The 144179-nt window shown below is 40.4% G+C and overlaps 1 pseudogene; it reads left to right on the top strand.

Annotated features, from left to right (window-relative positions):
* The first annotated feature begins 56559 nt into the window (after positions 1 to 56559).
* On the top strand, positions 56560 to 133886 carry LOC121999474 (annotated as a pseudogene).
* Positions 133887 to 144179: the final 10293 nt, after the last annotated feature.

Here is a 144179-nt window from a genome sequence, read left to right as displayed (position 1 = left end):
TTCAATATTGAAACCAAACCTCAACCTAAACTTCTACTTAGTCTCCCTTAATCAATCCATTCGTGTTTTCATTATGAAAACTCCCCCTACATGTATACAAATGTATGTCAAAGGATTAGAAATGGTTACCTAGACTAAAAACGGTTTAAAATACTGAAATCATACTTTCCCACCCAAAATCATCATTTTCAATCGATTGAAGTTGGGTCTCAATCGATTGAAACCATTTCAATCAATCCACTGATCGATCCCACGAGCTTCTGTTCATGAAGAAAGTGCTTAGATCGATCCACTGATCGATTCAGACTTGAGTGAATCGATCAGCTAATCAATTCAGTGAGCTTCTACTTATGAAAAACCCCTCTCAATCAATCGCCTGATCGATTGAGACACTCCAATCGATCGGGTGATCGATTGAAGGTCTGATTTCCTGATAATGAATTTCAGCCAAAATCCAAAAACTCCAAAAATTCTTCAAAATTAAAAAAAAATCATAAAAACTCATGTAGACATTACTTAGGGTATATACTATCATAAAAAAATAGTTTTCTATGAAAATACTTCCTATTTTCAAAGATTGACACAAACTTGAAAACTTATAAAAACTTCAATGTTTTCTTCTAGTTTGTGTTCAACTTTTCAATGATGATTACTATAGTCTTCACCAAGGTTTTCCAAAGTATATTTAAAATCATTTTCAAACCCAATATCCAACTATGTTCTTTAGGCTCAATGAACAAGACTTGTACATTAGCTTTCCCAATAATTGAAAAATGCATAACTATGTGTTTTGATGAACCTAAAACTCAAAAAGAATGCACTAAATCAACATATTGAATTTTGTTCATCATCCTAACACCTAACTTGTATCTAATGTGTACTAAAACACATACAAATCACCTTATAGTTCTTTGTGAGATGGAAAGTTTGGTTTTGCCCTAAACTAGGGATCATGCATATCTATCTAGGTATTTTGGATTATGAACATCCACCTAGGATGTTGCTTGTTAGTAAATGTCATTATCTTTAATTGCAAGGAATTAAAAATAATGCATGATGAGTTATGGCATGCATCAAAATGAATACTTTTCAAAAGAAAATTTACTATAACTACATGATGTATGTATGACATGACATGGTATTTTTATATTTTTCATAATAAGCATGAATGCAAAATATGATGTCATGGCATATGATGGGAAAACAATCATGACAAATTAGCATAAATAAAATATACCTATACTACCTATCTAAGTATCCTTAACCTTAGCAAACTTAAATTTAAATCCTAGATTACCCACTTTTTCTCAAGAAAATGTCAAACTCCCAATTTTGACATTTCTTTTGCTTTTCTTAATTTGTGTCAATTTAAATTAAGTATAATTCCTCAAGATTTGGCACACTTTACTTTTTCAAAGAGTAATCATTTTAAATTAAGGCCTAACTTGCCTTTAACTTCTTAAGAAAACACCAAAATCTCAACTTGACATTTCTTATCATTTTCTCAAATGTGTCAATTTGAATTAAGTCCAATCCTCAAATTTTGACACATTTTACTCTTTCAAAGAGTAAACATTTAATCTTTTATATTTTCAAAGGTTAACAAAAACCTTGAAAATGTCTCCAAGTGTCAACTTTATTAAAGTTGGGTTAACCACCCTTCCAAATAGAGTTGACACTCTCTAACCCATCTAGGGGGTAGAGAAAATGCTCCTAGGAATCCAAAACCTATTTGTGCTCCTTGGATGCTCTAGGTATTCATTAGGGATGACTTCCCTAGATACCTTCCTAGTGACCTTGTTACGCTTCTTAGAAGTCTTGATCACTTTCTCTAGGTCAACTCTAGGGATAGCTTTTCTTGTGACCTTCTTGGTGACTTTCTTAGACTTCTTAGAAGTCTTAGTCACATTTGTTGTTGCAAAGATACTCCTACGGATAACTTTCATTGTATCCTTGACTTGACTCCTAGACCTAGGATTGGTTCCATAGCTATATGGAACCCTATGGTAAGAAGTTACATCCTTCTTAGCCTTAGGTTTTGTAACGCCCGCCCTCCCACTGCTTAGGAGGGACGGGGTTACTTACTTAAATACGTGCATACATATAAAATCATGGCAGCAGAAACAGTTATTTATTTTTTTTCTACACTAATCATCATGCTTATCATATTGAACATGTAGACATACTAGTATTTCTGCATACAACTTAACTACTTGAAACATGATTCATGATATCATAAGCATACTAGCATGAACATGGAGATCATAAGTACATAATTATCCATACTAGTTCAAGTACTATCAAAGCATAAAGACATCACATGGTTCATATGCAAACTTAGAACATAAAAGCATAAAGCAGTTTTCTTCCACCGTGCCACTGCCACACACACTCTTGCCCTTCCTGCTGCTCCTCTTAGTTTAGCCATTCCTTTCCTTTTTCTGCATTGCAAGGAAACATAAAACGATAAGCCCATAGGCTTAGTAAGTCCCTTTCCTACTCACAAAAACCATGAATCATGCATGAACATAAAGTGGTAAATCCTAACATAACATGTGAGAGCATAAATATAAAGTCATATCATATCATGTGAGAGCATAAACATAAAGTCATATCATGTCATGTGAGAGCATAAACATAAAATCATATCATGTCATGTGAAAGCATAAACATAAAGTAGTAACATGATCATATAAGCATCATAGACATATTTTCAAGAGCATCTTAAGTAAGCATAAAGGAAACCATATAACATGAACTTGTAGTGCAAGATGTTCTTTTGAAAACATGTATTATTGAATGAGTATATGCAAGATGTCCTTTTGAAAACATATATCATATACATACTTAAACATAATCTCAACATGAGGGTCCGGCTTTGTACCACATACATGATAGATCGTTTGGAGCGATAGAGGGGGGGTGAATATCGCACTTTTTAAAACTATTCTTTTCTTTTATATCAAAGTCATGCACAACGGAAAGTAAAAAGAGACAGATTGTTTACTTCATTCGGAGCCTAGCTCGACTCCTACTCAAAGGCTCACGGTCCTTGACCGCACCAGTGAGCAAACCACTATAACTCTTCTTTCTGAAATTCTTCAGAAAGAAGCAGATCATACAATGGAGCAAGATAGTAACACCCTACTATCTTGCTTAAATGAATTACAAATGCAAGCTTAAAATAAATTTTACCGACAAATAAAATGGAGATGTAGCTTAGGTCGGCACTTCCGGATGATGTAGCTTGCTGCACAGATGAAGACGAGACAATTGCAAAGCAGGAATTTTGATCAGAAAAGTTATTCTTTGGCCTCTATCTTCGAGTCTGAATTTATAGATGTACTGAAGGTTCGGTCGACCGATCCCACTGTTCGGTAGACCGAACCAGCTCCGTTCCTTCCTCGATGAAGACTGCAGCTGACTCGATATTCTGCATTAACTGGACTTCAATGGTTCGGTCGACCGATAAACATAAAGTAGTAACATGATCATATAAGCATCATAGACATATTTTCAAGAGCATCTTAAGTAAGCATAAAGGAAATCATATAACATGAACTTGTAGATGCAAGATGTTCTTTTGAAAACATATATTATGGAATGAGTATATGCAAGATGTCCTTTTGAAAACATATATCATATACATACTTAAACATAATCTCAACATGAGGGCCCGACTTTGTACCACATACATGATAGATCGTTTGGAGCGATAGAGTGGGGGGTGAATATCGCGCTTTTTAAAACTATTCTTTTCTTTTATATCAAAGTCATGCACAGCGGAAAGTAAAAAGAGACAGATTGTTTACTTCATTCGGAGCCTAGCTCGACTCCTACTCAAAGGCTCACGGTCCTTGACCGCACCAGTGAGCAAACCACTAGAACTCTTCTTTCCGAAATTCTTCGGAAAGAAGCAGATCGTACAATGGAGCAAGATAGTAACACCCTACTATCTTGCTTAAATGAATTACAAATGCAAGCTTAAAATAAATTTTACCGACAAATAAAATGGAGATGTAGCTTAGGTCGGCACTTCCGGATGATGTAGCTTGCTGCACAGATGAAGACGAGACGATTGCAGAGCAAGAATTTTGATCAGAAAAGTTATTCTTTGGCCTCTATCTTCGAGTCTGAATTTATAGATGTACTGAAGGTTCGGTCGACCGATCCCACTGTTCGGTAGACCGAACCAGCTCCATTCCTTCCTCGATGAAGACTGCAGCTGACTCGATATTCTGCATTAACTGGACTTCAATGGTTCGGTCGACCGATCCCTCTGTTCAGTCGACCAAACAGGCTCCTTCCCTGTTCGTCGAGATTTGCCATGATCTGCATTTACTGCGCCTTTAATATTGATGGTTCGGTCGACCTATCCTCGGGTTCGGTCGACCGATCAGTGTATTTTCCTTCTGCATCTGATCGTTGTTGATTATACTGATCTGTGCTGAGTCATCTTGGTTCAGCCGATCGATCCTCTGGTTCGGTCGACCGATCCGGCCAAACCTGCAACATAGTATTAAGCAAAGTATCCCTGCAACAGAAAGGTTAGCACAGTACATTATAATACATAAGTATGATAGTTTGGACTATCTTGATCTCAACTTGGAAACCTTCCCTGTTTCTTTAGTTGGATCAGCGACCTTAGGTTGTTCCCTTTAGGAACTCAACCTCACTGTCGCTCTTCCAGTTTCATACCTTAACTTACCTGCCAAACATGATCCTCCACACATGTTTGGTCTTTTGTCTGCTCAGTGTCTGATCGCCTGATCCACTAAGACTTTTCCTACAATACCATATTAGCCAACAGCAATAATAGTAATACAGAAAACAATGGTAAACCTAAACCTACATTTATCGAGATCCGTTGGTCCGGTCGATCGCGCGCGGTCGACCGGAAACCATCCGATCAACCTTGCTTGGAGTTCACTCCTCCAAGACTTCTCGTTACCTAAGGTTACCACCCCCTAGGGTTTTCTCAACCTGGCTTCACTCACCAGGACCTAAGGTTACCACCACAAGGATTTTCTCCACTTGGCTTCACTCACCAAGACTCAATATTCGACTACCCAGGGATCAAGTCCTCCAGACCTATCCACCTGGCTTCCACGACATACCGAGATTTCCCTTACCTAGCCTACAACTAGGACTCAGTATTTGGCTACCCAGGGATCAAGTCCTCCAGACCTATCCACCTGGCTTCCACGATATACCTAGATTTCTCACTTTGCCTAGCCTCCAACTAGGACTTCCCTTGCCTAGCCTACAACTAGGACTTCCCTAGATCAAACTCCATACTTAAACATACTTAAGCATACTTAAACATATTTGTCTGACATTAAAACCTTGGAGGTCGATTGCACCAACAATACATACATAAATGCGCGCATCCTAAATAGATCCAAGGTAGCTAGTCTTGAACCTACTAGGAACTAGGCCCGTTTTATAGACCATCGACCTAGGGGCAACTTAGGAGCCCATCCCTTTTACTAGGCTCATTTCATAGACCATCGACCTAGGGGCGCTTATGGAGCCCACCCTTGGTACAAGCCATACAAAAGTAAAATAGCATATCATGTTTCATATCATACATATCATGTTCTAGTCATATCTTGGCTTATCATGTTCTTGTCTTATCATGAAGAGTGCTCTTGATCCCAACTTATGGGAAGCATCTCTTAGGTTTTTCATCTTACATAAGCCTTTCATAAACATATCATGTCCTTGTCATATCATGTAACATAACATGTTCTTATCATATCATGAAACATAGCATGTTCTTAGCATATCATGAAACATAGCATGTTCTTAGTATATCATGAAGCATAGCATGTTCTTAGCATATCATGAAGTATAGCATATTCTTGTCATATCATAACATAACATACATAACATAAAGCATAACCTAAGGAATCATAATATGATGGCATGTGTGTACATAACATAAAGCATATCAAAACATAAAAGTTCATACCATATCATATAGAATCATTATCATGCATGGTTAGGGTTTTGAACTTCCTACAACCCTAAAACCTAACTTGGCCGAACCATCAAAAGTATGAATCCTAGGTTTTATGCCAGATAAAACATGGAAATCAAATACCTAAGTTCTCATAACATTTAGTATAACAAGTGAGTCCCTTAGGAACCCTAGGTAGCTTCCTAACCTAATTCCCTTGTCTTGGCTGAAACTTGTGAGCATGCTTCTTGGGTTTTCAAGTAACATAAAACATGGAAATTAAATACTTGAGTTCTTATAATACTTGACATAGCATGTAAGGGCTTCAGAGACCCTAGTTAGCTTTTAACCTAATCCTTTCTTCTTTTTTTTTCTTCTTGGCCGAACCCTAGTAGCATGGTTCTCAATTCTTTTCTTCAACATGATGCATGGAAATCTTAAACTAACATCATATAGTGGGTGGGTTGGGTTTTTCGGGCCGCGAAAATCGCTTTTTCGCGTCACGGAAACCCCGAAAGCCCCTAGCCAACGGATCCGTGCAAAGAAAAAGTTTTAAAAACATACGAATACGAGTTTCTACCTAGATCTACACTTAGATCTACAAAAGAAAAAGGTTATACCTTCGAAGCGAAGCCCTTCGCGTTCCCGCTCATCCAAATAGTGACGGATCTCGAAGTTGTCAACGTAGACAACTCTCTATATGTATCCACACAAACAAGTAGGTGGAGAAAAACCACACAAAAGGTGTGCTAGCACCTTTGGATGGTTCGGCCAAGAGAGGAGAGGGAGAGCAAAATTGGAGCAAGGAAGAAGATGAAGAAATAAATGAGATTCATTCACAAAATGAAAACTTATTCCTTCATTCATGTGGCCGACCACATTAAGATGGGTGTGTAACTCCCATGGAATGCCAAGAGTCACAACTCTTGGTAACTCCCATGAGGTGGCATCCCACTTAAGCAACCATGATGATGTGGAGCATCATCATTGGTCCACATATTGCCAACTCACCAATGAGGTTGCATAAAGTCAAGTCAAACTTGACTCTTCATCGTCCTCTCAAGTCAAGTCAAACTTGACGTAATCTCTCTCATGGTTGTTCTAATCCAACCATTTAATTCAAGCCAATTTAATATAATGAATCTAATTCATTTAATTAAATTGATTCAACGAGTCATAATCTAAATTAGACTCATTGAACACATGAATCAACTTGAGTCCAACTCAATTAGCCCAATTAGGATTACTCTTAATCCAATTTGATTCATCAAATCAATCTAATCCTCTTGGTTCATCATATGAACCTAATCTCCATCTAATTGTCCTTAGTTTGTGACCCTATAGGTTCTTGTAACGTTGGCAATGCCCCTAAACCCATTTAGGAGCATAAGTAATGAGCGATACCTAGCAACACATCATTACTACCCAAGTTACAAGAATGTTGAGATCCAACATCACCTTGTGACAACTAATTGTGACTCCTCACAAAATATGACAAGTGTCCTTCTATCCTAGACATCTAGATTGATCAATGTGAGGGATAGACCATGTCATCCTCTGATCAATCTAAATCTTGAACTCCAAGTAGACTCACTAAATCAAATGAGCTCAATATCTTATATTGACTTATTTGGGCATGGCCATGCACTTCGTGGTCTCACTCTATCAAGAATACCGATGTCTCTCCCGTCATATAAGAGGGATAGATCCCATCTATATCACCCACATCCCTCTGTATAACTTGTTACATACCCAGTAATCATCTTTATAGTCCACCCAGTTACGGGTGACGTTTGACTAAACCAAAGTACATAACTCCTTATGTAGGGAACCATGGTGACTTCAGGTCTAAGGACTAGTAGTCATACTAATAGCCACATGAGAAAGTATATGACACTCATATAACGATCCATGATACTTTCTCATGGCGGGTCATTCAGTATACATTCTCCAATGCATACTCATGTGTCAACTTGATATCTCCACATCCATGACTTGTGAGATCAAGTCATCGAGTTGACCTACATGCTAGTCTTATTGCATTAACATTGACCCTGAATGTTAATGTTGGTGCAACTTTAGGTCAAGGTTGACCTGGTTGACCCGACTCGAGGTGACTTGACTCGAGTTGTATTTTGATGTTTGACTTGGAAAGATTGTCGGTGCAACCTTAGGTCAGGGTTGACCTAGTTGAGTTGCATGTTGATGTTTGACACTCGTGAGAGAGTTCTATTCTTGATGTGAGACAAGAATAGATGGTTGGGAGATTATTGGTGCAACCCTAGGTCAAGGATTGACCTGAAAAGTCCAAGTATGGAGACTTGGCACTGGAAAAGTCCAAGAAGGGAGCTTGGCACGCTAAAAGTCCAAGTATGGAGACTTGGCACTGGAGAAGTCCAAGCAGGGAGCTTGGCACGGGAAAAGTCCAAGCAGGGAGCTTGGCAAGTGGAAAAGTCCTAACTGGGATGTTAGGCAGTTGGAAAGTCCTGGTGAGTGAAGCCAGGCAGTGGGAAAGTCCTAACTGGGATGTTAGGCAGTTGGAAAATCCTGGTGAGTGAAGCCAGGCAGTGGGAAAGTCCTAACTGGGATGTTAGGCAGTGTGGAAAGTCCTGGTGAGTGAAGCCGGGCAAGGGAAAAATCCAGATGGATCAAGGGTGATCGGACATCTGGTGGGGAAAAGTCTAAGTGGGTCAAAAGGATTGACCGGATACTTAGCGGGGAGGCTAGCAGGTCAAGGGAGTGACCAGATGCTAGGGATGATGTACCAACAGGTCAAGGTTGACCGGATGTTGGTGTGGAAGCCTTAGGTTTAGGGCTGAGAAGTTTTGGATCGGTCTGGTGACCGATCCAGTGATACTGCGGTTGCCCTGATCGGTCTGGTGACCGATCAGAATCAGATCAGTGGCTCACTAATTGTAATCTGATCGGTCTGGAGACCGATCAGGAGGCAACGCAACCTCACGAGAAGAAAGCCGTGGATCGGTCTGCTGACTGATCCACCCATACCCTGATCGGTCCCCTGACCGATCAGGCATAGATCAGTGGCTGAGGAACCGAAGCCTGATCGGTCCATAGACCGATCAGGAGGTTCCCTGATCGGTCCACAGACCGATCAGGAGACGCCGATCAGACGAGGGACCGAAGCCTGATCGGTCTGTGGACCGATCAGGAGGTTCCCTGATCGGTCCATGGACCGATCAGGAAACTAGCCGTTGCGACGCAACGGCTAGTTCTCTGCTCTTCTTCTTCGCAGGTATAAAAGAGGGCTACAGGACATCGGTGAAAGAAAAGCTTGAAAAGCTACTTCTTCTTCCTTCTGGAAGTTCTCTCCTGCCTGAAGCTTCTGCTTCTTCTTCCTGCTGAGCTTTGTTGAGCTCGTTGGGTGCTAAAGCTTCGCGTGAGCTTCTTCCTGTTGCTGGTTTTCTAGCTAGGCTTGGATCCGAGAAGTTGCTGCTTCACCAGGGTTCCTGCTGACTTCAAGAAGGCAAGCAAGTGTTGTTTACATTTCTGTTCTTGTTTTCTTGTTCCTATTTGTACTCCTATTGCTATTGCAAAGATTGTGGTGAGGTTTCTCCACCCACAAGGAGTATCTATTAGCCGGGTTTCCGGGGACTCATCCACCGACGGATTGGTAGGCTTCGTCCACCTTACGGACACGCCGAGGAGTAGGAGTTCATCTCCGAACCTCGTTATATGGTTTGTCTTTCTTCTCCTGTTTTCTTTCTACGTTGTATTTCCGCTGCACTAACCTAATCGTAGGAAGAAACGCGAAAGATTTGGGGTCGGCTATTCACATCCCCCTCTCTAGCCGTACGAAGGATCCTAACAGTTAATACTCGCTTGGAATGATTAAGAGTAGTATTCCCTATATCATCTCACTATCGATTCAACCAATCGATTGATATAGGTAAGAACCTTCTACTCAAGGACGTTATTATACTTAGTTTATTTGGCACCAATACAAGTAAGTATAATAACCAAAAACCAAATGCCTTTATTTATATAGATTATGATACAACAAATCCAAAAATACAATCATCAAATGATTAGCTCTAGGGCTCTAGCTAACAATCTCCCACTAGCACTAGTGCCAATCATTGTAGGCTTTAAGCTCCAATGACCTAGTGTGACCATCATGCTTCCTCTGTGCCAAAGCCTTGGTCAAGGGATTTGCGATGTTAGCCTCTGTAGGTACTCTGCAAATCTTCACATCTCCTCTCTCGATGATCTCTCGAATGAGATGGAAGCGCCGTAGTATGTGTTTGGTCCGCTGGTGTGAGCGAGGTTCCTTCGCCTGTGCTATAGCTCCATTGTTGTCACAATAGAGCTCAATGGGGTCAGCAATGCTAGGAACTACCCCAAGTTTAGTGATGAACTTGCGGATTCAAACTGCCTCTTTTGCTGCCTCTGATGCAGCAATGTACTCGGCCTATGTTGTAGAATCAGCTACTGTGTCCTGCTTCGAACTCTTCCAGCTCACAACACCACCATTAATGCAAAAAACGAACCCCGACTGTGATCTATAGTCATCCTGGTCGGTCTGGAAGCTAGCATTACTGTAACCCTTTACAGCTAGCCCATCATCACCTCCATATATCAAGAAATATTCTTTAGTCCTTCTTAAGTACTTAAGAATATTCTGACTGCTATCCAGTGACTTTCACCTGGATCTGACTGGTATCTGCTCGTCATGCTCAAAGCATACGAGACATCAGGTCGAGTACATAGCATGGCGTACATGATAGATCCTATGGCTGAGGCATAAGGGATATAATCCATGCGGTCTCTCTCCTCTCTAGAAGAGGGACCTTGAGTCTTCGAAAGACTTACGTCATGTGACATCGGCAGAAACCCCTTCTTGGAATTCTGCATGGCAAACCGAAGGAGTACCTTGTCAATATATGTACTCTGACTTAAGCCAAGCAACCTCTTAGATCTATCTCTATAGATCTGTATCCCTAGAATGCGGGATGCCTCACCTAAGTCCTTCAATGAGAAGCAATTCCCTAGGCAGGTCTTGACAGACTGAAGCATAGGGATGTCCTTCCCAATGAGTAGTATGTCATCCACATACAATATGAGGAAGACAACTATGTCCCCTACAACCTTCTTGTAGACACAAGGCTCATCTTCATTCTTGATGAAACCAAACTGCTTGATTGCATCATCGAATTGAAGATTCCAGGTCCGAGAAGCTTGCTTTAGTCCATAAATGGACCTATGCAGCTTGCATACACTGCTAGTATGCTGTGGATCTACAAAACCCTCAGGTTGTTTCATGTACACATCCTCAAGTAGGTTTCCATTCAGAAACGCGGTTTTGACGTCCATCTGCCAGATCTCGTAATCGTGGTAAGCTGCAATAGCAAGCATGATCCGAATGGACTTAAACATCGCTACTGGAGAAAAGGTTTCATCATAGTCAATACCATGAATCTGCTTGAAACCTTTAGCTACCAAGCGGCCCTTATAGATAAGTCCATCCATGTCAGTCTTTCTCTTAAAGACCCACTTACACCCAATGGGTTTTACCCCTTCAGGTGGATCAACCAAAGTCTATACTTCGTTGGTGTACATGGATTCCATCTCGGATCTCATGGCCTCTAGCCATTTCTCGGAATCTGGTCTCATCACAGCTTCCTGATAGGTGGTAGGCTCATCCTCTATGAGCACAATGTCATCATGATTAGACAAGAGAAATGAGTTTCTCTCAGGCTGACGACGTACCCTATCAGACCTGCGAAGAGGTATGTCTACTTGAACTAGTTGTTGTTCCTCAACTCCTTGTGGAACAACATCATCCATAACACTTTGTGGTTCCAGTTCAACTTCCATCGAGGCTTCAGTGCTAGGATCCGCATCTTGAACTTCTTCAAGATCGAATGTACTCCCACTACTCTTTCTAGAAACAAAGTCCTTTTCTAGAAAGACTCCAGTCTTTCCACAACTATCTTGTGCTGACTGGGAATGTAGAAGTAATATCCCTTAGTTTCCTTGGGATATCCTATAAAGTAGAACTTGTCGGATTTGGGTCCTAATTTATCTGAGACTTGACGTCGAATGTAAGCCTCACAACCCCAAATCCTCATGAAAGACACCTGGGCATCTCTCCCAGTCAATATCCTATATGGTGTCTTTATCAGGGCCTTGGATGGAACTCAGTTGAGTATAAAAGCTGTCGTGTCTAAAGCATATCCCCAAAGGTATGTCGGAAGATCTGTGTGACTCATCATAGATCGTACCATATCTAATAAGGTTCGATTCCTCCTTTCGGATACACCATTCCACTGTGGTGTTCCAGGAGGAGTGAGTTGGGTTAGAATCCCACACTCAGCTAGATAGTCACGGAACTCATGGCTAAGGTATTCTCCACCTTGATCGGATCAAAGTATCTTAATACTCTTTCCAAGCTGGTTCTGTACTTCATTCTTGAATTCTTTGAACTTTTCAAAGGATTCAGACTTATGTGTCATCAAGTACACATAACCATATCTACTGAAGTCATCAGTAAATGTGATGAAGTACCTATAACCACCTCTAGCAGCGACATTGAAAGGGCCACATACATCACTATGTATAAGTCCTAACAAATCAGTCGCTCTCTCGCTGTGCCCACTAAAGGGAGTCTTGGTCATCTTGCCTCGTAGGCATGACTCGCATAATCATATGATTCAAAATCAAATGAGTCCAGCAAACCATCCTTATGGAGCTGGGATAAGCGCTTGTCATTTATATGATCTAAGCGACAGTGCCAGAGGTAGGTTTGGTTCATGTCATTTGACTTGAACCTCTTGGTATTTATGTTATAGATAGGGCTCTCAAGGTCTAGAATATAGAGTATGTTTATCAGAGATGCACTACAATAGAACTTATCGTTTAAATAGACGGAACAACATTTGTTCTTTATTGTAAATGAGAAACCTTTCTTGTCCAAACAAGAAACTGATATAATGTTCTTAGTTAATGCAGGCACATAACAATAATTGACTAACTCTAGTACAAGCCCAGAGGGCAGAGATAGAAAGTAAGTCCCTACAGCAACAGCAGCAACCCGTGCTCCATTGCCTACTCGTAGGCCCACCTCGCCCTTTGTCAATGCCCTGCTATTTCTCAGCGCCTGCACATCAGTACAAATGTGAGAAGCACATCCAGTATCTAATACCCATGATGTAGAAATAGATAGATTGACTTTTATAACATATATACCTGAAGTGGAACTCTCACTTCGCTTCTTCTTAAGATCCTCCAAGTATACCTTGCAGTTCCTCTTCTAGTGCCCGGTCTGACCGCAGTGGAAGCAGGTAGCATCCTTGGCGACCCCTCCTTTAGGCTTCAGTGCCTTGCCTTTGCCCTTGGCTTGGGAATTTTCCTTGCCTTTGGGCTTGCCCTTGCCATTATGTTTCTAAATCATCAGAACAGTGTTGGGCTTAGCCTTCTTAAGGTTCAACTCAGCAGTTTGCAACATACTAAGCAGCTCAGGCAGTGGCTTATCAATCTCGTTCATATTGTAGTTTAGAACGAATTGACTGTAGCTATCCGACAAGGATTGCAAGATCAGGTCAGTGGCCAGCTCTTGGCCAAGTGAGAACCCCAACCTTTGTAGGTTCTCTATGTACCCAATCATTTTGAGTACATATGGGCCTACAGGAGCCCCGTCTGACATCTTGCACTGAAACAGTGCCCTTGAGATCTCAAATCTCTCATGCCTCGCTTGACCTTGATATAGTTGAGGAAGATGTTCAACCATATCGTAAGCGCCCATCAACTCATGTTGCTTCTGAAGCTCAGAGTTCATGGTCGCGAGCATTAGACAAGACACATCTAATACGTCATCTTGATGCTTCTTGAAAGCATCTTGGTCAGCTCGCGGGGCAGTGGCAGGAGGAGCCTCCGGAATGGGCTGCTCCAGAACGTACAGTTTACATTCTTGGGTGAGAACTATTCTCTGGTTCCTGTACCAGTCCAGGAAGTTTGCTCCGTTGAGCTTGTCCTTCTCGAGGACATATCGCAGGGAGAAGGTGTTCGTATTCGACGTCATGGTAATCTAAAACAGAAATAAATGCAGAAATAAGTATCATATTCTTAATCATTTAATTAGGCCTTTAACTAAATGATGCTCCCACTGAATTCTATAATTCATGTGAGACAAGATCCACATCATACTAACCCTTGAGTTAGCTTTGGCTAATACGCCCAAGACTTAGTATGATCGGTAGGTAACGATTACCAATTACATCTCTATGCAACTCTTGTTTATAGGATCAAAATCCGCATTTATATTAAAACTCGAGTTAGCTTTGGCTAATACGCCCAAGAGTTAATATAAATGTGATTTTGACCTATCTACCAACCATTGGATAATGCCTATAGTTAAACTTGATCCAATTACGTTAACTAGTTACTCAATCTAATTGAGTTGTACTCACCCATGCATTGATAGGCGGGACCAAAATTGTCCCTCCGTACCCTACCAAGATAGTATGTGTTGCTCTGCTTTGGCAGATTCAACAACAACATGCGATCAAGGTAGTGGTAGGTATCACGGCATGGTAGGCATTACGAGTTGACGGGATTTAGATCTAATCTAAATGATGATGCGTATCATATACTCGATAGATATAATCTAATCGAAGGGTGCATCATGTACACGACTTAGATCTTATCTAATCGTTAGGCACTAATTAATTACTTAATTAACTAGCATGCATCACATACACACAAAAGAAATTAATTAAATAATTTTGTGATTATGTCATGGCCCTACTACGATCTTCTCAAGCCAATGAGAAGATCGGATGGTCAACCTAAGGTCAACAGCTTCTCAAGCGCCTTCCTTTTGACCACCTTGTGTTGCTCGCGCCCTCCTCGTAACTCCGTCTCGAGTGGACCTTCCACCGCTTCAAAATTTACATTACATTTTGAAGCTCAAGTTACATTCGAGTCTAAATCTAATTTACAATAAGAATAAAAGAGAAAGGCACGACGTGCGGGTCGCGGAAAAAAAATAAAATGCAACACGCACATCACATCACAGCACGTAGGTCGTATTATGAATTACAACACAAATTATCCAATCGAATTGGGTCTTTGGGCCATGAATATCACAAAAATAATATAAAATTCAAAATTATATATTTCTATAATTTTCTGTAATTTTTTCTATATTTTTTACAATTTTTACGAGTACAATTTCCCGACGGTTCTGTTTAGCGGTTTTCGGGCGCAATCGCGGAACGAATCCCCTTGCGGGGCCAGGGGCAGCACCCCTACCCGTGATCTAACCATTGCGATCTAACAGCACCTTAGCCTGCTGTCCCAAAAAGTTTTGGGGCGAAACTTGGCCGTTTTGGAAAATTCTTCTCGGTAGTCGAAGCCTACAAGTGTCGAAACACTTGTGCTTCGCTTCGACGAGAAAAATACCCATAAAAAATATAAAAATATTAAATTTATAGAATATTACAGAACTGAAAAGTTTTCATTAAACACAAAATAAACTCGTATTCGTCTTCGCACGTGGCTCTGATACCACGGTTAGGTTTTTCGGCCCGCGAAAATCGCTTTTTCGTGTCGTGGAAACCCCGAAAGCCCCTAGCCAACGGATCCGTGCAAAGAAAATTTTTTAAAAACATATGAATACGAGTTTCTACCTAGATCTACACTTAGATCTACAAAAGAAAAAGGTTATACATTTGAAGCGAAGCCCTTCGCGTTCCCGCTCGTCCAAATAGTGCCGGATCTCGAAGTTGTCAACGTAGACAACTCTCTATATGTATCCACACAAACAAGTAGGTGGAGAAAAACCACACAAAAGGTGTGCTAGCACCTTTGGATGGTTCGGCCAAGAGAGGAGAGGGAGAGCAAAATTGGAGCAAGGAAGAAGATGAAGGAATAAATGAGACTCATTCGCAAAATGAAAACTTATTCCTTCATTCATGTGGCCAGCTAGATTAAGATGGGTGTGTAACTCCCATGGAATGCCAAGAGTCACAACTCTTGGTAACTCCCATGAGGTGGCATCTCACTTAAGCAACCATGATGATGTGGAGCATCATCATTGGTCCACATCTTGCCAACTCACCAATGAGGTGGCATAAAGTCAAGTCAAACTTGACTCTTCATCTTCCTCTCAAGTCAAGTCAAACTTGACTTAATCTCTCTCATGGTTGATCTAATCCAACCATTTAATTCAAGCCAATTTAATATAATGAATCTAATTCATTTAATTAAATTGATTCAATGAGTCATAATCTAAATTAGACTCATTGAACACATGAATCAACTTGAGTCCAACTCAATTAGCCCAATTAGGATTACTCTTAATCCAATTTGATTCATCAAATGAATCTAATCCTCTTGGTTCATCATATGAACCTAATCTCCATCTAATTGTCCTTAGTGTGTGACCCTATAGGTTCTTGTAACGTTGGCAATGCCCCTAAACCCATTTAGGAGCATAAGTAATGAGCGGTATCTAGCAACACATCATTACTACCCAAGTTACAAGAATGTTGAGATCCAACATCACCTTGTGACTACTAATTGTGAATCCTCACAAAATATGACAAGTGTCTTTCTATCCTAGACATCTAGATTAATCAATGTGAGGCATAGACCGTGTCATCCTCTGATCAATCTAAATCTTGAACTCCAAGTAGACTCACTAAATCAAATGAGCTCAATATCTTATATTGACTCATTTGGGCATGGCTATACACTTCGTGGTCTCACTCTATCAAGAATATCGATGTCTCTCCCGTCATATAGGAGGGATAGATCTCATCTACATCACTCACATCCCTCTGCATAATTTGTTACATACCCAGTAATCATCTTTATAGTCCACCCAGTTACGGGTGACGTTTGACGAAACCAAAGTACATAACTCCTTATGTAGGGAACCATGGTGACTTCAGGTCTAAGGACTAGTAGTCATACTAATAGCCACATAAGAAAGTATATGACACTCATTTAACGATCCATGATACTTTCTCATGGCGGGTCATTCAGTATACATTCTCCAATGCATACTCATGTGTTAACTTGATATCTCCATATCCATGACTTGTGAGATTGAGTCATCGAGTTGACCTACATGCTAGTCTTATTGCATTAACATTGTCCCTGAATGTTAATACTCGACTAGGAATGATTAAGAGTAGTGTTCCCTATATCATCTCACTATCAATTCAACCAATCGATTGATATAGGTAAGAACCTTCTACTCAAGGACGTTATTATACTTAGTTTATTTGGCACCAATACAAGTAAGTATAATAACCAAAAACCAAATGCCTTTATTTATATAGATGATGATACAACAAATCCAAAATACAATCATCAAATGATTGGCTCTAGGGTTCTAGCTAACAGGGTGACATATAATGAGGATTCATAAACAAGCATAATTAGATTCTAAGACTTCTTCTTAGCCGAAACCTTATGAACATGGTTTTATATCTTTAAGCAACATGGAGCATGAAAACTTTAATCTAACATCATGTAGTGAGTTACAAATCATAATTGGATCATAAACAAGCATAGTTTCCTTTTAAACTTTCTCTAACCATACTTATCTTTTCATGGCCGAAACTTCAAGGAGCAAGGTTCCAAGATTTAAGCAACATCAAACATTAAAACCTTAACCTAACATCATGTAGTGAGTTACAAATCATAAAGGAATCATAAACAAGCATAGCTTTCATTTAAACTTTCTCTAACTATCCTTATCTTTTCATGGCCGAAACTTCATGGAGCAAGATTCCAAGATTTAAGCAATATCAAACATTAAAACCTTAACCTAACATCATGTAGTGAATTACAAATCATAAGGGGATCATAAACAAGCAAAGTTTTCATTTAAACTTTCTCTAACTATCCTTATCTTCTCATGGCTGAAACTTCAAGGATCAAAGTTCCAAGATTTAAGCAACATCAAACATTAAAACTTTAACCTAACATCATGTAGTGAATTACAAACCATAAAGGGATCATAAACAAGCATGGTTTTCATTTAAACTTTCTCTAACTATCCTTATCTTCTCATGGCCGAAACTTCAAGGATCAAAGTTCCAAGATTTAAGCAACATCAAACATTAAAACTTTAACCTAACATCATGTAGTGAATTACAAACCATAAAGGGATCATAAACAAGCATGGTTTTCATTTAAACTTTCTCTAACCATCCTTATCTTTTCATGGCCGAAACTTCAAGGATCAAAGTTCCAAGATTTAAGCAACATCAAACATTAAAACTTTAACCTAACATCATGTAGTCAATTACAAATCATAAAGGAATCATGTACAAGCATGGTTTACATCTTAACTTTCCCTAACCTTTTTATTCTTTTTATAGCCGAAACTCAAGAACAAGGTTCCATCCTAAGTTTTTTCAAAACATTAAAACGTAGAAGGCTACTTGTACTGCAGGTGAGGGGGATACTTACTTCCTCTCACTTGATTTACTAAGGGAGGTAATCTTGCTTTGTGAACTTTTCCTAGAGAGAAGCTCCTTTGCTTGGTTCGGCAATGGTGAGGAAGAAGAGGTTTGTTTGGTTTTGGTGGAGAGGAGGAGGAAGAGAAGAAGATAAATGAATTTTCTCTTTCCTTTTCTCCTTTTATTCCAAATGAGAGGAAGAAGGAAAAATGAACTTTTCCTTCCCTTTTCTTTTACTCATCCTAAATGAAGGAAGAAAGCAAACCCTCTTCTCTTTGGAAGAAGAAGAAGGAAACTTGAACTTCTCCTTGTTAGTGAAGAGAGCCTTCACTTTCCTTACCCTTAACTATCTTGTCCCTTTCCTTTCTAACAGCACACCCCTGCTGGGGCTACTGGTTATGACATAGAACTATTTACTAAGAGGTCCAAGGTTCAAACCTTGGTCATTCCTCTTTTTGGTTCTATTTTTCTTTTATTTTTGGAAATATTCACATAAGGCTTATTCTAATCATGCAACAATTCTCATAAAATAACATAGGGATCCTATGGGTGTTACAGGTTTGTATCCCAACCCTCTATGATCATTTGAAGGCTATTGTGTTCCTAGCCCTAGGTGGTGCCCATTTTAGCCCTTAAGAAAATCTTCGATTCTCTTTAAGATCTTTTCCATGTTATCAAGTCTTGACATAGAACTACTGGGGCTACTGGTTATGACATAGAACTACTTACTAAGAGGTCCAAGGTTCAAACCTTGGTCATGCCTCTTTTTGGTTCTATTTTTCTTTTATTTTTGGAAATATTCACATAAGGCTTATTCTAATCATGCAATAATTCTCATAAAATAACTTAGGGATCCTATGGGTGTTACAGGTTTGTATCCCAACCCTCTATGATCATTTGATGGCTTTTGTGTTCCTAGCCCTAGGTGGTGCCCATTTTGTCCCTTAAGAAAATCTTCGATTCTCTTTAAGATCTTTTCCATGTTATCAAGTCTTGATCTCAAGACTTGATTTTCCATGATTAAATCCTGAGTTTTCAATTTTTCTTTAAATCATTGAGCATTTCTATTTTTGGGCTTGTATCTACTATCCTTAGTGTTCTTGCCCAAGTAGTTATCTACCTTCCTAAGCTTAGGTGAGGTAGTTTTAGCATGATAGGCAACATAATTTCCCTTAATTATATCATGCCTCCTATTTTCATGATAAATAGCATTGAAATGATATAAATTAGAACTAGCATGCTTTTTACCATGATTTAAAAGGGTAGGCTCAATAAATGATACCTTGGGTTTTACCTTGGTCATTCCTCTTTTTGGTTCTATTTTTCTTTTATTTTTGGAAATATTCACATAAGGCTTATTCTAATCATGCAACAATTCTCATAAAATAACTTAGGGATCCTATGGGTGTTACAGGTTTGTATCCCAACCCTCTATGATCATTTGATGGCTTTTGTGTTCCTAGCCCTAGGTGGTGCCCATTTTGGCCCTTATGAAAATCTTCGATTCTCTTTAAGATCTTTTCCATGTTATCAAGTCTTGACATAGAACTACTGGGGCTACTGGTTATGACATAGAACTACTTACTAAGAGGTCCAAGGTTCAAACCTTGGTCATGCCTCTTTTTGGTTCTATTTTTCTTTTATTTTTGGAAATATTCACATAATGCTTATTCTAATCATGCAATAATTCTCATAAAATAACTTAGGGATCCTATGGGTGTTACAGGTTTGTATCCCAACCCTCTATGATCATATGATGGCTTTTGTGTTCCTAGCCCTAGGTGGTGCCCATTTTGTCCCTTAAGAAAATCTTCGATTCTCTTTAAGATCTTTTCCATGTTATCAAGTCTTGATCTCAAGACTTGATTTTCCATGATTAAATCCTGAGTTTTCAATTTTTCTTTAAATCATTGAGCATTTCTATTTTTGGGCTTGTATCTACTATCCTTAGTGTTCTTGCCCAAGTAGTTATCTACCTTCCTAACCTTAGGTGAGGTAGTTTTAACATGATAGGCAACATAATTTCCCTTAATCATATCATGCCTCCTATTTTCATGATAAATAGCATTGAAATGATATAAATTAGAACTAGCATGCTTTTTACCATGATTTAAAAGGGTAGGCTCAATAAATGATACCTTGGGTTTACCTTGGTCATTCCTCTTTTTGGTTCTATTTTTCTTTTATTTTTGGAAATATTCACATAAGGCTTATTCTAATCATGCAACAATTCTCATAAAAATAACTTAGGGATCCTATGGGTGTTACAGGTTTGTATCCCAACCCTCTATGATCATTTGATGGCTTTTGTGTTCCTAGCCCTAGGTGGTGCCCATTTTGGCCCTTAAGAAAATCTTCGATTCTCTTTAAGATCTTTTCCATGTTATCAAGTCTTGACATAGAACTACTGGGGCTACTGGTTATGACATAGAACTACTTACTAAGAGGTCCAAGGTTCAAACATTGGTTTGGTTCTATTTTTCTTTTATTTTTGGAAATATTCACATAAGGCTTATTCTAATCATGCAATAATTCTCATAAAATAACTTAGGGATCCTATGGGTGTTACAGGTTTGTATCCCAACCCTCTATGATCATTTGATGGCTTTTGTGTTCCTAGCCCTAGGTGGTGCCCATTTTGTCCCTTAAGAAAATCTTCGATTCTCTTTAAGATCTTTTCCATGTTATCAAGTCTTGATCTCAAGACTTGATTTTCCATGATTAAATCCTGAGTTTTCAATTTTTCTTTAAATCATTGAGCATTTCTATTTTTGGGCTTGTATCTACTATCCTTAGTGTTCTTGCCCAAGTAGTTATCTACCTTCCTAACCTTAGGTGAGGTAGTTTTAGCATGATAGGCAACATAATTTCCCTTAATTATATCATGCCTCCTATTTTCATGATAAATAGCATTGAAATGATATAAATTAGAACTAGCATGCTTTTTACCATGATTTAAAAGGGTAGGCTCAATAAATGATACCTTGGGTTTTACCTTGGAAGCTCCCCTTGACTTGTGCTTCCTTCCTTAGGCTTGACCGGCTTCTTCCCCTTTGGACATTGGCTCCAATAATGTCCTTTTTGATTACACAAGAAGCACACAATGTGCTCCTTGCTCTTCTTTGTTGTGGGGGTGGTCTCCTTGGGCTTCTCCTTGCTCTTTGGTGCCACTTGGCCCTTCTTCTTGGCCATTTTGGGGCAATTGCTCTTGTAGTGCCCATGTTCCCTACATTCAGCGCAAATGATATGATCTTTATTATTAACAATTGTAATTGTTATACCTTTGCTTGTAGGGGTGGCATCTTCTCCTTTTGATCCAGATGTAGAGGCTTCATCTTAATCCGGCAATGATGGTCCACACTCCCCCTCAATCCTAGAGGTGGAGGCTTCTTCCTCTTCATCCTCGGATGTTGAGCATCTCTCAACTTCTGAATCCTCATGCACATGAAATAAGGAGTACACTCCTTCACCTTTATCTTCGTACCCTCATGAGGATGAACTTTTCTCTTCTTCTACTAATATTGAGCACCTCTCAACCTTGGAGGCATCTTCCTCTTGGTCTTGTTCCAATGAGTTGCCTTTTTGGATTTCTATTGATTTGGTACAGTGGAGGGTTTTTCATGAAGCTTGGCCAATTTACTCCATAGTTCTTTGGCATCTTTAAATTTCCCAACTTTAGCTAAAATATTGCTTGGCAATAAATTGACCAATAGCTTGGTCACTTTGTCATTTGCCTTGCTCCTTTGAATTTGCTCTTGGCTCCATTTGCTCCTCTTGAGAGTTTTGCCTTTTGAATTTGTTGGAGCTTCAAAACCTTCCATTAGAGAAAACCATTGCTCTATCTCCATCATAAGAAAATTTTTGATCCTTGCTTTCCAAAAATCTAAGCTTGTGGATACAAATGGTGGAGGCACCCTTGTGTCGAATCCAAGTCCATCTTGAAATTCCATCTTGAAGTTGAGCTCTTGATGAATTCTTTGACTTGATGAATTTTGCTCCAACTTCTTCACCCTCTAGCCTTTTTGTCCCTTCCAGCGATGATTCCGGTAAAGAGCGACCTCACTTTGATACCACTTGTTAGGGTCGAAATATGCTAGAGGGGTGTGAATAACTCGTCACGCTAGATTGCTTGCTTCATTGTTGTTGATAGGTAGTGGAATAGGACTATGAAGCACTCTACAATGCTAACACGAGGATTTACTTGGTATCCACCTCAAGAAGAGGTGACTAATCCAAGGATCCACACACGTGAGCACTCTCCACTAAGAATATACTCCTTCTCGGTAACTACTGGAGGTGGAGAAACCTTGTACAACACTCACACATACAACACTCAACACAAGAAGAAAAATACAAAGAGTACAAGTGTAAAACCGTCTCTTCTTGCTTACTTGTTGCTTGTTGTTGCCTCTTGAACCTTGGAAGTGCACCAGTACTTGCCCCCAAGAACCTTCAAGAACTGGCGGTGAGAGCTCGGAAAGAATCCCTAAGAGTGGAGTCGAAGATCTGCGGAGTAAGACGCTCGACAATGGCTATAACCTGCGCAACGGTCGGATCCCAATCCATTGAATTTTCTCTCAATCGATTGGGGAGCCTTTGAATCGATCTTTCGATCAATTCAGAGCGCCTCTGTGCTCTCTGGAAATAGCCTGAATCGATCGACCAATCGATTCAGACTTTCTCGCGATCGCGTAAGAAATCCAGCCTGTCCCCAATCGATCGCCTGATCGATTGGAGGTTCCCAATTGATTGGTTGATCGATTGGGAAAGCTTCTATGCGCGTGACATAAGCTCCCAATCGATCAACCAATCGATTGGGCCATCTTTCTTCACAGCGGACCTCCAATCGATCAACTGATCGATTGGACTTTGGTTCGATCAATCAATTGATCGATTTAAAAGCTTCTGAACCAAAACTATATTTATAACCTTGGTCGGGGCACCTCGAAGGGGTTCCGGGCGCCCTGGGGGGCATAAACTTTATCCCCCCAACGATCAGATCGAGTCAAATCTTGATCCTGGTCAAAAGTCTGGTCCGAGCACCCGGAAGGGTTCCAGGCACCCCGGAGGGCTCCAGGCACCCCGGAGGGCTCTAGGCACCCCGGAGCCCAAAGTCAACAGATGTTAACTTTTTCGTCCGGGACCTCTTCTCTGGTTCAGTCCCGACTCAGACCGGTTCTTCTCCTCCGGATCCGCTCGCTTGGGTGATCTCTGCCATCCGGAAAAAAGGCACACCCGAACCCAAGTTCCGGTCTTCTTGAGCAGCCTTCCGCTCCGGCTTCTCGTCCCTCGGAATCGCCACGTGTTTCCTTCTCGTCCACCAACGTACTCATCCGCAGTCTTCTTCCCTCGGTCACACCCCGTGCCGACCTTCTCGCTAGCTGCGTCTCTTGCTCCCTGAGCAATCTTCCGCTCCGACTTTCGTCCCTCGAAACCACTGCACGCTTCCTTCTCTTCCACCGGGGTACTTTTTCGTAGCACCTCGTCCCTCGGACGCACCGCGTGTCGTCCTTCTCGCTAGCTGCGTCTTCCGCTCAAGTACCTATGCTCCTAAGCTCCTGCACACTTAGACACAAGGTTAAAACAACACAGAACCTATCTTAACTTGTTGATCACACCAAAACAACCTTGGGGTTCCAACAATCTTCCCCTTTTTGATGTGATCAACCCAAATTAAACTAGGGTCAAAAATAGATATGAAAATTAAACAATTTTCAATTTTTCAATAACGTGCAATAAGATAGAAACAATAAATTTCAAAATTTTTCTGCCTCCCCCTAGACTTATACTTTTTCTTCTCCCCCTTTGATCACATAAAAAATGGGGTTCTAAGAAGAAAATCTAAGGGTAAAAACTTCAAAAATTTTGAGATCCTTAAAAAGTATTGCACTAAGTTTGACATAAAAAAAAGATTTTATACATGAAATTATAAAAAGAATCTAACTTAGACAGAAATTAATTTCAGAACGGCTTTTAACTTAAGCAAAAAATATCTTCTGAAAATTTTTCTAAGTATAAAAGAGAATTTTTCTAAGTTAAACCTTTAAAAGGAATTTTCTAATCTGAAAACTTTATGCAAGAAAATTTTTAAAAAAATATTTGAAAAAGAGGAAAAAAATTTCTATGCATTTATTTTTTTTTATTATTATTTTTTATTTTTAATTCTTAAGCTTTTATCAGAAAATTTTGAATTTCCATTTTAATTTATCATAGCTTCTTAAATCACACTTTTTTAGATTTAAAGTAACAATGATTAAACATGCAAAGATTTGTATCATGTTAATCTCTATTTCATAAAAATATTTTGATAATCTAAATTCTAACTAGATAAAGTTTTTTGACAATATTTCCAATTTGCAAAATTTGTTTGACAAAATATTTTGACAACATAAATTTTAATTAGAACAAATCTGTTGATAATGGATTTTCTAATCTGAAAAACTCTTTCGATAATATCTCTAATTTACAAAATTCTTTCAAAAAAATATTTCGTATTTTGCAAAATTTATTCGACAGAAGATTTTCTAATTCGAAAAATTCTTTCGACGATTCAATTTTTAATTCACAAAATTCTTTCGGCGACATTTGATTGATTTAACTAATTGTTCAGAAGTTGGAGTCCATACCTGACTTACCTTTTCGGCCATTGGTTCTCCCCCTGTCAAGTTATTTTCTTCCGATGTAACTCCCCCTTTATTGATGCTCTCAATGTTTATTGAGGAAGAGCTGATTGCATCTTCTGGTAGATGCTCGGTGGTGAAAGATGTTTCGGCAATTTCCTTGATCTCTGACTCTTTTGTTGGTAACTCGATGTCTATTGAGGTGTTGACTTCGACTGCAGGTGGTTCTTCATAAAGCTTCAAGAACATTTCTCAAAGTTCTTTTGTGCTTTTGTATGTTCTGACTCTGTCGAGATCCTTAGCAGGTAACATGCTCAAAAGACTGGATTCAGCCTTACTATTTGCCATGAATTTGTCGCGCTGCTCGTCAGTCCATTGATGCTCCTTAAGTTCTTCTCCTTCTTCGCTTTTGGGCATTACAAAACCATACCTCATTATTAAAGTAAACCTCCATTCGTCGCTTCCAGAATGTGAACTCCCCCTCGAATGTTGGTGGATAGATGTTAGCTTCAGCCATCGTTGCATCGTTCGGCGATTAGTCCTCCTGAAGCGTCTCAGCTCTGATACCACTTGTAGGACCGTTGCGGCCGGCTAGAAGATGGTTGTTGGATATCCTGTAAAATACAAAAGCAGAAGCAACCTTCCTCGAACTCTTTAAGCTAACACTTGCATAAATAGATTAAGCAGTAAATTAAACGGATAAAATAAGAGGCACGAGTGTTTACTTGGTTACAACCGATGTGGTTGTTAATCTAAGGAAGATTAAGCCCAATATCAATCTCCTTCAGGTGGAGAAGCCTCTTACAACGTTGACGTACAAAAAGAAAGAAGCTCAACTAAAACTCTAAAGTGCACAAGCGTTGGATTTACAGTTCTGAGTCCATTTAAAAGCTTCTGGACCAAGGCTATATTTATAGCCTTGGTCGGGGCGCCCCCAAGGGATTCGGGCACCCTGGGGGGGATAAACTTTATCCCCAACGATCAGATCGAGTCAAATCTCGATCCTGGTCAAAAGTCTGGTCCGGGCGCCCCGGAGCCCAAAGTCAACAGATGTTGACTTTTTCGTCCGGGACCTCTTCTCTGGTTCTGTCCCGCCTCGGTCCGGTTCTTCTCCTCCGGATCCACTCGCTTGGGTGATCTCTGCCATCCGGAGAAGGGCTCACCCGAACCCAAGTTCCGGTCTTCTCGAGCAGTCTTCCGCTCCGGCTTTTCGTCCCTCAGAATCATCGCATGTTTCCTTCTCGTCCACCAGCGTACTCATCCGCAGTCTTCGTCCCTCGGTCGCACCCCGTGCCGACCTTCTCGCTAGCTGCATCTCTTGCTCCCTGAGCAATCTTCCGCTCCAGCTTTCATCCCTCGGAACCATCGCACACTTCCTTCTCGTCCACCGGGGTACTCTTCCGCAGCACCTTGTCCCTCGGACGCACCGCGTGCCGTCCTTCTCGCTAGCTGCGTCTTCCGCTCGAGTACCTCTGCTCCTAAGCTCCTGCACACTTAGACACAAGGTTAAAACAACACAGGACCTAACTTAACTTGTTGATCACACCAAAACAACCTTGGAGTTCCAACAATATCTTCCTAGACATGCATAGATAGAGTTTTCCTAACCTATTATCATCAAAAATTTCTCCAGTACTATTTATCAAGTTAAACTTTTATCCCTAATTAAGTTAGTCATAATTCCCCAACCAGGTAAACTATTATTTTGGAGGTGCCAACTAATTTGGTGTCGCTCCCTGAATTATTGAACTTGGGTTTAAGTTTTAGGTTTATGTCGATTGATTTTATAGTTGTAATAAACTTGATTGTAATTTGAATTTAAATTAAATTTATAGTTAATTATTTTAAGTTTAGTTTTTGAATTTATTTTAATTTTATTTTTTAGGTTTGAGTTTAGATTATTTAATTTATTATTTTCTTATTTTATATAATTTATCTGATTCTTAGGCACCTAATATTGATTTGGTCCTACTTGCGTGATTAGATATGCTTTCAAGCCCAGGATTTAGTTTGATTTTGGGTGACTAGAGATATAAAAGTCTTGTTAGTCAAGATGGACTTGTATCCGAGTCTGAACTTATTGTACATAGCTCTTTGTGATCCAAGTATCATATCAAGATACTTAGATCTAGTTGTGAATTTTTATAAAGGTTGTTTTAATTCAACTACTTCACCTTTCAATCTAGAATTATCCTCCTCAAGTTTTGCAACTTAAGTTGGGTTCTAGCTTGAATCAACTCAGTCGTTGAAGTTAATTTTAATTGTTCATTAAGTGTTTTATTTTCTATACTTAGTTCATTTATTTAATTTTTAGAAATAGTCAATTTCCTATGTAACATGCAATTATTTGAAAAAAACACTTAAACTAGCTTGTACCTCATTGGAATCTTCAAAAATGAGTATGAACTCATGGCTCGATTCAAGTTCGGACCCATCTTTTAATTCGCTTTCTGATTTTAGTCCGGATTCCATCAGTGCAAGGTAGTTGGTGTGTTTTGGTTCATCGCTGTCCGATTCTTCTATGGACAATTCGTCCCAAGTCGCCTTAAGATCTTTCTTCTTTTTGAGATTAAGGCAATCATGGTTATAGTGTCCCTTCTTGTTGTATCTAAAGCACGTGGCATTTACCTTATTGTTGGGAGTGAACTTGATCTTCTGTACATCCTTTTTGGTGAAGTATTTCTTTCTCCTAGTGAATATATTTCTTACCAGGTTCACTAAGTGTTCTTCGTCATCTAAGTCCTGGTCAAACTCATCTTCTGGTTCTGGTTTGATTTTGGACTTTTCTTTAGACGATCCTGCAATGAGAGCAATACCTTTCTTGATAGGTTTGGTGTTAGTCTATCATGCAGTTCTAGTTTACAAAAAAATTCATCTAATTTTAATTTAGATAAATTCCTCAAAATTCTGTAGGCATCCACGATGGCTTCCTATAGTGCATTTCGAGAAAATGTGTTTAGAGCATACCTTATTAGATCTCGGTTCTCCATCTAGTGGCCGATTATATGGAGTCCTTTGAGGATGTCCTTGATTCTTGCATGCAACTGATTTACAGTCTCTCCTTCCTAGGTTTTGATGTTAAATAACCTATTTAAAAATAAATCTATTTTAGTTACTTTTACATCATTGGTCCCTTCGTGTAGTTCTATGAGCTTGTCCCATAGCTTCTTTGCATTCTTGTGTGGCCTGACACGGTTCAGCTCCTCCTTCGTTAGACCACATTGAATTGTGTTGAGGGCCTTGAAGTCGATCTAGGCCTTCTTCTTCATTCACGGATTCTAATTTTCTGGATTAATTGGAATTTCAGTGTTGTGGTCGACTAGCGTCTTGTATTCTTTGGTGATGCTGAACCATTGGTCGAAGTTGGTCTTCAGGTATACTACCATTCACCTCTTCCAGAAGGGGAAGTCGTCTCCTTTGAATAGCGAGAGACGAACTGTGTTGGATCCCTCAATTTGGGCCATTAATTTACTGAAAGGAGAACTTAAGACAGATACCAAGATTAGGTATTGGGGTAAGTAGTGTGGGAAAAAGAAAGAGATTGTAGTTATAATTAAGGGACAGAGAACTGAAAACCAAAAAGCAATGATCCTCTACTCGATCTGTGGTTGCACCAATTCAGAGCTATCTAAATTTTCATACCACTTGTTAGATCATGAGTATGTGAGAAGGGGGTGAATCATGTGTTTTTGAAAATAGAGTTATTTTATAAATTTAAAATAAAATTGTAGCAGAAAGTTTAAACTGAAAAGAACACAAGGAAAAACTCAATCGATTTTACTGTGTTTAGAGCCTTTAGTGACTTACTCCAAGACCCAGGTCTTGTGGAACTATCGATGGCTAATCCACTAAATGCCTCTTCTAGAATCGCCAGAAGAGATAATTGAATACAAAGATAGGGGCAGTGTAACAGTCTACACTTCCCTTTTAAAAGCAGTAATAAAGAAAGCAACACATAATTAAAATTTACCAACTTTATTGTCATGTGCGCTCATGTGATGTTGTCGGTCTGTCGGAGATGGTCGGATGACTCAGGGAGTAGCTTGATGGCAGAACAACTTCTTTGACATAGCAGTAGAGCTCAGAAAGACACTTGGATCGAATGAATAGTAGGTGTTGTTCAAAGAGCGACTTCAATCCTCGTTTTATAAGATGTTGAGGGTGCCTCCAACATCAGTTCTCGTCCCCTCCATTTTGGAGTTGATAAACCCACTTTCGGTGGATTTTATCCTTCTGAGGGCCCCTTCATTGACCTTGGAGGTGCCTCCAACCTCCAACCTCCAACCACAACAGATTAGATGGTCTTTGCAAGTTCCACTCTTATCCTGCACAAAGGCGCCTCTAACACCTCTGAGGCACCTCCAACCCTCGCTCCAGGGTGCCTCCAATCTCTAGGAGGGACCTTAGAGCCTTTTGCTCTGGGGCACCTCCAATCGGTAGGAGGTGCCTCGAGTATTGTTCATCTGAGGCTTTTTTTGCTTTTTCACCCCTACAAAATGTATTAGTCCAAAAATAAAGTATACCCTGCATAATAGGGTTAGCACAAATATAAAATAAGAGTATTAATTATTTTTTGTCTTTCCAAGACTAGAAATTAGTCATGGTCTTAGTTTGGGTGGTCCAAATGGACCTAGACTGACTCGTCATCATTGGAACTCTCTCCTCCAATGACTTACCTTCACTTACCAACTTGTAGTCTATTGATTAGCCTCTTGACCTACTAGGTCTTCTTACCAGTAGTCAGGTCAACGGACCTAACTAGATTTTAGCCAGCTGTCAAGCTCCGCAGACCTAGCCAGACTTCTCGTCAGATATTAGATCAACCCTTTTACATATCTGGGCTTTGTACCAACTATCGGGTCCTTAGACCTAGTTGGATTTCATCCTGGTGTCAAGTCCCTTAGACTCATTAATCCCTATATGCTCAGTAAATGCATTAGATAACTAAAACACCTAACTTAACTCACATGTCATTTATCAAAACCTAAGTTAGACCATTAGTGCAAATTACACCAACATGTAGGACTTAGGCTAGGAGCAAGGATACTTATAGTTCGGCCGAACAACATAAGATTCTGGGACTTAGTCATGAGAGCATGCTCACTTATAATTAGGCTGAGCAGCATGAGAGTCTGGGACTTAGGCGTGAGAGCATGCTCACTTATAACTTACCTGAACGGCCAAGAGTCTGGCACTTGGGTGTGAGAGCTTGCTCACTTATAACTTTCCCAAATGAGAGTCTAGAACTTGGGTGTGAGAGCATGCTCATTTATAACTTGACCAAGAGACACGAGAGTCTAAGACTTGGGTGTGAGAGTATGCTCACTTATAACTCGGTCGTGCAGCGTGAGAGTTTAGGACTTAGCCATTTTCCACTTGAATCTGCCTGCATTCATTGAATATAAAATTTTGCAAATTTCATTGATTCAATTTAATCGAACTATTAAGCCCAGTATGGTTGTAAATGATTTGGACTCCAAGGCTAATATAAGTTTCTTCCGTCTAGGTCCTACAGATAGTAAGAACCTGAGCTGATCTTTTACGCCACCTTGTATGGCCCATTCCAGGGCGACTCCAACTTGTTGACATTCTCGACCAACTTAACTCTTTTTCATACTAGGTCACCAAATTGGAAAGATCTTGGAATGACCCTCTGGTTATAGCTCTACTTCATTCTCTACTGGTATGTCATTAGCCGAACGACTACCTTATCTCTGATTTCCTCTACTAAGTCTAGCTTTATAAGGCGTCGATCGAAATTTTCCTCATCATATAGTTATATCCAATCGGATTCAACATTGACTTCGATGAGTACAACCGCCTCTCCTTTGTATACTAAATGGAATGGGATTATGCTTATAGACTTCGAGGTGTAGTGCGGTGGGCTCATTACACACTTAGGAGCTCATCCACCCAACTTCCTCCAAGATGGTCGAGATGGGTTTTGAGTCCTCTAATAATTTCTCTATTAGTGACTTCCTTCTGGCCATTACTTTGGAGATAAGCCATGGACATAAAAGTTTGTTGTATGTCATAACTCACACACCATTCTCTGATTCCCCGTCCTTGGAATTGTCTTCCATTATCAAACATTATCTTGTGCGGAATGTTGAATCGTCACACGATATTTTTTCATAGAAATTTAATGACCATCAGCTTCGTTATCTTGGTGAGTGGCTCCGCTTCTACCCATTTAGAGAAATAATCTATGGCCACAAATAGGAATTTTCTCTGGCTGGATGCCATTGGGAAAGGCCTCACAATGTCCATACCCCACTAGTCGATCGGGTAGGAAACAATTGATGTCTTCAAAGCTTTCGTGGATCAATGCGGTATATTCTAATGCTTTTGACATAATAGACAGGTGGTGACCATCCAAGCTAAATTCGCTTGTAGAGTTGGCCAAAAATATCTAGCCAATAGGATTTTATGATCAAGAGAACAGTCGCCCGAGTTACTTCCACACAAGCCCTGATGTATTTCTTGTAAAATATATGGAATGTCCTCTGATCTGATGCATTTGAGTAGTGGTCTTGGAAAGGCTCTCTTGTATAGGTGATCTCCCATCAATGTGAACTGATCAGCTCTCTTTTTTATCATACAAACTTCCTCTAGATTGGCTGGCAAATTTCCTACTCCAAGGAACTCTATCAATGGACTCCGCCAATCACACTATGTTTCTACTTCAACTGGTCTTTCAATATGAGACACCAATAGTGTTTTCTCGATCATCTTGCTCAACGATAAAGGGCTCAATGAACTAGCTAACTTAGCGAGATCATCCGCATATTGATTATCCGCTCAGGGAAACTTTTGTAATATTACTTCTTGAAATCTTGACTTCAACTTTCTAAATGCTTCTGCATACAATTTCAATCATTCGTTATTGTTAGAGTGTATACTAAAAGCCTAGCTTTTGTATAAACATTTATTTAGAAATAAAGAATCACAATGGTCAAATATCTACATTTATTTGTTAAATGTAATTTTTTCAATTAATTTATATAGTAGACAACATGGTGGGTGGTGTCACACACAGAAGATCATGTTGTCGGTTCTTTATAAATTATAAACAGTTGCTCGCGACTAAAATGGAAAGGAACAAACCTTTGAAGTAGTCGTAGTGCAATTAAGTATTAGTTTATCTTAACTAATAAATTACATTGATACACTCCAAGTGTATTGAGTAGGACCATTTTAGGTAAGTTCTTTTTGTACTGACTTTATAAAAGAACTAGACCTTAGTTATTATGGAAGTGTGTGCTCTTAATCCTAATATAATAACAACCACATATATTTAGTATTTATTTCTTTGACTTATCAATGGGTGAGATTTAGCTTGATAAATCAATAAGCCCGATAAGTTGGGAAATGATATTTCTTACAGTGTGTGTTGTTGATTATAGAAGGAAACTGTGTCCTAGTAATTTAGGTTGAGAATGACCCCAAGAGAAGCTCATAAAGATTGTTATGTTAAACCCTGCAGGTGGACTTAGTCTGACATGACGATAAGGTTGAGTGGTACCACTCTTGGACCAAGATATTAATTAAGTGAGTTGTCAGTAACTCATTTAATTACTGGACATTTATTATCTTAAACACAGGGAGACTAACACACTCATAATAAGGAGCCCAAAATGTAATTTGGGATTGGTGCAGTAGTTCAATAATAGTTCTTTAGTGGAATGAATTATTATTGATGAAATTAAGTTATGTGTTCGGGGCGAACACGGGATGCTTAATTTCATCGGGAGACCAAAACCAATTCCTCGTCTCGGTCCCTATCGTAGCCTCTTAATTATAGAGTACTATACCCACCTATACCCACCTTCTTACCCATCCTATAGGGGTCGGCCAAGCTAGCTTGGAGTCCAAGCTAGGGTTGGCCAAAGGCATGGTTCATGGGTTCATGAGGTGGCCGGCCCTAGCTTGAACCCAAGCTTAGGTGGCCGACCCTATTAAAATAAAAAGGAATTTTATTTTTTAAAATTTTCTTATGTAGATTCCATGATTTTAAAAGAGAGTTTAAAATTTAAATCTTTCCTTTTATAGCTTTCTACAAAAGATTAAGAAAAGATTTGAAATCTTTCCTTATTTGTAGATTGAAATGTAGATTTTAATTTTGAGAAAACTTTCCTTTTTTAACCATGTTCATGATTTAAAAGAGAGTTTAAAAATTAAATATCTCTTTTATAAGTTTCTACAAGAGATTAAGAAAAGATTTGATATCTTTCTTTATTTGTAGATTGGAAGGAGATTTTAATTTTTTAAAGATAACTTTCCTTTTTGGAAATTATCCACATGTTTAAAAGAATGATTTTAATTTATAAATGTTCCTTTTTTGTAATCCACCATGAAGGGAAAAATTATTGGAGAAATTTTTTATAAATTTCTGAAGACAAATTAGGAAGTTTTAATTAATTAAAACTCTCCTTGTTTATATCTTTAAACTGGCCGGCCATGATGTTTAAGAAAAGAAAATTATTTTTTAATTAATTAATTTTTATTAATCATGGCAAAATAATTAAGGAAGTTTTTATTTAAATTTCCTTATTTTCCAAGACCAAGGATTATAAAAGAGGGGGTAGAGGTGCCTTCATGGCTAACGACTTTATTCTTTTCTTCCTCTCTTTTTCTCCTTGGTGTGGCCGACCCTAGAGGTTCTTCCTCTCCTCTTCTCTTCTTCTTTAGTGGCTGATTTTATTCCCTCTTGGAGCTCTTGATGGTGGCCGGTTCTAGCTAGGAGAAGAAGGAGAGAAAGGAGGTTTTGTTTCTTGCATCCCTTGGAGCTTGGTGGTGGTGGCCGGACCTCTACTTCTCTTGGAGAATTGTGGTGGCCGAATCTTTCTTGGAGAAGAAGGTGGCTTAGGTGGATTCTCATCTCGGAAGATCGTTGTCCACACAACGTGTGGGATAAGAAGAGGAATACGGTAGAAGATCAAGAGGTTATTTGCTTACAAAAAAGGTATAACTAGTAATTATTTTCCGCATCATACTAGTTTTCTTTGTGTAGTTATTTTTGGAAATACCAAACACAAGAGGCATATGATTCTAGAGTTTTCAGATTTGTTTCAAATTTGTATTTCTTTTGTTTTATTTTTCGAATTGTGATTCGATTGTTCTTTTTGGTTAACCTAGAGTTATTTAAGGAAATTAAATATTAGCTTTCCTTAAAAGGCTTTGTCTAGGCGGTGGTGGATGCTCCCATACCCAAGAAGGCCATGCGCCTCGCCATGAAGTCTTGGAAGCCAATTTTGGAAATTAATATTTAATGGAATTAATAACATAGGTGGATTTAGATCAATAGTGTTAAGTTCCACTTGCGATCCAAATCTAAACCATCAAGAACAGATAAGTTAAATTTGGAATCAATGATATTAACTTCCATCTGCAATTCTTAATTTAATTTCTAAAGAACACAATAGGTTATTTAAGAAAAGGTTTGACACTTGTATAAAGTTTTGTATAGTGGAACCGGTACGATTTTCCTAGGACTAACCAACAGTTATATATTTCAAAATTACCAGAGAGTTGTTGAGCTGCTAGTTGGGAATTCAAATAAATGAAAACCTAGGTAGCTCCCACATGTTTAGCTGTTGTAGACCAACTATCAGTGCTTCATACTCTGCATCATTATTGGTAGCTCGATAATACAGCCGAACGAACTGCTGCATTCTATCCTCATGTAGCAATATCATGAGGATTTCCACTCCACTACCCTGCCTAGTAGACAATCTATCCACATAGATTTTCTAAGTTTCCTCTAGCTCAGGATTTTGTATTTCCATCACAAAGTCAGCTAAGGCCTATGCTTTAAAGGTCGATCAGGGTTGATATTGTATGTCATACTCGCTTAATTCCGTGGCCCACTTAATCAACCTTCTGGATACCTCTAGATTGATGAGAACTTAGCCCAACATACTATTAGTTAGAATAATTATGGGATGAGACAGAAAATAAGAGCGTAACCTCCGAGTGGCTAAAATAAGTCCATACACCAATTTCTCGAGAGCAGTGTAGCGACATTCAATATCTTTCAATAAATGACTAAAAAAATACACTAGTTGTTGTTCATTGCTGTCCTAACGCACCAACGCTGACCCGACAACCCACTCAATGGAAGAAAAGTATACCCACAATGGTTCACCGACGATGGGCTTTGCTAGTATAGATAAAGAAAATAAATAATTTTGAGCTCCTCCAGTGCCTTGTCGCACTCAGCATCCCAATTGAACTTGGTAACACGACTAAGTACCTTGAAAAAAGGTAGACTCCGATTGGATGATTTTGAGATGAACTGAGAGAGAACAATAATACGTCCAGTCAGACATTGTTCTTCTTTCAAATTGCGAGGCGGAGGCATATCTTGGAGAGCTTTCACTTTGCTAGATTCTCCTCGATTCCCCTCTCAGTCACAATGTAATCGAAGAAGCGTTCACTTTTAGCTCCAAATAAGCACTTGTTGGGATTGAGTTTGACTCTGTATTTCCTTAAGGTATGGAATGTCTCCTCTATGTCTGCACATAAATTAGTAGTTCGGAGGGATTTTATTAATATATAATCAACGTATATATCTATGTTTCTGCCGATTTACTTTTGGAAAACCTTGTTCATGAGACGCTAGTATGTGGCTCCAACGTTCTTCAGCCCGAATGACATGATGTTGTAGCAGTAGGTTCCCTTTGCGGTGATAAAGCTAACTTTTTCTTGATCTTCTGAGACTTGCGGAACTTGGTGGTATCCCTGGTATGCATCCAACATGCATATCAATTCACAAATGGCCGTAGAGCCCACCACCTGATCAATGTGTGGTAGAGGATAGTAATCTTTTGGGCACACCTTATTTAGGTCCCTAAAATCCACGTAGATCTGCCACTTGTTTCCTGGCTTGGACACCAGTACTACATTTACAAGATAACTCGGGAATTACACTTCTCAGATATGTCCAGCTTTAAGTAGCTTATCTACTTTCGCTCGAATGATCAAATTCTGTTCCACACCGAAATCTTTTTTCCTTTGCTTTACCGATTGAGCGTCCAATCAGACGTGTAACTCATGTTACATTACCATAGGCAAAATACATGGGAGTTCATGGGTTGCCCATGCGAAAACGTCCTTGTTGTTTCTCAGACAGGTGATTAACTTTGTCTTTTTCTCCAGGCTCAAATCAGTTGTGATAAAAGTAGTAGCTTCTAGCCAATCAGGAAAAATTTGTATCTCTTCCTTCTCTTCATAGACTAAATTGGAGGAGCTTCTTGGATTACATTAACTTTAAGTCGCTGAACGTTCTGAGCGGCTCGAGACTCAGTCTTTACAATCTCCACATAACACTTACGTGCTACGACCTGGTCTCTTCTGACTTCGTCGACTGAGTCATCTACTAGAAACTTGATCTTCTGGAAGAATATGGAGACGACTGCTCGAAATTAATTTAAAATCAGTCGGCCAAGTATCGCATTATATGCCAAGGGCGCATCCTCCACAATAAAATTCATCCGGTGAGTTCTCATGAGCGGCTCTTCCCCAAGAGATATAGTCAATTAGACTTGCCCAATCAGTTGTACTTCATTTCCTATAAACACATATAGTGGTGTTATCATCGGCTGGAGCTCATTCTTATCCATCTAAAGCTGATCAAATGTCTTTTTGAAAATGATGTTGACTGAGCTACTTATGTCAACAAAAGTTTGATGAATAGTATAGTTAGCGATCACATCTTTACTAATGAGGGCATCATCGTGGGGTATCTCCACTCCTCCAAATCTTTAGGACTGAAACTAATCTTGGGTCCTTGTGTTTTCTCCTACTACACTATACTGCATGAATTTCTAGTCATCATGCATGTGATTTTCTGGCTTGATTAGAATCACTATCGGTCGAGCCACCTGCTATCATACCAATTTCCTCCTGTGCAGCATTGCCCCAATTTTCTTCCTCCTGAGTTGATTGGCATGAGCATTCGGTGAGGCTCTTGTAGGTATCTCGTTCTTTTCGTTGGGTTGCTGCGGATTCTTCTCGGAGTCCGACCTTGCACCTGTGCTATCCTCTGATCGGCGATAATGGCGGTGGAGAAGGAGATTACTGGTGGAATTCTTAATATGCCAGTTGGTATGGGTCTAGATTAAATCAGTAGCAATATTTTATGTCGTGGGTCCCTGAGAGGTGATAGGTGAAAAACATTAGAGCTCACGGTCGAAGCTTGGGGACTTGTTGCTAATCGTCTTCCATATGTTGGACCGTGTAGACCTTAATTCATATGGCAAAAAGGTGATTCGCTCACCCCCAGCGCCCCCGCCAACCCGTTCCTAGGCCAACACGGAGGAGGTAAATCACGGGTGGCTACTAGCCATTAGTGCAAATGGCCAAGACATGGGGGTGGTTATGCTCGGTCACACCGAGTTTCGACCCCAAGATCTCATGTGGCAACACCCCATGCCTTAACCATCGCACCACCCCGAGGGGACTCATGTAGACCTTAATACATGCTATTATGGCAGGGGACCCGATCGAGGCCCTTTTGGATGCAGATTGTTGTGGGCCGATCGGCGCTCAGGAACAGTACCCTGGTCAGGGACTACTTCTTTTTCTTAAGCAGATTGAGCCTCTTCGACATCGATGTATTTGGTGTCTCATTCGAGCAGGTAGTTGAAATCCTTCCGAGGCTTCCTGATGAGGGATCAGAATAAGTCACTGTCTATAGGTCCCATGGAGACGTGATTAAATCACTTAATGTAGGCTCTTAGCATCTCCTTGGTCCCTTGTTTGAGTGAGAATAAATTCACCGTCATCTTGTGGAAGCAACAACTACTAGCAAAGTGGTGGAGGTGTTGGTTGCTACTCGGAAAGCCTAATGGTTCCACTGTACAAAGGTCTGAACCTTTTCCTAGCTATCATGTGTTCTTTTAAATTAAACTTGGATTGCCTGCGGAACTTAACACGTTTGATCCTAAGTTTAACTTATTTGTTCTTTTAGGTTAAGACTTGGATCTCTAGCAGAACTTAACACGTTCGATCCAAATCACCTAGGTCATGAAGACAATTAAATATCTATTTCCAAAATCAGCTTCCTACTACATGGCGAGGCACTAGGCCTTATTGGATATGGGAGCAACCACCACCGATTAGACAAAGCCTTTTAAGGAAATTAAATATTTAACCTTCCCATAGTAACCCTAGGTTAACCACTAAGAACAATCAAATCACAAGGAAAAGAAAAAACAAAAGAACACAACTTCGAAAACTAATTCGAAAAACTAGAATCGCATGTCTCTTGTATTTGGTATTTTTACAAAGAAACAAAACTAGCATGATGCGGAAAATAATTACTAGTTATACCTTTCTTTGTAGACAATGACCTCTTGATCTTCTACCGTATTCCTCTTCTAATCACGGACGTTGTGTGGGCAATGATCTTCCGAGACGAGAACCACCAAGGCACCTTCTTCTTCCTTCCTTCAAGTTTCGGCCAAGCACAAAAGCTTCCAAAGGATGAAGAATTTTTCCACCAACCAAGCTCCAAGGGATGCAAGTTTTCTCTCCTTCTTCTCCAAGCTAGAACCATCCACCAATTAAGACTCCAAGAGCATGAAAGGTTCGGCCACAAAGATGGAGAGAAGAGAAAGGGAAGAGGTCGGCCACACCAAGGAAGAAAAGAGGGAGAAATAGAATAGAGGTTGTGTCTCTTGAAGGCACCCAAACCCCCTCTTTTATAATCCTTAGCCTTGGCAAATAAGGAAAATTTAATAAAACCTTCCTTAATTCTTTTTCCATTGAAAAGGAAAATTTTAATTAATTAAAATTAAAATTCTTTTCTTAATGCATATGGCCGGCCACATTAAAACAAGAAAATAAGGAATTTTTTCGCTAGAAAAATTAAAGCTTCCTAATTTGCTTCCGGAAAAATTTTAAAATAATTTTTTTTTTAATAATCACTTCATGGTTGATGTTATAAAAGAAAATTTCTATAATTTTAAAATTTATCTTTTCAACATGTGGATGATTTATAAATAAGAAAAGTTTTTACCAAAATTAAAATCAACCTTTTAATCTACAAATAAGGAAAGAGATTTAACTCTTCTCTTAATCTTTTGTAGAATCTTATAAAAAGAAATATTTTAATTTTTAAACTCTCTTTAAAATCATGTATTCCACATAAGAAAAAATTTAAAATTAAAATTCCTTTTCTAATTTTAATGGCCGACCACCCCTAGCTTGAACCCATGCTAGGGCCAGCCACAATCAAACCCATCTAAACATGGTTCGGCCGGCCCTTGCTTGGGCTCCAAGCAAGGCTTGGTCGGCCCCTTATAGATGGGTACGAAGGTGGGTATAGGTGGGTATAGTACTCTATAATTAAGAGGCTACGATAGGGTCCAAGAGGAGGAATTGGTTTTGGTCTCCCGATGAAATTAAGCATCCCGTGTTCGCCCTGAACACACAACTTAATTTCATCAATAATAATTCATTCCACTAAAGAACTATTATTGAACTACCGCACCAATCCAAATCACATTTTGGGCTCCTTCTTATTATGAGTGTGTTAGTCTCCCTGTGTTTAAGATAATGAATGTCCACTAATTAAATGAGTTACTGACAACTCACTTAATTAATATCTTAGTCCAAGAGTAGTACCACTCAACCTTATCATCATGTCGGACTAAGTCCACCGCAGGGTTTAACATGACAATCCTTATGAGCTTCTCTTGGGGACATTCTCAACCTAGATTACTAGGACACAGTTTCCTTCTATAATCAACAAGTCACACTATAAGTGATATCATTTCCCAACTTATCGGACTTATTGATTTATCGAACTAAATCTCACCCATTGATAAATTAAAAAAATAAATATCAAATATATGTGCTTGTTATTATATTAGGATTAAGAGGACACACTTCCATAATAACTGAGGTCTTTGGTCCTTTATAAAGTCAGTATAAAAAGAAACGACCTCTAATGGTCCTACTCAATACACTTTAAGTGAACTAGTGTAATTATATAGTTAACATAAACTAATACCTAATTACACTACGACTTTCCAATGGTTTGTTCCTTTCCATCTTGGTCGTGAGTGACTGTTTATAATTTATAAGGTACTAATAACATGAACCTCTGTGTGTGACACCACACACCATGTTATCTACAATATAAATTAATTGAACAACTTCATTTATCATAAATGTAGACATTTGACCAATGTGATTCTTATTTCTAGATAAATGTTTATACCAAAAATTAGGCTTTTAGTATACATCCTAATAATCTCCCACTTATACTCAAAGACTAAGCTGCCATATCTGCTGCCATACATCTGATTCTCATCCCTTCAACATGCCCATCAAAAGCTCTTTCCTTAAGGGTCTTAGTGAAAGTATCTTCCAGGTTATCACTTGATGCAATTTACGCGGCAACAACTTCTCCTTGTTATACAATTTCTCGTATTGGGTAGTACTTGCGCTCTATTATGTTTTCTTGCCTTATGGACTTATGGTTTCTTCGAGTTTGCTACTGCACCACTATTATTACAATAAACTGTAATAATTTTGGGCAAACCAGAAATCATGTCTAAGTCCATCATGAAGTTTTTGAGCCATATAGCTTCTATGGCTACCTCAGAGACTGCCATATACTCAGCTTCTATGGTGGAGTCCAAAAAACACATATGCTTAACACTCCTCCATAATGATGGCTTTACTTCCTAAAGTAAACACAAAAACCCTAAGGTTGACTTACTATTGTCCCTTATCTGATTGGAAACCAGAATTCGTGTAACCCACAGGGAGCAAATTATCTGCCTAGCATATAATTTCTAGTCCCTCTAAGGTACTTTAATATATGCTTTATGGCAGTCTAGTGTCCCGGTACTGGGTTACTTCGATATCTGCTAACTATGCCTTGGGCAAAATAGATATCTAGTCCGGTACACAGCATTGCATACATTAGGCTTCCCACAGCTGAAGCATAAGGAACTGCCTTTATGTCCTCTATCTCCTTTGATGTCTTCGGAGACATCTCTTTAGAAAAAGCTACTCCAAGCCTAAAAGGTAAGAAACCTTTCTTGGAGTTCTGCATTCTAAAACGAGCAAGGATTGTATGAAGCTCGGGATAAGCACAACATTCTTTTCTTGCGATCCTTTATGACTTTGATCCCAAGAATGTGTGCACATTCTTCTAAGTTCTTCATATCGAATTGTTTGGACAATCATACCCCTACTTCCGACAACACTTTGATATTGTTTCCAACTACCAAAAATGTTATCTACGTATAGTACAAGAAATCCCACCACGTTTCCATCACATTTCTTATATACACAAGACTCATCCGGTTTTCAAATAAATCCATAGGTCTTGATTACTTTATTAAACCGGATGTTCCAAGACCTTGAAGCTTTGCTTCAGTCCATAGACTGATTGAGCTTGCACACAAGATGCTTCTTTGTCCTTTGCAATGAACCCTTCTGGTTGCTTTTTATGGATATTTTCTTCAAGACTTCCGTTAAGGAAAACTGTCTTGACATCCACTTGCCAAATCTCATAATCCAATAGATAAAGGATTCCGGATAGATTTTAAGCATGGCTACCGGTAAAAGGTTTCTCTTTTCCAACAAACCTTGCTTTGAAAGTATACACCTTCCTGTCTGTCCTTCCTTTTCTATTGTAGACCTAATGGCTTTTACACCATTTGGTGATTTTTCAAGCTCCCAGACTTTATTAGAATACATATATTCTAATTCTTCATTCATTGCTCTTTGCCAAGATGCTGCATCTTTATCTTGTAGCGCTTCGTCATATGTCCAGGGACCAGGTTCATGTCCACCAGGGATCAAGTCCAAAGACTCTCCCAAAACATGAATCTTTTTAGGTTGCCTAACAACCCTCCCACTACGACGAGACACTTTTGTGTATCATTTGTGATACGTGTTGCAGTTTCTTGTGATATTTCATCTTGTACAGTTGGTACTAGATTAGACGTGTCCTTTAATTTCCTTAAGAACAATTTTTACTCATGGGCTTGTGATTCATAGTATAGTCTAAAATCGGGCATTGGTGCCAATAATGACCTTCTGATTTTAAGGACTATAAACCTCTTTTCGTTTTTCTAGGATAACTCACAAACAAGTGAACTCATGCCCCACTTATCAGTGTCTCTCACGTGCTAGACCACCCAAATCCGAATATGCTTCACATTAGGCTTATGCCCATTCTGCAATTCTGTTGGAGTAAAGAGTTCTGACTTAGAAGGTATTATGTTCACTTCCATTTCTAGTGTATATCTTTAAAATAAATTTGGTAATAACTCATCATCGATCTAATTATTCTATAAGAGCCTTATACCTTCTTTCTACTTACACCATTCTGTTGGGGTATACCAGGTGCAGTTAGTTGGGATTGAATCCCAACTTCTGATAAGTGAATCCTAAATTCTCCCAAGAGGTACTTGCCACTATGATCTTACCATAGTGACTTTTACTTTGACATTTCTCCGCATTAGCCTTGTACTCTTTGAACTAATCAAAGCACTTAGTCTTGCGGCGCATGTATATATATCTCAAATAGTTGTCTATAAAATAGACGAAATATTCGAACCTACCTCTTGTCTGGATAGTCATAGGACCACACAAATCAGAATGAACCAGTTCCAACACATCCTTGGCTCTATACCCCTTAGACTTAAAAGCTTCTTGGTTATTTTTCCTTCCAAGTAAGACCCGCAGGATTGGAAAGATTTCCACTACCAATGAACCCAAGAGTTCATTAGTTTTTATCTTTTGAATCCTACTTAAGTTAATATAACCTAGCCTTAGACTGCCAAGGATGTGATTGGTTCATTTTCGAAGGATTGCTTTCTCTTATTAAAGTTAGAAGATGTGTTACTAATTTCCATTTATTGCATCGTGGGAGTTATTGGATTTATAAATTGTCAACCAATGTACCAGAATAGATATCTTTCCTATTTTCTTGATAACACTTTGTAATCAAAATAGACACAATATCTATTCTTTAATAGTTTAGAAACCGAAAACTAGTTCTTTCTAAACTTGGTCCGTAAAGATAATTTCTTAAAATCCATTTTTAATTCCTATTATAGAATAAACTTCTCCCACTACAACAGCTACTATTTTTGTAGCAATGCCCATGTTGTCGGTGATTTTCCCTTCATATAGTTATCAGGTTTCCTGGAACCTTTGCAATGAATTGTAGACATGATCAGTGGCTCCCGTATCTACACACCAAGTATCGGTAGATAACACCACTAATCATGTATTAACTAATGAATGAAATACACCTATATTGTTCTTAGTTCTAAGAGGGCAGTCTACCTTAATGTCCAAGTCCTATTTTCAATCAATACAATTGGGACTACTAAGTCTATTCTATAGTATAACAACAAGGGGATTGATAAACATTTTAAATCCTAAGAATCACAAAAATATTTGGTCAAGACCAACACCTTAAAATCCCCATGAATTTTGTATGTCACGATAGTGTGAACGTATACAAAATCAAAAAAGGAGATTTTATCCATTAATTTTATTATCTCATCAACTTTACTTTATGACGAATAAAATTAATAGTTGATCTATCTTTGATCAAATATTTGGTCAAAACTTTTGAATTTAAAATAACATTGATTCCTCTAACAATATTATTTAAATTCACCAACACCTCAAACACCGTGAATTTTGCATGCCACGATAGTGTGGACGTATACAAAATTGAACATTTGTAAGAGGAGGGTTTTACCCATTAATTATCTTGTCAATAAGTCTTTATGACAAATAAAATTTCCTCAAACACCGTAAATTTTGTATGCCACGATAGTGTGGACGTATACAAAACTAAACATTTGTTAGAGGGGTTTTCCCCAATAATTTTATTTCCTTGTCAAACTGACAAATAAAATTACCTCATACATCATGAATTTTTGTATGCCACGATAGTGTGGACGTATACAAAATCTCAACATTTGTAAGAGGGGGTTTTAATTTTATTATCTTGTCAACCTATCTTTATGACAAATTAATAGTTGGTTTTCTTCGGTCACACAAATAATAGTAGTGACTCCGATGGGGAGGATACTACTAGACGTGCCTAAGTGTATACCATTACTTGACACTAAGTCCATTAACAAGATTATGCCCCTTCCGATGGGGAAGATCACACGCTCTTAATTAATTTCCTATAGTCATCCTAAATGGAAGTTTGATCTAGTGATCCGCAAACAAACTCATCTGATATGGAGGAAGGCACTCAGAGCCAACGCGCAAGTTTGTTTGCATCACTTACAAACCAGTAATGGAAACCGTGGAATTTATTTAAAATCCCTCTCCCACTTAGTTATCTAAAGTGAGGAATTTTGACTATGCTAGCCTACTTAACATGCATACTAACAAGCACACACAGCACAGCATAAAAAGCAATAAATAGAAAAACTAATTTTCAACTATTATGGCTTTTATCTATTGTTGTCCTCCGTGTGTCGCCAACCCTAGCTGCTGCCATCTTTGGCCACCGCCACCGGGTCTAGTTGTCGCATCCATCTTGCTCCTTGTTCCGCTGCGCTTCTGGTCCTCAAAAGGTTCCACGCCTTGCAAGATTCGATCCGCGACATAAATAGAATTTTACATTTTTCGATTCTATATTCCTCGAAGGAATGTACATGTAAACTAGATCGAACATAAAATAAAATTTACATACATCGATCTTATATTCCATAAAAGGAATGTACATGTATCCAGATCCAAAAATAAAATCCTAATAAAACTAAATACAGCTCCTACTGTATTTTATAATACAATCATGCACACACAATAAAATACCCTTGACATGTCCAAGGGTCCAATCATACACACAATATCTATAAGACAAAATAGTTGGATCCTACATCCACAAAGTTAGCACATCCTAATATTATCCTGCCTAAATTATGTATGACATGTGCATAATTAAACTAATACCAAATACATAGAGGCAAAATCCAAGCTCTGATACCAATTGTTGGTTGCTACTCGGAAAGCCTAATGGTTCCACTGTACAAAAATTTTGTACAAAGGTCTGATCCTTTTCCTAGCTACGATGTGTTCTTTTAAATTAAACTTGGATCGCCTACGGAACTTAACACGTTTGATCCTAAGTTTAACTTATTTGTATTTTAGGTTTAGACTTGGATCTCCTGCAGAACTTAACACGTTCGATCCAAATCACCTAGGTCACGAAGATAATTAAATATCTATTTCCAAAATCGGCTTCCTACTACATGGCGAGGCACTAGGCCTTATTGGATATGGGAGCAACCACCACCGACTAGACAAAGCCTTTTAAGAAAATTAAATATTTAACCTTCCCATAGTAACCCTAGGTTAACCACTAAGAACAATCAAATCACAAGGAAAAAAAAAACAAAAGAACACAACTTTGAAAACTAATTTGAAAAACTAGAATCGCATGCCTCTTGTATTTGGTATTTTTACAAAGAAACAAAACTAGCATGATGCGGAAAACAATTACTAGTTATACCTTTCTTTGTAGACAATGACCTCTTGATCTTCTACCGTATTCCTCTTATAATCTCGGGCCTCGGGCATTGTGTGGGCAACGATCTTCCGAGACAAGAACCACCAAGGCACCTTCTTCTTCCTTCCTTCAAGTTTCGGCCAAGCACAAAAGCTTCCAAAGGATGAAGAATTTTTCCACCAACCAAGCTCCAAGGGATGCAAGCTTTCTCTCCTTCTTCTCCAAGCTAGAACCATCCACCAATTAAGACTCCAAGAGCATGAAAGGTTCGTCCACAAAGATGGAGAGGAGAGAAAGGGAAGAGGCCGGCCACACCAAGGAAGAAAAGAGGGAGAAATAGAATAGAGGTTGTGTCTCTTAAAGGCACCCAAACCCCCTCTTTTATAATCCTTAGCCTTGGCAAATAAGGAAAATTTAATAAAACCTTCCTTAATTCTTTTTCCATTGAAAAGGAAAGTTTTAATTAATTAAAATTAAAATCCTTTTCTTAATGCATATGGCCGGCCACATCAAAACAAGCAAATAAGGAAATTTTTCGCTAGAAAAATTAAAGCTTCCTAATTTACTTCCGGAAAAATTTTAAAATAAAATTTCTCTTTACTAATCCCTTCATGGTTGATGTTATAAAACGAAATTTCTATAATTTTAAAATTTATCTTTTCAACATGTGGATGATTTATAAATAAGGAAAGTTTTTACTAAAATTAAATTCAACCTTTTAATCTACAAATAAGGAAAGAGATTTAACTCTTCTCTTAATCTTTTGTAGAATCTTATAAAAGGAAATATTTAAATTTTTAAACTCTCTTTAAAATCATGTATTCCACATAAGAAAAAATTTAAAATTAAAATTCCTTTTCTATTTTTAATGGCCGGCCACCCCTAGCTTGAACACATGCTAGGGCCGACCACAATCAAACCCATCTAAACATGGTTCGGCCGGCCCTTGCTTGGGCTCCAAGCAAGACTTGGCCAGCCCCTTTTAGATGGGTACGAAGGTGGGTATAGGTGGGTATAGTACTCTATAATTAAGAGGCTACGATAGAGACTGAGAGGAGGAATTGGTTTTGGTCTCCCGATGAAATTAAGCATCCCGTGTTCGCCCCAAACACACAACTTAATTTCATCAATAATAATTCATTCCACTAAAGAACTATTATTGAACTACTGCACCAATCCAAATTACATTTTGGGATTCTTCTTATTATGAGTGTGTTAGTCTCCCTGTGTTTAAGATAATGAATGTCCACTAATTAAATGAGTTACTGACAACTCACTTAATTAATATCTTAGTCCAAGAGTAGTATCACTCAACCTTATCATCATGTCGGACTAAGTCCATCTGCAGGGTTTAACATGAAAATCCTTATGAGCTCCTCTTGGGGACATTCTCAACCTAGATTACTAGGACACAATTTTCTTCTATAATAACAACACACACTATAAGTGATATCATTTTCCAACTTATCGGGCTTATTGATTTATCGAACTAAATCTCACTCATTGATAAATTAAAGAAATAAATATCAAATATATGTGCTTTTTATTATATTAAGATTAATAGCACACACTTTCATATTAACTGAGGTCTTTGTTCCTTTATAAAGTCAGTGTAAAAAGAAACAACCTCTGATGGTCCTACTTAATACACTCTAAGTGTACTAGTGTAATTATATAATTAAGATAAACTAATACCTAATTACACTACGACCTTCTAATGGTTTGTTCCTTTCCATCTTGGTCGTGAGCTACTGTTTATAATTTATAAGGTACTGATAACATGATCCTCTATGTGTGACACCACATACCATGTTATCTACAATATAAATTAATTGAACAACTTCATTTATCATAAATGTAGACATTTGACCAATGTGATTCTTATTTCTAGATAAATGTTTATACCAAAAACTAGGCTTTTAGTATACATCCTAACAGGAGGAAGGCCATTTGAAAGTGTAACACCCATAGGATCCCTAAGTTATTTTATGAGAATTGTTGCATGATTAGAATAAGACTTATGTGAATATTTCCAAAAATAAAAGAAAAATAGAACCAAAAAGAGGCATGACTATGGTTTGAACCTTGGACCTCTTAGTAAGTAGTTCTATGTTATAACCAGTAGCCCCAGCAGGGGTGTGCTGTTAGAAAGGAAAGGGACAAGATAGTTAAGGGTAAGGAAAGTGAAGGCTCTCTTCACTAAGAAGGAGAAGTTCAAGTTTCCTTCTTCTTCTTCCAATGAAAAGAGGGTTTGCTTTCTTCCTTCATTTAGGATAAGTAAAAGAAAAGGGAAGGAAAAGTTCATTTTTCCTTCTTCCTCTCATTTGGAATAAAAGGAGAAAAGGAAAGAGAAAATTCATTTTTCTTCTTCTCTTCCTCCTCCTCTCCACCGAAACCAAACAAACCTCTTCTTCCTCACCATTGCCGAACCAAGCAAAGGAGCTTCTCTCTAGGAAAAGTTCACAAAGCAAGGTTACCTCCCTTAGTAAATCAAGCGAGAGGAAGTAAGTATCCCCCTCACCTGCAGTACAAGTAGCCTTCTACGTTTTAATGTTTTGAAAAAACTTAGGATGGAACCTTGTTCTTGAGTTTCGGCTATAAAAAGAATAAAAAGGTTAGGAAAGTTAAGATGTAAACCATGCTTGTACATGATTCCTTTATCATTTGTAATTCACTACATGATGTTAGGTTAAAGTTTTAATGTTTGATGTTGCTTAAATCTTGGAACTTTAATCCTTGAAGTTTCGGCCATGAAAAGATAAGGATGGTTAGAGAAAGTTTAAATGAAAACCATGCTTGTTTATGATCCCATTATGGTTTGTAATTCACTACATGATGTTAGGTTAAAGTTTTAATGTTTGATGTTGCTTAAATCTTGGAACTTTGATCCTTGAAGTTTCGGCCATGAGAAGATAAGGATAGTTAGAGAAAGTTTAAATGAAAACTATGCTTGTTTATGATCCCCTTATGATTTGTAATTCACTACATGATGTTAGGTTAAGGTTTTAATGTTTGATGTTGCTTAAATCTTGGAATCTTGCTCCTTGAAGTTTCGGCCATGAAAAGATAAGGATAGTTAGAGAAAGTTTAAATGAAAACTATTCTTGTTTATGATTCCTTTATGATTTGTAACTCACTACATGATGTTAGGTTAAGGTTTTAATGTTTGATGTTGCTTAAATCTTGGAATCTTGCTCCTTGAAGTTTCGGCCATGAAAAGATAAGGATGGTTAGAGAAAGTTTAAAAGGAAACTATGCTTGTTTATGATCCAATTATGATTTGTAACTCACTACATGATGTTAGATTAAAGTTTTCATGCTCCATGTTGCTTAAAGATATAAAACCATGTTCATAAGGTTTCGGCCAAGAAGAAGTCTTAGACTCTAATTATGCATGTTTATGAATCCTCATTATATGTCACCCACTATATGATGTTAGTTTAAGATTTCCATGCTTCATGTTGAAGAAAAGAATTGAGAACCATGCTACTAGGGTTCGGCCAAGAAGAAAAAAAAAGAAAGGATTAGGTTAAAAGCCAACTAGGGTCTCTAAAGCCCTTACATGCTATGTCAAGTATTATAAGAACTCAAGTATTTAATTTCCATGTTTTATGTTACTTGAAAACCCAAGAAGCATGCTCAAAAGTTTCGGCCAAGACAAGGGAATTAGGTTAGGAAGCTACCTAGGGTTCCTAAGGGACTCACTTGTTATATTAAATGTTATGAGAACTTAGGTATTTGATTTCCATGTTTTATGTGGCATAAAACCTAGGATTCATACTTTTGATGGTTCGACCAAGTTAGGTTTTAGGGTTGTAGGAAGTTCAAAACCCTAACCATGCATGATAATGATTCTATATGATATGGTATGAACTTTTATGTTATGATATGCTTTATGTAATGTACACACATGCCATCATGTTATGATTCCTTAGGTTATGCTTTATGTTATGTATGCTATGTTATGATATGACAAGAATATGTTATGCTTCATCATATGCTAAAACATGCTATGCTTCATGATATACTAAGAACATGCTATGTTTCATGATATGCTAAGAACATGCTATGTTTCATGATATGATAAGAACATGCTATGTTACATGATATGACAAGGACATGATATGTTTATGAAAGGCTTATGTAAGATGAAAAGCCTAAAAGATGCTTCCCTTAAGTTGGGATCAAGAGCACTTTTCATGATAAGACAAGAACATGATAAGCCAAGATATGACAAGAACATGATATGTATGATATGAAATATGATATGCTATTTTACTTTTGTATGACTTGTACCAAGGGTGGGCTCCAAAAGCACCCCTAGGTCGATGGTATATGAAACGGGCCTAGTAAAAGGGATGGACTCCTAAGTTGCCCCTAGGTCGATGGTCTATGAAACGGATCTAGTTCCTAGGTTCAAGACTAGCTACCTTGGATCTATTTAGGATGCACGCATTTATGTATGTATGTGGGTACAAAGCCGGGCCCTCATGTTGAGATTATGTTTAAGTATGTATATGATATATGTTTTCAAAAGGACATCTTGCATATACTCATTCCATGATACATGTTTTCAAAAGAACATCTTGCATCTACAAGTTCATGTTATATGGTTTCCTTTATGCTTACTTAAGATGCTCTTGAAAATATGTCTATGATGCTTATATGATCATGTTACTACTTTATGTTTATGCTCTCACATGATATGATATGACATTATGTTTATGCTCTCACATGATATGATATGACTTTATGTTTCTGCTCCCACATGATATGATATGACTTTATGTTTATGCTCTCACATGTTATGTTAGGCTTTACCACTTTATGTTCATGCATGATTCATGGTTTTGTGAGTAGGAAAGTGACTTACTAAGCCTATGGGCTTATAGTTTTTATGTTTCCTTATACTGCAGAAAAAGGAAAGGAATGGCTAAACTAAGAGGAGCAGCAGGAAGGGCAAGAGTGTGTGTGGCAGTGGCACGGTGGAAGAAAACTGCTTTATGCTTTTATGTTCTAAGTTTGCATATGAACCATGTGATGTCTTTATGCTTTGATAGTACTTGAACTAGGATGGATAATTATGCACTTATGTTCTCCATGTTCATGCTAGTATGCTTATGATATCATGAATCATGTTTCAAGTAGTTAAGTTGTATGCAGAAATACTAGTATGTCTACATGTTCAATATGATAAGCATGATGATTAGTGTAGAAAAATAAATAAATAACTTTTTCCGGTGCCATGATTTTATATGTATGCACGTATGTAAGTAAGTAACCCCGTCCCTCTTTAGACTCAACAGGCAATCGCTTGAGCCATTTTTATGTTTAACCCGCCAAAGTAGTAAGGAACACGCTTCGCTTGACTCCATCCGTGTATTGGTAGAGTATGGCCACATTTTTAAATTTTAGTAAACGGTCTTCAAGATTGGTAGTTCCTGAGTACTCCCTAGTCGACAAGGATTGATAATGCTTCGGGAGTTTGTCCTCCAATATCTCTTTCGAGAACGACGTACTGACCCATTTGGGGGAGTCGCTCATCATGGGAGTCTTTCCCTTACGGATATCTTGGACAGGGTGTTTTTCGAAGATGAACCCTGTATCCTTTCTGCTCGGCCCATATCCTCTAGGGGCATTCGGAACAACACCTTGTAATATACAATCGATGAAGGCAGCACCGGCGGCAAGCTAATCAGCAGAACAGTTACTCGAGGAAAGGCAGATAGAGGAGGCTGGGCAGTTGGAACCTAGTTAGATCCTCCACTTGGAATTCGTGTTCAACATGCTGGCCGGTTGCAAATTCCGTGGGGTCATTCGGCACATGGCACTCGGTTGTGACTTGCCATTGTTGCACCATTCTAGCAGCCCATGCTTCTATCAACATCTCTAGCTCTTCTTGTGTCAAGGTTACTATCGTGATCCTTCCAATCTCGTCCATCTTCACATATCGGATGCAGGTGAAGTTCCCACAAATGACGTCAAATATAATCTTGTCCGAAAGTGGGAAGATGGCTAGCTGAACACTCCGCTCTAGCATTGACTGGTTGAAGACTTTTTGCTATCCTGCATGTCACGAAAAGCGTTAGTGTCAGACAGGGAAGGGGTCTCTGGCGTTGGCCCTCCTATCCTCTCCCCTCCCTATCATGAGTTTGCGGCCGCGAGCTTGGTCGTCCGCGAGTTTACCCGACCATGAGCTCCCAACCATGAGTTTGGTCGGTCGTGACCTTGTGGCCATGAGATTGACAGGTCACGACCTCGTAACCACGAGCATGACCGACTTCGACCTTGCGACCATGAGCTTGATCGATCGTGAGTTTGGATGGCTATGAACTCTGCTGCAAGCTCCCTCGACTGCGAGCTTGATCGGTCGTGAGATCGGTCGTGAGCTTGGTCGTCCGCAGGACTTCAATGCTTGCCTCAGCCATGCGACGAACTTTGTCAATCACGACCTAATCTAGCCCTAGCCGCATTCTTAGCCACAAACCAACTAATCTTGGTTGACCGCGAGCTCACCTGTTGTATATCTTGTTGTATTTAAGGTATTATGTAATATGATTGATTTAAGATAATTTTTTGTTGTTTTTTTGTTATCTTTAGGTAGAATGCATTTTCTAATCCACAGGAGTTTAGAAGTGGAGGAGACACCATTTATGATCTTTCTCTTTAAGTGCTATGTGCTTCTTTTAAGGTTTAAACTTAATGCTTAGTTTAAGTTTAAGTAATATTGATAGTATTAAGTTTATGTTTAAGTGCTTGAGATTAAATTTAAACTATATGGATGCTTAGTTTTACACACCTAATAATGGATAACAGATCCTCTGGTTCCCTTTTTCCTTGTCCCCTCCGCAATTGAGGTTGGATCATGGCTGAAATCTAGCCGCAATTGGCTGTGATACCTTCCTGGATTCATATTTCCACCTAAGTTATAATTTGAGTCGGAGCAAGTAGTCGGAGGCTACCTGGAGGCCCCCACTTAGTGCTCGGAAGCCAGGCCACCTGCCCACCATCGGCGACCTCCGACCGTCTACCCTGATCCAAACTATAACCTAAGTGAGAATGTGAACACAGGGAGGTATCATAGTCAATTATATTGTGGCCGGATTTCAACCGCGATCCAGCTGTAATTATGAAGGGGGTCAAGAGGGGACTAGAGGATCTTCTCTTCTAATAATGATGTAAATTTATTTCTCATTAAGTTACATTGTATATGAATAAAACTTGGATGTACAATAAGTTAGAAAATAGATTTATCACACAAGAATATTTTGATAGAGTTGAAGAGCTCAGATTACACCACTATGGACCTAACAAAATATGCAGCATGCCATCACCAGCTTCATCAACAACTTATTCTACTTCATCATTGTCATAAATTGGATCAACAGCTATTTCAATCTTATCGTCCACATCTTTTTTATAAATAAAAATGTCTTCCTCCTCATCAACAACTTCATCTTCCTCCTCTATGTTTGTTTGGTGACAAGGTTGGATCGAATTTCATCTATTTTGGTTTTCAAACATCGCCTCCATCCTTTTAGTAAGTTGTTCTACAACCCCTTCCATCCGATCCATCCGTTTATCAATTATCTCTCAAACTCATTGCTCCATATCACATTCATACATGTTGTAGATGTTGTCAACGCATTGATGCCTTCTCGGCGGTATGATTCCAGAAGATCACCTAGATCTGATATCAACTGATGCAACGAATAACTATCAGTTTCGTTGATTCACGCATGAATACCAAAATCGATCTTCTAAACCTTGTTAATTTCTCAGAATGTCAGGAGATAGACAATCAAACTTGACGTTTGGAAAGAAATGACGTGGCTGCTATACAAATTCTTATTAATAAAAAACTATCTTAAAACAATTAAACAAGTGTTTAAATACTCTTAAATAGACAAAAGACTAAAAATATCTTAAAAATCTAACTCAGTAAAATAATAAAAAAGATAAATTATTTTTCCGTTTCCACATCAAACTTGCTCAAACTAGTGTGCTTAGGGAGTCAAGTCTAGAAAGCATCAAGCTTAATCAAGGTACTTGAGAGAAAAAAAAATCGAATTATGGTGCTTAGGGTGAGTTAGGATGCTTGGAATGAGTCAAGGTCCTCAAGAGCCTCACTCAATATGTCAATTCGAGTTAGGAGTCCTCGAGACATTGAGTTGAGTCGAAGAGCTCAAGACGCTTGGCTGATTGGAGTACTCAATAGCCAAGCTGAAAATTAACACGAGAGACTAGGCCGTTGGACGCCTTGGAAGGCTGAACGGTGACTTAGGGTGATCCTATTTATAATCTCAAACCTTGCATACAATATTACAACCTCTTAATGCAATAATACGAATACATAGAAATTTATTTCATGAAATTCCGATGTCTCTAGGTTCAAATTTAAGGTTTTCATCACTTATGTACTAACATGCATTGCATAATAACTTTTAAGTTTGTCGTAAACTATATATGTTTTTAAAAACATCTACCTACAGTTATCATAATTTTATGAAACAAGTTTTTATGCGTTCGTATCATTGTCCTGATCTTAAATATATATTTATAAATATTTTTGACCAAATATATTGATTGTTTCAATTTTTTTATCCTAATTTGACCTAATTTGATTTAAAAAATTGAATCTATCAAAATATTAATTAAAAATTATGGATGATGGTATATTTACGACAATAATACAAATCCATAGAAATTTATTTCATGAAATTCCGATGTCTCTAGGTCAATATATAAGCCCTTCATATTTTTTTTCTTTTATTTTTAATATTCTCAATTCTGGGACGAATCCTAGATTCGTCCCAGATTTGGGGGCGAATCCAGGATTCGTCCCAAAAGTTTAAAAAAAAAAGAAGAAAAATTGTAAAGTTTACATATCGACCTAGAGACATCAGAATTTCATGAAACGAGTTTCTATGCATTCATATCATTGTCCTGATCGTAAATATATATTTATAAATATTTTTGACCAAATATATTGATTGTTTGAATTTTTTATCCTAATTTGACCTAATTTGATTTAAAAAATTGAATCTCTCAAAATATTAATTAAAAATTATGGATGATGGTATATTTACGATCAGGACAATAATACAAATCCATAAAAATTTATTTCATGAAATTTCGATGTCTCTAGGTCAATATATAAGCCCTCCGTGTTTTTTTCCTTTTTTTTTTAAATATTCTCAATTCTGGGACGAATCCAGGATTCGTCCCAGATTTGGGGACGAATCCAGGATTCGTCCCAAAAGTTTTAAAAAAAGAAGAAAAATCTTAAAGCTTACATATTGACCTAGAGATATCAGAATTTCATGAAACAAGTTTCTATGCGTTCATATCATTATTCTTATCGTAAATATATATTTATAAATATTTTTGACCAAATATATTGATTGTTTGAATTTTTTATCCTAATATGACCTAATTTGATTTAAAAAATTGAATCTCTCAAAATATTAATTAAAAATTATGGATGATGATATATTTATGATCAGGACAATAATACGAATCCATATAAATTTATTTCATAAAATTCTGATATCTCTAGGTCAATATATAAGCCCTCCGTATTTTTTCCTTTTTTTTAAATATTTTCAATTTTGGGTCGAATCTGGGATTCGTCCCAGATTTGGGGACGAATCTAGGATTCGACCCTAAATTTGGGACGAATCTTGGATTCGTCCCTAAATTTGGGACGAATCTATTATTCGTCCCAGATTTGGGGACGAATTTAACAACGAAATATTTTTCTGTTGCCAACTTGAAACGAAATATTTTTATTACAAATTTCGTTAGAAATTTGGGTCAATATTTATTTTTGTCGTTAAATTTATTCCAATTTTGGGATGAATTATTTTTGTTCCAAAATTTTATCCCTAAATTAGTGTTCTTTTGTAGTGATGACTATTATTCAATAATTATTTATCTGATTAATGGTCTATACAAACGAACGCTTTGATTTTAACCCCTATGGGAGCCCAAACAAGAGAGGCATATCCACAATATCTTATCTATATGTTAAATTGTTTTGTTTGTCTATATATTCTCTATAAATATATTAAATTTACATAAAACAAATAATGATAATAAATAAATCCCTTAACATATTTTAGTTAAAAAAATATTTATAAAACTATAAAAAGGAACTACTTTATCTATATATGAATAATATTAAATGTTATTATTAAAAAAAATAGATTCACCATATGAGCGATGCCTATAATTATCATGAAAGAAAGTAAATTCGTCTCCTCGGATGGATATAATGGCTAACGCATGAGGTGTTGTCATAATAAGGTCTGGGGTTCGAATATCGATAAAGTCAAGGTAAATACCTCCCTTATGTGCTAGTCACTATTCTGAAACCTTGAGACGGGTTGACAGGGACGCTGAGGACGAACGTATTCACCTTTCTCATCATGAAAGAAAGTAAATTCAGGTACATGTGAGTTGGCCCTTACATCAAAAATGTAATGCGCTCAATATTAAATGTTATGATTATTCACATACTATGTTTTTTATGGTACCATAATAATATTCTTTTTATTATTGATTTTTTGTTTTGTTATTTTAATTAAAGGGAATCTTTATTTTTTTGCGAGAACGATTCTCGGCCTGCATCTAGACCTTCATAAATTTTACCCAAAATGGCATGTGTCTAGTACAAACACATCCAGTTGCCGTAATTTTTTTTTGCCATTAACGTAAGAACTTGCCAGAAATGGAAAGATCCGTCCACTTGCTCCTTTATATATTCCGTCGACCGGTATATGTCCTGTAGCATTCCATAGTGCCGCCATGAAACGGCCGTCGCCTCATTCCACGGGACCTATCGTCCTTCCGCTACTCCTCTCTCTGTTTTTCGCCGAGCATGCGGCGGTGGCCACCGGGCCGATGGGGGCGGCGTCTCGGTGGATCGTGGACAACGAGACCAGCGAGCGGGTGAAGCTGGAGCCGGTGCTGGCTGAGGGCCTGTCAAAGAGCCCTCTGGACAGGATCTCGATGATGATCCGGAGCATGGGCTTCAACTGCGTCCGCTTGACTTGGCCGTTGTTCCTCGCCACCGACAATCCGTCGCTAGCCGCACTATCAGGAAGTCCTTCGACGGCCTCGGCCTCGGCCTCGGCAACGCCATCGCTGGAATCCAAGCCAACAACCCAAACCTGCTAGATCTTTCTTCTCATCCAAGAATTCGTGGTATGTATAATCAACAAGAGATTATTATATCCTGATGCGGTGATGAGGGGCCCACCCAGCGGAAAGTCACGGTCATGATTTATGTCAAAATCAAGGTTGACCAACGCACTATATCCTCGGCCATTCGGACAACCCACTCACCTGACTGGAATAAAGGAGACCCGATCCGACATCAGTATAGCTCGGGAACACACCGAGCATCCGATGCTCAGAAAAGCAAGTATTAGCAAAGGCGCGCCGAACGGTAACCCCATTCGGCCTTACACCAATCCTCGAAATCAGTAGAGCGGAGTGACGACCGAGCAGACTACATTCAGACACATCGATATTTTGGCCAAGAAGCTTCCCGGCTCGGCCAGGGAGCAGATCCATCAGCAAGCACTAATCTCGTTCGGCACATCAGCGGAACAAAGGATAGTGGAATGTTGGCCGAGCGGCTATCCCATTTGGCCCAGGGGCAGACAGTGTTTGGACAAGATGAAGGTCGGCCGAGCGGCTCTTCCGCTTGGCCTAGTAACAGACAAAAGGAGTATCTGTCGGTATCCTTTTGGGAGCCAGTGTCGTTGACAAACGACATGATCGGCGGCATGTTCAGGTAGAGGATTGTACGGTAGAAGCTTCTACTATCACGTCAGAGATATGCTCGACTCATTAAGGTATTGTGTCATAGACATTTTCCTAACACATTTTCATGGGAATCGTGGTGAAGCGTGCATGCCTTGGGAGGCGTGCACACGCGCTACAGGAGCCCTATATAAAGGGGGGTCCAAGCTCAGCGGAGGTATGCGAGAATCCTCTGTTGCTTCTACTATTCGTTACTTTTCTTTGCTTCCATATATCGTCGGTGACTGACTTGAGCATCGGAGGGCCAACTCCGGGGACCCCTTCCCTGGCTCCGCACTAACGTAGTTGTGATTGCAAGGTCGTGCGAAGTCAACACACGGTCAACTGGAGTGCCACATCCCAGTTTCCGTCGCCTCGACTTTCAGACAGGATCATATTTGGCGTCGTCTATGGAAACACAACCTATATCCGAGCTGAGAAGATGGAAGACGCTGGATAACTTCACACAGTGACGCTCACCCAAGAAGAGCTTGACCTGTAACGTCCGCCCTCCTTGCTAACCCTAAGGGACGGGGCTACGATACTCTATGTACATATTACAGCGGAAGACTTAAAATAATTTTCTTAGTTTAATAAAACTTTTGTTTTATTTTCAAATCCGAACTACACTAATATGGTTTCCATAACATGATAACAAGATAAATAGAAACATAACATCAAGTTACCCATATAGTACTACAATTTACGAAACCAAAGCGTAATTCTTAAAAGTTCTTAAAGCAGGTTCTTATTTAGTTGCCTAGCCACCGCCACACACATCTCCTTGCCTCTCCTGCTGCTCCTTTAGCTCATCCAGCTTTTTCCTTTATCTGTGGTACAAGGAAAGTAAGCTATGAGCACTCATGGCTCAGTAAGTTCCTTTCCTACTCACTAAAATCGAAAATCATCACATGATCAAAGAGTATCTTAACATAACATGATCTCAACTAGTCATGGCATAACATCTCATACTCTTTAAGCATATCATGCAACATAACAAAATCATAACTAGTCATGGCATATCATCTCTTAAAACATAGCATGATACATAACATAATCATATCTAATCAAGACATATCATAGCATCATCATAAGGTAGCATGGCATATCAAGCTCTTAAAGCATAGCATGAAACATAACATAATCATATCTAATCATGGCATATCATAAATCATAGCATCATCACAACATGATCATAAGGTATATGCAATACGATTTTGAAAGCATGTATCCGAAAAACATGTGTATGTCTCATGATCTTTAAAATCATTTCTTCTTACATATATACTTGAACATATTATCAACTTAAAGGGGATCCCAGCTATGTACCACTTACATATTGCGCGCAACCTATGTAGGTCCAAGGTAGCAAGTCTTGACCCCTACAAGGCAAACATACTAGGCCCGAGTCTTACTCCATCGACCTAGGGGCACTTAGGAGCCCATCCCTAACGAGGCCCGAGTCTTATTCCATCGACCCCGGGGTGCTTATGGAGCCCACCCTAGGTACAAGCCATATAAAGTAAAGTACATGTCATACTTATACATATCACACATCATAAGAGCATGCATCACTTAGGCACACATCATATCATAAAAGTATGCATCACTTAGGCATACATCATATCATAAAAGTATGCATCACTTAGGCATACATCATGTCATAAAAGTATGCATCACTTAGGCATTCATCATATCATAAAGGTATGCATCACTTAGGCATACATCATGTCATAAAAGCATGCATATTTTCACCACATAACATATCATAAAAGCTTGCATATTTCTATCCACATAGCATATTATAAAAGCATGCATATTTCTAGCACATATCATATCATGGAAAGTATGAATCACAAGCATACATGTTTAAGCATAAGGGTGTATCATGTGATTATACTATCATAAGAAACATGGTAACATAGTTAACTTGGGTTCTAAGCTTCCTAATCCCTTGGGTTCTTATCATGGCCGAACCCCCTTAGATCTCAATTTAGGTAAAAATAACCTCCAAGCATGTGGAACCTAAATTATCATCACCTCAATTTCATAGGAAGCATTATAAGCATGATTAACTTGGTTTCTAAGTTCTCCAAGTCCCTAAACTTCATGTGGCCGAACCTTATCAGGTGTGAAACAAGGTCCCAAATGTCATGAAAGCATGGAAACCTTAAACCATATTTATAGCATTTTTCTTCCAAGTAACATAGTAATCATATTTGAGCTAATTCCTAAGTTCTTCAAGCCCTTAACATATGTCATGGCCAAAATTTCACAAGTATTCATTAGAGCTAAAAACAAGCATACAAGCATGTGAAATTGAACTAACATCTTGTATAAATTCATAATAAGGTATCATACAAAGGGTATGGCCGAAACTTACCCTAGCCTCATTTTAGGTCATTAAGCAACATATAGCATGAGAACTTTGGCCTTCTACTTATCATATTTCATGTAGAGTGACATGAGCATATTTAATTTTCGTTCTAGGGTTTCTAGGGCATCTATCCCTTCATGGCTGAGACCTACAATGGTCCATTTAGGTCATGGAAAAATTATACAAGCATGTGACACAATCAACACATTATCATATTTCCATAAGAAGCATTTTTAACACAATTGATTTCAATTCTAAGGCCTCTAGGTCATTTAAACCCTACTTGGCCGAGACCCATCAGTGGTTAACTTTGCTTCAAATAGCCTAAAAGCATAGGAAGTCATACAAGTTTCATAGCATGTATAAAGACAAGCATAATAAACATACATGTGCATTGTGTCTTAGGCTTCCTAGGTTTCTTTCCTTTTTCTTTTATTTTTCCTCATGGCCGAAACTTACCATTCTCTAAACTAGGTTTTAAGTGGCCTAAAGCATGGAAAACCTAAGTAAGTTTCATGGCAAAAATTACTAAGAACATCATATACAAATTTGGTTCATAAACAAGCTAGGACCCTTGTGACCTTACAAGTCATATATCATGTAACTAAATTCTCTATACCCTAATTAAGCATGAGAGCATTAAACCACTTTCATATCTTAATATCACAGAGGTCTTGAGCATGTTAAAATTTTGTTTAAGCTTTCCTAAGCTATCCATCTTAACATGGCCGAAAATATTAATGAAGAGTTCATGAATTTCTATCAATATTCAACATGCCATTTTTTAAGAGAACTCTATATTCTATCATATAAACATGGTTACTTAAATTTAAAGGTCTTCCTAACCCTAAGCTCTTTTCTTGGCCGAAACATATGAGGGGATTTCCTTTGGTTCCAAGTAACTTTCAAGCAAGAAAGACCAATAAAAGATCCTTAGTAATTCATGGAGGGAATCTTGTACTAGTTTGGTTAAACAATGATTTCCCTAACCTCTTTAAAATATTTTTGGGCGAAATTCTAAGGTTAGGTACTCCTCTGACCAAGAATCATATAGGTATAAAAACATGAAGGAAAACCTTCCTATATAGCATAGAAAAATATTATGAAATGAGGACTTGTTTAAACCTTCCTAGATTTGAAAACTCTTCTTTGGCCGAATTTTTATTAAATTCTATTCTAGGTTTCTAATCCTCATAAAATCCGAAAATCACATAAAAATCCTTGTACCATAGGTGAGGGGAAGCTTACATCCTTTTCGCTTGTGGTTCTAAGGTATGGTGATGGAAGAAGTAGCCTATTCTTCTAGTTCCCTTTCCTTGATTCCCTTGCTAAGTCCTCCTTGTATCTTAGGCTTTCTTAGGAGAAAACCTTGGCTTGGGGCCGAAGATGGAGGAGAGGGGACTGAGGTTCTCGGTGAGGGAGAGGGAGAGGGAAGAATGAGAGAAATGAGAGAAAAATTAGAATTCTTCTCTTTACTTGCTCCCTTTTATGTTAAGGAGGAAGAAGTAGCAAAATTAGTTTTTGCTTTCCTTCTCCCTTAGCCCTTTTTTTCTATTTTCTTTTTATTTTTATTTATTTATTTATCCTCATCATTCATGGTGAAATAAGGGGGAATGAATCCCCTTAATTAGCCTCTTTTATTTTCGGCAAGAGAAGAGAGAAAGAGGGAGAGAAGGAAGGAAGGCAAGTTGCCTTTCTCTTGCTCTTTTCTTGTTTTCTTTTGGCTAACTTTTACTCTCACCCTTATCATGAGTTTCCCTCCTTTGCTATCAATATCTTCTCTCTATCCCAATTGGTTTCTACTAATTAATTCTCTAAATTATAATATAAGAGGTTCAAGGTTCAATCCTTGACCTCCTCTTCTTTTTATTTCATTTTATTTCTTTTTGCTTCAACCCACTTCCTTTTATTTTTCTAAGGCAAAATCCTACATTCATATGCTTATCTTAAAAGCTTAGTGGGTGTTACAAGAAGAGTTGTCGAACTTTAAAATAGTTACATCAAATCCGGCTGAGTGCATCGGCCACTTTGTTCGCCTTTCCTGGGTGATAAAGAATCTCGCAGTCGTAATCATTAACTAGCTCGAGCCATCGGCGTTGCCTCATATTCAGGTCTTTTTGCGTGAAGAAATATTTCAGACTCTGATGGTCGGTATAAATCTTACACTGAGCTCCATATAAATAGTGTCTCCATATTTTGAGAGCGAAGACCACTGCTGCTAGTTCTAAGTCGTGAATGGGATAATTCTTCTCATGCTCTTTAAGTTGTCTAGAAGCGTAGGCAATGACTTTGCCATCTTGCATGAGTACAGCTCCAAGTCTTGTGATGGAAGCATCACTGTACATATCGAAGCCTCTGTTGGTTTCCGGGAGAGTAAGAATCGGAGCACTGGTCAGTCTCCTTTTTAATTCCGCGAAACTCTTCTCGCAAGCTTCTGTCCATTCATACTTTGTATATTTCTTGGTGAGGGCTGTCATAGGGGCTGCGATTTTGGAAAAATTCTCTACGAATTTCCTGTAATAGCCTGCTAGCCCGAGAAAACTCCTGACTTCGCTGGCATTCCTTGGTCTGTTCCAGTTATTTACAGCTTCGATTTTGCTTGGATCCACCATAACTCCATCTTTGGAGATGACATGACCTAGGAATATTACCCGATCAAGCCAAAACTCGCATTTGGAGAATTTGGCATATAGTTGTTTCTCTTGAAGGATCTGTAGTACAGTATTCAGGTGTTCAGCATGTTCTTCTGGGGTTCTCGAATAGATAAGTATATCGTCAATAAAGACGATTACAAATTTATCAAGATATGCCGTAAATACTCGATTCATCAGGTCCATAAATTGTAACACCCACTAAGCTTTTAAGAATAAATATGAGAATGATGAATTTGCTTTAGAAAAATAATAAGAAGTGAGTTGAAGTAAAAAGAAATAAAATGAAATAAAAAGAAGTGATGGTCAATGATTGAACCTTGAACCTCTTATATTATAATTCATAGAATTAATTAGTAGAAACCAATTGGGATAGAGAGAAGATATTGATAGCAAAGGAGGGAAACTCATGATAAAGGTGAGAATAAAAGATAGCCAAAAGAAAACAAGAAAAGAGCAAGAGAAAGGCAACTTGCCTTCCTCCCTTTCTCTCCCTCTTCCTCTTTGATCTTGCCGAAATTTTAAAGAGGAGTTAAGGGGATTCATTCCCCCTTATTTTATCATGAATGGTGAGAATAAATGGAAAATAAGATAAATAAAATAAAAATAGAGAAAAAGGCTAAGGGAGAAGGAAAGCAAAAATCAAGTTTGCTACCTCTTCCCCCTTAACATAAAAGGGAGCAAGAAAAGAGAAAATTATTTTTCTCTCATTTTCTTTCACTCATCCTCTCCCTCACCGAGAACACCACAGTTCCCTCTCCTCCATCTTCGGCCCCAAAGCCAAGTTTGTCCCTTAGAAAGCCTAAGATACAAGGAGGACTTAGCAAAGGAATCAAGGGAAAGGAACTAGAAGAAGAGACTATTTCTTCTTCACCATACCTTAGATCCACAAGCGAAAAGGATGTAAGCTTCCCCTCACCTGTCGTACAAGGTGTTTTATGTACTTTTAGGATTTTATGAGGATTTTAAAACCTAGAAACAAGTTTGAGAAAATTCGGCCAAGAAGAGCTTTCAAAATCTAATGATGTTTAACTAGTCTTCACTATATGATAGATTTTTCAATGCTATGTAGAGGGGTTTTTCTTCATTCTTTTATACCTATATGATGCTTGATCAGAGGAGTACTAAACCCTAGAATTTCAGCCAAAAATATTCTTAAGAGGATAGGGAAATTTATTGTTTTACCCAACTAGTACAAGGTTCTCCCTATGAAATATTAAGGATTATGTATTGGTTTTTCTTCCTTAGAAGATATTTGAAACTAAAAGAAAACCCACTCATATGTTTCGGCCAAGGAAGGGTTTAGGATTAGGAAGGCCTTTAAATTTAAATAACCATGCTCATGCTATAGAATACAAAGATCTTAGAGGATTTGTATGCTTGAATATTGCTAGAATTTCATGAACTCCTTCTTAGGGTTTTTCGGCCATGATGAGATGGATAGCTTAGAAAGCTTAAAAAAAATTTTAAAATGCTCAAGACCTCTGTGCTGTTTAGATATGAAAGTTTTTTAATGCCCTCATGCTTAATTAGGGTGTATAAAAATTAGTAGCATAACATATATCATGTATGACCACAAGGGGTCCTAGTTTACTCATGAACCAATTTGTATATATGTTTCTTAGTAACTTTTGCCATGAAACTTACTTAGAATTTTCATGCTTTAGGCCACTTAAAAACCTAGCTAAAGAATGGTAGGTTTCGTCCATGGAAAAAAAAAGAAAAGAAAAAGAGAAAAAGAAACCTAGAAAGCCTAAGACACAATTCATATGTATACTCATTAGGCTTGTCTTTACACATGCTATGAAACTCGTATGACTTCACATGTTTTTTTTTTATGTTATTGAAGCAAGTTTAAACACTGATGAGTTTCGGCCAAGTAGGGTTTAAATGACCTAGAGGCCTTAGAATTTAAACCAAAGGTGTTAAAATGCTTCTTATGAAAATATGATAACCTATTGATTGTGTCACATGCTTGTATAATTTTTCCATGATCTAAAAGGACTATTGTAAGTCTCGGCCATGGAGGGTTAGACACCCTAGGGACCCTAGGACTTAAATTAAATATGCTCATGTCACCCTACATGAAATGTGATAAGTAGAAAGCCAAGGTTCAATTGCTATATGTTGTTTTATGACCTAAAATGATGTTAGGGTATGTTTCGGCCATAACTATTGTATGATGCTTTGTATGAATTTATACATAATGTTAGTCCAAGTTCACATACTTGTATGCTTGTTTGTATCCCTAATGAGAACTTGTTAAATTTCGGCCATGACATATGTTAAGGGCTTAAAGAACTTAGGAACTAATTCAAATATGTCAAATGTGTTTACCTTATTTCTTGGTAAAAATGTTATAAATATGATTTCAAGTTGTCTATGTTTTTATGTCATATGGAACCTTGTTTCACACCTTAAGGTTTCGGCCACATGAAATTAGGGACTTGAAGAACTTATAAACTAAGTTAATCATGTTTATAATGCTTCCTATGAAAATGTTATGATGATAATTTAGGTACCACATGCTTGGATGTTGTGTTTAGCCTAAATTGAGCTCTAAAGGGGTTTCGGCCACAAGGGTTTAGGAAGCTTAGAACCAAGATAAATATGATACCATGTTTCCTATGATAGGATAATCACAAGATACACCCTTATGCTTAATATGTATGCTTGTGATTTATGACTTATGATATGATATGCATGCTTTTATGATATGATATGCTTTGTTCTTAAAATATGCATGCTTTTATGATAAGCTATGTGGATAAAATATGCATGCTTGATGATATGCTTTATGCTTAAGATATGCATGTTTTTATGATCTATGCCTAAGTGATACATATTGTTATGACATGATGTATGCCTAAGTGATGCATACCTTTATGATATGATGTATGCCTAAGTGATGCATACCTTTATGATATGATGTATGCCTAAGTGATGCATACTTTTATGACATGATGTATGCCTAAGTGATGCATATTTTTATGATGTGTTCCTAAGTGATGCATGCTTTTATGATACATGATATGTATGACATGTACTTTACTTTATGTGTGAGTGGCTTGTACCAAGGGTGGGCTCCATAAGCGCCCCGGGGACTAAGGACCTCGTTAGGGATGGGCTCCTAAGTGCCCCTTGGACTAAGGGCCTAGTATGTTTGCCTCGTAGGGTTCAAGACTTGCTACCTTGGACCTACAAGGTTGCGCGCAATATGTAAGTGGTACATAGCCGGGATCCCCCTTATGTTGAGATTATTTTCAAGTATATATACATATAAAAGAGAATGGTTTTAAAGATCATGAGACATACACATGTTTTTCGGATACATGTTTTCCAAAATCATATTGCATACACCTTTTGATTATGCTATGTTTCATGCTATGCTCTTGATTATGATATGCCATGATAAGGTATGTTTTTGTTATGTTCATGCTATACCTTATAGACATGTTTCGGCCATGGATATGTTGATGCTTGATATATATAGATTTCGGCCATGGATTTGATGATGCCTTGATGTACATATTCGGCCATAGTTATGATGCTTTGATATACATGTTTCGGCCATGCTTTGATATACCATGATACTTGTTTGTTATGCTATGTCTAGCTATGTTTTATGCAATGCACTATGTATATGTTTCGGCCATGATGATGTTTGATATGCCATGACTAGTTGTGATTATATTATGATGCATGATAAGCTTGAATAGAATGCTATGTTATGCCATGATTAGCTGAGATTATGACTTGTTGATACATTCTTGATTATGTGCTGATTGTTGGCTTTAGTGAGTAGGAAAGGAACTTACTGAGCCATGAGTGCTCATAGCTTACTTTCCTTGTACCATAGATAAAGGAAAAAGCTGGATGAGTTAAAGGAGCAGCAGGAGGGGCAACAAAGATGTGTGTGGCGGTGGCTAGGCAACTAATTAAGAACCTGCTTTAAAACCTTTAAGAACTATGCTTTGGTTTTGTGAAATGTAATACAATATGAGTGAGTTGATACTAAGTTTTTATTTATTTCGTTATCATGTTATGAAACCATGTTAGTGTAGTTCGGTTTTAATTAAGTTAAGAAAAATAAATTTTAAGTCTTCCGCTGTAGTACGTACGTAGAGTATCGTAGCCCCGTCCCTTAGGATTAGCAGGGAGGGCGGGCGTTACAGGTTGGTATCAGAGCCAAGTTATTGTCAGCTCACTACACACACATCAAGCCTCCTACCTGCCGCTCCAAGTAAGAATGGGTATGCTAAATTTGCCTGTTATATGCTTAAGTTTAATTTTCTTGTCATATGTTTATGCTTAATTTCTTGTCATATGCTTATGTTTAGTTTCATGTTATATAACTTATGCTTTATTTTTCTTTCTTGTTATTTTGCCTATGTTTTATTTCTTTACTACTTTGCTTATGCTTTATTTCCTTATGTTACATTGTTTGTCATTATATTCCTTATTTTTTCTTATGTTGTTTATACTTTAGATTCATGTTTTACTTGCTTATATTTGATGCTTTATTCTATGCTTTTAGTTATAAATTAGATTAGGAGTACATATTGGTAGGTTAGAAATAATAGCATAACAAATAGATAGGAACAAACCAGTACGTTAGAATGGCTAAAATCGATAACCACTTACACTAGTCTATTTCTTTTAGATAAACATGGTTAGGACACGCAATGCCCGAACCGGAGGAACAGTGACTCCACCAGATCTGACGCAGGTAGTCACAAACCTCCAGCATCAGATCGCAGAACAACAACAGCTAATCACTACCTTAATGGGTCAGCAAGGCAACCCAGTTACCCCACCGGTGAATCCACTACCTGTCATACCTACAGCCGCACCAGTGCCCCCGGCAGCCCCTACTCCGATGGTCCGACAAGAGGCCTACCTGATGCAATGGCAAAGGCTTAAGCCAGAAGCATTCTCGGGAAACTGCGAACCATGGGACGCACAAGCCTGGCTCAAAACCGTGGAGAACATAATGGAACTATTGGATTGGCCTGAACACGAGAAGGTCAAGTGCACGTCGTTCTGTTTTACCGGAGATGCCCGGATGTGGTGGGACAGAGTAAAGGCGAAAAGGCAAATAAACCAAATTCAGTGGGCAGATTTTGAGATAGAGTTCTTAGAGGAATTTTTCCATATGCAAGTGACCAACAAGCACTATGACGAGTTCACTGAGTTCCGGCAAGGTGATCTGTCAGTCAATGAAGTCGTCAAGAGGTTCAACCGCCTAGCTCGATTGTGCCCAGAACTGGTCCGAACTGAAAAAGAAAGGGTCCGGTTGATGTTAAAGATGCTCCGACCCGAGATAGCTCTGAACGTAGCCGGCGGAGTTAATAGACCGCAGACTGCAGAGGAGCTGGTCAGCAGCGCCCTGATTACCGAGCACTATCAGGAAGCAATGAATAAGGGCAAGAACCAAGCATTGACCGGAGGACAAAAATCGCACAGTACCAGAACTGACTGGAAAGGAAACTCAAGTGGAAAGAGGAAGCAGTGGAATAAAACAAAAGGTGGTCCAGCCAATAAGCAGACCAAGTACCCTCAGTGTGCCACATGTGGAAAGATGCATTCTGGTATATGTCTTCTGAGCACCAAAAAGTGCTACAACTGCGGAAGGGAAGGTCATTTGGCAAGAAATTGCCCTACTCAGTCTCAAGCACTACCTCCGCAGAACAACCAGAATATGAGTACCCCTGCACAGCTCCACCAGATGTAAGCTGCCATAGAAGGGACTTCAATCAGCCAAGGAAGATTGGAGGCCCCTCCCACTATGACCAATGCCAGAGTCTACTCTCTCACTCAGGACGACGTGGCGAACGCCTCTACTATCGCCACAGGTCAGTTATTTAATTTCAGTCAGTATGCTAGAATTTTTATTCGATGCTGAAAACAAACTGAAGGGGGAATCCATCGAAAAAAAAAAACTGAAACATGTTTCGTATCCATTAGTTGAAACCATGTCCGAACGACTCTCTACCCTCACCATAACACCAACGTTATTCGAGAACATGTTAGAGAAGCAAACCAAGGACCCGAGCCTTCAAAGAATTAAACAAGAGACCGTAGAAGGAAAGAATGACGGGTTTCGTATCGCAGACGATGGAATACTATACCTCAGGGATCGACTATGTATTCCAGATGATCCAGAGTTGCGGAAGAAGATACTGGAGGAAGCCCATACAACGCCTTATACAATACACCCAGGTTCCACTAAGATGTACCAGGACCTGAAAAAGAAATTTTGGTGGTCCGGTATGAAAAGAGAAGTGGCTCAGTACGTCAGTACTTGTCTGACATACCAAAGGGTAAAAGCTGAACACCAGAGACCCGGTGGATTATTACAACCTGTCCAAATTCCAGAATGGAAATGGGAAGAAATCTCCATGGATTTCATTTCAGGTCTACCCAAGACAACAAACGGGTATGATGCTATATGGGTGATCGTGGACAGATTGACAAAGTCTGCACACTTTTTGGCGATCAAGATGACTTATTCAACTGAACAACTAGCTCAGCTATATGTTAAGGAAATCGTCAGATTACATGGTATCCCTAAGACCATTATTTCCGATAGAGACGGACGTTTTGTCTCGCACTTTTGGGAGTGCGTTCAGAAGGCTCTCGGCACGAAGTTGTTGTTTAGCACAGCCTTTCACCCACAGACTGATGGGCAGACTGAAAGAGTAAATCAAATATTGGAGGATATGTTAAGAGCTTGTGCCCTGGACTTCAAGGGGAGCTGGTGCCGATATTTATACCTGGCAGGATTCGCCTACAATAATAGCTACCAAGCTACAATTGGAATGGCACCTTACGAAGCTCTATATGGGAGAAAGTGTAGATCTCCTATATGCTGGTATGAAATTGGTGAAAAGAAAGAAATGGGGTTCCGAACGGAACTTATTGATGACACTACCCGGGCTATACAAAAGATCCGTCAACGAATAGAAACTGCTCAGAGCCGGCAGAAGAATTATGCCGATAAACGACGCAGACCGCTGGAATTCAACATCAGAGATTTGGTATTCCTTAAAGTATCCCCCATGAAAGGGATAATGAGGTTCGGAAGGAGGAGCAAGCTAAGCCCACGATACGTAGGACCATACCGGATTTTAGAAAGAGTGGGCCAAGTCGCATACAGACTAGAACTACCTTCAGACATGGCGGCCATTCACAACGTGTTCCATGTATCGATGCTCAAGAAATGTACTCCCAGCACAGATCAAGTGATTGAGCCTCAGTCGGTACAAGTGCAGGAAGACCTGAGTTACGAAAGTAAACCCATCCAGATTCTGGACCGAGAAATCAAGAGGTTAAGGAACAAAGAAATACCCTTAGTAAAGGTCTTGTGGCGGAATCAACGATTGGAAGAAGCCACCTGGGAACGCGAGGACGATATGAAACAAAAGTACCCAGAACTATTTTAAAGTTCAAAGACGAACTTTTTATGAGGTACGGGGTACTGTAACACCCACTAAGCTTTTAAGAATAAATATGAGAATGATGAATTTGCCTTAGAAAAATAATAAGAAGTGAGTTGAAGTAAAAAAGAAATAAAATGAAATAAAAAGAAGTGATGGTCAAGGATTGAACCTTGAACCTCTTATATTATAATTCACAGAATTAATTAGCAGAAACTAATTGGGATAGAGAGAAGATATTGATAGCAAAGGAGGGAAACTCATGATAAAGGTGAGAATAAAAGATAGCCAAAAGAAAACAAGAAAAGAGCAAGAGAAAGGCAACTTGCCTTCCTCCCTTTCTCTCCCTCTTCCTCTTTGATCTTGCCGAAATTTTAAAGAGGAGTTAAGGGGATTCATTCCCCCTTATTTTATCATGAATGGTGAGAATAAATGGAAAATAAGATAAATAAAATAAAAATAGAGAAAAAGGCTAAGGGAGAAGGAAAGCAAAAATCAAGTTTGCTACCTCTTCCCCCTTAACATAAAAGGGAGCAAGAAAAGAGAAAATTATTTTTCTCTCATTTTCTTTCACTCATCCTCTCCCTCACCGAGAACACCACAGTTCCCTCTCCTCCATCTTCGGCCCCAAAGCCAAGTTTGTCCCTTAGAAAGCCTAAGATACAAGGAGGACTTAGCAAAGGAATCAAGGGAAAGGAACTAGAAGAAGAGACTATTTCTTCTTCACCATACCTTAGATCCACAAGCAAAAAGGATGTAAGCTTCCCCTCACCTGTGGTACAAGGCGTTTTATGTACTTTTCAGATTTTATGAGGATTTTAAAACCTAGAAACAAGTTTGAGAAAATTCGGCCAAGAAGAGCTTTCAAAATCTAATGATGTTTAACTAGTCTTCACTATATGATAGATTTTTCTATGCTATGTAGAGGGGGTTTTCTTCATGCTTTTATACCTATATGATGCTTGATCAGAGGAGTACTGAACCCTAGAATTTCGGCCAAAAATATTCTTAAGAGGCTAGGGAAATTTATTGTTTTACCCAACTAGTACAAGGTTCTCCCTATGAAATATTAAGGATTATGTATTGGTTTTTCTTCCTTAGAAGATATTTGAAACTAAAAGAAAACCCACTCATATGTTTCGGCCAAGGAAGGGTTTAGGATTAGGAAGGCCTTTAAATTTAAATAACCATGCTCATGCTATAGAATACAAAGATCTTAGAGGATTTGTATGATTGAATATTGCTAGAATTTCATGAACTCCTTCTTAGGGTTTTTCGGCCATGATGAGATGGATAGCTTAGAAAGCTTAAACAAAATTTTAAAATGCTCAAGACCTCTGTGCTGTTTAGATATGAAAGTTTTTTAATGCCCTCATGCTTAATTAGGGTGTAGAAAAATTAGTAGCATAACATATATCATGTATGACCACAAGGGGTCCTAGTTTACTCATGAACCAATTTGTATATATGTTTCTTAGTAACTTTTGCCATGAAACTTACTTAGATTTTTCATGCTTTAGGCCACTTAAAAACCTAGCTAAAGAATGGTAGGTTTCGGCCATGGGAAAAAAATAAAAGAAAAAGAGAAAAAGAAACCTAGAAAGCCTAAGACACAATTCATATGTATACTCATTAGGCTTGTCTTTACACATGCTATGAAACTCGTATGACTTCACATGTTTTTTTTTATGTTATTGAAGCAAGTTTAAACACTGATGAGTTTCGGCCAAGTAGGGTTTAAATGACCTAGAGGCCTTAGAATTTAAACCAAAGGTGTTAAAATGCTTCTTATGAAAATATGATAACCTATTGATTGTGTCACTTGCTTGTATAATTTTTCCATGATCTAAAAGGACTATTGTAAGTCTCGGCCATGGAGGGTTAGACACCCTAGGGACCCTAGGACTTAAATTAAATATGCTCATGTCACCCTACATGAAATGTGATAAGTAGAAAGCCAAGGTTCAATTGCTATATGTTGTTTTATGACCTAAAATGATGCTAGGGTATGTTTCGGCCATAACTATTGTATGATGCTTTGTATGAATTTATACATAATGTTAGTCCAAGTTCACATGCTTGTATGCTTGTTTGTAGCCCTAATGAGAACTTGTTAAATTTCGCCATGACATATGTTAAGGGCTTAAAGAACTTAGGAACTAATTCAAATATGTCAAATGTGTTTACCTTATTTCTTGGTAAAATGTTATAAATATGATTTCAAGTTGTCTATGTTTTTATGTCATATGGAACCTTGTTTCACACCTTAAGGTTTCGGCCACATGAAATTAGGGACTTGAAGAACTTAGAAACTAAGTTAATCATGTTTATAATGCTTCCTATGAAAATGTTATGATGATAATTTAGGTACCACATGCTTGGATGTTGTGTTTAGCCTAAATTGAGCTCTAAAGGGGTTTCAGCCACAAGGGTTTAGGAAGCTTAGAACCAAGATAAATATGATACCATGTTTCCTATGATAGGATAATCACAAGATACACCCTTATGCTTAATATGTATGCTTGTGATTTATGACTTATGATATGATATGCATGCTTTTATGATATGATATGCTTTGTGCTTAAAATATGCATGCTTTTATGATAAGCTATGTGGATAAAATATGCATGCTTGATGATATGCTTTATGCTTAAGATATGCATGTTTTTATGATCTATGCCTAAGTGATGCATATTGTTATGACATGATGTATGCCTAAGTGATGCATACCTTTATGATATGATATATGTCTAAGTGATGCATACCTTTATGACATGATGTATGCCTAAGTGATGCATACCTTTATGATATTATGTATGCCTAAGTGATGCATACTTTTATGACATGATGTATGCCTAAGTGATGCATACTTTTATGATGTGTGCCTAAGTGATGCATGCTTTTATGATACATGATATGTATGACATGTACTTTACTTTATGTGTGAGTGGCTTGTACCAAGGGTGGGCTCCATAAGCGCCCCAGGGACTAAGGATCTCGTTAGGGATGGGTTCCTAAGTGCCCCTAGGACTAAGGGCCTAGTATGTTTGCCTCGTAGGGTTCAAGACTTGCTACCTTGGACCTACAAGGTTGCGCGCAATATGTAAGTGGTACATAGCCGGGATCCCCCTTATATTGAGATTATTTTCAAGTATATATACATATAAAAGAGAATGGTTTTAAAGATCATGAGACATACACATGTTTTTCGGATACATGTTTTCCAAAATCATATTGCATACACCTTTTGATTATGCTATGTTTCATGCTATGCTCTTGATTATGATATGCCATGATAAGGTATGTTTATGTTATGTTCATGCTATACCTTATAGACATGTTTCGGCCATGGATATGTTGATGCTTGATATATATAGATTTCGGCCATGGATTTGATGATGCCTTGATGTACATATTCGACCATAGTTATGATGCTTTGATATGCATGTTTTGGCCATGCTTTGATATACCATGATACTTGTTTGTTATGCTATGTCTAGCTATGTTTTATGCAATGCACTATGTATATGTTTCGGCCATGATGATGTTTGATATGCCATGACTAGTTGTGATTATATTATGATGCATGATAAGCTTGAATAGAATGCTATGTTATGCCATGATTAGCTGAGATTATGACTTGTTGATACATTCTTGATTATGTGCTGATTGTTGGCTTTAGTGAGTAGGAAAGGAACTTACTGAGCCATGAGTGCTCATAGCTTACTTTCCTTGTACCACAGATAAAGGAAAAAGCTGGATGAGTTAAAGGAGCAGCAGGAGGGGCAACAAAGATGTGTGTGGCGGTGGCTAGGCAACTAATTAAGAACCTGCTTTAAAACCTTTAAGAACTATGCTTTGGTTTTGTGAAATGTAATACAATATGAGTGAGTTGATACTAAGTTTTTATTTATTTCGTTATCATGTTATGAAACCATGTTAGTGTAGTTCGGTTTTAATTAAGTTAAGAAAAATAAATTTCAAGTCTTCCGCTGTAGTACGTACGTAGAGTATCGTAGCCCCGTCCCTTAGGGTTAGCAGGGAGGGCGGGCGTTACATAAATACTGCAGGAGCGTTGGTTACTCCAAAAGGCATAACTATGAACTCATAGTGTCCATATCGGGTTCGAAATGCTGTTTTTGGTATATCATCTGGTTTCACCTTCACTTGATGATAACCGGATCGTAGGTCTATCTTTGAGAAAACGGTCGCACCCTTCAGTTGGTCGAACAGGTCATCGATCCGTGGGAGTGGGTACCAGTTCTTGATCGTCACATTATTCAGCGCTCGGTAGTCTATACACATTCGCATAGACCCATCCTTCTTCTTTACGAACAGCACTGGAGCTCCCCATGGAGAGTGACTAGGACGAATAAGTCCCTTGTCGAGTAATTCGGATAACTGTTCCTAAAGCTCCTTTAATTCAGCCGGAGCCATACGATAAGGTGCTTTTGAAATCAGCTGAGTACCAGGAATCAATTCGATTCCGAATTCTATCTCTTTGTCAAGGGCCAACCCTGGTAGTTCATCAGGAAATACTCTTGGATAGTTGCATACTATTCTGACATCTTCTAATTTCTAGTCTTTGACTTGATTGGTGTTAACCACGTGCGCTAGAAACCCCATACATCCTTTATCTAACATCCCTTGTGCTTTAATAGATGACAATAACTCCTCCGTTCCTTTTGATTCCCCGAAAAATTCAAACTCTGGTTCATTTTCAGGTCGGAAAATCACTTTCCTTTTGCGGCACTCGATTGAAGCGCCGTATTTGCTAAGGAAATCCATGCCCAATATTATGTCATAATCCTGCATATCAAGTACTATCAGATTGCAGTAGAGTTCTCTGTTTGCGATCCGAATGAGTACTGCTTGCAGCATATGGTCCGATGGCATAATCTCCCCGGATGGTAAGGTTGTTAAGAATGTGTCCTCTAGAGTTCGGAGTGGTATATCTAGCTTCTTCATAAAAGGTGTTGAGACGAACGAGTGCGTTGCCCCGGTATCAAATAATACTACAGCATACTGATTGTAAATAAGTAGCTGACCTGTGACAACGGTAGAGGCATTCGCCACGTCCTCCTGAGCGAGGGAGTAGACTCTGGCGTTCGTCATAGCGGGAGGGGCTTCCAATCTTCCTTGGCTGATTGAAGTCCCTTCTATGGCAGCTTACATCTGGTGAAGCTGTGCGGGGGCAATCCTGTTCTGAAAGTTCTGCGGAGGTGGTGCCTGAGGTTGAGTTGGGCAATTTCTCGCTAGATGGCCTTCCTTTCCGCAGTTATAGCACTTTCTGGTACTTAGGAGACATACTCCAGGATGCATCTTCCCACATGTGGCACACTGAGGGTACTTGGTCTGCTTATTGGCCGGACCACCTTTTGTTTTATTCCACTGTTTCCTCTCCAGTCGGTTCTGGTATTGTGCGATTTTTGTCCTCCGGTCAGTGCTTGGTTCATGCCCTTGTTCATTGCTTTCTGGTAGTGCTCGGTAATTAGGGCACTGCTGACTAGCTCCTCTGCAGTCTGCGGTCTATTAACTCCGCCGGCTACATACAGGGCTATCTCAGGTCGGAGCATCTTTAACATTAATTGGACCCTTTCTTTTTCAGTACGGATCAGTTCTGGGCACAGTCGTGCTAGGCAGTTGAACCTCTTGACGGCTTCATTAACTGACAGATCACCTTGCCGGAACTCAGTGAACTCATCATAGTGCTTGTTGGTCACTTGCATGTGGAAGAATTCCTCTAAGAACTCTGTCTCAAAATCCGTCCACTGCATCTGGTTTATTTGTCTTTTCGCCTTTACTCGGTCCCACCACATCCGGGCATCTCCGATAAGGCAGAACGACGCGCATTTGACCTTCTCGTGTTCAGGCTAGTCCAGTAGTTCCGTCATGCTCTCCACGGTCTTGAGCCAGGCTTGCGCATCCCATGGTTCGCAGTTTCCCGAGAATGCTTCCGGCTTAAGCCTTTGCCACTGAATCAGATAGGCCTCTTGTCGGACCATCGGAGTAGGGGCTACCGGGGGCACTGGCGCGGCTGTAGGTATAACCGGTAGTGCATTCTGATTTGCCGGTGGGGTAACTGGGTTGCCTTGCTGACCCATTAAGGTAGTGATCAGCTGTTGTTGCTCCGCGATTTGATGCTGGAGGTCTGCGACTACCTGCGTCAGGTCTGGTGGAGTCACTGTCCCTCCGGTTCGGGCATTGCGTGTCCTAACCATGTTTATCTAAATAAGGACAAACAGACTAGTGTAAGTGGTTATCGTTTTTAGCCCATCTAACGTACTGTTTTGTTTCTATCTATTTGTTCTGGTATTATTCCTAAGCTACCAATACGTAATCCTAATCTAAATTATAACTAAAAGCATGGAATAAAGCATCAAACATAAACAAGCAAAACATGAAACTAAAGCATAAGCAGCATAATGAAAATAAGGAATAGAGTGACAAACAATATAACATAAGGAAATAAAGCATAAGCAATGTAGCAAAGAAAATAAAGCATAGACAATATAACAAGGAAGAAAAAATAAATAAAGCATAAGTCATATAACATGAAATTAAGCATAAGCATATAACAAGTAAATTAAGCATAAACATATAACAAGAAAATTAAACATAAGCATTCTTGGAGCGGCAGGTCGGAGGCTTGATGTGTGTGTAGTGAGTAGGCAAAAACTTTGGCTCTGCTACCAACCTGTAGCGCCCGCCCTCCCTGCTAACCCTAAGGGACGGGGCTACGATACTCTATGTATATATTACAGCGGAAGACTTAAAATAATTTTCTTAGTTTAATAAAACTTTTGTTTTGTTTTCAAATCCGAACTACACTAATATGGTTTCCATAACATGATAACAAGATAAATAGAAACATAACATCAAGTTACCCATATAGTACTACAATTTACGAAACCAAAGCGTAATTCTAAAAAGTTCTTAAAGCAGGTTCTTATTTGGTTGCCTAGCCACCGCCACACACATCTCCTTGCCTCTCCTGCTGCTCCTTTAGCTCATCCAGCTTTTTCCTTTATCTGTGGTACAAGGAAAGTAAGCTATGAGTACTTATGGCTCAGTAAGTTCCTTTCCTATTCACTAAAACCGAAAATCATCACATGATCAAAAAATATCTTAACATAACATGATCTCAACTAGTCATGGCATAACATATCATACTCTTTAAGCATATCATGCAACATAACAAAATCATAACTAGTCATGGCATATCATCTCTTAAAGCATAGCATGATACATAACATAATCATATCTAATCATGGCATATCATAGCATCATCATAAGGTAGCATGGCATATCAAGCTCTTAAAGCATAGCATGAAACATAACATAATCATATCTAATCATGGCATATCATAAATCATAGCATCATCACAACATGATCATAAGGTATATGCAATACGATTTTGAAAGCATGTATCCGAAAAACATGTGTATGTCTCATGATCTTTAAAATCATTTCTTCTTACATATATACTTGAACATATTATCAACTTAAAGGGGATCCCGGCTATGTACCACTTACATATTGCGCGCAACCTATGTAGGTCCAAGGTAGCAAGTCTTGAACCCTACAAGGCAAACATACTAGGCCCGAGTCTTACTCCATCGACCTAGGGGCACTTAGGAGCCCATCCCTAACGAGGCCCGAGTCTTATTCCATCGACCCCGGGGCGCTTATGGAGCCCACCCTTGGTACAAGCCATATAAAGTAAAGTACATGTCATACTTATACATATCACACATCATAAGGGCATGCATCACTTAGGCACACATCATATCATAAAAGTATGCATCACTTAGGCATACATCATATCATAAAAGTATGCATCACTTAGGCATACATCATGTCATAAAAGTATGCATCACTTAGGCATACATCATATCATAAAGGTATGCATCACTTAGGCATACATCATGTCATAAAAGCATGCATATTTTCACCACATAGCATATCATAAAAGCATGCATATTTCTATCCACATAGCATATCATAAAAGCATGCATATTTCTAGCACATATCATATCATGGAAAGTATGAATCACAAGCATACATGTTTAAGCATAAGGGTGTATCATGTGATTATACTATCATAAGAAACATGGTAACATAGTTAACTTGGGTTCTAAGCTTCCTAATCCCTTGGGTTCTTATCATGGACGAACCCCCTTAGATCTCAATTTAGGTAAAAATAACCTCCAAGCATGTGGAACCTAAATTATCATCACCTCAATTTCATAGGAAGCATTATAAGCATGATTAACTTGGTTCTAAGTTCTCCAAGTCCCTAAACTTCATGTGGCCAAACCTTATCAGGTGTGAAACAAGGTCCCAAATGTCATGAAAGCATGGAAACCTTAAACCATATTTATAGCATTTTTATTCCAAGTAACATAGTAATCTTATTTGAGCTAATTCCTAAGTTCTTCAAGCCCTTAACATATGTCATGGCCAAAATTTCACAAGTATTCATTAGAGCTAAAAACAAGCATACAAGCATGTGAACTTGAACTAACATCTTGTATAAATTCATAATAAGGTATCATACAAAGGGTATGGCCGAAACTTACCCTAGCCTCATTTTAGGTCATTAAGCAACATCTAGCATGAGAACTTTGGCCTTCTACTTATCATATTTCATGTAGAGTGACATGAGCATATTTAATTTTCATTCTAGGGTTTCTAGGGCATCTATCCCTTCATGGCCGAGACCTACAATGGTCCATTTAGGTCATGGAAAAATTATACAAGCATGTGACACAATCAACACATTATCATATTTCCATAAGAAGCATTTTTAACACAATTGGTTTCAATTCTAAGGCCTCTAGGTCATTTAAACCCTACTTGGCTGAGACCCATCAGTGGTTAACTTTGCTTCAAATAGCCTAAAAGCATAGGAAGTCATAAAAGTTTCATAGCATGTATAAAGACAAGCATAATAAACATACATGTGCATTGTGTCATAGGCTTCCTAGGTTTCTTTCCTTTTTCTTTTATTTTTCCTCATGGCTGAAACTTACCATTCTCTAAACTAGGTTTTAAGTGGCCTAAAGCATGGAAAATCTAAGTAAGTTTCATGGCAAAAATTACTAAGAACATCATGTTGGAACCCCAAGGTGTTTTGATGTGATCAAACAAGCTAAGTTAGGTCCTGCGTTTGTTTAACCCTTGTGTCTAAGTGTGCAAGAGCTTAGGAACACAGGAAGTCGAGCGGAAGACGCGGCTAGCAAGAAGGACGGCACGGGAGATTGCCGACGGGCTCGGTGCGTCTGAGGGACGAGGTGTCCGCGGAAGAGTACACCGGTGGATGAGAAGAGCGTGCGCGGCGCTCGAGGGACGAGAAACCGGGAAGGAAGGCTGCTCGAGGAGAAGGCCGGAACATGGGTTCGGGTGAGCCCTATTCCAGAAGGCCGAGATCACCCAAGCTAGCGGAGCTGGAGCAAACAGACCCGGACCGAGACTGGGACTTAACGGAGAAGTGATCCCGGACAAAAAGTCAACCGTAGTTGACTTTTTGCTCCGGGGCGCCCGGAAGCACCGGGGCGCCCGGAATGCTTCCGGGCGCCCGGAGCATGATTTTGACCAAGATCGCGATTTTCGCAATCTGACCGTTGGGGGATAAAGTTTATCCCCCCGGGGGCTCCCGGAACCACTTTCAGGCGCCCGGACCAGTACTATAAATAAAGTACTGATCCGTACATTAAGAGCAACTACTTGTAATCCAGTGCTTTCATTTGTGTTATTTCTTTCTGTGCTTTCAACGCTGTAAGAGGCTACTCCGCCCAGAGGAGAATCAATTAGTGCGCCTTCTTTGTCTTGGATTAGCAATCCTCTGATTGCAAACCAAGTAATTCCTCTGTGTCTATTTTCTGTTTTAATTAGTCTCTGCCTTTTTAATTACAAGTTCTTTTAAGTTAGTTGAATATCCGAGAAGGGTTTTTGGTTTCAATTTAGTAGGGCAATTCACCCCTCCCCTCTTGCCGGCCTCTAAAGGGACCAACACATCATATACAAATTTGGTTCATAAACAAGCTAGGACCCTTGTGACCTTACAAGTCATATATCATGTAACTAAATTCTCTATACCCTAATTAAGCATGAGAGCATTAAACCACTTTCATATCTTAATATCACAGAGGTCTTGAGCATGTTAAAATTTTGTTTAAGCTTTCCTAAGCTATCCATCTTAACATGGCCGAAAATCTTAATGAAGAGTTCATGAATTTCTATCAATATTCAACATGCCATTCTTTAAGAGAACTCTATATTCTATCATATAAACATGGTTACTTAAATTTAAAGGTCTTCCTAACCCTAATATCTTTTCTTGGCCGAAACATATGAGGGGATTTCCTTTGGTTCCAAGTAACTTTCAAGCAAGAAAAACCAATAAAAGATCCTTAGTAATTCATGGAGGGAATCTTGTACTAGTTTGGTTAAACAATGATTTCCCTAACCTCTTTAAAATATTTTTGGCCGAAATTCTAGGGTTAGGTACTCCTCTGACCAAGCATCATATAGGTATAAAAACATGAAGGAAAACCTTCCTACATAGCATAGAAGAATATTATGAAATGAGGACTTGTTTAAACCTTCCTAGATTTGAAAACTCTTCTTTGGCCGAATTTTTATTAAATTCTATTCTAGGTTTCTAATCCTCATAAAATCCGAAAATCACATAAAAAGTCTTGTACCACAGGTGAGGGGAAGCTTACATCCTTTTCGCTTGTGGATCTAAGGTATGGTGATGGAAGAAGTAGCCTCTTCTTCTAGTTCCCTTTCCTTGATTCCCTTGCTAAGTCCTCCTTGTATCTTAGGCTTTCTTAGGAGAAAACCTTGGCTTGGGGCCAAAGATGGAGGAGAGGGGACTGAGGTTCTCGGTGAGGGAGAGGGAAGAATGAGAGAAATGAGAGAAAAATTAGAATTCTTCTCTTTACTTGCTCCCTTTTATGTTAAGGAGGAAGAAGTAGCAAAATTAGTTTTTGCTTTCCTTCTCCCTTAGCCCTTTTTTTCTATTTTCTTTTTATTTTTATTTATTTATTTATCCTCATCATTCATGGTGAAATAAGGGGGAATGAATCCCCTTAATTAGCCTCTTTTATTTTCGGCAAGAGAAGAGAGAAAGAGGGAGAGAAGGAAGGAAGGCAAGTTGCCTTTCTCTTGCTCTTTTCTTGTTTTCTTTTGGCTAACTTTTACTCTCACCCTTATCATGAGTTTCCCTCCTTTGCTATCAATATCTTCTCTCTATCCCAATTGGTTTCTACTAATTAATTCTCTAAATTATAATATAAGAGGTTCAAGGTTCAATCCTTGACCTCCTCTTCTTTTTATTTCATTTTATTTCTTTTTGCTTCAACCCACTTCCTTTTATTTTTCTAAGGCAAAATCCTACATTCATATGCTTATCTTAAAAGCTTAGTGGGTGTTACACGACCTGCTTGTGCAAGCCCGAGTGCAGAAAAATAGTCAAGCAGCAACAACAGAAGGCGCTAGCCGATCGACAAGCGCAGCATGCAACGTCCGCAACAAGAGGTCGAACAGGACAGGAGGACCACCCGGAGCAACTCTCTATCTGTGGGCAGAATAGATTGTCAACCGGCACACATGGAGAGGTGCCACCTGCATCCATACCTTTTCATCGGGCATTGTTCCAAACACCGTCGGAGATAGCCCAAACCAACCGAGAGCCTGGTTCTTCTTCGGACGAAGCACCCGTTCGGGACACACGGAAGGGCAAGGCGCCTCAAGGCAACACATCTCTCGAGCAGATCAACCGCTAGTTCTCCGAAGACATATTGCGAGATCCTATCTCTAGGCACTACACCCCACTGGCGATCGAGTCCTACAACGGGTCAACCGATCCAAATGATCATCTGGATAGGTTCGGCAATGAAGCCACACTCCACCAGTACACGGATGGAGTGAAATGCTGAGTCTTCCTCACCACATTTTTTGGCTCGGCGCAATGCTAGTTTAGAATGCTTTCTGACGGCTCAATACGTAGCTTCAAGGACTTCCGAATGACTTTCCTGCATTACTTTGCCAGCAATCGGCACTACCAAAAGACAAGCATAAGCCTTTTCTCCTTAAAGCAAGGATCCAAGGAGACTCTCAAAGCCTACATTCAGCGTTTCAATCAGATAGCCATGGATATCCCTTCGGTCTCATCTGAGACCATGATAAATGCCTTAACATAGGGGCTCGTCGAGGAGGACTTCTTCCGATCGCACATCAGGAAGCCGCTCTAGGACTATGACCACATGCACAAGAAAGTCTACGAGTACATTAATGTGGAGGAAGCCCAGGGGCTAGAAGAAAGGAGGCGCCGACCGAGCCCTCTGTCTCGACCAAGCGTCGACCATTAGGCAATCACCAGCCGCCTAGAGGGCCAAGGGTTGAAGGAGCGAGATAGCACTCAGAAACCAGAGTGTCCGCCGTTCAGCATGTGGCGTCCAGACGGCCGAAGGCGTCAAAAGGAAAGGTATGGACACCTATGTTCTGCTCTTTCTACCAGTCGGCATCACACAATACACGTGACTGCCACAGTCTAATGTCGATCGCCTGCCAACCGATTCTCGAGGGGTACAGCCGTCGAACCCCCTCTCCCGATCGACGGCATAGACACTAGTCTATCGGTCATCGAGGGGATGCAAGAAGGTCGCTGGAACGGTACCAGCATCACCAACAAAGGAAGAGTGTCAATCCTTCCCGAGGTGCGAATGATCAGAATCAACCCTCCACTCGGGAGGAATAAAACAGAAGCAATGCCGCCCAGGGAGAAATAAGCATAATCGTCGGCTGTCCGACTAGCGGTGACTCCAATCAAGCACAGAAGTCATACATGCGATGACTGGAGATCCATGCAGTAGGATGCAGCCGGGAGAAGGTAAGAGAGCCCGAGATCAGCTTCGGACCTCAGGACTTGGAGAGAGTTAAGACCCCTCACGACGACTCCTTGATCATCCGAGCAATGATCACTAATTATACCATTCATCGTATCTTTGTTGACACAGGAAGCTCGATGAACATAATTTTCAAGAGGGTGTTCGATCAGCTGCAGATCAACCGGGGTGAGCTACTACCTATGACGACCCTGCTATACAGATTCACCGGCAATGAAATTTTGTTGATCGGCTAAACAAGATTTGTCATTTCACTCGGAGAGGAGCCGCTCAGGAGGACTAGGACCACGAACTTCATCGTGGTGGACGCCCCCTCAGCCTACAACGTCATTCTAGGGCAACTGGCCATCAACGAGTTCAGGGTAGTAGTCTCTACCTACTGCCAGAAAATTAAGTTCCCGGTAGATAATCGGGTTGGAGAAGTCAAGGGCGACCAACTTGTCGCTCGACGTTGCTACATTGAGATGCTCAAGACTGAGGCCAAATCCGCTTGGAAGAATCCATGACTCGAGGTAAACACTATTACTGAAAAGCCTCTTGCCCTCGTGTACGAAAGAAAAGAGGAAGTCCAGATCCATCCTTGTTAAGCAATGGCCACTACTTCGTGGCTGCCGACTTAGAGGTCAAGCATAAGACATAATTGGTCGCTTGTCTCCAGCGTTACCATGATGTGTTTGCATGGTCAACGCATGAGCTGTCTGGCATCTCCCTGAGTGTAGCTTAGCATGAGATACATGTCCGACTGGATGCTCGTATGGTGAAGCAACGCAAAAGGGATTTCAGCGCCGAGTAGAACCTGATCATCCGGACGGAGGTAGAAAAGCTGCTGCAAGCCAGACACGTGAGGGAAGTTCAGTTCCCAAGCTAGCTCGCCAACGTCATCCTCGTCTCCAAATTGGTAACAAATGGCGAGTCTACATCGACATCCGTGATCTGAACAAGACATGCCCGAAGGACTTCTACCCGCTACCTCGGATCGACCAGATGCTGAATTCCACTGCGGGATGCGAGCTGATCTGCATGCTAGATGCCTACCAGGGTTATCATCAAGTGTCGCTCGCTAGCGAAGATCAAGAAAAATTCAGCTTCATTATGGCCGACGGTACGTACTGCTACAATGTCATGTCGTTCAGACTCAAGAATGTCGGAGCCACTTATCAAAGATTGATGAACAAAGTGTTCCGACGGCAGATCGGCCATAACATGGAGGTATACATAGATGATATCCTAATAAAATTCCTCTGAGAAGCTAACTTGTGTGCAAATATTGAGGAGACCTACCGGATGCTCATGACTTATGGGATAAAGCTGAACCCAAGCAAGTGTCTGTTCGGCGTAAAGAGCGGGCGCTTCCTTGGCTACATTATAACCGAGCGGGGCATTGAGGTGAACTCAATCAAAGTGAAAGCATTGCAAGACATGCCCCCGTCTCGCAACTTGAAGGAAGCTCAGCGATTGACCGGTTGGATCATGGCACTATCCAGATTCATCTCCAAGTCATCCGATCGGAGCTTACCATTCTTCAAAATACTGCGACAGATGACAAAATTTCAATGGGACGAGGAGTGCGACAAGGCATTCGAAGAGCTCAAAGAGTACCTTAACTCCCTACCTGTACTAGCCAAGTCATGTGCTGGCGAGTCGCTCCATATCTACTTATCGTCTACAGAGCATGTGGTCGGTTCGACATTAGTTAGGCAGAGCGGCAAGGAACAACCAGTGTACTTTTTGAGCCACATATTAAAAGATACTGAGTCCCGCTACATTGGTTTTGAGGAGTTGGCTTATGCTTTAGTCCTCGCCGCTCGGAGTCTTCACCCATACTTCCTCACTCACTCGATAATCATGATGACCAACAGTTCCTTGGGAAGAGTCCTTCTCAATCTTGAGGCGTCGGGATGACTGATCAAATGGACAATGAAGCTCAGCGAGTTCGACATCCATTATCAACCCCAAACTTCCATCAAATCACAATCCTTGACGGATTTCATCACCAAGGTACAGAGCTTGGAGCCAAAAGCCATTTGGAGGATATATGTGGATGGTTCGTCCACTCGACAAGGGAGCGACATTGGCATACTACTCATCTCCCCGCAAGAAGAGTGGATGCAGTTGGCCATTCGGTTAGACTACAGGGCCACCAACAACGAAGCTGAGTAAGACACGCTAATAGCTAGCTTACAAGCCGCTCGGCATGTCAGAGCAGTCAAAGTCTTGATCCATTCGAATTCTTAGCTGGCCGCTCAGTAGCTGTTCGAAGCTTTCAAGATAAGCAACGTCCGACTCAAACTCTATGTAGAGACCTTCAAAAAACTGAAGGTCAACTTTCAAGAGGTTGTTATACAGAAGATCCCCCGAACGAAAAATCAGGTTGCAGATGAATTGACCAAGTTAGCTAGTTCGTTATCGTCGATTGTCATGTCGCAGTCGATCGAGAAAACCTCTTTGGTGGCTGGTAGCTATCAAAATTGATGTCACAAATTAACTCCCAAATTATTGTTCAGATCGAAAACCCACAACTACACAAAGCAATGTTTTAGTATAAGGCCCGAGTCGAATTTTTCGAGGATCATGCTAGCATCGTGTTTGTTTCGGATTTGGAAACTCATTTTGGGTTTTCAAGTTATGAAATGGGGTTTGTCTTTAAAATGCAAACTGAAATAGAAACTAATCTGCAACTCTACAACTACCCACTGCAGAATTGAATCTTACTTAACACGAAATCTAAAAACTCAGACCATGCTTGCAAATAAAAGTGTTCAACCAATTTATGGCAATCAAACTGTATGAATTCTAAATGGAGCTAGCAGACTAGAGTTCCAATTTTTAACTACCAACAATAAATGTAAAACCAACTCTACTTAACTAATTTAATTCACCTACAGACAAATAGAATGCAGAATTCCAGCTTAATTCACTACAAAACAGAACTTAATAAGAACTTAACACTACATCTACTTAATCACACTAAAAATTCTCTATTCTATAATTCTGACTAACTTTCCAGCTGCTAAAAAAACTAAAACAGAAACGCTGATCTCAAACGATGAAAACAGAATTGCAAAAGTTCTGCTGCACGAACAAAACTAGACAGAACGCAAAAACAGAACTAAGCATATCATATTCATGCAGAAAATGAAATTACAAATAAATCCAAATTGTGAACTACTAGATTTAGAAACAAAATTTGCAGGAACAAGAAAACCTAAACTAAGAAACAAACTGCAGGAAATCTAAACATCCCTACACCCAAATCTTGTACCAAACTTGTCTTCTCCTTGTCGTCACAAAAGGATCTACAGAGAACACTCCAACAGAAGTCGGATGATGATCTCGAGCTTCAGGATGAATCCAGATTCACTTGTATCAGCTCACAAATCTTCAGCGAAATCAGTTTACTGAAATGGTTCTCTAACGCACACTGCTAGGTTCTCTGGAACTGGAGTTGCGAACTGGAAATGGAGCTAGGAACGTTGAAGTGTTGTCGGAAAGGGTTCAGAATAACCGGAGGACCACTGCCGATAATCCCGTGAAGGAATGGAAACTCAGACCAGAAGAACGCCGCTGGTCTGAGCTGAAAATCGCAACTCGCAGCTACAGTGCTCCACCCGCCAAAACGCTTCACTGATGAACACTGATGGTCGGAATATGGTCGTCGGAAGCTGAGGAACTCCACGCCGATGAGGACAAGCTAGCTCAATGATCTGGAAGAAGGGAGGATTCGCGACCGCGCCGTCAAGAGAAATGGCACGATGAATAGTAGCGCGAGCTCAATGTTCACCGTGCCATATTTTCCTTTTATACCTAGGGTTTTGGCCAATTAAACCTTAAGTTCGTGTAAGGCTCATGTGTGCTCTAGCTTGGGTTTAGGCTCAATGAAATCAATTGGAATCCAGGTTTAGTTGAGCCCAAAAGTGGTCTTGCACTACTCCATTTGGTTGAGTGAACCAAACCTCCACTTAAATCATGAGTCAATTTGTACCCTACAAGACCAAATTCACATAATAAGGAATAAATCATACATTAAAAGGAAAAAACAACATAAAGCTCATAAAAGACCTTGTTTGAAAAATATGATTAAAATTGAATTTAAATGTGCATATATATATCACCACAAATTAATCCAAAATTAATGTGTCAATTCATAGCTTATCAAATCCCTCACACTTATTCTTGCACGCCTCGTGCAAGTGAGCCAAATAAAATAACAACTAAGATGGTACCTCCTTCTCCTAACTATTCTTGATCATCTCCAAAAGAAAGTAGAAGGAAGTTACATGTAAGTATCAAGTTTCATAGACTCACACATTCATGACCTCTATTTTCACCTTGGTTCAACACTTAGTGAATTTCATCCGTTATGAATTAAATGGAAATGATAACATTTCTAATTCTCACAAGGTAATTTGAAGTGGCTCTCTTTCTATTCTCAAATCATGCAAAGGTGGAGATCACTCAAGCTACTCATAGCAAATCCACTACCATAAGCTTACTTTTTATCTAATTCAACCTCCATCACAGATATTAAGATGCAAAATCATGAAAATTCACAACCATTGGAAAGAAGAGCAAATTAGAATGTAAAGGTAAGAGTTACTTCTGATCAAGCAAAGAAGAAGACAATTTCAACTTAAGGTGGAAGATATGGAACTAGAATTCTATGTGATGTTCAATTTCGGCCAAGAATGAAATTCTATTCTTCCAATCCCAACTGAAAGGTACTCTAATCTGCAATAAACCTCAAAGTCTCCATATGTCTTTTCAGACTTCAACTTCTTCTTTTCAACTGGTAGTCACATTAAATTCAGCCATCCAAAATCTGATACCTCACAAAATTTTAGTTTTTGAACCCCTTTAGTATTGAATTTCAACCTCATTTACTTGCTGTTTAAACTTGAGGTTAAGCCTTCATTAATCCCAGATCAAGAAATTAACCAGCAATTCAGCTCAGCTTAATGCCTTGGACAGTTTCCAGCTCCAATCTCTTAATTCTGAAACAAGGACTCTTCAGCAAAAATTTTCAGCAGATAAACTTCTGAGATAACTCACTCGACATTAAATTGCAAGGGCCTTTAATCTCATTCGTTCAGATCATATTCAATCAGGAAATTAGATATAGAAATGGGCATCTTTGAAATCAGTCTGCAATTCCAAAATTCTTCTTCCCAGCTCCAATCTCTTACTGTACACTATCCTCAAGTTCTGCTGATTCTGTTTCAATACATTCCAGCCAACTCAAAAGAAAGTTCATTTGATTACGAGCCAACATGGTTTAACTTCCATTCATTACAGATCAGAATAGCAAGAAATTCTGGCACAAATCAGCAAATTTCCTTAGCACAGAACTGGTCTGCCTTCACATCAAAATGCAGTTTCGATTGCAGATGTTCACTTCTTTGGTCTTAACATCCTCTTCTACAATTGACCTGCTACACAGCTCAACCTCTTCTCTTGCAATAACACAAAAATTCAGCTTGAATTTTAAATTCCCTTTGCTGTAATTTCAGTCCAATACCAAAGCTACAATTTTGGTTCAGTTTTCAGTTTTATGCATTGTTTTTCCTGTTTAGTATCAAATTTCTTGTCTAAAAATCTTGTAAACTCTAGAGAAGAAAGATAACCATTCATCAATACTAAATTAGCAGTTGGATTCCAGATTTTTCATAAGCTAATAGCTTCTAACTCTAATAGGTGCAGTAAAATAAAGATTCAGCTTCTTCTCCCTATTCTAAACTTTGTATCAATTTAGCAAGTTTAGCCAACAAAAAAATTTCAATACTCCTTCATATTATCTCTACAGACCCTTTACAATGCATATCCAAAGACCTTCAATTTTCCAGCAGCTCTGGCTCATCACAATTCTCATCCCAAATTGGCACAAAACTGCCATTTTTCTACAAATCTGCCCTTTCTGAATTTCTGCACTATACTTATTCCTGACATTTCAACCATCCTCCTCTTTGTTTTCATTGCTCAATTTCAGATCTGACACTCTATTTCTTGGATTGAATATCACTTTACAATCGACAACCATCAATGACTTCTTTCATTCATCTCATTCAACTAAATTTAGCCCTTCGCTGCTGTAAAATGTCATTGATATGTTAGATTTTCAGTAATTGAAATGAATCTTGATAGAAGCTATTAATGCCAATATCCCATTTGTTGCTTCATGTTTCAACACTTCATCTGAGCTTCTCTTTTCCTTGAGATCATTACTGAATTCTTGATACTCCATTCATTCCCAAGTTTCTGGACTTGCAAAGCTTCCAACTCTTTCAAAACTTCACACAGAATTCTGAACTTCAAGTTTGAACTCTTGATATCTTCATATGATGTTATTACTTCCTCATTCAAGCTTCAACAATTATTTCCATAAAACTTCACAATCACTTAATCAAACAATAGCTTGATTTCCATTTTATTTCAGCTAATAACATCACTTGTAAGTTACTGAAATTTTAGAATTCTGCACTTTTGATACTATCCGAATTATATTCAACCATTTTATAAAGATTGGAAAGGAAGTAAACACAAATTGTTACTGTCATTTTGTGTCCAGATTATGTTTCCATCACTTCCTCACTGTTTAAAGTACCAATTTGCTGCCCTTTTCTTCAACTCTTCCAAGTAAATGATACTCCATTCAGAATTTCATGAGTGGAATGGTACACATCAATAAAATTTCAAATCTTGATCCAGAATATTTTCAGCAATTCGATACTTTCAACATGTTGTCAGTCACAGTGAAGAATCTATTCTGCAGATGCCATGAAATGTATCATGCCATTTGTTTCAGCATCTTCTTAAATTTCAGCCAAGCTTCCACTCATTTGGATATTGCATTCCCAATCTTGATACACATCTGATACAAAATGCACCTCATTTTTCAGCTCTGCACTTAAATTTCCAGCTCTGTAAAAGTCTCTGCACTTCAATTCTGCAGATTTCCACAGCTCTCGGAATTCCAATCTGATCCAATACTTCATCTCGCATTCAAATGTATCAAAAATTGGAACAAACACTAAGCAAACTTCCACTGTGCTTCCTCTTTTCAGCTTGATACATTTCTGATTCGAGCACAAAAGAACTCAATTTCAAAAGAACTCCATTTCAAAACTAAACATCTCTCCCCACACTTACTCCTTTGTCCGTCCCGGCCAAAATAAAATCATCACATATTATCCAAGATAACCACATCCAAAGAAATAAAACATGAGAAAAGAATAAATATATGATGATTCATGACAAGAGAAATAGAAAAAATAGGTGAGGGTAATGTGATAATGGAGTAAATTTCATAAAAATGACTCAACACTGCTCTAATGGTATAAATCAGATTTGAAGCAAGTTCTAGAGTGAAATAAGCTACAAGTGCATCACTCAAATAGGCTCAAACCTCACTAGGTAAATACAAGTCATCATACCATTTTATCAATCAAGAATCCATCACTAGTATCAACCTCATGCAATCCTAGAATTCAATCAAGCTATAAAATCTTTAAACTTGATAATTAAATTTAACATTCCTTTTCAAATCCCTAAAAATGATACAAAGAAATGTCAAAAGAAGGAAGTACCACTTATTCCTAAAACAAAGATTATCAAACTCAAAGAAATGGTAACTATCATGAACATAAAACCTAAAGTCCGAAACCACAACTATGCAAAAATAAAAACTACTAATGAGACTCAAAATTTATCAATGCAAGACAATTCCAAATGAAACCAAAACTTTACCTAAACAAATAAGAAAACTACTAGCACCTAAAACTTATTCATTTACAAAGAAACAAAAGATAGAGTGAAACTCCCCTTTAGCTCGGGTAGATAGCATCAATATGCTCCATTTCTTCCACCACCAAGCCCTTAACTCCTTCATGAAACTTTTTAAGCCTATGTCCATTCACTTTGAAAATCCGGCCAGTAGACATATCCTGGATCTCAACCACTCCATAAAAGAAAACATTAGTAACACAATAAGGTCCTTCCCATCTAGATCTCAACTTACCTTTAATCAATTTGAGACGAGATCGATATAGAAGTACTTTGTCACCAATTTGGAAGTCTTTCACATCAATTTGTTTGTCATGAAATCTCTTGGTCTTTTCTTTATAAATCCGTGAATTTTCAAAGGCTTCCAATCTAATTTCTTCAAGTTCTTGAAGTTGCAATTTTCTTTCTTCTCCAACCGTGACACTATCAAGATTGTATGCTTTAACCGCCCAATACGCCCTATGCTCAATCTCCACGGGTAAATGACAAGCTTTTCCATACACAAGCCTATATGGAGACATTCCTATAGGAGACTTGAAAGCAGTCCTATAAGCCCATAGTGCATCTTCAAGGCTTTTGCTCTAATCCTTTCTATCCGGTCTCACAGTGTTTTCAAGAATTGATTTCACCTCCCTGTTAGACACTTCTGCTTGCCCATTTGTTTGAGGGTGATAGGATGTAAAAACTTTGTGTGTAACCCCGTACTTATGTAGCAAAGCCTTCATGTGTCTATTACAAAAATGAGACCCTTGATCACTTATGATCGCCCTGGGTACTCCAAACCTGCAAAATATGTGAGACCTGACAAAGCTAACAACAACAGAAGAGTCATCAGTCCGAGTGGGAATGGCATCCACCCATTTGGAAACATAATTAACTGCCAATAAAATGTATGCAAATCCGAAAGAGACAGGAAATGGACCCATAAAGTCAATACCCCAAACATCAAAAATCTTACAAAATAATATGAATTGTTGAGGCATTTCATTTCTAAGTCCTATGTTCCCAGTTCGTCGATACCTATCACATGATCGATAAAAAGCATAAGCATCACGAAAAAGGGTAGGCCAATACAAACCACATTCTAATACTTTCCTAGCAGTTCTTTGTGGTCCAAAATGTCCTCCACACTCAAAAGAATGACAAAAAGTAAGTACATACTGAAACTCAGAGTCAGGTATGCATCTCCTAATGATCTGATCACTACAAAACTTCCACAAATAAGGATCATCCCGAACATAGAATTTTGAATCACTTTTTAATTTATCTTTTTAAACTTTTGAAAATTGTTTGGGATAAACATGTGCAACTAAGAAATTCACTAGATCCGTATACCATGGACACTCATCCTGCAGCTGTAAAAGCTGCTCATCCCTGAAATCATCATCAATAGTCGAATGGTCCAAGTCTCCTTCGATCCTGCTCAAGTGATCTGTAACCAAGTTCTCCTTCCCGCTCCTATCACGTATCTCTATGTCGAATTCTTGAAGCAGAAGCATCCATCCGATTAATCTAGGCTTTGCATCAGGCTTCTTGAGGAGATACTTCACAACTGCATGATCAGAAAAAATAATCACATGAGAATAAAAAGATATGATCTGAATTTGTCTAAAGCAAAAAAAAATAGAAAGAAGCTCTTTTCTATTATTGTGTAGTTTGCTTGAGCTGAGTCTAAAGTCTTTGATGCGTAGCAAATAACATGTGGTGCTCCATCCACTCTCTGTGCCAGTACAGCTCCCACTGCATAATCTGAAGCATCACACATCAACTCAAAAGGTAAGGACCAGTCTGGGGGTCTGATAACAAGTGCTGAGGTAAGAGCCTCCTTCAATCTGTCAAAAGCCTCTACACATCTCTGATCGAAATCAAACATAACATCCTTCTAAAGTAGCTGAGATAAGGGTAGAGCAATCTTACTGAAGTCCCTAATAAATCTCCTGTAGAATCCTGCATGACCAAGAAAAGCTTGAACCTCCCGCACGCATGCGGGGTAAGATAAAGAAGATATAGCGCTAACTTTAGCAGGATCTACTTCAATGCCCTTCCTAGAGACTATATGACCTAAAATAATGTCATGCTCTACCATAAAATGACACTTTTCAAAATTTAAAACCAAATCCATGTCGATACATCTACTCAAAACTCGAGACAAGTTTTCCAAATATATATCAAAAGAAGAGCCATAAACAGAAAAATCATCCATGAATACTTCCATGCAATGCTCTAATAAATCCCCAAAAATACTCACCAAGCATCGCTGAAAAGTACCAGGAGCGTTGTACAGTCCAAATGGCATCCTACGATATGCGAATGTACCGAAAGGGCAGATGAAGGTAGTCTTCTCCTGGTCCTCTGGGTCGATGCAAATCTGAAAATAACCAGTGTACCCATCAAGAAAACAATAATGTGATTTACCTGCCAGCCGCTCTAACATCTGATCAATAAAAGGAAGTGGATAATGATCCTTTCGTCTTGCTTGGTTCAGCTTCCTGTAGTCCACACATACTCTCCAAGAATTCTTTACTCTCGTGGGCACCAGTTCATTCTCTTCATTAGCTATCACTGTCACCCCTGACTTCTTCGGAACCACATGGATAGGACTAACCTATTTACTGTCAGAAATCGGATAAATAATGCCAGCATGTAAGAGTCTAGTCACCTCCTTCTTTACCACGTCCTAGATCAAAGGGTTCAGTCGTCTCTGTGGCTGTCTCACTGGTTTCACATCCTCCTCCAAGTAGATCCTATGCATACAAATGGAAGGATTGATCCCAGGAATGTCTGCCAGAGTCCATCCAATGGCCTTCCTATCCTGTCTCAGAATCTCTAACAATCATTCCTCCTGATCCTGTTCCAAATTCTGAGCTATGATGACAAGTAGCTGCTGATTCTCTCCCAAATACGCATATTTCAAATGTTGAGGCAATGGTTTCAATTCCTCCTGTGTCTGGTCAATAGTAGGTGATCCTAGGGGTAGTACTGTTGAGCAATCCCCTACACATACCTCTTCCTCTCTGAGCGATCCTAGAGGTAATGCTTCTCCTAAGCAATCCCCTACGCATTCACTTGAGTTAACATTTTCTTCCACATCTAAAATATCTTCCAACAATGAAACAAATTCATTCTCTTGATCAAAATCAGAAACCTCTAAATCTGAATCAATATCTGACAAGAACTCCATGCCATCCAGCTCCTCTGAAATATCCACGCTAAGTATAGAATGATCCTCTCTAGGATGCTTCATAGCCTCAAAATGCTTAAATGAACCATTGTGTCTCCTATCTCCATAGAAAGAGTTCCTGCATGTACATCTATCTTGGTTCTAGCAGTCTTCAAGAATGGACGTCAAAGAATAAGTGGAGCCCTATTCGCAAGCACATCACCCTCCATATCTAAGATGTAAAAATCTGTAGGAAAAATTAACTCCCTCACTTTTACCAATACATCCTCAATCACTCCATCTAGGTGTGCTTGACTTCGGTTAGCCAACTGAATTACTATGCCTGTAGGCTGCAAAGGTCCAATTCTTAATGATTGAAAAACTGATTTTGGCATCACATTAATAGAAGCTCTAAGATCTAACATCGCATCCTCAAAAATACAATCTCCTATAACACAAGGCACAGTGAAAACTCCTGGATCTTCACACTTCTGAGGAACTGGCTGAAGTAATGCTGAAATATTTTTCCCCATACTTATCAATTCATTTCCCTTCAATTTCTTTTTGTGCACACAAAGATCCTTGAGGAATTTGTCATATTTAGGAATTTGCTTGATCATGGTAAGCAAAGGCACATTCACTTCAACCTTGCTAAATAATTTCACCAATTCTTGATATTCCCTAGCCTTTTCTTCCTCCATTTCTCTTCTTGGTTGTACACTTCTTTGAGGGAAAGGTAAAGGAATAGTAGACCCGGCTCCTTACTGGTGACAATTCTTGTCCAGATTCTGTGCTGAATTGTTAAAATTCTGTGCTGAAATTTGAGCTGAATTGTTATCTACTGTTGAATTAAACTCCAAGCTAAAATCTGCTCCACCAAATTGAGTAGATTCTGAAGTTGCAGGTTGTGTAGAATGCAGCTGATCAGCACCAGAAATGTCATTTTGTGTAGATTCTGTTGACTCTGAATTTGCTGGAAAAATCTGAGAATTCTATAAGTTTGAATTTGCAGATGGTCTGGAAAAGCTCTGCTGTGATCCAGCTGATAACTTCTGATTTGGTTCTGAAATTGTTTTACCATTTCGAAGAGTTAATGCACTCACATTTCCTTCAGGATTTGGAGTCGGTTGTGAAGGCAATTGTCCAGATCCTTGATTTTGCATCTGATTAATGTTACTATCCAGTTGCCCAATCTGCCTTTCAATGTTTGCAGTGCTGTATCAGTCCTCTGCTGATGTTACTGCTGTTGCATCATCTGTTGTTGTTGTTGAAGCACTTACTGCATCAAATCCTCAATTTTTGAGCTGCTAAAGTTTTGCTGAGGTTGCATTGATCTTGGGCTTGTAGAAGAAGGCAGTGCAAGCTGAAATTGATGCTGATTTGCATTACTTGGCTGCTGGAAATTCTGCACAGGTTGCTGAACATGCTGGAAATGTGTGTACTGATTTTGTGAATTCTGAAATTGTGGCTGGATTGCAGCATTAGACTGCTGTAAATTATGAAATGGTTGAATTTGCTGATTTTGGCTAAAGTTTTGTTGATATTGAGGCTGCTGATATTGCTGATAATGACCTGCTGGATGATTCTAGTAATGATGATGATTCTGTTGATGCTAATAATATGGCTGATGAATCTGCCCTTGTGGTTGTTGCTGATAAAATGCATTCCCATACCTCAAATTAGGGTGATCCCTCCATCCCGGATTGTAAGTTAAAGAGTTGGGATCATATTTGTGTTGCTGAAATTGAGGTCTTTAAATAGCTGAAACGGATTCATCTTGATGTAAATTAGGACAATGATCCGAAGAGTGATCTTGGCTTGAACAAATTCCACACAACTTCATCATTGGTAAAGGAAAATTTGAAACATGACATGAATTTTACAACGCCATTTGCTTCACTAAAGAGGTCAATTCTTGCAAATTCTTTCTAATTTCTTGTTGCTTAGTCGAAACTAAATGAGTTTCATTAACCACTCTAGTATCAAGAGCTCTGCTCCCAAATTGCTGTGAATTTTCTGCCATATTTGAAATTAGTGTAACGCCCGCCCCTCCTGCTATTAGGGTGCGGGGTTACTTACTTAACCATTTCTATTTCTAATTGCGGAAGCATATATGCATATTAAAATTTCTTTTGAAAATAAAAAAAAACACATAAGAATATCTTGAAGTCATACGGACAATAGCATAACACACTAGTCCATGTTAACATAACCAAATAACTTAAGAAGATCTTCATTTGCCTTAGTCGAGCCACCACCACACACATCTCTTTGCCCCTCCTGCAGCTCCCTTAGGTCATCCATTCTTTGCCCTTATCTGTGGTACAAGGAAAGTAAGCTGTAAGCACACAGGCTTAGTAAGATCCTTTCCTACTCACAAAATTCATATATCAATGCATAAACACATAAGCATACAACCATAAAAATATGATCATCTAACATCATAAGGGCATAGCATGTTATATCATAAATCATAAGGACATCATGCTAAATCATATCATAAATCCAAATATCATAAGAGTATAACATGTCATATCGTAAATCATATCATATCAGTTCATAAATGACATCATGCTGTATCATATCAGAAATCATCATCTAACATTATAAGGGCATAGCATGTTATATCATAAATCATAAGGACATCATGCTAAATCATATCATAAATCCAAATATCATAAGAGTATAACATGTCATATCGTAAATCATATCATATCAGTTCATAAATAATATCATGTTGTATCATATCAGAATCATCATGTCCTATAATCATAATCGTATCATGCAAGATGTCTTTTAAAAACATATGTCATGTTATATGCAAGATGTTTTAAAAAAAATATAACATATAGTACTTGAACATAATATCATCATGAGGGCCTAGCTTGTACTACATGCATACATAAATACGCGCAATCCCTAGGACAGGGTAGCTAGCCCCGAACCTACTAGGGATCTAGGTCCGTTCATAGTCCGTCAACCTAGGGCGTACTAAGGAGCTCATCCCTTTACTAGACTCGTTCATAGTCCGTCGGCCTAGGGGCGCTTATGGAGCCCACCCTTGGTACAAGCCATACAAAGTAAAATATCATATCATGGTTCATATCATAACATAACACATCTTATCTTATCATATCATGAGGAGTAAGGCATGCATATTTGCATAATTGGGCACAAAGAACATCATAAAAGGCACAATCATGCATAGCATCAGTAAATAACATTTCCTAGTACATAACACATCATGTGAGGCATATCCAAGCTTTTAACTCATAATGGCCGAACCACTCATAAGGAGAAAAACCCAAGCTATAGGCAACATGCAAGTGTGAACACCTAGCTAAATTCATATCATATTATCAAGAGGTACATAAGCATGTTAGGTTCACTTTTTAGCTTCTTTAAAACCCTAATTTTGGTCTTGGCCGAAACCCACATGAAGGGAAACTAGGTTTTAAATCAACATATAAGCATAATCACCTAGCTAAATTCATATCATATTATTGAGAGATACATGAGCATGCTAGGTTAACATTTAGCTTCTTTAAAACCCTAATTCTTGGTCTTGGCCGAAACACACATGAAGGGAAAGCTAACTTTAAAACAACATAAAAGCATGAACACCTAACTACATTCATATCACATTATCAAGAGATACATGAGCATGTTAGGTTAACTTTCTAACTTCTCTAAGCCCTAGTTTTGTTCTTCGCCGAAACATACATGAAGGGAAAGCTAGCTTTAAACAACATAAAAGCATGAACACCTAACTACATTCATATCACATTATCAAGAGATACATGAGCATGTTAGGTTAACTTTCTAGCTTTTCTAAGCCCTAGTTTTGTTCTTGGCCGAAACATACATGAAGGGAAAGCTAACTTTAAAACAACATAAAAGCATGAACACCTAACTACATTCATATCACATTATCAAGAGATACATGAGCATGTTAGGTTAACTTTCTAGCTTCTCTAAGCCCTAATTTTGTTCTTGGCCGAAACATACATGAAGGGAAAGCAAATTTTAAAACAACATAAAAGCATGAACACCTAACTACATTCATATCACATTATCAAGAGATACATGAGCATGTTAGGTTAACTTTCTAGCTTCTCTAAGCCCTAGTTTTGTTCTTGGCCGAAACATACATGAAGGGAAAGCTAATTTTAAAACAACATAAAAGCATGAACACCTAACTACATTCTTATCACATTATCAAGAGATACATGAGCATGTTAGGTTAACTTTCTAGCTTCTCTAAGCCCTAGTTTTGTTCTTGGCTGAAACATACATGAAGGGAAAGCTAATTTTAAAACAACATAAAAGCATGAACACCTAACTACATTCATATCACATTATCAAGAGATACATGAGCATGTTAGGTTAACTTTCTAGCTTCTCTAAGCCCTAATTTTGTTCTTGGATGAAACATACATGAAGGGAAACTAACTTTAAAACAACATAAAGCATAAGAAAAACCAACTCAATCCCTTAACATAGCATACATATCATAAGGATGTAGTAAACATGGTTAGTTTAGGTCTTAAGCTTCCCTAAATCCTTCATCTTTACATGGCCGAAAGTTCATGTTTAACAATCTAGGTTTTAAGTCAACATACCACATGAGAACATTTACTAGCTTCTTATACTAGGGTACTTATCATATGAACATAATGAACATGCTTTATTTAGATCTTGATCTACCCAAATTTTTCCTTTTATTTTATACTTGGCCGAAAGTTCCAACTTGTTTCCCTAGATTTTAAGCATTCTACTCCTATGTATAACAAAAGCAACTTGTACCACAGGTGAGGGGATACTTACATCCTTTCGCTTGTGGTTTTTCTTAAAGAAAGATACTCTAGGCGAAGAGGAAAAAAAAGAGAGCTTCTTCTTCTAGCACTCCCTTTGATTTGTCTTGCTTGGAAAGGGGTAGACCTTGAAGGCTCCTTCTTGTAAATTAGTTTTCTTGGAGAGGAACCTTAGCTTAGCTTTTGGAAATGAGGAAGGGGAGAGCTTTTGGTTTCAGTGAAGAATGAAGAAGGAGAAGGAAGGAGGAAGAAGAGAAAAAAAAAGATTAATCACTTGACTTTCCTTCTTTCCATTCTATTTATTTCCTTTGTAATGAACATACCTTCATTCATCCCCCTTAGCCCTCCTATTTACTTCTCTCTTTTAATTCCACGAAAATAGAGAGAAGGAGGGAAGCAAGCAACTTGTCTTTTGCTTGCTTCTTCTCTTAACCAAGAGGAAGAGAAAGTAAGCTACTTGGTTTTCTCTTGTTCCTTTATTTAACCATCCTCTCACCTTTAACTAATATTTCTATTCTTTTCTATTTACATATCATTCATGTCTCTAGTGGTTATCATACTCCAATTTAACTCTATCATTTGTGGGAGGTTCAAGGTTCAATCCTTGACCACACCTCTTTTTATTTTGGTTTCTAATTTTCCCTTTTTCTCTTTCTTTCTTTTATTCTTCTATTTTAAGGAAAAATACTCCTAGGTATAGCTTAGCATTTTGTGGGCGTTACAATTAGCCCTCTTGCTTGATTTGGAGTCTTATTCACCAAGGCTCCTCCAGCTGCTGCATCTATCATGCTCCTATCCATGGGAAGTAGACCCTCATAAAAATATTGAACAAGGAGCTGGTCACTAATTTGATGTTGTGGATAACTCGAGCACAACTTCTTGAATCTTTCCCAATAATCATAAAGAGTCTCTCCCACTACTTGCTGAATACCACAAATGCTCTTCCTGATAGTTGCAATCCTAGAAGCTGGAAAAAATTTCTCCAAAAATGATTTCTTCATATCAATCCAACTTGTAATATATCCAGCTGGAAGCTAATATAACCAGTCTTTAGCTGCTCCCATCAAAGAGAATGGAAAAGCCCTCAACTTAATGTCTTCTTCTGAAATCCCTTGTGGCTTCATGGTTGAACAAACCACATGGAATTCATGTAGATGGCGGTTGGGATCCTCTCCTGATAAGCCTTGAAATTTGGGAAGCAGATGTATAAGTCCTTATCTGAGTTCAAAATCTCCTGCCAAATCTGGATAAGTGATGCATGAGTACTTATAAGCCACATCTGGAGTTGCAAGCTCTTTCATAGTTTGATCCCCTTCTGTTATCTGATTATCCATCTCTAAAATTTTGCTCTCACAAGTTGCTACTGACCTAGCTTATCTCCTCAAAGCCCAAAAGGTTCTCTCAATCTCCGGGTCAAGTTCAAGTAATGTTGCAAAGGAAGACCTAGTCATGCAAGCCAATAAACAATCAAAATTTAGTTAGATAGTCAAAAAAATCAGAAAAATAAGAAAACTAAACCTGATAAAATTATTCACAATCCAAAACAAATAAACAATTCTAGCAAAGTTTAGGTTCCCCAGCAACAGTGCCAAAATTTGGTAGCTATCAAAATTGATGTCACAAATTAACTCCCAAATTAATGTTCAGATCGAAAACCCACAACTACACAAAGCAATGTTTTAGTATAAGGCCCGAGTCGAATTTTTCGAGGATCATGCTAGCATTGTGTTTGTTTCGGATTTGGAAACTCATTTTGGGTTTTCAAGTTATGAAATGGGGTTTGGCTTTAAAAAGGAAACTGAAATAGAAACTAATCTACAACTCTACAACTACCCACTACAGAATTGAATCTTACTTAACACGAAATCTAAAAACTCAGACCATACTTGCAAATAAAAGTGTTCAACCAATTTATGACAATCAAACTGTATGAATTCTAAATGGAGCTAGAAGTCTAGAGTTCTAATTTTTAACTACCATCAATAATGTAAAACCAACTCTACTTAACTAATTTAATTCACCTACAGACAAACAGAATGCAGAATTCCAGCTTAATTCACTGCAAAACAGAACCTAATAAGAACTTAACACTACATCTACTTAATCACACTAAAAATTATCTATTCTATAATTCTAACTAAGTTTCCAGCTGCTAAAAAATCTAAAACAGAAACGCTGATCTCAAACAAAGAAAACAGAATTGCAGCAGTTCTGCTACACGAACAGAACTAGACAGAACGCAAAAACAGAACTAAGCATATCATATTCATGCAGAAAATGAAACTACAAATAAATCCAAACTGTGAACTACCAGATTTAGAAACAAAATTTGTAGGAACAAGAAAACCTAAACTAAGAAACAAACTGCAAGAAATCTAAACATCCCTACACCCAAATCTCGGACCAAACTTGTCTTCTCCTTGCCGTCACAAAAGGATCTGCAGAGAACACCCCAACAGAAGTCGGATGATGATCTCGAGCTTTAGGATGAATCCAGATTCACTTGTATCAGCTCACAAATCTTCAGCGAAATCAGTTTTCTGAAATGGTTCTCTAACGCACGCTGCTAGGTTCTCTGGAACTGGAGTCGCGAACTGGAAATGGAGCTAGGAACATTGAAGTGCTGTCGGAAAGGGTTCAGAATAACCGGACGACCACCGCCGATAATCCCGTGAAGGAATAGAAACTCATACCAGAAGAATGTCGCTGGTCTGAGCTGAAAATCGCAACTCGCAGCTACAGTGCTCCACCTACCAAAACGCTTTGCTGATGAAGACTGATGGTCGGAACATTGTCGTCGGAAGCTGAGGAACTCCACGTCGATGAGGACAAGCTGGCTCGAAGATCTGGAAGAAGGGAGGAGCCACGACCGTGCCCTCAAGTGAAACGGCATGATGAACAGTAGCGAGCTCACTGTTCACCATGCCATATTTTCCTTTTATACCTAGGGTTTTGGCCAATTAAACCCTAAGTTCGTGTAAGGCACATGTGTGCTCTAGCTTGGGTTTAGACTCAATGAAATCAATTGGAATCTAGGTTTAGTTGAGCCCAAAAGTGGTCTTGCACTACTCCATTTGGTTGAGTGAACCAAACCTCCACTTAAATCATGAGTCCATTTGTACCCTACAAGACCAAATTCACATAATAAGGAATAAATCATGCATTAAAAGGAAAAACAACATAAAGCCCATAAAAGACCTTGTTTGAAGAATATGATTAAAATTGGAATTAAAATGTGCATATATATATATCACCACAAATTAATCCAAAATTAATGTGTCAATTCATAGCTTATCAATGGCACACATCGATCGAATGGAAGGGCGCACTTTCCAGAATGACTGGAGGATAGAGGTGATAGAATTCTTGCGGTCGGGAGCTACCACATCCGATCAGGAGGAGGCTCAGTTATTAAGAAAAAGGGGCAGGCGATTCACTCTGATCGGAGATCAGTTGTATAAGAAGGCCTTCTCTAAGCCTCTACTAAAGTGCATGGGGTTGGAGGGCATTGACTACATATGCAAGAAGTGCATCAAGGATCCTGAGGAGGGCATCCGGGCGGTTGCTCATTAGCGAGGAAAATTCTAATAGTCGGATATTTTTGGTCGACCCTCCAGGAGGATGCCGCTCGGACGGTGGCCACATGCTTATCCTACCAGAAGTACCACAACCTCTCGCACCGGCCTACAGAGGAAATGAAGGTTTCCACTGTATTCTGTCCGTTCGACCAATGGGGCATGGACATTGTAGGATCTTTCCCCATGGCGACCGGTCAGCGAAAGTTCCTGCTCGTTGCGGTGGACTACTTCTCCAAATGGGTCGAGGCCGAGCCTCTAGCCAAAATAACCGAACAGATGGTCATTAAGTTTGTATGGCAGAACATCATCTGCTGGTTCGACATTCCTCGTCAACTCGTCTCAGACAATGGAAGACAATTCGCCGGTCGAAGGCTCAAGGAGTGGTGCGAGGGATATGGTATCCAACAGGCCTTCACTTCTGTGGCCTATCTGTAGAGCAATGGGCAAGCAGAAGTTACCAATCGGGAAATCCTTCAAGTATTGCGCGCTCAGCTCGACCATATGGGAGGAAGCTAGGTCGATAAGCTCCCGAGCGTGCTGTGGGCACTCTGCACAACGCCGAAGGAGGGGACCAGTCTGACCCCATTCCACCTAGTGTATGGAGGCGAAGCGCTCGTCCCCGTCGAGGTGGGATTAGAGTCCGATCGAGTGCAGCATCATGATGCAGGCAACGTTGGGAGTCTTTTGGAGCTGGATTTCATGGATGAAGCGCGCGCCAAAGCAACCGTTCGCCTGATGGCGTATCGACAGCAAATGAAGCAAACCTACAACTCGAGGGTGATCTCGAGGTCTTTCCAGGTCAGCGATCTCATTTGGAAGAATGTCAGGCCTATTAGTTAGAGCCCTAAAGCCAATCATATGATGATTGTTGTATGGACTCGTTGTATCATATTCTAGTATATTTATAAAGGAATTTCATTATGATTATTATACTTACTTGTATTGGTGCCAAATAACTAAGTATAATATCATCCTTGAGTAGAGGGTTCTTATCTACATCAATCAATTGGTTGAATCGATAGTGAGATGATATAGAGAACACTACTCTTAATCAGTCCTAGTCAAGTATTAACATTCAGGGACAATGTTAATGCGATGAGACTAGCATGTAGGTCAACTCGATGACTTGATCTCACAAGTCATGGATATAGAGATATCAAGTTGACACATGGGTATGCATTGGAGAATGTATATTGAATGACCCGATATGAGAAAGTATCATGGATCATTATATGAGTGTCATATACTTTCTCATGTGACTATTAGTATGACTATCAGTCCTTGGACCTGAAGTCACCATGGTTCCCTACATAAGGAGTTGCATACTTTGGCTTTGTCAAACGTCACCCGTAACTGGGTGGACTATAAAGGTGATTACTGGGTATGTAACAAATTATGAGGAGGGATGTGAGTGATATAGATGGGATCTATCCCTCCTATATGATGGGAGCGACATCATTATTCTTGATAGAGTGAGACCACTAAGTGCATGGCCATGCCCAAATGAGTCAATATGAGATATTGAGCTCATTTGATTAGAGTGAGTCTACTTGGAGTTCAAGATTTAGATTGATTAGAGGATGACACGGTCTATGCCTCAAATTGATCAATCTAGATGTCAAGAATAGAAGGATATTGTGAGAGTCACATATTGTGAGAGTCACAATTAGTAGTCACAAAGGTGATGTTGGATCTCAATATTCTTGTAACTTGGGTAGTAATGATGAGTTGCTAGATACCGCTCATTACTAATGCTTCTAAATGGGTTTAGGAGCATTACCAACGTTACAAGAACCTATAGGGTCACACACAAAGGGTAATTAGATGGAGATTAGGTTCATTTGATGAACCAAGAGGATTAGGTTCATATGATGAACCAAATTAGATTAAGAGTAATCCAAATTAGACTAATTGAGTTGGACTCAATGTGATTCATGTGTTCAATGAGTCTAATTTAGATTATGACTCATTGAATCAATTTAAGTCAATGAATATAGATTCATTAAATCAAATGGTTATATTTGATCAACCATGGGAGATAAGAGGTCAAGTTTGACTTGACTTGAGAGGGAAGATGAAAGGTCAAGTTTGACTTGACCAAATGCCACTTCATTAGTCAAGTTTGACTTAACCAAAGCCCCATGGCATGGGGCCGGCTAATGATGGTGTTCCACATCATCATGGCTACATTATGTGTGTGCCACCTCATGAAGAAAACCAAGAAGCATGACTCTTGGTATCCCAAGAGTGGTCGGCCACTTAAAAGGGAGAGGAGTTACATTTTTGGGTAATTCAAGGCAATTGATTTCATCTTCTTCTTCCTCCTCTCTTCTCTTCTCTCCCTCTCATCCTCCTTGGCTGAAACATCCAAGAGTGCTAGCACACTCTAGGTGTTTTTCTTCCATCTCTTGTCCTGTGTGGATACTTCTAGAGGTGTGTGCACTTGAACACACTAGAGATCCAAAGAACCATGGACGAGCGGGATTTGCGAAGGGCTTCACTTCAAAGGTATACTTCCTTTCATGTAGATCTAAGGTAGATCTAGGATTATAAACATGTACATGTAAAATTTTAAATATCTTCATACGGATCCGGTGGCAAGACTTCGGGGTTTCCGCAACGCAAAAAGTGATTTTTGCGGTCCGAAAGTTTCAACAGTGGTATCAGAGCCACGTGCGAAGTGTGTACTTGTTTTTTTTTTTTAATTTTTATGAAAAATTATAGATCTGTAAGTTTCTGTGATTTTATGATTTTTATGGATTTTATGGGTATTTTTCTTCTAAAGGTGAAGCAACAAGTGTTTGGACACTTGTAGGCTTCGACTACTGAGAAACACCTTCCGAAATGGCAAGGTCTCGTCCAAAATATATTGGGACAGCGGCTTAAGGCATTGTTAAATCGTCGTGGGACACTCATGAGACTCATTTCACGAGAAGGGGTGCTGCCCTAACCCCGCAAGGGGCATTATCCCGCGATCGCGCCCGAAAACCGCTAAATAGAACCGCCGGGAAGTTGTAACTCATAAAATTGTAAAAATAGTAATAAAATTATAGAAATATATGGAAATTATATAATTTAGAATTATGTATAATTTTGTGATCATCAAGGCCTAAAGAATCGAATTTGATTGGAAATATGTGTTGTAATTCATAATATGGCCTGCGTGCCATTTTTGTGTGATTGTGCGTGTTGTATTTGATACACGACCTGTGTGTCGTGCCTTTCTAATTTAATTCTTATTGTAAATAGATTTTAGACTCGAATGTAACTCGAGTTTCAAATTTGTAATGTACAAAAAATGAAGCGGTGGAAGGTCCACTCGAGATGGAGTTACGAGGAGGGTGCGAGCAACACATTGTGGTCAAAGGGAGGAGCTTGGAGAAGCTGTTGACCCTATTAGTTAGAGCCCTAGAGCCAATCATGTGATGATGGTTGTATGGACTCATTGTATCATATTCCTATGTATATAAAGGCATTTGTTATGATTATTATACTTACTTGTATTGGTGCCAAATAACTAAGTATAATAGTGTCCTTGAGTAGAAGGTTCTTATCTATATCAATCGATCGGTTGAATCGATAGTGAGATGATATAGAGAACACTACTCTTAATCATTCCTAGTCAAGTATTAACATTCAGAGACAATGTTAATGCGATGAGACTAGCATGTAGGTCAACTTAATGACTTAATCTCACAAGTCATGGATATAGAGATATCAAGTTGACACATGGGTATGCATTGGAGAATGTATACTGAATGGCGGGCCATGATAAAGTATCATGTATCGTTATATGAGTGTCATATACTTTCTCATGTGGCTATTAGTATAACTATTAGTCCTCGGACCTGAAGTCACCATGGTTCCCTACATAAGGAGTTGCATACTTTGGCTTCGTCAAACGTCACCCGTAACTGGGTGGACTATAAAGGTGATTACTGGGTATGTAACAAATTATGCGGAGGGATGTGAGTAATGTAGATGGGATCTATCCCTCCTATATAACGGGAGTAACATCGTTATTCTTGATAGAGTGAGACCACTAAGTGCATGGTCATGCCCAAAAGAGTCAATGTGAGATATTGAGCTCATTTGATTAGAGTGAGTCTACTTGGAGTTCAAGATTTAGATTGATCAGAGGATGACACCGTCTATGCCTCAAATTGATCAATCTAGATGTCAAGGATAGAAGGACATTGTTATATATTGTGAAGAGTCACAATTAGTAGTCACAAGGTGATGTTGGATCTCAACATTCTTGTAACTTAGGTAGTAATGATGTGTTTCTAGATACCGCTCATTACTTATGCTTCTAAATGGGTTTAGGAGCATTGCCAACGTTACAAGAACCTATAGGGTCACACACAAAGGGAAATTAGATGGAGATTAGGTTCATTTGATGAACTAAGAGGATTAGGTTCATATGATGAACCAAATTGGATTAAGATTAATCCAAACTAGACTAATTGAGTTGGACTCAATTTGATTCATGTGTCCAATTTGTCTAATTTAGATTATGACTCATTGAATCAATTTAATTTAATGGATAGAGATTCAATAAACTAAATTGACTTGAATCAAAGGTTGGATTTGATCAACCATGGGAGAATTTAAATCAAGTTTGACTTTACTTGAGAGGAAGATGAAGAGTCAAGTTTGACTTGACCTTGACTTGACCAAATGCCATGTCATTGTGACTTGGCATAGGGTTGGCCAATGATGATGTGCCACATCATCAAATGTTACATGAGTGTGTGCCACCTCATGAGGGAGATCAAGAGTTGTGACTCTTGATATTCCATGGAGGTTTAAAAACCTCTAAAGTGGTCGACCACCTTGAATGGGTGTGATTTACAATTTTTGTGCTCATTGATTTCATCTTCTTCCTCCTCTCTTCTCTTCTCTCCCTCTCCTCCTCCTTGGTCGAAACCTCCTTGAGTGCTAGCACACTCTAAGGTTTCTTCTCCATCCTTTTGTTCATGTGGATACACATAGAGGGGTGTTCACTTGACACCCTTGAGATCCGGCGAACCTTGGACGAGCGGGATAAGCGAAGGGCTTCACATCAAAGGTATAAACTCTTTAACATGTAGATCTAGTGTAGATCTAGGTTAGAAAAACGTGTACACGAAATTTTAATCTTCGCACGGATCCGGTGGCATGGGACTTCGGGGTTTCCGCAACGCAAAAAGCAGTTTTTACGGCTCGAAAGTCCCAACAGTGGTATCAGAGCCACATGCGAAGCGTGTACATGTTTCATTTGTATTTTTATGAAAAATATCAGATCTGTAAGTTTCTATAAATTTACGTTTTTTATAGTTTTTATTAGTATTTTTCTTGTAGATGCGAAGCAACAAGTGCTTGATCACTTATAGGCTTCCTATACCGAGAAAAACCATCCGAAACGGCAAGGTTTCGCCCAAATAGTTTTGGGACAGCGGCTTAAGGCGCTGTAAGATCGTAGTAGGACACTTGTGAGACTCATTTCACGAGTAGGGGCGCTGCTCCTAACCCCACAAGGGGCGTTGTCCCGCGATCGCGCCCGAAAATCGCTAAACGGGACCGCCGGAAAATTGTAACTCATAAAATTGTAAAAATGATAGTAAATTTTCAGAAATATATATAAAATACATAATTTAGAATTATGTATGTATTTTTGATGGTCATGGTCCAAAAACTCCAATTGGATTGGATACATGTGTTGTAATTCATAATATGGCCTGCGCGCCATTTTTGTGTGATTGTGCGTGTTGTATATTTGATGTGCGACCTGCGCGTCGTGACTTTCTATTTTATTTCCTATTGTAAAATAGTTTAGACTCGAATATAACTCGAGTTTCATCTTTGTAGTGTACAAAATGGAGATGTGGAAGGTCCACTCGAGGAGGAGTTACGAGGAGGGTGCGAGCAACACATGGCGATCAAGGGGAGGAGCTTGGAGAAGCTGTTGACCTTAGGTTGACCGTCTAATCTTCTCATTGGCTTGAGAAAATCGTAGTAGGGTCATGACTAATCATAATTTAATTAATTACTTGTGTGTGTGTATGTGATGCATGCTAGAGTAGAGTAATTAATTAGTGCCACCACGATTAGATTAGATCTAAATCGCGTATATGATGCACCACGATTAGATTAGATCTAAATCATGTATATGATACACATCAATGATTAGATTAGATCTTAATCACGTCAACTCAAAATGCCTACCATGCCGTGATACCCATCACTACCTCGATCACATGTTGTTGAATCTGCCAAAGTAGAGCAACGTATATTATCTTGGTAGGGTGCGGAGGGATAATCTTGGTCCCGCCTATCAACGCCTGGGTGAGTACAAACTCAATCAGATTGATTAAAACTAGTTAAACTCAATTGGATCAGGTTTAACTATAGGCATTTTCCAATGGTTGGTAGATAGGTCAAAATCACATTTATATTAACTCTTGGGTGATTTAGCCAAAGCTAACTCAAGTTTCAATATACATGCGGATCTTGATCCTATAAACAAGAGTTGCATAGAGATGTAATTGGTAATTAGTTACCTACCGATCATACTAAGTCTTGGGCGATTTAGCCAAAGTTAACTCAAGGCGTAGTATGATGTGGATCTTGTCCCGCAAGAATTATATCTAGTTGGTTAGAATCTAGTAGGTGTGGTTTGACCACATCCATGACTTGATTCTACAAAAATTCTATAATTCAGTGGGAGCATCATTTAGTTAAAGGCCTAATTAAATGATTAGTGGAATATGATATTTATTTTCTGCATTTTCTGTTGTAGATTGCCATGACGTCAAATATGAACACCTTCTCCCTGCATTCTATCCTTGATAAGGACAAGCTTAATGGAGCTAACTTCCTGGATTGGTACAGGAACCTAAGAATTGTTCTCACTCAGGAAAGGAAACTGTACGTCTTGGAGATGCCCATTCCCGAGGCACTTCCTGCCACTGCCACGCGAGCTGACCGTGATGCTTATAAGAAGCATCAAGATGATGCATTAGATGTGTCCTGTCTCATGCTCGCGACCAAGAACTCTTAGCTTCAGAAGAAACACGAGTTGATGGGTTCTTATGATATGGTTGAACATCTTTGTCAACTATATCAAGGACAAGCTAGGCACGAGAGATTCAAGATCTCTAAAGCATTGTTTCAGTGCAAGATGCAAGACGGGACTCCCGTAGGTCCATATGTACTCAAGATGATTGGGTACATAGAAAACCTACAGAGGTTGGGATTTCCCCTTGGCCAAGAGTTGGCCACTGACTTTATCTTGCAATCCTTGCCGGAGAGCTACAGTCAATTCATCATGAACTACAACATGAACAAAATTGACAAGCCACTGCCCGAGCTGCTAAGCATGTTGAGAACTGCTAAGCTAAACCTTAAGAAGGTAAAGCCCAACTCCATTTTGATGGTGTAAAAGGGCAAATGCAAGGGCAAGCCTAAAGGTAAGGGAAAGCCGCAAGCCAAGGGCAAAGGCAAGGCACTAAAACCCAAAGGAGGGGTCACCAAGGATGCTACCTGCTTCCACTGCGATCAGACCGGGCACTAGAAGAGGAACTGTAAAGTTTACCTGGAAGATCTTAAGAAGAAGAGAAGTGAGACTTATACTTCAGGTATATATGTTGTAGAAGTTAATCTCTTTATTTCTTCATCATGGGTATTAGATACTGGATGTGTTTCTTACATTTGTACTAATGTGCAGGCGTTGAGAAATAACAGGGCATTGATGAAGGGTGAGGTGGACCTACGAGTAGGTAATGGAGCACGGGTTGCTGCTGTTGCTGTAGGGACTTAATATCTATCTCTGCCCTCTGGGCTTGTACTAGAACTAGATGAATGTTGTTATGTGTCTGCTCTTACTAAGAACATAATTTCAGTTTCGTGTTTGGGCAAGAAAGGTTTTTCATTTATAATAAAGAACAAATGTTGTTCAATTTATTTAAATGATATGTTTTATTGTAGTGCACCTCTGATGAACGGACTCTACATTCTAGACTTGGATGACCCCATCTATAACATAAATACCAAGAGGTTCAAATCAAATGAAATGAACCAAACCTATCTCTTCCACTGTCGCTTAGGTCATATAAATGACAAACGCTTATCCCAGCTCCATAAAGATGTTTTGCTGGACTCATTTGATTTTGAATCATATGAGACATGCGAGTCATGCCTACTAGGCAAGATGACCAAGACTCCCTTTAGTGGACACAGCGAAAGAGCGACTGATTTGTTAGGACTTATACATAGTGATGTTTGTGACCCTTTCAATGTCAGTGCCAGAGGTGGTTATAGGTACTTCATTACCTTTAATGATGACTTCAATAGATATGGTTATGTGTATTTGATGACACATAAGTCAGAATCCTTTGAAAAGTTCAAAGAATTCAAAAATGAAGTACAAAACTAGCTTGGCAAGAGTATTAAGATACTTTGATCAGATCGATGTGGTGAATACCTTAGCCATGAGTTTCATGACTATCTAGCTGAGTGTGGGATTCTATCCCAACTCACTTCTCCTAGAACACCACAGTGGAATGGTGTATCCGAAATGAGGAATCGTACCCTATTAGATATGGTGCGGTCTATGATGAGTCATACTGATCTTCCTATATCACTTTGGGGCTATGCTCTGGACACAGCAGTCTTCATACTCAACCGTGCTCCATCCAAGGTTGTGATAAAGACACTATATAGGATATGGACTGGGAGAGATGCCCAGGTATCTTTTATGAGGATTTGGGATTGTGAGGCTTACGTTCGACGTCAAGTCTCAGACAAACTGGGACCCAAATCCGATAAGTGCTATTTTATAGGATATCCCAAGGAAACGAAGGGATATTACTTCTACATTCCTAGTCAACACAAAGTAGTTGTGGCTAAGACTGGGATATTTCTAGAAAGGGACTTTGTTTCTAGAAAAACTAGTGGGAGTATGTTCAATCTTAAAGAAGTTCAAGATATGGACCATAGCACTGAAGCCATGATGGAAGTTGAACTGGAACCACAAAGTGTTGTGGATGATGAGATTGTTCCACAAGGAGTTGAGGAACAACAAGTAGTTCAAGTAGACATACCTCTTCGCAGGTCTGATAGGGTACGTCGTCAGCCTGAGAGATACTCATTTCTCTTGTCTGACCATGATGACGTTATGCTCGTTGAGAATGAGCCAACCTCCTATCAGGAGGCTGTGATGAGACCAGATTCTTAGAAGTGGCTAGAGGCCATAAGATCCAAGATGCAATCCATGTACACCAACCAAGTATGGACTTTGGTTGATCCACCTGAAGCAATAAAACCCATTGGGTGTAAGTGGATCTTTTAGAGAAAGACTAACATGAATGGACTAATATATAAGGGTCGTCTAGTAGCTAAAGGTTTCAAACAAATTCATGGTATTGACTATGATGAAACCTTTTCTCCAGTAGTGATGTTTAAATCCATTCGGATCATGCTTGCTATTGCAGCATACCACGATTTTGAGATCTGGAAGATGGATGTCAAAACTACGTTTCTGAATGGAAACTTACTCGAGGATGTGTATATGACACAACTTGAGGGTTTTGTAGATTCAGAGCATATTGGTAGAGTATGCAAGTTGCATAAGTCCATTTATAGACTAAAGCAAGCCTCTCAGAGCTGGAATCTTCGATTCGATGATGCGATCAAACAGTTTAGTTTCATCAAGAATGAAAATGAACCCTGTTTCTACAAGAAGGTTGTAGGGAACACAGTTGTTTTCCTTGTGTTTTATGTGGATGACATACTACTCATTGGGAACGACATCCCTTTGCTGCAGTCTATAAAGACTTGGCTAGGGAATTGTTTCTCAATGAAGGACTTAGGTGAAGCAACCCATATTCTAGGCATACAGATCTATAGAGATAGATCTAAGAGATTGTTAGCCATAAGTTAGAGTACATATATTAACAAGGTATTACTACGGTTTGCCATGCAGAACTCCAAGAAGTGATTTTTGCCGATGTCACATGGTGTAAGTCTTTCGAAGACTCAAAGTCCCTCTTCTAGAGAGGAGAGAGACCGCATGGATACGATCCCTTATGCCTCAGCCATAGGATCTATCATGTACGCAATGCTATGTACTCATCCTGATGTTTCGTATGCTTTGAGCATGACGAGTAGATATCAGTCAGATCCAGGTGAAAGACACTGGATAATAGTCAAGAATATTCTTAAGTACTTGAGAATGACTAAAGAATATTTCTTAATATATGGAGGCGATGATGAGCTAGCTGTAAAGGGTTACAGTGATGCCAGCTTCCAAACTGACCAGGATGATTATAGATCACAGTCTGGGTTCGTGTTTTGCTTGAATGGTGGTGCTGTGAGCTGGAAGAGTTCGAAGCAGGACATAGTTGCTGATTCTACAACAGAGGCCGAGTATATTACTGCATCAGAAGTAGCAAAGGAGGCAGTTTAAATCCGTAAGTTCATTACTGAGCTTGGGGTGGTTCCTAGCATAGCCGATCCGATAGAGCTCTATTGTGACAACAATTGAGCAATTGCACAGTCTAAGGAACCTCGCTCACACCACCGGACCAAACACATACTACGGTGTTTCCATCTCATTCGAGAGATCATCGATAGAGGAGATGTGAAGATTTGCAGAGTTCCCATAGAGGCTAACATCACTGATCCCTTGACCAAGGCTTTGGCACAGAGAAAGCATGATGGTCACACTAGGTCATTGGGCCTTGGAGCCTACACTGATTGGCTCTAGTGCTAGTGGAAGATTGTCAGTTAGAGCCCTAGAGTCAATCATATGATGATTGTTGTATGGACTCATTGTATCATATTCCTATGTATATAAAGGTATTTGTTTTGGTTATTATACTTACTTGTATTGGTGTCAAATAACTAAGTATAATAGCGTCCTTAAGTAGAAGGTTCTTATCTATATCAATCGATTGGTTGAATCGATAGTGAGATGATATAAAGAACACTACTCTTAATCATTCCTAGTCAAGTATTAACATTCAGGGACAATGTTAATGCGACGAAACTAGCATGTAGGTCAACTCGATGACTTGATCTCACAAGTCATGGATATAGAGATATCAAGTTGACACATGGGTATGCAATGGAGAATGTATACTGAATGACCCGCCATGAGAAAGTATCATGGATCGTTATATGAGTGTCATATACTTCCTCATGTGGCTATTAGTATGACTATTAGTCCTTGGACCTGAAGTCACCATGGTTCCCTACATAAGGAGTTGCATACTTTGGCTTCATCAAACGTCACCCGTAACTGGGTGGACTATAAAGGCGATTACTGGGTATGTAACAAATTGTGCGGAGGGATGTAAGTGATGTAGATGGGATCTATCCCTCCTATATAACGGGAGTGACATCGTTATTCTTGATAGAGTGAGACCACTAAGTGCATGGTCATGCCCAAATGAGTCAATATGAGATATTGAGCTCATTTGATTAGAGTGAGTCTACTTGGTGTTCAAGATTTAGATTGATCAGAGGATGACACCGTCTATGCCTCAAATTGATCAATCTAGATGTCAAGGATAGAAGGACATTGTCATATATTGTGAGGAGTCACAATTAGTAGTCACAAGGTGATGTTGGATCTCAACATTCTTGTAACTTGGGTAGTAATGATGTGTTGCTAGATACCGCTCATTACTTATGCTTCTAAATGGGTTTTGGAGCATTGCCAACGTTACAAGAACCTATAGGGTCACACACAAAGGGCAATTAGATGGAGATTAGGTTCATTTGATGAACCAAGAGGATTAGGTTCATATGATGAACTAAATTTGATTTAGAGTAATCCAAACTAGACTAATTGAGTTGGACTCAATTTGATTCATGTGTCCAATTAGTCTAATTTAGATTATGACTCATTGAATCAATTTAATTTAATGGATAGAAATTCAATAAATTAAATTGACTTGAATCAAAGGTTGGATTTGATCAACCATGGGAGAATTTAAGTCAAGTTTGACTTTACTTGAGAGGAAGATGAAGAGTCAAGTTTGACTTGACCTTGACTTGACCAAATGCCTTGTCATTGTGACTTGGCATTGGGCCGGCCAATGATGATGTGCCACATCATCAATGGTTACATGAGTGTGTGCCACCTCATGAGGGAGATCAAGAGTTGTGACTCTTGATATTCCATGGAGGTTTAAAAACCTCTAAAGTGGCCGGCCACCTTGAATGGGTGTGAGTTACAATTTTTGTGCTCATTGATTTCATCTTCTTCCTCCTCTCTTCTATTCTCTCCCTCTCCTCCTCCTTGGCTGAAACCTCCATGAGTGCTAGCACACTCTAAGGTTTCTTCTCCATCCTTTTGTTCGTGTGGATACACATAGAGGGGTGTTCACTTGACACCCTTGAGATCCGATGAATCTTGGACAAGCGGGATAAGCGAAGGGCTTCGGATCAAAGGTATAAACTCTTTAACATGTAGATCTAGTGTAGATCTAGGTTAGAAAAACATGTACACGAAATATTAATATTCACACGGATCCGGTGGCATGGAACTTCGGGGTTTCCACAACGTAAAAAGCGGTTTTTGCGGCTCGAAAGTCCCAACAGTCCCTTGGTTGACCGTCCGATCTTCTCATTGGCTTGAAAAGATCATAGTAGGGTCATGACCTAATCAAAATTTTAATTAATTGCTTGTGTGTATGTGATGCATGCTAGAGTAGAGTAATTAATTAGTGCCTTAAGGATTTGATTAGATCTTAATCACGTATATGATACATCTTAACGATTAGATTAGATCTTAATCACGTATATGATACACATTAACAATTAGATTAGATCTTAATCACGTCAACTCGAAATGCCTACCACATTTTGATACCCATCACTACCTCGATCACATGTTGTTATTGAATTTGCCAAAGCAGAGCAACGCATATTATCTTGGTAGGGTGTGGAGGGACAATGTTGGTCCCACCTATAAAAGCTTGGGTGAGTACAAACTCAATTAGATTGAGTAAAACTAGTTAACTCAATTAGATCGGGTTTAACTATAGGTATTTTTCCAATGATTAGAAGATAGGTCAAAATCACATTTATATTAACTCTTAGACGATTTAGCCAAAGCTAACTCAAGTTTTAATATACATGCAGATCTTGATCCTATAAACAATAATTGCATAGAGATGTAATTGGTAATTAGTTACCTACCGATCATACTAAGTCTTGGGCGATTTAGCCAAACCTAACTCAAGGTGTAGTATGATGTGGATCTTGTCCCGCAAGAATTATAGCTAGTTGGTTAGAATCTAGTGAGTGTGGTTTGACCACATCCATGACTGAATTCTATAAAATTTCTATAATTCAGTGGGAGCATCGTTTGATTAAAGGCCTAATTAAATGATTAGTGAAATATGATATTTATTTTCTTCATTTTTCTGTTGTAAATTGCCATGTAGATAAACATGAACACCTTCTCTCTGTGTTCTGTCCTTGATAAGGACAAGCTCAATGGAGCTAATTTCCTGGACTGGTATAGGTATCTGAGAATAGTTCTCACTCAAGAAAGAAAATTGTACGTCCTGGAGCAGCCCATTCCCGAGGCACCTCCTGCCACTGCCACGCGAGCTGACAGAGATGCTTATAAGAAGCATCAAGATGACGCATTAGATGTGTCATGTCTCATGCTCGCAACCATGAACTCTGAGCTTCAGAAGCAACACGAGTTGATGGGTGCTTATGATATGGTTAAACATCTTCGTCAACTATATCAAGGACAAGCAAGGCATGAGAGATTCGAGATCTCTAAGGCACTATTTCAGTGCAAGATGCAAGACGGGACTCCCGTAGGCCCATATGTACTCAAGATGATTGGGTACATAAAGAACCTACAGAAGTTGGGATTCCCATTTGGCCAAGAGCTGGCCACTGACTTGATCTTGCAATCCTTGCCAAAAGCTACAGTCAATTTGTCATGAATTACAACATGAACGAAATTGACAAGTCAGTGCCTGAGCTTCTGAGTATGTTGAGAACTGCTGAGCTCAACCTTAAGAAAGTTATGCCCAACTCCATTTTGATGGTGCAAAGGCACAAAGGCAAGGGCAAGCCTAAAGGTAAGGCAAAGTCCCAAGCCAAGGGCAAAGGCAAGGCACTGAAACCCAAAGGAGGGGTCGCCAAGGATACTACCTGCTTCCACTGCGGGCAGACCAGGCACTAGAAGAGGAACTGCAAAGTTTACTTCGAAGATCTTAAAAAGAAGCGAAGTGAGACTTCTACTTAGGTATATATGTTATAGAAGTTAATCTCTCTATTTCTTCATCATGGGTATTAGATACCGGATGTGCTTCTCACATTTGTACTAATGTGCAAGCATTGAGAAATAGCAGGGCATTGACGAAGGGTGAGGTGGATCTACGAGTAGGCAATGGAGCACGGGTTGCTACTGTTGCTGTAGGGACTTACTATCTATCTCTGCCCTCTGGGCTTGTACTAGAATTAGATAAATGTTGTTATGTGCCTGCTCTTACTAAGAACATTATTTCAGTTTCTTGTTGGGACAAGAAAGGCTTCTCATTTATCATAAAGAACAAATATTGTTCCTTCTATTTAAACGATATGTTCTATTGTAGTGCACCTCTGATGAACGGACTCTATATTCTAGACTTAGAGAACCCCATCTATAACATAAATACCAAAAGGTTCAAATCAAATGAAATGAACCAAACCTATCTCTTCCATTGTCGCTTAGGTCATATAAATGACAAACGCTTATCCCAACTCCATAAAGATGGTTTGCTCGACTCATTTGATTTTGAATCATATGAGACATGCGAGTCATGCCTACTGGGCAAGATGACCAAGACTCCCTTTAGTGGACATAGCGAAAGAGCGACTGACTTGTTAGGACTTATACACAGTGATGTATGTGGCCCTTTCAATGTCGCTATCAGAGGTGGTTATGGGTACTTCAGTACATTTACTGATGACTTCAGTAGATATGGTTATGTGTATCTGATGACACATAAGTGAGAATCCTTTGAAAAGTTCAAAGAATTTAAGAATGAACTACAAACCCAGCTTGGCAAGAGTATTAAGATACTTCGATCAGATTGAGGTGGTGAATACCTTAGCCATGAGTTTCGTGACTATCTAGCCGAGTGTGGGATTCTATCCCAACTCACTCCTCCTAGAACATCACAGTGGAATGGTGTATCCAAAAGGAGGAATCATACCCTATTAGATATGGTACGGTCTATGATGAGTCACACAGATATTCCTATATCTCTTTGGGGCTATGCTCTGGACACAGCAGCCTTCATACTCAATTGTGTTCCATCCAAGGTTGTGATAAAGACACCATATAGCATATGGACTGGGAGAGATGCCCAGGTATCTTTTATGAGGATTTGGGGTTGTGAGGCTTATGTTCGACGTCAAGTCTCAGATAAACTAGGACCCAAATCCGATAAGTGCTATTTTATAGAATATCCCAAGGAAATGAAGGGATATTACTTCTACATTCCCAGTCAACACAAATAGTTGTGACTAAGACTGGGATATTTCTATAAAGGGACTTTGTTTCTAGAAAAACTAGTGGGAGTACGTTCAATCTTGAAGAAGTTCAAGATATGGACCATAGCACTGAAGCCTTGATGGAAGTTGAACTGGAACCACAAAGTGTTATGGATGATGAGATTGTTCCACAAGGAGTTGAGGAACAACAACCAGTTCAAGTAGACATACCTCTTCGCAGGTCTGATAGGGTACGTCGTCAGCCTGAGAGATACTCATTTCTCTTGTCTGACCATGATGACGCTATGCTCGTTGAGAATGAGCCTACCTCCTATCAGGAGGCTGTGATGAGACCAGAATCTTAGAAGTGGCTAGAGGCCATGAGATCCGAGATGAAATCTATGTACACCAACCAAGTATGGACTTTGGTTGATCCACCTGAAGCGATAAAACCCATTGGGTGTAAGTGGGTCTTTAAAAGAAAGACTAACATGGATGGACTAATATATAAGGGTCGTCTGGTAGCTAAAGGTTTCAAATAAATTCATGGTATTGACTATGATGAAACCTTTTCTCCAGTAGCGATGTTTAAGTCCATTCGGATCATTCTTGCTATTGCAGCATACCACGATTATGAGATCTGGCAGATGGATGTCAAAACCGTGTTTCTGAATGGAAACTTGCTCGAGGATGTGTACATGACACAACTTGAGGGTTTTATAGATCCACAGCATACTGGCAGAGTATGCAAGCTGCATAAGTCCATTTATGGACTAAAGCAAGCTTCTCGGAGTTCGAATCTTTGATTCGATGATGCGATCAAACAGTTTGGTTTCATCAAGAATGAAGATGAACCCTGTGTTTACAAGAAGGTTGTTGAGAACATAGTTGTCTTCCTTGTATTGTATGTGGATGGCATACTACTCATTGCGAATGACATTCCTTTACTGCAGTCTGTCAAAACTTGGCTGGGGAATTGTTTCTCAATGAAGAACTTAGGTGAAGCAGCCTGCATTCTAGGCATAAAGATCTATAGAGATAGATCTAAGAGATTGCTTGGCCTAAGTCAGAGTACATACATTGACAAGATATTACTATGGTTTGCCATGCAGAAATCTAAGAAAGGATTTTTGTCGATGTCACATGGTGTGAGTCTTTCGAAGACTCAAAGTTCCTCTTCTAGAGAGGAGAGAGACTGCATGGATAAGATCCCTTATGCTTCACCCATAGGATCTATCAAGTACGCCATGCTATGTACTCGTCCTGATATTTTGTATGCTTTGAGCATGACGAGCATATACCAGTCAGATCCAGGTGAAGGTCACTAGATAGCGGTAAAGAAAATTCTTAAGTACTTGAGAAGGACTAAAGAATATTTCTTGATATATGGAGGCGATGATGAGCTAGCTGTAAAGGGTTATAGTGATGCCAACTTCCAAACTGGGTTTGTGTTTTGCTTGAATGGTGGTGCTGTGAGCTGGAAGAGTTCGAAGCAGGACACAGTTACTGATTTTACAACAGAGGCCGAGTCTATTGCTGCATCAGAAGCAGCAAAGGAGGCAGTTTGGATCCGCAAGTTCATTACTAAGCTTGGGGTGGTTCCTAGCATTGCAGATCCTATTGAGCTCTATTGTGACAACAATGGAGCAATTGCACAGGCTAAGGAACCTCGCTCACACCAACGGACCAAACACATACTACGGCACTTCCATCTCATTCGAGAGATCATCAATAGAGAAGATATGAAGATTTGCAGAGTACCCACAGAGGCTAACGTCGCTGATCTCTTGATCAAGGCTTTGGTACAGAGAAAGTATGATGGTCACACTAGGTCATTGGGTATTTGACCCTACACTGATTGGCACTAGTGCTAGTGGAATATTATTAGTTAGAGCCCTAAAGCCAATCATATGATGATTGTTGTATGGACTCGTTGTATCATATTAAAGTATATTTATAAATACATTTCATTATGCTTATTATACTTACTTGTATTGGTGCCAAATAACTAAGTATAATATCATTATTGAGTAGAGGGTTCTTATCTATACCAATCGATTGGTTGAATTGATAATGAGATGATATAGAGAACACTACTCTTAATCATTTCTAGCCAAGTATTAACATTCAGGGACAATGTTAATGCGATGAGACTAGCATGTAGGTCAACTCGATGACTTGATCTCACAAGTCATGGATATAGAGATATCAAGTTGACACATGGGTATGCATTGAAGAATGTATACTGAATGACCCGCCATGAGAAAGTATCATGGATCGTTATATGAGTGTCATATACTTTCTCATGTGACTATTAGTATGACTATCAGTCCTTGGACCTGAAGTTACCATGGTTCCCTACATAAGGAGTTATATACTTTTGCTTCGTCAAACGTCACCCGTAAGTGGGTGGACTATAAAGGCAATTACTGGTTATGTAACAAATTATGCAGAGGGATGTGAGTGATGTAGATGGAATCTATCCCTCCTATATGACGGGAGCGACATCATTATTCTTGATAGAGTGAGACCACTAAGTGCATGACCATGTCCAAATGAGTCAATATGAGATATTGAGCTCATTTGATTAGAGTGAGTCTACTTGGGGTTCAAGATTTAGATTGATTAGAGGATGACATGGTCTATGCCTCAAATTGATTAATCTAGATGTCAAGGATAGAAGGACATTAGCACATATTGTGAGAGTCACAATTAGTAGTCACAAAGGTGATGTTGGAAATATTCTTGTAACTTGGGTAGTAATGATGTGTTGCTAGATACCACTCATTACTTATGCTTCTAAATGTGTTTAGGAACATTGTCAACGTTACAAGAACCTATAGGGTCACACACAAAGGGAAATTAGATGGAGATTAGGTTCATTTGATGAACCAAGAGGATTAGGTTCTTATGATGAACCAAATTGGATTAAGAGTAATCCAAATTAGACTAATTGAGTTGGACTCAATGTGATTCATGTGTTCAATGAGTCTAATTTAGATTATGACTCATTGAATCAATTTAATTCAATGAATATAGATTTATTAAATCAAATGGTTAGATTTGATCAACCATGGGAGATAAGAGGTCATGTTTGACTTGACTTGAGAGGGAAGATGAAAGGTCAAGTTTGACTTGACCAAATGCCACTTCATTAGTCAAGTTTAACTTGACCAAAGCCACATGGCATGGGGTCGGCCAATGATGGTGTTCCACATCATCATGGCTACATTATGTGTGTGCCACCTCATGAAGAAAACCATGAGGCATGACTCTTGGTATCCCAAGAGTGGCCGACCACTTAAAAGGGAGAGGAGTTACATTTTTGGGTAATTCAAGGCAATTGATTTCATCTTCTTCTTCCTCCTCTCTTCTCTTCTCTCCCTCTCATCCTCCTTGGTTGAAACATCCAAGAGTGCTAGCACACTCTAGGTGTTTTTCTTCCATCTCTTGTCCCGTGTGGATACTTCTAGAGGTGTGTTCACTTGAACACACTAGAGATCCGAAGAACCTTGGACGAGCGGGATTTGCGAAGGGCTTCGCTTCAAAGGTATACTTCCTTTCATGTAGATCTAAGGTAGATCTAGGATTACAAACATGTACATGTAAAATTTTAAATATCTTCGCACAGATCCGATGGCAAGACTTCGGGGTTTCCGCAACGCAAAAAGCGATTTTTACGGCCCGAAAGTCCCAACAAGGCCAGTCGGGGACGTCACCAAGCTCGAAGCTCCATGGGCAGGGCCTTACAAGGTTGTGGAAAAGCTCCGCTCAAGTGCTTATTATCTGGAAGACGAGATGGGAAGACAGCTCTAACGACCATGGAGTGCAAATCATCTCCAACCCTATCGGGACGGATGAGAGGTGCACAAGTGTAGGGTGTATTCATATATTTTTGTACGTCCTCACTGAATGCAGGGTTAAAGTAAAAGATTTCTAAGCTATATGCCGAACGACACACCAAATCGTCGAGCGACAACGTTAAATGCAAGTCTTCACCAAATCATCGAGCGACGACGTTAAATGCGTGTCTCTACCAATGGTCGAGCGGCAACCTTAATCTCGAGTCTTCACCAAATCATTGGGCGGCGACGTTAAACGCGTGTCTCCACCAACGGTCGAGCGGCGACCTTAAACTCGAGTCATCACCAAATCGTCGAGCGGCGACATTAAACGCGTGTCTCCACCAACGATCGAGCGGCGACCTTAAACTCGAGTCTTCACCAAATCGTCGAGCAGCAACGTTAAACGCATGTCTCCACCAACGGTCGAGCGGGGACCTTAAACTCGAGTCTTCACCAAATCGTCGAGCGGCAACGTTAAATGCGTGTCTTCACTAACGGTCGAGCGGCGACCTTAAACCCGAGCTTGCTCTTACGTTCAAGCGGCTAGTCACAAACACGAGATCATGGGCATTCAATCAGAGGCAAGAAACTATTGGACCGCTGGGGTCGGCTAGAAGGGGGCTTAAATAGCTTGCAAAACAAAAGCACAACCCTTCTCGAACTTTTCTAAACTAACACTTGCAAAATATAAAAGCAGCAAATTAAAACAGAAAAGATTAGGCTCACGAGATTTGACTTGGTTACAACTGGGGAGGTTGTTAATCCAAGGAAAGTGTAGCACTAAATAGTCCTTCAGGTGGAGAAGCCTCTTACAACGATTAAGTGTAAAAAGAAAGAAGCTAAACTCTAAAGAAGCACACAAGTGTTGGAATTACAATTCTTGAGTTGATGTAAAGCTTCTGGACCAAGGCTGTATTTATAGCCTTGGTCGAGGTGCCCCGAGGGTTCCAGGAGCCCTGGAGGGATAATACTTTATCCCCAACGCAACGGATAGCGCTTGACATGATCTGGTCAAAAAGCCAACTCCGGGCGCTCGGAATGGTTCCGGGCGCCCGGATGGTCCGAGCGCCCGGAATAGTTTTGAGCACCCGGATGGTCCAGGCGGCCGGAATGGATCCGGGCCCTCTGCTCTGGTGTTGTTTGCCTAGATTCGAGTCTTCCACTTTGGCTCCACTTGCTTGGGTGATTTCAGTCAACCAAAATAAGGCTCACCCAAATCCCATTTCGGCCTTCTAGAGGGGGCTTCTGCTCCGGCTTCTCATCCCTCGGAATCGTCGTGTGCTTCCTTCTCGTCCGCTAGCGTACTCATCCGCAATCTTCGTCCCTCGATCACACCCCGTGTCGACCTTCTCGCTAGCTGTGTCTCTTGCTCCCCGAGTAATCTTTCGCTCCGACTTCTCGTCCCTCAGAACCACCGCACGCTTCCTTCTCGTCCATCGGTGTACTCTTCCGCAATGCCTCGTCCCTCGGACACACCGCGTGTCATCCTTCACGCTAACTGCGTCTTCCACTCGACTACCTGTGCTCCTAAGCTCCTGCACACTTAGACACAAGGTTAGAAACACACAGGACCTGACTTAACATGTTTATCACACCAAAACAACCTTAGGGTTCCAACAAACTCCCTCTTTTTGATGTGAGCAACCCAAGTTAAGCTAGGGTAAATAGATGTAAAAAAATAAACTAACTAATTTTATAATAAAGTGCAAAAAGATAGAAAATTTAAATTTTTGGTTTACTCCCTCTAGACTTATACTTTTTCTTCTCCCCCTTTGATCATATAAAAAATTGAGATTCAAAGAAAAACTCTAAGGGAAAAATTTGTAACTTTGAAAAAAATTTGCAATAATTTTCAAAAAAAAATGTTCTAAGTTAAAAGATTTCTAAGTAAAACTTTAAGTAAGAAAATTTTAAAAAATTCTAACTTAGGAAATTTTGCAAAAATGTTTTTGAAAAAAAAAATCTAAGTAAAAATTTAAGCAGAAATTTCAGAAGAACTTTTTAACTTATTTTTCTAAGTAAAAGTTTTACGCAAAAAAAATCTAAGTAAAAAAATATTTAAAAGACTTTTTAAAGCATTATTAAATTTCAACCTTAATGCTTTATTAGAAAGTTAATTAAACATTTTATTTCAATATTTTGGCTTCTAGGTCGTGGCGAAGCACTAGGCCTTCTTGGTTATTGGAGAAATAACCACTTCCTTAGACAAAGGCTTATAAAGAAATTCATTGTTTAATTTTCTTGCTAAAGCGCTAAATCTGATTAAAATTTAGATTAAGTAGGACTTAGGAACCCAATATAGGTTCCAGTCAACTGGATTAACTAAGAATTTTTTAGGGACATATTTCTTTGAAATGTTTCTAATTTATCCCTTATGATATCTAAAATACCAATTTAAATTGTTAAATTTTCTACCATTGGTATTAGATGAGCATGCATGATTTTTCAAGTTATTTACTTGTACTTTTAAATTATCATTTTCTAATTTAATTCTGTCAAATTCTTCTATTGGGCATGATTTAGCTAATATGGTTTTTAAATTCTTAATTTCTTTTTCTAATTTACAGCAATCCCTAATTAACAATTTAATGAACTTAAATAATTTATCGGGAGGAAGAGATCATGCCTGACTTACCTTATCGATCTCATTGTCCGTTTCTCCCCCTGAACTGCTGCTTTCTTCCGATGTGGATCCCCCTTCATCGATGCTCTCGATGGTCATTTCGGAAGAGCTTGACTCGCAGTCGTCGTCTTGATGACTTGCCATTAGTGCAAGTCCGGAGAAGGCTTCGACTTCTGACTCGGATGACGTATCATCCCACGTCACTTTTAAGGTCTTATGTTTTTGAACAGGCTTCTTCTATTTGTCCTTGTTCGTTAACTTGGGGTAATTGTCCTTGACGTTCCCTTCTTCGTTGTAGTGGTAGCAGTGGATGGTCCTTTTCTTTTTACCCTGCGGATGATTAGTTTTTCTAGACTTACAAAGATTCTTGAACCGTCTTACCATCATTACCATTTCCTTGTCATCAAGAGAAGACTCCGACTCAGGTTCGTCTCTCGATGCTATGAGGGTGACGTTGTTCTTGGGCTCCTTTGTACCTGCGCATCTTGATTCGTGCACTTCAAATATCGAGAATAACTCTTCTAAAGTATTTTTCTAAATCTTTAGAAATATAGAAGGCATCTACTAGTGATGCCCATTTCGTATTTCTAGAAAAAGAATTTAGGGCATACCTTAGCGAATCACGGTTACTTACCTTTTCTCTGAGATTCGAGAGTTTGGTGATGATTTCCTTAATTCTTGAGTGCAGATGTGCAATTATCTCGTCTTCCCCAAGTCACAGGCTGGTGAGTTGGTTACGGAGTAAATCTCGTTTTGCGAGCTTAGCTTCAGACGTTCCTTCGTGTAGCTCAAGGAACTTCTCCCAAAGTTCCTTCACGAAGTCGTAGTTAGCGATCCGGTTGACTTCTTGTGGCGGAAGAATGGTTAGTAGATGGTACTCTGCTTTGCCGTTTGCCACGTAGTCGACCTACTCCTTTTTCGTCCAGTGGTATTTCTCCTTACCTTCCGGTGATATAAAACAGAATTCCATAATTAACATTAAATCAAAATCAGTTTTAAAAAATACTTGCATTTGCTTTTTCCAGCTAGTGAATTTCCCTTCGAACTTCAGTGGGTAGATGCTTGGTCTGGCCATTAATTCGTTGCTTCGTTCGGTGGTTAGTCCTCCTGAAGCGCCTTGGCTCTGATACCACTTGTTGAATGCTGGGGCGAGCTAGAAAGGGGGTTGAATAGCCTACAAAACAAAAGCACAACCCTTCTTGAAATTTTCTAAACTAACACTTACAAAATATAAAAGCAGTAAATTAAAATATAAAATACGAGGCTCACAGAGATTTGACTTGGTTACAACCGAGGAGATTGTTAATCCAAGGAAAGTGTAGCACTAAATACTCCTTCAAGCAAAGAAGCCTCTTACAATGATTAAGTGCAAAAAGAAAGAAGCTAAACTCTAAAGAAGCACACGAGTGTTGGAATTACAATTCTTGAGTTGATGTAAAGCTTTTGGACCAAGGCTGTATTTATAGCCTTGGTCGGGGTGCCCCGAAGGGTTCCAAGCATCCTGGGGGATAAAACTTTATCCCCAACACAACGGATCGTGCTTGACGTGATCTGGTCAAAAAGCCAACTCTTCCGGGCGCCCGGATGGTCCAAGCGCCCGGAATAGATCCGAGCGCCCGGACCACTAAGTCAACCAAGTTGACTTTCTGGTCGGGGCCCTCTGCTCTGGTGTTGCTTGCATTGATCCGGGTCTTCCACTCTGGCTCTACTTGCTTGGGTGATTTCAGTCAACTAAAATAAGGCTCACCCGAACCTAATTTCAACCTTCTCGAGCGGGCTTCCGCTCCGGCTTCTCGTCCCTCGGAATCGTCGCGTGCTTCCTTCTCACCCGCCAGCATATGTTAGTTAGAGCCCTAGAGCCAATCATTTGATGATTGTTGTATGGACTCATTGTATCATATTTCTTATGTATATAAAGGCATTTATTTATGGTTATTATACTTACTTGTATTGGTGTCAAATAACTAAGTATAATAGCGTCCTTGAGTAGAACGTTCTGTTGGTGCGAGAAGCATCCGACGATCGAACCCAAGTTTTGATAATGGCAAAGGGTTCAAAGTTAAGTCTTGTTGTTATCTAACATGTTGCATGAGTGTTTCAGGAAAGTCCTAACTGCGGTTAGGCAGGTGAAAATCCTAGGGGGTGGTAACCCTAGGTCCTAGGGGGTGGTAACCCTAGGTGGAGAAAAGTCCTAGCTGCGGTTAGGCAAAGGGAAAACCCTAGGGGGCGGTAACCCTAGGTCATAGGGGGTAGAACCCTATGCGGAAAGTCTTGGCAAGTCGATGGCTTCAGGTAAAAGTCCTAGGGGGTGGTAACCCTAGGTGGAAAGTCCTGGTGTCGTGAACCAGGTGAAAGACTGGACTAGCCGGGAAGCGGATGTCCAGCAGAAAGTCCGGAAGCATCGAGTGCTGAGCAAAAGTCCAGTCGATCTGGAGGATCGCACTGGCAACAGGTAAATCTCCTGAGTGGAGTAGGTGAGGACGCGTTCCCCGTAGAGGGAACAGTAGGCGTCGGGTCGACATAGGGTTTTCGGTCAGAAATTCGAAGTCAGGCTCGGATAGTCCGGAGACTATCATTATCACTTCTATTATGCTTTATGTGCTAACTTTGTGCTGCAGGGTATATTTGGGATTAATGTATCTTGCAGGGACCAAAGTACAAAGATTAACCTCGGATGAACAGTGTCCAAGGCGCCTCCATGGAGCTTGGAGGCGCCTCGGTTGGCTATGAAGGCGCCTTGGAAGGCGCCTTGAAGACCTATGAAGGCGCCTTCAAGGTGATAAGCGTAGAATGGTCAGCGCTCATCTGCACGGTGGACTCGGAGCTATGGAGGCGCCTTCAGAGGCTTTCAAGGCGCCTTGGATGCCCTTTATAAGGGGTCTTCGAGCAGCAGTGAAGATCAACAATTGACAAGCTTTCCTTCTGCTGTGTGCTGCTCAAGAAACGACTCTAAGGTGTTGTTGCAGTCGCCGACGACCTGAAGCTTCAGTTATTATTTTGTTGTCGGTATTATTTCAATTCCAGTTGTACTTATTTCCTTGTACTCATTCACGATATTTTAGTTGTTACCCACGGAAAGCGATCAAGGATCGTGGGCCTTCGAGTAGGAGTCGATCTATGCTCCGAACGAAGTAAACGACTGTGTCTCTGTGTTTGTGTTTATTTACATTTCCGCTGCGTATTTTACTCCGATAGTTTTACGAATCGAACGAAATAGCCGCGAGCGCTATTCACCCCCCCCCCCTCTAGCGCTTTCTCGATCCAACACGTTCTTACCTATATCAAACGATTGGTTGAATCGATAGTGAGATGATATAGGGAACACTACTCTTAATCATTCCTAGTCAAGTATTAACATTCAGGGACAATGTTAATGCGACGAGACTAACATGTTGGTCAACTCGATGACTTGATCTCACAAGTCATGGATATAGAGATATCAAGTTGACACATGGGTATGCATTGGAGAATGTATACTGAATGACCAGCCATGAGAAAATATCATGGATCGTTATATGAGTGTCATATACTTTCTCATGTGGCTATTAGTATGACTATTAGTCCTTGGACCTGAAGTCACTATGGTTCCCTACATAAGGAGTTGCAAACTTTGGCTTCGTCAAACGTCACCCGTAACTGGGTGGACTATAAAGGCGATTACTGGGTATGTAACAAATTATGCGGAGAGATGTGAGTGATGTAGATGGGATCTATCCCTTCTATATAATGGGAGTGACATCATTATTCTTGATAGAGTGAGACCACTAAGTGAATGACCATGCCCAAGTGAGTCAATATGAGATATTGAGCTCATTTGATTTGAGTGAGTCTACTTGGAGTTCAAGATTTAGATTGATTAGAGGATGACACGGTATATGCCTCACATTGATCAATTTAGATGTCTAGGATAGAAGGACATTGTCACATATTATGAAGAGTCACAATTTGTAGTTACAAGGTGATGTTGGATCTCAACATTCTTGTAACTTGGGTAGTAATGATGTGTTGCTAGATATCGCTCATTACTTATGTTTCTAAATGGGTTTAGGAGCATTACCAACGTTACAAGAACCTATAGGGTCACACACAAAGGGCAATTAGATGGAGATTAGGTTCATGTGATGAACCAAGAGGATTAGGTTCATGTGATGAACCAAATTGGATTAAGAGTAATCCAAAGTAAACTAATTGAGTTGGACTCAATTTGATTCATGTGTTAAATGAGTCTAATTTGGACTTAGACTCATTGAGCCAATATAATTCAATGAATAGAGATTCATTAAATTAAAATTGACTTGAACCAATGGTTAGATTTAATCAACCATGGGAGAGAAGTGGTCAATTTTGACTTGACTTGAGAGGAAGATGAAAGGTCAAGTTTGACTTGACCATTGCCACCTAATTTGTGAGTTGGCATTAAGTGGACTAATGATGATGTGCCACATCATCAAGGCTAGCACATGTGTGTGCCACCTTATGAGGGAGATCAAGAGCCTTGACTCTTGATATCCCACGGAGGTTTAAAAGCTTTTTGAAGTGGTCGGCCACTTAACTCTTGTGTGAGTTTCATTTTGGTTTTGTAACCTCCTTCTTCTTCCTCCTCTCATCTTCTTCTCCCTCTCCTCCACCTTGGTCAAACCTTCAAAGGTGCTAGCACACCTTTTGTTTGATTTTTCTCCACCTAATCGTTCATGTGGATACGTATAGAGGAGTGCCCACTTGAACACTCTCGAGATCCGGCAAACTTGGACGAGCGAGATAAGCGAAGGGCTTCGCATTAAGGGTAATCTCTCTACCATGTAGATCTAGAGGAGATCTAGGTTTAGAAAATATGTACATGAAAATTTTTGTTTTATAACTTCGTACGGATCCGGTGGTATGGGATTTCGAGGTTTCCGCAACGTAAAAAGTGATTTTTACGGCTCGAAAATCCCAACAGCATGCTCATCCGCAGTCTTCCGCTCTGGCTTCTCGTCCCTCGGAACCACCGCACGCTTCCTTCTCGTCTGTCGGTGTACTCTTTCACAGCGCCTCATCCCTCGGACGCACCGCGTGCCATCCTTCTCGCTAGCTGCGTCTTTCGCTCGACTACCTGTGCTCCTAAGCTCCTGCACACTTAGACATAAGGTTAAAAACACACAGGAGCTAACTTAACTTGTTGATCACACCAAAACAACCTTGGGGTTCCAACAAAAATGCTGTAAAGGGAAATGCTTCACCGAACGGGCGCACATATATTAAGACTTTAAAATTTTCAAAATTACAATCGTAAGCTAAAGATAAGAGCTTCGTCGAATGGGCGAGCTTACATTAAGACCGCAGAAATTTTCAACGCTCAACCTCACTCAAGGTTATCCAGAGCGTCGTCGGGTAGTGACTCAGTCATCTTATCCCGACTAATAATGTTGTCCTTCAAGGTCACGAGAAGGTGGCCTCCTGCCTTGAGCTGCTTGATCGTCTCGTCTATCGCGAAGTTATAGAGCCGAAGATAACGGGTGATGACTTTATCATTGAACACCTTCGAGTGGATTTAGTTCTATTTCATTATTGTAAATCGACTTGACTCGGCGTCCTGATAAATCTTCAATGCCTCTCGGGAGCCTTCCAGTTCAGTCTTCACCTTCCCCAGCTCATCGTGGGCCAACTTCAGTGGCACGTCCTTATCAGAGAGCTGGCCCTGGAGCTCAGTTTCTCAGGCCGACTGGGACGCTCGCTCGATCGCCATAAAATCCTCAACCTTCTTGAGCTTGTTGGCGAGGTCTCAAGCCTCCTTGTTCTTTAGCTTCAGGTCCTCGATGACCCGGTTCTTCCTAGCGATGGTCGACTCTATCTTTTTGTCAAAGGTGCTGATCCGTTTGTTGAGTCGGCCCAGCATCTCCTCCTAGCCAGAGGTTTTAGCCCGTTTGGCCTCAAGGAGCTTGGTCGTCTTCTCCAGGTCGGCCTTCAACTTGGCCACCTCCGTTGGATTGGCGATGGGTTGGCTGCTTGAGGCTCTCAGTTTCATTAGCTCATCCTCCAAATATGCGAGCCTATGGCACATGGCCAGGCTCTCCACCCAATACTACAAGCAGTGAAAGGGGTAAGAGTCGATCGGAGGAAGGATAATTACAATAAGAGCTAACCCAGTTGTCATTTAGGTATGGCTGTTGGCGAGCGCACCCGGGGGCATCACCGCCGCTCGGGCTTCTTCCCAGACTTGAGCGAGCGAGCCCCGAATGATGATTTGATGCTCAAGAGTGCGCGATTGGATGCTCGGCTCGCTGTACTCCTTCGTTGGCAAATGAAGGATCGTCCTGACTGATCGTCAGTCACCCGGGGTCGAGTGGGCCAAGGCTCTTGGGTTGGCCGGCCGGGACACAGACGCCGGGAGGATGGTCGATCGTAGAACCCTCGATGGTTGTGAGGATGGCGGCATGGAGACCAGAGGCTCTGTGACAATAGGCTCCTGCGACAGCTCGGCCACCGAAGGCGTCCAGTCGGAAGATATCCCGGTCGTGATCTCAAGAACTGCGGGGAGATTCGAGGTTCCGACCTCAACCCTTTCAGCAGACCCCACCGTTGAAGCAGCAGAGCGCGGAGATTTTGCTCGGCGCCTCTTGCGCCTTAACAGGGGCTCGTCCAAAGAGCCTAAGCTCTCTGCTCGGGCGACAGGCACCCGTGCGGATGGTTGCCTCGAGCCACCAGCAACCTTGACACTGGGTGCTCGGCTAGCTTCCCCTACACTCGCAGGGGCGGGAGTCACTGCGCTCTCATCTTGAGAGTCGACCGGCTGTAGGCCGCAGCTCGCTAATTCTTCAGTAGCAATCGCCTCAATCGCGACATCCTGAAGCTTCGCAAAGCTAACCATCCGAGCACGCAACATGACTTCGGCTGCAAAAGAAGTAGAAAAATCAGTTAGAATCAAAGGAAAAACATACATGTAACCTCTTACCTAAGCTGGTCGCGAGCCCAGTGTGGATAGAGCTCAGGCCAAAGATACACAGCACACCCTCAAGCAGCAACTTGTGGATGTCATACTTCCTGCAGGCCAGCATGGATGCGGCATAAAGGTAGTCCAAGTGGCTCTTGTATTTCTTTAGATCGGGTTGAGCTGGTAAGCCAACTTGCCAGCGGGTCCGGAAGTTTGGCCACTCTGGAAGACGTATAAAAAAGAAGTATTCCTTTCAATGTTTGTTGGAAGTCGACATTTTGTCAAAGAAAACCAATCCAACCCGAGACTGAAATAGATAGGTCCCCAGTTCGAATTGTTTGGGGGTAATAGAAGTAGTGGAAAACTTGAGGAGTCAAAGGGATGTCGTGCAGCCGAAACAACACGATGATGTCGCATAGAAGGCGAAAGGAGTTTGACACGAGTTGTGGAAGGAGAACGCAGAAATAATTACATACTTCGACAATGAAGGGATGAGTAGGGAAGAAGAGCCCGGCCATAAAATGATCCTTGAACAAACAGATGGTGCCGGTTGGCAGATCATTTGGCCGATCGGAAGGCGAAGCTAAAATGAGCTTGTGATCGGGGGGAATCTCAAAAGCGTTCTTGAGGCTTTCAGCCTCGGCCTCATCGAACCTGGTCTCTATGGTGGTGTACCAAAGCCCAGGACTGGCGTGCGACGATTGTGGGGAACTCGCCATTGTCAAAACAGATGGAGAAGTTCAAAGAAAAGAAGGGCGAACGAAAAGCACATACAACTGGAAGACCGGGAGCGAAAAGAAAGGCTAAGGATCTAGGATGAACAAGAAAGGAAGGAAAGCTTATTGGAGAAGAAGAAGTTGCCGGAGAGGGGGCGTAGAAAGTGACCAGAAGGTCGCACAGGAACAGATCGTCGGCAGCTCTCGAGGAAGACGCAAATGTGGAGGAGAAGTCGGTGCTGTAAGGTTATAAACCTATGGCTCGGCCGATAGAGACAGTCCAATCTAGGGCGCTAGATCCGATGACAAGATCGAGCTGTCGATTTTGAACCGCCAAAGCGTCAAATCGTCGTCCGTCACGTCAGGCGTGCGGCATGCGAGGGCGCTGCACATGGCGCTCTACCATAAGTTAGCATTTAATGAAGGTATAAAAAGCATTCGGCCTTAATGCACTAGGATCCGCACGATTCCCGAGACATTAGGGTGGCATCATCCCCAACCACGTTCGTCTACAAAAACCAGGAAAAATTCATTCCAAGTCCAAATGCTCATCTTGCCAATCGGCCCAAAGGGTCAGACCTACGGTCAGTTGACAGTCTTCAGTAGACCGGTCGGCAAGGAGCGGCCACACAACAAGCTGAAGTCAGAGGAGGATCTACATCCAAGCGGAAGAACCGTTTCAGAGACAAACTGTCCAGTCAGTCGGACTTGCAGCCTCCTACGACTAGACTTGAGGGGGAGGCATGTGTGATGCGGTGATGAGGGGCCCACCCCGCAGAGGGTCACAACCACGGTGTAGGTCAAAATCAAGGTTGACCAACGCCCTATATCCTCGACCATTCGGGCAGCCCACTCACCTGACTGGGATAAAGGAGACCCGATCCGACATTAGTACAGCTCGGGAACACACCGAGCATCCAACACTCACATAAGCAAGTATTCACAAAGGCGCGCCAAGCGGCAACCCCATTCGGCCTTACACTAAACCTTGAAATCAGCGGAGCGGAGTGACGACCGAGCAAACTACATTCAAACACATCGATATTTTGGCCAAGCAGCTTCCCGGCTCAGTCAGGGAGTAGATCCGTCAGCAAATCACTAATCCCGTTTAACACATCAGCAGAACAAAGGATAGTGGAATGCTGGTCAAGCTGCTCTTCTGCTCGACCCAGTAACATACAAAAGGAGTATCTATCGATAACCTTTTGGGAGGCATTGCCGCTGACAGACGTTATGGTCGGCGGCATGTTCAGGCAGAGGATCGTACAGCGGAAGCTTCTACTATAATGTCTGAAATATGCTCGGCTTGTTAAGGTATTGTATCAGAGACATTTTCCTAATATATCTTTTTATGAAAATCATGGAGAAGCGTGCATGGCTTGGGAGGTGTGTGAGCGCTACAGGAGCCCTATATAAAGGGGGTCCAAACTTCAGCGGAGATATGCAAGAATCCACTGTTGCTGCTACTGTTCGTTGCTTTGCTTTGCTTCCACACATCACCGGTGACTGACTTGAGCGTCGGAGGGCCAACGCCAGGGACACCTTCCCTGGCTCGGCACTGATGTAGTTGTGATTGCAGGGTCGTATGGAGTCAGCACATGGTTAACCGGAGTATCACATTTCCAATTTTCATCGTCTCAACTTTCGGATAGGATCAAATCGTATATATGAAATCTTCTTATTCCCAAAAGAAAATTTGCAGGCGGTGGTGGAAAACCTATCAGCCAACGATGTGATGGTGATCTTGGACAATCATATCAGGACACCGGGGTGGTGCTATAATCGAGACGACGGCAATGGCTTCTTCTAGGACAAGTTCTTCGATCCGGATTTGTTGATTCAAGGCCTGACAAACATGGCGGCTCTGTTCAAAGGGCAAAGGAATGTCGTCGTCATGAGCCTGAGGAACGAACTCAGAGGGGAGAGATAGAACGTCGACGACTGGTACAAGTGAGTCTCTCGATCGATGTTGTTATAAAGGAGAACTCTGACGAATTCATGGATGTGCCTTTGTTCCTGCAGGTACATGCAATTGGGGGCAGAGGTGGTGCACGCTGCCAACGGCGACGTGCTCGTCATACTTTCAGGTCTCAAATTCGACAGCGACCTCAGCTTCCTGGTAGACCGGGAGGTCAACATCAGCTTCCCCTTCGCTAACAAGCTCATCTTCGAGTTTCACTGGTACGGTTCACCGCGGAAATGTTGTAAAAAGGAATTATGGGAGATGATCCTATCGGGAATCTGAGAAGACAGACCTGCCGAGGTGTCATGCCTGGAAGGTTGACCGCATCCCCATGACCCGGTGGTGAGCTGTCTTCTACGTTGACCAAGTCGTCAGAAGTCCTCTGGTCAACTGTACCTATATCCAGCGACCAGGTTGCCCCGGTCTCTGGTACCCCGATGCTCGAGGCGGATCCCGCAGATATATAAGCAGTCAAATAATAACATAACAATGAAATAAGCATAGGGTGAGTACGGTGATGTACCCTGGCCCCGGGGGGCGCCCTCGGATGGCTTGGTGAGCTGATTGCGGTGCTGATCGAGTCATCATGCCCTGACGGGTAGATGGGTGTGAGCCAGCTGAGGAGCTAGATCTGAGAGTGACGGCATGGAATCCGATGCAACATGGATCTAGAAGGCGGCCTGTAGGCCGAGACATGGTAATGACACCTAGGCGAGAATATCACAACGGCTCGCAAGCCAACATACAACACGCAGTCCGGATACGGCACATAGGCCGGATAATACCAATATCTCAACGGCTCGATGGCTAGAACACAACACACAAAGCATAATATACAAATCATGGAGGTTGTGGGTCGACCGGTGGTGGAAGTGGCAGCGGCGAGAGGCGCTGGTGGATGCTGGAGGCTGCATAGGCGGCCGCCGAAGGCGGCGATGCCGCCTGCGAACTACGGGAGGGGGAGGCAACAGCGGCCTACCGGAGGCACTAGCGGCTGCCAGAGGAGGCATCGGTGTCTGCTAGGGGCGGCGACACGCACTGGCGGTGGAGCCCGCCGGCTGTGGCGCGTGGGGGCGGTTGCAGCGCTTGGGGGCAGCTGCAATGCGCTAGAAGAGGCAACGACGGCGTCAAGCAGACTGAAGGAGGCGGGGCGTCAAGCAGGCCGAAGGTGGAGGGGCGGCAGAAGTGTGCTGCGACGAGAAGAGGGGGAGTGACGATCGGCGTCCTCGCGAGGGTGGCATCGACATGACTGGCAGAGGCAGCAGTCGGAGCCGTATGCCGGCGAGGGGAGAAGGCGGTGGAGAACCCCTACACGAAGCCTCTTTCTCCTCCATCTCCTAGCGGCGGCCCCCCGAATCACAAGCCAAGCCCCCCCCCCCCCCTTCCGACGCTGTGACTACAGTGCCCCTTCTTAACCCCCAACCCTACTCCTCCCTAATGACTAAAATGCCCCTCCCTCATCCCCTAATTACTCCCATGCCCCTCACTATATCCGGATCACAAGCCTCCCCTTCAAGTCTAGTCGAAGGAGGTGCGAGTCCTACTGACTGGACAGTCTATCGCAGAGGCTGAATCACTCTCAATATCGAAGTTAAATCGTTGCAACCCTCGTATAATGCCTCACGAGCGGTCGCTATAGTAATGGTGTCTTATGAGATGGTAATCATGTCGAGCGGACCAAGTCGACAACCGAACTGATGCTAAGCGAGCGACACAACATTAAGCGAGCGGCGAGTAAGATGATAGTAGACCGAGCAACATGCGGGAGTAGACCGAGCGGACGAGCGATGCCGAGCAGGCGACCTCGTAGATGTCGACCAATAGATTGCAAAATGCTGACCGGACCATCTAGAAAATGTCAAGAGCTCGACCCAAGTAGTTTAAGTGTGTGGCCAAACGGACGGCTGAACGATACCGGTCGGGCGACTACGAGAGTTCTGAGCGAGCGACCCCGAGATTGTCGAGCACACGACCGCGAAGGTGTTGACTGAACGATCGGAAGGATGTCGATCGGAAGAATAGACGATCAGGCGGCTGTCAAAGCGCCGACCGAGCGACGAAAGACATGGTCGAACTGCTGCCAGGCAAACTATAGGACGAACGCCAAGTGCGTGCCTGGACAAATATCGAGCAAGAGGTAAAGCAGCACTGGGTAGGAGTGGAACCCGAAAACCGAGTGGGAGCATAGCCCGTGAAATCAAATGTGCACAAAGACGAAAGTCGTGAGCCCAATGGGCGCATCGCACGTGGACTGAACTGGAGCGTAGCCCGTGAATCGAAGGCGCATGGAAGCAAAAGTCACGAGCTGAACGGGCACGACGTACGTGAACTAAATTGGAATGTAGACTGTGAATCGAAGGCGCGTGGAAGCGAAAGTCATGAGCCGAACGGGCGCATTGCCTATATTCTGGTCCGAAACCAGTAGACATACTCTTTGTTCATGACCATCGGAGATAACTCGACCCCGAATGGGGGAGATAAGAAATAATTGAAGCTGATCCGAGACCAGTGAAGATCACTCGACCTCGAACGGGGGAGATGAAATAATTGATTAGCCGATCTGAGACTAGTAATAATCGCTCAACAGCGAACGGGGGAGATGAAATAACTGAAGCTGGTCTGAGACCAGTGAAGACCACTCGACCCCGAATGGGGGAGATGAAATAACTGATAAGCTGGTCCGAGACTAGTAATAATCTCTCATCCCTGAATGGAGGAGATGAAATAACTGAAGATGATCCGAGACCAGTGACGATCGCTCGATCCCGAACGGGGGAGATAAAATATCTAATAAGCTCGACCCCGAATGGGGGGGATAGCTGCTCTAATAAGCTCGACCCCGAACGGGGGAGAAAGAATATCCGATGAGCTGGCCCGTGAAGGCGGGGGTTTAACGTCGCCGCTCGACGGACTTCAGGCCGAGTGTTTATAGTCGCCGGTTCGACTCTAGAGTTTAACGTCGCCTCTCGACGGTCTTCAGGCCGGAGGGTTTATAGTCGCCGGTTCGACTCTAGAGTTTAAGGTCGCCGCTCGACGGTCTTCAAGCGGGGGTTTTTATAGTCGCCGGTTCGACTTTAGAGTTTAACATCGCCGCTCGACGGTATTCAAGCCGAGGTTTTAATAGTCGCCGGTTCGACTCTAGAGTTTAACGTTGCCGCTCGACGGTCTTCAAGCCGGGGTTTTTATAGTCGCCGGTTCGACTCTAGAGTTTAACGTCGCCGCTCGACGGTCTTCAGGTCGGGGTTTTTATAGTCGCCGGTTCGACTCTAGAGTTTAACGTCGCCACTCAATGATCTTCAAGCCGGGGTTTTTATAGTCGCTGGTTCAACTCTAGAGTTTAACGTCGCCACTCGATGGTCTTCAACAATGAGCTCGCAGCTCGGATAATATACGCCCGGCCGATCGGCTCGGGGTCTTCGACATCGAGCCCGTGGCTCGGATAGTATACGCCCGGCCGATCGGCATGGGGTCTTCGGCATTGATCCCGTGGCTCGGATAATATACGCCCGGTCGATCGGCACGGGGTCTTCGGCATCGAGCAGGTGGCTCGGATAATATACACCTGGCCGATCGGCACGGGATCTTCGGCATCAAGCTCGTGGCTCGGATAATATACGCCCGACCGATCGGCTCGGGGTCTTCGGCATCGAGCCGGTAGCTCGGATAATATACACCCGGTCGATCGGCACGGGGTCTTTGCCATCGAGCCCGTGGCTCGGATAATATACGCCCGGCCGATCGGCTCGGGGTCTTCGACATCGAGTCCGTGGCTCGGATAATATACGCCCAGCCGATCAGCACGGGGTCTTCGACATCAAGCCCGTGGCTCGGATAATATACGCTTGGTCGATCGGCACGGGGTCTTCGACATCGAGCCCGTGGCTCGAATAATATATGTCCGGCTGATCGGCACGGGGTCTTCGGCATCGAGACGGTGGCTCAGATAATATACGCTCGGCTGATCGGCACGGGGTCTTTTCCATCAAGCCAGTGGCTTGGATAATATACGCCCGCCCGATCGGCTCGGAGTTTTCGACATCGAGCCCATGGCTCGGATAATATACGCCCGGTCGATCGACACGGGGTCTTCGACATTGAGCCCGTGGCTCGGATAATATACACCCGGCTGATCGGCACGGGGTCTTTAACATCGAGCTTATGACTCTGATAATATACACCCGTCCGATCGGCACGGGCTCTTCGCCATCGAGCCCATGCCTCAGATAATATACACCCGGCTGATCGGCATGGGGTCTTCGACATCGAGCCCACGACTCGGATATAATGGAAATCCGGCCGATCGACAAGGGAGTCCTTGCTCGAGAAATTATGACACACTCTTTGACCGAAAGAGAACATAACTGAAAGACTGACTTGCCGAACAGTGGAGGATCTGACTCAATTTCTCGACTCCCAAATACCCGTGGAGTGAGGAGGATACGATATACTCATAGAAATCCACCAAGGTCATTAGGATGGCGGAATTTTCCGGGTCATCCGTCTTCACATTCCAGATCAGGAACGTTTTCACAGACGGCGCCAATTTGATCCTGTCGGAAATATGAGAAGACGGACCTACCGGGGTGTCGTGTCTGAAAGGTTGACCGCATCCCCATGATCCGGTGGTGAGTTGTCTTCTACGTTGCCCAAGTCGTCAGAAGTCCTCTGGTCAACTGTACCTGTATCCAGCAACCAGGTTGTCCCGGTCTCTGGTACCCCGATGCTCGAGACAAATCCCGCAGATATATAAGCAGTCGAATAATAACAGAACAATGAAATAAGCATAGGGTGAGTACGGTGACGTACCCTAGCCTCGGGGGGCGCCCTCGGATGGGTTGGTGAGCTGATCGCGGTGCTGATCGAGTCGTCGTGGCCCTGACGGGTAGATGGATGTGAGCCAGCTGAGGAGCCGGATCTGAGAGCGACGGCATGGAATCCGATGCAACATGGATCTGGAAGGCGGCCCGTAGGCCGAGACATGGTAACGGCACCTAGGCGAGAATATCACAACGACTCGCAGGCCGACATACAGCACGCAGGCCGGATAATACCAATATCTCAATGGCTCGACAACCGGAACACAACACACAAATCATAATACAAATCATGGAGGTCGTGAGTCGGCAAGTGGTGGAAGTGGCAGCGGCGAGAGGCGATGGTGGATGTTGGAGGCGGCGTCGGCGGCCGCCGGAGGTAGCGATGTTGCCTGCGTACAGCAGGAGGGGGAGGCAACAGCGGCCTACCGGAGGCGCTGGCGGCTGCCAGAGGAGGCATCGGTGTCTACTGGGGGCGGCGACGTGCGCTGGCGGCGGAGCCCGCCGGCTGTGGCGCGTGGGGGCGGTTGCAGTGCTTGGGGGCAGCTGCAACACACCGGAAGAGGCGGCGGCGGCGTCAAGCTGGCCGAAGGCAGCGGGGCGGCAGATGTGTGCGGCGATGAGAAAAGGGGGAGTGACGGTCGGCGTCCTCCCGAGGGTGGCATCGACACGACTGGCAGAGGCGGCAGTCGAAGCCGTCTGCCGACGAGGGGAGAAGGCGATGGAGAACCCCTACACGAAGCCTCTTTCTCCTCCATCTCCTGGCTCAACCCTACTCCTCCCTAATGACTAAAATGCCTCCCCCTCATCCTCTAATTACTCCCATGTCCTTCACTATATCTGGATCAGGAGAAGAAATAAAAAATTATAGTTAAAAAAATTGGAGGAAAAGGAGAATCTCTACGGGAAAGAGGAAGATAATAAAATAAAAAAACACGACGGCAACGCCAACGACTTATGCGGCAGCATCTTCGACAGAGTGAACCACCAAGCGAGTGTCCTGCTCGACCGGAACTTTCCCTTGATCCTGAGCGAGTTTGGGCTCGACCTGCACGGCACGAACACGAACACGAACGACAACCGCTACTTCAGCTGTGCTCTGGCGTACGCCGCCGCCCACGACATGGATTGGGCGTTCTGGGCACTGCAGGGGAGCTACTATCGCCGATCAGGTATCGTTGACCACGACGAGATGTACGGCCTGCTGTCGTTCGACTGGAGCGTCGCCAAAAGCGATGCTCAAATGGCGCGCATCTGGTCGATTCAGCAGCCTTTCCAAGGCCCCAACCGGAAGCTTTCCGGCCACCTCATGATCCTGCATCCCCTGACTGGCCTCTGCGTCTCCACCGACGATTCCTTCCAGCGCCTGGAGCTTTCCATCGGCCGCTGCACAGACCAGTGGAGCTACGTCCGCCAGACATTGTCGTTCAACAACAGCTCGTTTTTCTCCTGCGCGACAGCCGGCGGCGCGGGGAAGGAGATTCGGCTGGCGGAATGCAACACGGCCTCGAAGTGGACGCTGCTGTCGGCCTCGCAACTGCACGTGTCGACGAAGATGGACGACGGGACTTCTCTGTGCTTGGAAGTCGGCGGTGACGGGAGAACCGTCGTAACGAACCCGTGCCGGTGCTTGAGCTCCAACAAGAGCTGCGACCCTCAGAATCAATGGTTTAAGCTGGTCAACACGGATCGGTTGACGTAGACACTGTTATCGGCGTTTAAGCCGATCTACGCAAAGTAAAGAAATTTAATAATATTTGTTTACAGTTTGGCGCTCGGAATTTACTAAATCCTATTTTACAGAATTTTTAAGTACGGTATAACGCAATTTAATACAGTTTTGAGGAATTTACCTGCAAAGAGTGTGACTCAATTCTGATATCGTTGGACTCTGATCCTTTTTCTTGGTCTGCTCTTGAACCAAAATAAAATAATTGATGGGAGGCAATGATCCTTTTTTATTAACCGATCCAATTTTACAGATCAAGGATCCCCCCCTTGAAACATGGTGTCGTATTCTATTATGTAAAAAAATTGAAATTCATCATCCGACAATTTTTTTCATGATTGTTTAGACTATTGGAAATGGGGAGCGGGTAACCATTAATTAAGAAATTAAAGTTAGTCATGCTATAAAAAAGATATTTTCTTAATTTTTATAAAAATTTGACCTTTATTTAATTCTATAAATTTATCATATAACTAACTCGGTTATAGCCTAAGATTTACGATGTCCTCCTATTCTAGCACATGAGAAATAGCATTGCTCCTATTATTATTATTATTATTATTATTATTATTATTATTTTGGTAAAAATTGAAAGGGTGTCATTTTCATGATTGAGGTGTCTTGCTTTAATTTATTATCAAAGAGCGCTTCATCCCATGGTGCAATTACTCTTCTATCTCTCTTGGCAGACGCATATTCTTGGAGAAAAAATTTCTCTCATCCCCTAATTAACTTGGTAGCTGATTATACGCTGACCCCATGATTTACCTACCTTTATATAATATGTGAATAGACTATGATGGACGCCGGTGGTGAGCATACTAATTACCTTTTACTACAATTACTCTTCTATCGACTATTTAGCCAGATGTGGTTAGTTTTCAAACAGATTCGTATTAAATCAGTAGTTTGGCTGGGTCTAGTGAGCGGGAAAAAAATCCAATACATTTAAGATTTTTTACATCTAAAAAAAACTCAAATATTTTGAGTCCTCCTCCTTCGAAATCCCTTGTTCACCGATCAACTTCATCGTCTTCGATCGCCGATCAACTCCATCACACAACCTCACCTTCCTATCATCATTCACCTGCAGTGTGTTCCCCTATGTACGTGCCCATTTTTATTATTTATCTTTTAACTGTTCGTTGTTGTCTCGTCTAATTATTTAGGATTTAGATTTTGTGTCAATTCGGTTCTCATTTGAGTTCCCAAACATCTTCCTCTTCCGTCCAATTGTCATTGTTGTAGCAGATACAATGTTGTAAGAACTACACAATCATAGTTGCTAAAATGTTCTTGTCTATGATCTTAACACATTGTAGAAGCTATAAAATTATAGCTGCTACAACATTCTGATCTAAGCACATTATATCATCTATGATTTTGTAATTACTATTGATCCTGTCCGGAATCTGAGTCAGACGAAGGCCGGCGGAGATGGCGTTGGTGTTGATGGAGAGGCGACTTTGACACACCTAGCGTATGTGCACCGAAATAATAGACCCCTACGTGGAACTCAGGGATCGTGGTGATGAAATCGGTGGTACTCAGGCTCTGCGCACACTCAAACAAGAACACAGAGCGTTAGAGACCAGAAACCAAGGGAAAAGTCCTCAGTCCAAGCCCTCTGAAGCTCAAGTCAGGTACTTTTTTCCCAGAAGAACAGTGTACGAAGGAAAAAAGAACTGTAGAAGACGAGTGCGAATGTGCGCGTACCTGGCTAAAGGAGAGGACCTCCCTTTTTATATGACGCTGCATACTTTCAAAGCCTGCATATTGTCAGAGAATGTCGGATGTCAGGGCCTGTCGGGTGAGAGAAGATGTACAGCGACCTCCTATTGGTGGAAGGAAGATTCCATTCGCAGGTGATAGTAGATCACTGGAATATTCCTTGACGCATGTCAATTATTCTCTGACAAAAGGTTGTGATTTCCTGACATTGTTTGTCGCTTAATGCTTTCCATCCTGCCCGAGTTTAGCTACGGACCGCTCGAGATGACCGTTCAGAAGGTACATCCTAACCTGAGTCTTGATGAGGAGGTTGAGCCATGGCGACCCGCCCGGTCTTTATCTATCATCTATATCTGAGACTACGGTGAGGGACACATCTTTCACGCTTTGATCACTAAAGGGCTGGCTGGAAGTTGTCTTAGTGAAAGTACCCAGTCTGCTCACACGGCCCGAGTTGAGGAAGTCTGATCAATAAGGGGCAAATCAGGAACTCATCCAGGGCGCCTGTTATGTCTCAGATTTGGGGACCTGCCCTACCTGTGCTTGACCAAGAATTATGCGACTGATAACATGAGGCGATCTAACCTCTTCTTTCTCCTAACTATTGACTGTCACATCCCCTTGACTTCTGATTGTCATGTCCCCTTGACTTTTGACTACCCTTGACTGTCATGCCCCCTTGACTTTTGACAACCGGACCTTATCGAGCCCTACATTTATGCATCGTATCATAAGCATCTCCTCCAAGTCTAGTCGAAGGAGGCTCGAGTCCGACTGACTAGACCCAAACTTGGGTTTCATTTACTTCACCTTTATGACTATAAAGGTTGTTTCTTTTCCCAAACCATTAGTATAGTAATCTTTTTAATTACTTAATCAACCTCAGACGAAGGTCCACTTTAATCTCTACAAAAGTTGACTTTTCCCATCCTCTTCTTTAAAAGGGGTTGACTCCCACCCATAGATACATACTTTCCTTTAACGGGCGTTCACTAATCATGGTGTTGAACTCCAAGTTTGAGGAAATGCAACACCTTCATCAATAACTGGCTCATATGATCCAACTGCCTGCCTATAAGGGCACGGCTTTAGCCAAGATGACGTAGGAGAGGGATCTTCAGTCTTCCCTTGGCAGGGAAATTGAAGAACTCTGGCTAGTCGCTAAATCACGGGCACATGCTGAGGTAGCACTGAAACAGAAAGCCTATTTAGATTTGAAGAGCCAAGCTCAATTCATGATCTATTTGGAAGAGAAACACACCTCTTCCATGTCCCTTATGCAAGAGGAAGCAAAGATTAAACATGAAACAATCTTTCAACAATGGCGCAACCTTCAGTTGACTCAAGCTGAGCTAGAATGAGCTCAAATCCATCTCAAAAAAGTAGGTCAAGCAGCATGCTTTTGCCCGGGGTGCCAACTCACAGCTCGCACCTGAAGAGAATCTTAAGCACTTAGATGACCTCTATGTTTTTATTAATTTAAGAATGAAATTTTAAGGGGCACTTCCCTATAACTTATCAATTAAAATGCAGACCTGATCGTGTTTTAGTCTTTATTCCCGCTCTTTTAACTTTTTCCCACTAGAACTCCCTTGATTCATGCAAGCGCCTTTAACAAAAAAGGCATTTTGGAATAGAAGATGCTCCACAAATTACGTGACGGTAGCGACATTAATCACCCTCAATTTTAAAAAATAAACGCATGATGTGCTGGCAAAAAAGGTGGGTGTCAAGCATGACCATGATTGAGGAAGCTATCTCATCAAAGAAACTACTTCTCTGAGCCATGGCGAGGGCCCTTCTCATTTATCACCCATGCTATGGTGAGTTCAAAATACTGACCGAGAGTTAGTTGGTCGCGAAAGCCTTGCTCGCTTATAACTCATGTTGGGGTGAGAGTCTGGAACGTTAACCAATAGGTCGTTGGTCATGAGAGCATGCTCACTTATAACTCGCGCTGGGGCGAGAGTCTAGAATGCTAACTGAGTGGTCGTTGGTCGTGAGAACATGCTCACTTTAACTCGCGTTAGGGCAAGAGTCTGAAATGCCGACCGAGAGGTCGTTGGTCATGAGAGAATACTCACTTATAACTCGTACTGGAGTGAGAGTCTAGAAGGTCGACTGAGAGGTCGTTGGTCATGAGAGCATGCTTACTTATCTCACTTATAACTCGCGCTGGGTCGAGAGTCTGGAACACCAACCGGGAGGTCATTGGTCGTGAGAGCATGCTTACTTATAACTCACGCTAGGGCGAGAGTCTGGAATGCCGACCGAGAGGCTATTGGTCGTGAGATCATGCTC

This window comes from Zingiber officinale, chromosome 7A, assembly GCF_018446385.1.
Source record: "Zingiber officinale cultivar Zhangliang chromosome 7A, Zo_v1.1, whole genome shotgun sequence".
Classification (NCBI taxonomy): Eukaryota; Viridiplantae; Streptophyta; class Magnoliopsida; order Zingiberales; family Zingiberaceae; genus Zingiber; species Zingiber officinale.
This window is presented reverse-complemented; position numbering and strand designations above follow the sequence as displayed.